The sequence below is a fragment of the Lepus europaeus genome, chromosome 23 (assembly GCF_033115175.1).
Source record: "Lepus europaeus isolate LE1 chromosome 23, mLepTim1.pri, whole genome shotgun sequence".
In the NCBI taxonomy this organism is placed as follows: domain Eukaryota; kingdom Metazoa; phylum Chordata; class Mammalia; order Lagomorpha; family Leporidae; genus Lepus; species Lepus europaeus.
This window is the reverse complement of record NC_084849.1, coordinates 25013876-25158054: the sequence shown is the minus strand read 5'-3', so window position 1 is coordinate 25158054 and position 144179 is coordinate 25013876. Positions and strand designations below refer to the sequence as shown.

General features: G+C 46.3%; 2 protein-coding genes across 2 annotated transcripts in view; one reads left to right on the top strand and one right to left on the bottom strand.

Moving 5' to 3' along the window:
- LOC133751910 (solute carrier family 5 member 4-like) overlaps positions 1–48311 on the top strand; it is a 52664-nt gene extending 4353 nt beyond the window's left edge. Inside the window, exons 5-15 of the mRNA XM_062182122.1 lie at positions 4159–4263; positions 18982–19087; positions 24183–24263; positions 27098–27318; positions 29319–29454; positions 31180–31287; positions 34955–35105; positions 37262–37430; positions 40565–40780; positions 44571–44673; positions 47970–48311. Coding sequence (XP_062038106.1) covers positions 4159–4263; positions 18982–19087; positions 24183–24263; positions 27098–27318; positions 29319–29454; positions 31180–31287; positions 34955–35105; positions 37262–37430; positions 40565–40780; positions 44571–44673; positions 47970–48184 — 1611 coding nt within the window. The 3' untranslated portion in view covers positions 48185–48311. The remainder of the gene's footprint in view (positions 1–4158; positions 4264–18981; positions 19088–24182; positions 24264–27097; positions 27319–29318; positions 29455–31179; positions 31288–34954; positions 35106–37261; positions 37431–40564; positions 40781–44570; positions 44674–47969) is intronic.
- A 9791-nt stretch (positions 48312–58102) lies between these two features.
- On the bottom strand, positions 58103–133631 carry SLC5A1 (solute carrier family 5 member 1). The gene is made up of 15 exons (XM_062181967.1): positions 133471–133631; positions 128248–128319; positions 96820–96924; positions 96185–96244; positions 94412–94516; positions 86669–86774; positions 85046–85126; positions 82262–82482; positions 81888–82023; positions 79581–79688; positions 72544–72694; positions 68647–68815; positions 67781–67996; positions 63133–63238; positions 58103–58585 (listed from the first exon to the last, which is right to left on the bottom strand). Exons 1-15 carry the CDS (start codon positions 133603–133605, stop codon positions 58368–58370), a joined length of 1989 nt encoding a protein of 662 aa, XP_062037951.1. The 5' UTR covers positions 133606–133631; the 3' UTR covers positions 58103–58367.
- Positions 133632–144179: the final 10548 nt, after the last annotated feature.

The following is a 144179-nucleotide window of genomic DNA, read 5'->3' as shown; positions in this document are numbered from 1 at the left end:
GTCTTCAAGGAGTTCCACTCAGACAACTGAGTGGAGATTGCACTTGAGTAAAAGTTCACACAACATCTCAGGGGGCTCTAGGAAGGAAACAGACAGGGAAGGGGGAGCTGCTTCTGGGGTAGAGATACCAGGTTTGATGGCAGACGAGAAGCGGAGGCACCGGAGGAGGACGTGTTAGGAGCAGCTCTAAGACTTGAAGTTCCAGGGTCTGGAGACATGAGGCTACCAGGAACATAGCAGGAAGATCACAGAGGGGAAGCAGGTGGTGGAGAACAGGGTTCCACCAAGTTCACTTAAGAACTGGGGGAGCGTTTGGTGCCTTCAGGACACCCACAAGGAGACCGCAGGCAGTGGTGGAGTCAGCCTTGTACGTTAGCCAGCAGGAGAGCTGGGCTGGACGTCTTGACCCGGGCATCCTCGGGTTTAGAATCAGTGCAGGTGCACCCAGTCTGTGGCATGGCATCGGGGATTTCTCTGTGAAGCGGGAGCCCTCGCTCCGTCGGCAGGTTGAGAGGAAACAGATCAGTTCTGCGTCTCCTGTACATGTGTCATGCTGGGTGACCCCAGGGGGACGTGGCAGGGTACCGGATCCAGTCTGGGCATCCAGGGAAGCATCCGTGAGCAAGCGCTGTCTGAATGGAGCCCTGAGGACCCGGCAGAGGTTGGTCATGTAAAGGCAAGGGAGGAAGAAGTGCCTGAGCAGAGGGAGTGAGGTGAACACAACCCAGAACCAGAGGGTGTGGGGTCCTTGGAGAGGTGCAGTGTGCCCTGGCCTGGGGCTGGAAGGTGGGACACAGATGGAGCCAGAGAACTGGACAGGAGCCTGAGAAACCAGGGAAGGACTGGGGCTCAACTCGCTCTACTCAGTGGACCTCTTCGTCTGAGGTCTGATCATTTCCTTTGTTCTGGAAAGTTCCCAGGGGCTCTTTTTTTTTTTTTTTTTTCTGTTTATGGCGTTCACTTCCTCAGAGCTGAGTTGATCACATTCCTTTTCCTTCACTACTTTGATGTATCTTCTTCCTACACAAGTGTCTACGTGATGGAATTACCTCATAAAATGTACTTGGATGAAAAGTAGTGGAATTCTGTGCATGAGTGAAAATGTGAATATATTAGGGGACTTCCAAACATTAATGGAACTGTGCACATGACAATATACCCTTCATTCCCCCACACACACTGTGGACAATATCACAGAGCCCTCATTTTGTGATGCTAATATCCCTCTTTCCAAAAAATATAGTATATATGTGTATGCATATAATATCTACATATGAAGTGAACTTGGCAAAATGGTAAGAGTTGTTCAGTCTGAAAACTAAAAAAAAAAGTATAAAAAAGCTCATGGAAAGTGGAATTAAGAGATCAGTTTATTTTGGTGCAAAGAATGTTGCAATCCATGCATGGTTTTCTCAAGTGTGTTTTCTGTAAACTTTTGGAAATCTCTTTATATATTTTAATTTATGTAAATGCTATTCCACTATAGACTTTATTCTGTTTCCCCTCTATTTGGATTTGTCTTTTAAAATTCTCAACTGAGGTATGCATGTTCACTTTGTATTTTCTTCCTGGCTATGACACATTCACTACCTGATTGAGGAACCCCTGGGCTGCCTCCTACTCTTAGCACTACAGAGGGGAACATGAGGGACTTTTGAAAGAGGGGTGATTTCAATAAATATGCATGAGTTTACATGTTTTGAGTGAACAACTTAAAAGGGGAAGAGAAGTGGTAGACATTTACTTGTCCTCTTGTGGACCTACAGTGAGTGTTCTCTAACCCAGGGTTTCTTGATTTCAACACTTGACAATGACTCTGGCCGTAGAGTGCTGTGTTGTGCAACGCTGGCCTGTGCATTGTCAGATGTTCAGTGTCCCTGGGCTTTACCCACTAGACACCTGAGCAGCTGCTGTTTTCAAATGCCCCCTAATGGGAGGTAAAAATCACTCCCTTTAAGAAATCATCACTCTGGGGCCAGCACTGTGGCGTAGTGGGTAAAGCTGCTACCTGCAGTGCCGGCATCCCATATGGGCGCCGGTTCAAGTCCCAGCTGCTCCACTTCCAATCCAGCTCCCTGCTATGGCCTGGGAGAGCAGTGGAAGAGGGCCCAAGTTCTTGGGCCCCTGCACCTGCTTTGGATCGGCTCAGTTCCGGCCATTGCAGCCATTTGAGAAGTGAACCAGCTGATGGACGACCTCTCCCCCCACCTTCTGCCTATGCCTCTCTGTAACTCTGCCTTCCAAATAAATAAATAAATCTTAAAAAAAAAATCACCACTCCATGATCATTTGTCCCTGGATTTTCCTGAACCCTCACCAACACGTGATTCTTTCCTTCATTCTATTTTTTTTTTTTTTTTTTTGCCATCCCAACAGCTGTGGTTCCTTTTTTAAAATTAGAGATTGGACATACTACAGCTGTGCTGGCTCCCTTCAATCCAGGGGTTGCCAACACACTGGGACGCTGCCCTGTCTCTCTGAGTCAAATGTCTACATTTATTCCTTAGGCTGCTGAGGTTTGGACCACTGAGTGCCTGGATCTTGGGGTTGTTTCTGGGATTAGTGATCTCAGGGGGCAATTCTTCTGACCAGCACCTTGCAGGCCATTGAATATTCACCCTTCATTCATCCTGAGTCCGTTCTAGTTGCAGACTTGAACAGGCTCTGTTGAGAGAGGTTATCCTAGTGCAAGGACTCAGGACAGAGAACCCTTGTGTGGGTTCTTGGGTGTGGTTCAGCATCCTTCAGTGGTTTCTCTCAGCTGCCGGTCCATCCCTACTTCCTCTTACTGCTTTTGATATTACATAAATATTTATTCAACATCCTGTTATGGTGGGGGAGATTAAATCATGTCATAGTATATACATGTCTAGTATAAAGAAATCAGAAAGCTGCCTTTTTTTAAGCTGTTTCAACACATGGTTAATCTTGCATTGCGATAATGAAATCCATAGTTTTTTTTTCATTACTAGGGATCTAATAATTCTCTTCTTCTCAGGAAAGATAATTAGATAAATTTGTTCAGTTATCAAACTGTGGTTCATTATTTTCAAGTAATGTCATTCTAACTGGAATGAAACATTATCAGTGAAAATAATTTTTAAATTTTTTTAAATATTTACTTATTTGAAAGGCAGAATGGCAGTGAAAGAGAGAGAGAGGGAGAGAGAGAAAGAAATCAATCTTCCATTGCTGGTTCACTCTCCAAGTGTCTACAATGACTGGCAGTGGCCCAGGCTAAAGCCAGGAGCCTGGGACTCCCACATGGATGGCAGGGGCCCAGGCCCAAGCCAGGAGCTCCTTCTGGGACTCCCACGTGGGTGCAGGGGCCCAAGTACTCAGGCCATCTTCTGCTGCTTTCCAAGCGCACTGGCAGAGAGTTGGATTGGAAGCAGAGCAGCCAGGACTTGATCCAGAACTCTGATATGAGATGCCTGTGTTGTAGTTTGCAGCTTACCTCACAGTGCCACCACATCAGCCTCTGAAATGATAAAAAATTATGGGGCCATACTGTGGTATAGCAGGTAAAGCCACACCTGGGACGCCAACATCCTAAATGGGTGCCAATTCTGTTCCAGCTGCTCTACTTCCAATCCAGCTCCCTGTTAATGGCCTGGGAGGACCCAAGTGCTTGAGTCCCTGCCACCCACATGAGAGACCCACAGGAAGCTCTTGGCTCCCGGCTTTAGCCTGGGCCAGCCCTGGCCACTGCCACCATCTGGGGAGTGAACTGGCAGATGGAAGATCTCACTCTCTCCGTCTTTCCCTCTGCCTCAAGTAAATAAATCTTTAATAATAATAATAATAATAATAATATTGTTGAGTTTGTAACAGACACTTGACATTGTGGCTGGTGCTTTACATGCACCTTCATGTTGAACCCCTCCTATTTCACAGAAGACATAACAGAGGTTTTATATATATATATAAATTTATATATGATAAATATTAGAGCTGGGAAAAAGCCCCAGGATGGTCTACCCCAGTGCCTTTGTTCATGCCAACCTGGCCATTCTGCCAAGGAGCTGGGCCTTTCTCACCTTGCATTCCCAGCAGGCAGCACTCGGCGCTTACCTGCCCTTAAAAGCCGATGAACAGTTGTAAAATCAGGATGCCCCGAGCGCTGAAGGTGGATCCCACTGACGGTTGTCTCTGCAGGTGATGACCATGCCGGAGTATCTAAAGAAGCGGTTTGGTGGGAAGCGGCTCCAGGTCTACCTGTCTGTCATCTCCATCTTCATCTCTGTGGTCTTGAGAATCTCCGTGAGTTTTGTGATTCCTGACATTCGGGCTTCGAGGGGTTGTCGGGTGGTTCTGGGTCAGGGGGTCAAGGTCAGAGAGCCTGCTTGTGTAGACTGCTGACTGTCCTTGTAGCGTCAAACCCTACGGATGCTTTAAACTCCCAAGAGTCTCTCTGCCAAGTCTTAATGGGATAAAGGAGCTTCAGAGACCCTTATTCATAGAGGGGAGACTTTCAGGCCGTGAGAGACTCCAGAGTGTAAATCCACCCATTCTCTAAGGGTACGAAGACACGGGTGTACAGAAATCAAGTGTTTCCTTCAAGAGCAGAGCTAATTAGTAGGACAGAAGAGGACTTCTCTGCTCCCCTGCCTTTTCCACACTGCCTTGATTTTTTTTTTTTTTTTTGGACAGGCAGAGTGGACAGTGAGAGAGAGAGACAGAGAGAAAGGTCTTCCTTTGCTGTTGGTTCACCCTCCAATGGCCACTGCGGCTGGCGCGCTGCAGCCAGCACACCGCGCTGATCCGATGGCAGGAGCCAGGTGCTTCTCCTGGTCTCCCATGGGGTGCAGGGCCCAAGCACTTGGGCCATCCTCCACTGCCTTCCCGGGCCACAGCAAAGAGCTGGCCTGGAAGAGGGGCAACCGGGACAGAATCCGGCTCCCCAACCGGGACTAGAACCCCGTGTGCCGGCGCCACAAGGCGGAGGATTAGCCTAGTGAGCCGTGGCGCCGGCCTGCCTTGATTCTTTCTCAGAGTCAGAATTTCCATTTTCAGTTTTGGTTTGATTATTGGACACATGGACCCAAGGGGAGTGCCTTCCATTATGATGTTGACTTTTCTGAAATGTACCCCATTCGGTCTACGACTGTCCCTGTAAAACACGTACCACAAACAAATGTTAAAGGAATTTAAACATCATATATACGCCTTGGAGATAATCAGGGATGGGGGGGAAAAAAAAGAACGAAATTTGAATTTTCAGTTCAAGGTGTAGAAAACAAGGAAATAATCATTCTTTTTGCATCTGGTGTACCTGTCAGTGGTCACGAAACAGTCTCAGATTCACAAGGCAGGCAGACAGGTGTCTCAAAGGTCATGGGAGAACTCACTTTCACTGTTGCTCTTCTGTTGAGCTCAATCATTGTTGGAGTAAAGCAGGTGCTGAGATGGCCTGAGCTGCCCTAGTGAAATGTGACTGTTTCCCAGCACTTACTGCGTGTTATTGAGCTCTGTGTTAGGGTAATAGAGAATCCTGAGCAGCAGGATTCACCGTATGGCTAAAGAAATAAGAATTCTATACCTGACATAATCAGACTCTTAAAATACAAGCTAGACTAGAGAGCATAGACCAGGGCAGGGGTGCCTGTGGTGCATGCCCAGGAAAGAAGGTGGTCCCTGATGGATGGAGCTGGAGGTGGTCTTCACTGAGGGGTCCCTTAAACCGTCCAGGGTAGGCAGGTTAGCAGAGGCAGCAAGAAGCATAGGACCCCATGAGTACTGGGTGCTTTGTGCTCCCATGTTCCCATGCATGCATAGGGCTTGCCAATCCCCCAGTTCTCCACTGGCTTCCACAGTTGCAGCCTTATGGTTCTAGAGAGAATGAACAGGTACTTAGTCCAAATGACAGCAGCCAAAGAGGTCCCTGAGGGACACACTTCCTTCCCTTCCTGGAATGAATGGTGGTAAGATGGGTGGGGGTGCAGGGTCTAAGTGTGGGGTGGGGGGTCCAGTGGTCAGCTGGAAAGATAACACAGCAGGAGTCCACTCTTGCCTACAGTGTTGTTTTAAGTGATGTTAGCAGTGATTAATTTTAGGCGTGGTCTTTTGTGTACTTTTACACCCTGATAACAGATCCTGCAGTGGGTACTTATTAACCAGATCATTCAGGAGGAATAAGTATAGGACAAGGCTCTCTCCCCTGCCCAGGTGGGTAAGGGTTGTGTATTCCCTGGTTCTCCACCTCCAATAACACACATTATTGAGATTCAGTATGGAGTGGGAGTAATTGATGGGAATGAATTGAACTATTAATGAATGGGAAGGACTCCCTTTAAGTCTCAGTATTTCATGGAAACATTGAGAATCTTTTAGAAAATCACATTGCAATTTTAAAAAAAGGTTTATTTATCTAAAAGGCAGAGATAAAGAGAGGAGAGAGAGAGAGAGAGAGAGAGAGAGAGAGAGAGAGAGAGAAAGTCTTCCATCTGCTGGTTCACTCTCCAAATGGCCACAACAGCTGGGGCTAGGCCAAGCCAAAACCAGGAGCCAGGAACTTCTTCCAGGTTTCCCACATGGGTGCAGGGGCCCAAGCACTTGGGGTAACTTCTGCTTTCCCAGGCACATTAGCTGGGAGCTGGATCAGAAGTGGTGCAGCTGGGACTCAAACTTGCCCATATGGGGTGCCGGCACTGTAGGCAGAGGCTTAACCTTCTACGCTACAGCGCCAGTCCCACACTGCAAATTTTAAAGCTGGGAAACTTTCTTACTTGCTGTTATCTGATTTCCATGATCCTTATTCAAATACTGGGAGTTGTGCCCATAATGTCTTTTATAGCAAAGGAAAAGCCTGGGTCTTTGCAAATCTACTTTACCATGAGAAATATTTATTTTTTAAAGATTTATTTATTTAGGAGGGAGGCGGCAAGATGGCGGAATAGGAAGGGAGCACACTGATAGTCTGGGAAGAGACAGTTTAATAAAAGTGGAGTTACTGCAGGTTCAAGGAAGAGTAGGGGAAGAAACAGCAGAGGAAACTCTTCCGGAACTAGTGATTCACAGTGGACCTGCGTGGAGGGCATGGGAGCCCACGGCTCAGGACACCAGTGGCAGAATCAATGCACCAGTGCTGGAATGCAAGGTGAGCTGAACCTCAATAGCCTGAGACACTGGTGGGAAAGCAGAAAGAGGAGACTAGAGGGAACAAGGCTTGAAACCCCATGGGGGAAAGTTCACCAGGCTAACTAGAAGAGAGAGGGAAAAAAAAGTGACTGGTACAGACACGAGTTTCTCTCTCTCCGCTCACCTCTCAAAGGCGAGCAAAACAAAGAGCAGGCACCATTTTGGACATACGTCATAAGCAGGGCAACCTCTGGTCTGCACTGGCCCTGAGCCTAGCAGAAAAACCTGACTCTGCGGGGAGGGGGGGAGTGAAATAACAGGATATTAGGACCTAGTGAATGTGTGGTGCTAATGAACTGAGACTGTGAAAAAAGAGACGGTGGGTGAGAGAACTCACGGAATTCATGAGAGTACTCTCCAGAGATGCTACAATTCGGTAACCTTGGCAACCTGGTGGGAGACTGCAGGAGAATTTGAGCCCACACTGAGGGCAGAACAGATTCTTTGTGTGGTCCTTGGAAAAGAGCTTCCGTAGGTATATCATTCGCCTGCTAACTACCTTCAATTCCACTCAGCTGTGCGGAATACCTCCCTCTGAATCAAAAAGAAAGAAAGGGAGAGAGAGAGAGAGAGAGAGAGAGAGAGAGAGAGAGAGAGAGAGATTTACCACGTCTAACCTGGGAGTGTCACCTTTGGAACACCCTTAACCCTGAGGAACCAAACAGAGCTCTCAGGCCACACCCATTTCAAGCCTCTAAGGCTCCATCAAAAGCAGACATTCCACTTAATACAGTCATAGTATAACAAGAAAAAACACCACAGCAAGGGAAGGAGAATCCATAGAATACCTCCACAATGCCAAGCAATAAATGCAGAAACCGAGGAAACAAGAACAAGGAAGACATTATGACACCCCCAAATGAACAAGATACCCCAATCCAAGATTATGAAGACGATGAGATGGAAGAAATGCAAGATACGGATTTCAAAAAATTTATGATAAGAACATTTAGAAGTTTTCAAAAACAAATGCTTGAGCTACGGAAATCTTTACTGGACAGAACAGAAAATCTCATTTGTGAAAATGAAATCTTATGGAGCAATCAAAATGAAACGCAGAAACTAGTAGAACAGGGAAGTGTGATAGTGAAGAGAAATCAAAATGAAATGAAGAACTCAATAGATCAAATGACAAACACATTAGAGAGCCTTAAAAACAGAGTCAGTGAAACAGAAGAGAGAATATCGGACTTAGAAGACAGAGCACAGGAAAGTTTACAGTCAAACCAAAGAAAAGAAGAGGAAATTAGAAATCTAAAAAAATATTGTTGGGAATCTACAGGGTACTATTAAAAAACCCAGCATTCAGGTTCTAGGAGTTCCTGAAGGCATGGAGAGGGAGAAAGGATTAGAAGGCCTTTTTAGTGAGATACTAGCAGAGAACTTCCCGGGTTTGGAGAAGGACAGAGACATCCTAGTTCAGGAAGCTCATAGAACCCCTAGTAAACGTGACCAAAAGAGATCCTCACCGTGACACGTTGTAATCAAACTCACCACAGTGAAACATAAAGAAAAGATTCTAAAATGTGCAACAGAGAAACATCAGATTACTCTCAGAGGATCTCCAATCAGACTCACAGCAGACTTCTCATCAGAAACCCTACAAGCTAGAAGGGAATGGCGAGACATAGCCCAGGTACTAAGAGAAAAAAACTGCCAGCCCAGAATATTACATCCTGCAAAGCTCTCATTTGTGAATGAAGGTGAAATAAAGACCTTTCATAGCAAACAGACATTGAAAGAATTTGTCGCCACTCGTCCAGCCCTGCAAAATATGCTTGAAGATGTGTTACACACAGAAACACAGAACCACGGTCATCAATATGAAAGAAGGTAAAGGAAGGAAACCTCACAGAAAAAGATCACACGACGTTCAAAGCATATATTAGAAAATATCTTTGAGAAATGGCAGGGCAAAGTTACTACTTATCACATTGAACATTAATGGCCTGAACTGTCCATTTAAAAGACACAGATTGGCTGATTGGGTTAAGGAACAAAACCCATCTATTTGCTGCTTACAAGAAACACATCTTTCCAACAAAGATGCAGGCAGACTGAAAGTGAAAGGCTGGAAAAAGATATTCCATGCCAACAGAAATGAAGAAAGAGTGAGCATAGCCATCTTAATATCAGACAACATAAACTGTAACACAAAAACTGTTAAGAGAGACAAAGAGGGGCACTATATAATGATTAAGGGATCCATTCAACAGGAAGATATAATGATTATCAATGTATATGCACCTAATCACAGGGCACCAGTTTATTTAAAAGATTTGTTAAGGGACTTAAAGGGAGACTTAGACTCCAATGCAATAGTACTGGGGGACTTCAATACTCCACGCTCAGAAACAGACACATCAACCGGACAGAAGATCAACAAGGAGACGGTAGATTTAAACGACACTATAGCCCAAATGGATCCAACAGATATCTACAGAACTTTTCATCCTACACTTAAATAATTGACATTCTTCTCAGCAGTACATGGAACCTACTCTAGGATTGACCACATACTAGGCCATAAGGCAAGTATCAGCAAATACAAAAGAATCACGATCATACGATGCAGCTTCTCAGACCACAGTGGAATGAAGTTGGAAATTAGCAACTCAGGAATCCCTAGAGCATATGCAACCACATGGAGATTGAACAACATGCTCCGGAATGAACACTGGGTCACAGAAGAAATCAAAAGAGAAATCAAAAACTTTCTGGAAGTAAATGAGGATAACAGCACAACATATCAAAATGTATGGGATACAGCAAAAGCAGTGTTAAGAGGAAAGTTTACAGCAATAGGTGCCTACATCAAGAAATTGGAAAGGCACCCAATAAATGAGCTTTCAGTTCATCTCAAGGATCTAGAAAAGCAGCAGCAAACCAGACCCAAATCTAGTAGGAGAAGAGAAATACTTAAAATCAGAGAAGAAACCAACAGGATTGAATCAAAAAAAAAATTACAAAAAATCAGCTAAACGAGGAGCTGGTTTTTTGAAAAAATAAACAAAATTGACACCCCATTGGCTCAACTAACTAAAAAAAGAAGAGAAAAGACCCAAATCAATAAAGTCAGAGATGAAAAAGGAAACGTAACAACAGACACCACAGAAATAAAAAGAGTCATCAGAAATTACTACAAGGACTTGTATGCCAGCAAACAGGGAAATCTATCAGAAATGGATAGATTCCTGGACACATACAACCTACCTAAATTGAACCAGGAAGACATAGAAAACCTAAACAGACCCATAACTGAGACAGAAATTGGAACCGTAATAAAGGCCCTCCCAACCAAGAAAAGCCCAGGACCAGATGGATTTTTCGAACCCTCGCCAGCAAGGGTCCAACACAGTCACGACACGGTCACTGTTTCTCAGTTCTCAAGGAACTTTACTCATGGAGACAGAAGGAAAGGGCAAGGGGAGAGGAGAAAAGAGGAGGAGGGGCCGCGGCGGCCGCGGCGGCCCCCCGCCCAGATCCCAATGTCCCTTTATATCCCAAGTCCCGTGAAGCATGTGCTCCACAGCCAATAGCGGTTCTCTTCACGTGCAGTTTGTGCTAATGTCGTCCAATCCGATGAAAGGGCACGTATAGCCTCAGGTCGAAAGTTCATCTGTTTCACCTGGTTCCTCTTAGTTGTTTATGCAGAGTCCATCCTGTTTCATCTGTTTCACCTGGTTCCTCCTAGTTGTTTATGCAGAGTCCATCCTGTCTCACCTGCTTGTTTTCGTAGGACTTGTGGTCGACTGATTGCTGCAAGCTATGTAGATACAAAAATGAGGAGGTTCCCACCGGTGGCCAGCCTGCAGTTCCCCACATGGATTCACTGCCGAATTCTACCAGACATTTAAAGAACTAACTCCAATTCTTCTCAAACTATTCAGAACAATCGAAAAAGAGGGAATCCTCCAAAATTCATTCTATGAAGCCAGCATCACGTTAATTCCTAAGCCAGAAAAAGATGCAGCATCGAAAGAGAATTACAGGCCAGCGCCGGCACACCGGGTTCTAGCTCCGGTTAGGGCGCCGGATTCTATCCCGGTTGCCCCTCTTCCAGGCCAGCTCTCTGCTATGGCCCGGGAAGGCAGTGGAGGATGGCCCAAGTCCTTGGGCCCTGCACCCGCATGGGAGACCAGGAGAAGCACCTGGCTCCTGGCTTCAGATCAGTGTGATGAGCCAGCTGCAGCGGCCATTGGAGGGTGAACCAATGGCAAAAAGGAAGACCTTTCTCTCTGTCTCTCTCTCTCTCACTATCCACTCTGCCTGTCAAAAAAAAAAAAAAAAGAAAGAAAGAAAAGAAAAGAAAGAAAGAAAGAGAATTACAGACCAATATCCCTGATGAACATAGATGCAAAAATCCTCAATAAAATTCTGGCCAATAGAATGCAACAACACATCAGAAAGATCATCCATCCGGACCAAGTGGGATTCATCCCCGGTATGCAGGGATGGTTCAATGTGCACAAAACAATCTACGTGATAACCACATTAACAGACTGCAGAAGAAAAACCATATGATTCTCTCAATAGACACAGAGAAAGCATTTGATAAAATACAACACCCTTTCATGATGAAAACTCTAAGCAAACTGGGTATGGAAGGAACATTCATCAATACAATCAAAGCAATTTATGAAAAACCCACGCCAGCATCCTATTGAATGGGGAAAAGTTGGGAGCGTTTCCACTGAGATCTGGTACCAGACAGGGATGCCCATTCTCACCACTGCTATTCAATATAGTTCTGGAAGTTTTAGCAGAGCCATTAGGCAAGAAAAAGAAATTAAAGGGATACAAGTTGGGAAGGAAGAACTCAAACTATTCCTCTTTGCAGATGATATGATTCTTTATTTAGGGGATCCAAAGAACTCTACTAGGAGACTATTGGAACTCATAGAAGAGTTTGGCAAAGTAGCAGGATATAAAATCAATGCACAGGCCAGCGCCGTGGCTTAATAGGCTAATCCTCCGCCTAGCGGCGCCGGCACACCGGGTTCTAGTCCCAGTCAGGGCACCGGATTCTATCCCGGTTGCCTCTCTTCCAGGCCAGCTCTCTGCTATGGCCCAGGAAGGCAGTGGAGGATGGCCCAAGTGCTTGGGCCCTGCACCCGCATGGGAGACCAGGAGAGGCACCTGGCTCCTGGCTTTGGATCAGCGAGATGCACCAGCCGCAGCAGCCATTGGAGGGTGAACCAACAGCTGGCGCTCTCTCTCTCTCTCTCTCACTATCCACTCTGCCTGTCAAAAAAAAAATCAATGCACAAAAATCAACGGCCTTTGTATACACAGGCAATGCCATGGCTAAGAAAGAACTTCTAAGATCAATCCCACTCATAATAGCCACAAAAACAATCAAATACCTTGGAATAAACTTAACCAAGGGTGTTAAAGATCTCTACGATGAAAATTACAAAACCTTAAAGAAAGACATAAAATAGGATACCAAAAAATGGAAAAATCTTCCATGCTCATGGGTTGGAAGAATCAATATCATCAAAATGTCCATTCTCCCAAAAGCAATTTATAGATTCAATGTGATACCAATCAAAATACTGAAGACATTCTTCTCAGATCTGGAAAAAATGATACTTAAATTCATATGGAGATGCAGGAGACCTGGAAAAGCTAAAGCAATCTTGTACAACAAAAACAAAGCTGGACGCATCACAATACCAAATTTCAAGGCATACTACAGGGTAGTTGTAATCAAAACAGTATGGTACTGGTACAGAAACAGATGGATAGACCAATGGAACAGAATAGAAACACCAGAAATCAATCCAAACAGCTACAGCCGACTTATATTTGATCAAGGATCCAAAACCAATCCGTGGAGTAAGGACAGTCTATTCAATAAGTGGTGCTGGGAAAATTGGGTTTCCACATGCAGAAGCTTGAAGCAAGAGCCCTACCTATTACCTTACACAAAAATCCACTCAACATGGATTAAAGACTTAAATATACGACTCGACACCATCAAATTATTAGAGAGCATTGGAGAAACCCTGCAAGATGTAGGTACAGGCAAAGACTTCTTGGAAAAAACCCCAGAAGCACAGGCAGTCAAAGCCAAAATTAACATTTGGGATTGCATCAAATTGAGAAGTTTCTGTACTGCAAAAGAAACAGTCAGGAAAGTGAAGAGGCAACCGACAGAATGGGAAAAAATATTTTCAAACTATGCAACAGATAAAGGGCTGATAACCAGAATCTACAAAGAAATCAAGAAAATCCACAACATCAAAACAAACAACCCACTCAAGAGATGGGCCAAGGACCTCAATAGACATTTTTCGAAAGAGGAAATCCAAATGGCCAACAAACACATGAAAAAATGTTCAAGATCACTAGCAATCAGGGAAATGCAAATCAAAACCACAACAAGGTTTCACCTCACCCCGGTTAGAATGTCTCACATTCAGAAATCTACCAACAACAGATGCTGGCGAGGATATGGGGAAAAAGGGACACTATCCACTGTTGGTGGGAATGCAAACTGGTTAAGCCACTATGGAAGTCAGTCTGGAGATTCCTCAGAAACCTGAATATAGCCCTACCATACAACCCAGCCATCCCACTCCTTGGAATTTACCCAAAGGAAATTAAACTGGCAAACAAAAAAGCTGTCTGCACATTAATGTTTATTGCAGCTCAATTCACAATAGCTAAGACATGGGATCAACCCAAATGCCCATCAACAGTAGACTGGATAGAGAAATTATGGGACATGTACTCTATAGAATACTATAAATCAGTCAAAAACAATGAAATCCGGTCATTTGCAACAAAATGGAGGAATCTGGAAAACATTATGCTGAGTGAATTAAGCCAGTCCCAAAGGGAAAAATATCATATGTTCTCCCTGATCGGCGACAACTAACTGAGCACCAAAGGGAAACCTGTTGAAGTGAAATGGACACTATGAGAAACAGTGACTTGATTGGCCCTTGTCCCGACTGTTGATGTACAATGTAATACTTTATCCATTTTAGTATTTTTTTTTGTTCTAGTACTTGTGGTTGAACTCTGTAATTAACACACAATTATTCTTAGGTGTTTAAATTTAACTGAAAAGTGATCCCTGTTAAATATAAGAGTGGGAATAAGAGAGGGAGGAGATGTACAGTTTGGGACAGGCTCAATCATACTTGCCCCAAATGGTGGAGTTAGAAATGTGCCAGGGGATTCCAATACAATCCCATCAAGGTGGCATGTACCAATGCCATCTCACTAGTCCAAGTGATCAACTATAGTTCACAATTGATCACACTGATAGGTCTAAGAGTCAAAGGGATCACACAAACAAGACTAGTGTCTGCTAATACTAACTAATAGAACAAAAAAGGGAGAGAATGATCCAACATGGGAAGCGGGATACACAGCAGACTCATAGAATGGCAGATGTCCTAAACAGCACTCTGGCCTCAGAATCAGCCCTTAAGGCATTCAGATCTGGCTGAAGAGCCCATGAGAGTATTTTAGGCATGGAAAGCCAAGACACTCTGGAAAAAAAAAAAAACACAAACCTAAATGAAAAATCTCTGCAAGTGAGATCCCAGTGGAAAGAACAGGGCCATCAAAGAAGGAGGTACCTTTCTCTGAAGGGAGGAGAGAACTTCCACTTTGACTATGACCCTGTCTGAATAAGATCAAAGTCGGCAAACTCAAAATGCTCCCATAGCCTTGGCAACTCATGACTAGAGCCTAGGGAGATTACTGATGCCATAAACAAGAGCATCAAATTGTTAAGTCAACAACAGGAGTCACTGTGTACTTACTCCTCATGTGGGATCTGTCCTTAATGTGTTGTCCAATGTGAAGTAATGCTATAACTAGTACTGAAACAGTATTTTACACTTTGTGCTTCTGTGTGGGTGCAAACTGATGAAATCTTTACTTAATATATACTAAATTGATCTTCTGTATATAAAGATAATTGAAAATGAATCTTGATGTAAATGGAATGGGAGAGGGAGCAGGAGATGGGAGGGGTGCGAGTGGGAGGGAAGTTATTGGGGGGGGGGGAAGCCATTGTAATCCATAAACTGTACTTTGGAAAATTATATTTACTAAAGTAAAAAAATTTTTCAGAGATGAGCATTTGGCAACATGGTTCTGATGCCACCTGGGATGCCCATTTGCCATTAAAAAAAAAAGATTTATTTATTTATTTGAAAAGCAGAGTTATGGAGAGGCAGAGGCAGAGAGACAGAGAGAGGTCTTCTATCCACTGGTTCACTCCCCAAATGGACACAATGGTGAGAGCTGCACCAATCCAAAGCCAGGAGCCAGGAGCTTCTTCCAGGCCTCCCATGTGGGTGCAGGGGCCCAAGGACTTGGGCCATCTTTCACTGCTTCCCCAGGTCATAGCAGAGAGCTGAATCAGAAGTGGAGCGGCCAGGACTCAAACCAGCACCCATATGGGATGCCGGCACTGCAGGTGGAGGCTTTACCCACTATGCCAGAGTGCCGGCCCCAAGAAATATTTTATTATTATTGCGAATGTGATTCATGCCTCTGAGTTACACATTTTAAATGGTTAAAATGGCAAGTGTTAGCTATATTTTACTACAATAAAAAGACACAGCTAATATTCTATTTCAAAAACATCCATTAACACCTATATAATATGTACTATATAATACAGAACAGCCATCCGTACTGAGATAATGTAGGTTATCATAATAAGATAGTGTATGGAGATGCCTGAGTGAGACAAAAGGTCGAGGTTCAGTGATTATCTCTCTGTGTGGATCAGCATGAATGAGACAGCCACAGATAGAGACAGGCATGAGTGCTGACCTCCGTAGGTCATACCCTTGTTTCTGAAGTGATGAGCTGCCTTATTTGTAAATGTAATGCAATGTTTTTAAAAAGCACAGTTTCCCCTCGATTTAGGAATTGCATTGCCAGAAAACCCCTCCTTCAGAATTCTTTATCAGGTATTTCGTCACCATCTTTTTCTCTGGAGGCTGTTACTAATGCTTTCTTGTGTTATCTGGGGAGGAACTCAGCTTGCCTTACTTTTCATGCTGCCTGTGTCCGAACACTGCTAACGTGCACATTAGATTTGCCGTTTCTGCATTTTAACACCCATTTGGCCGGCTGTGTTGGCTTTATTTACAGTTCTACACTGAAGTGCATTCTCCTTGCATCTTTGTCCACGACAACTGATGGCCACACTTTTGGGGACACAGAGGCACTCCTCCCGGGCCCAGAAGGGATGCACAGAATTCAGCAGGAGCCAGTGTGGCAGGTTCCTGAGCCCCGGAGGTGCCATCCCTCAGAACACTGTGGCTGGACTTGTGGGAGCAGCAGCCCAGACACTTGGAGGAATTGCCAGGATTCCTTAGGGGCAAGCTTTGGCAGGGGTTTGGTCAGCATACTGCGGCTGGAGTTGTGTAGCATTGGCCCGAAGGCTGGCAGGTGTGTTTGAATCCCCACAGTGCCAGTCCAAGGTTCCTATACAATGCCTTCGTATCTATCTACCTTTTCTGCCCCCAAGCAGACAATTACTCCCTGTGTGTTAATGCTGCCTGGTGTTGGGGGAGGGGTCAAGTGAGTAGTCTCAGGGCCACCCTCACTGCCATGCTCAGAGCAAGTTTGGGGACTACATTCACAGGCACTGGCCTGAGAACAGGGACCTTTAGTATCCACCCGGTGATGGTTTTACCAGATTCAAGATGCAGTGCTGTGCTCACTTTGGTGCCTCACTTCCCTGGGAGGCTGGCGTCTTGCTCCTTGCTGTCTGTCCATGGTTTTGGGAGTTGTTCTAAAGGTAGTCCTTTGGCTGCTCAGACAGACGCTAAGCTGGCTTGTGCTTGAGACTTTGCAGCTACAGGGTCCTGCGCTGACTTGTGGGTACATGCAAATCCCACAAGAGGCTGGGGTGATGCAGGTTGGAGTACTCACTACCCTACCCCAGGCATCCACCTCATGCTGGGGGAAAAGTCTGGAGACTCTGCGTGCTAATACTGGCCTGAGGATAGAAGCGTCTGGTGTTGGGTCTCGCTGCAGTGGAGCTGGTACTAAGCTTTAAGCCAAATCCCTGTGCTCACTTTCCTGCCCTACGCCTGGCCACCTGCCCGAGAGCCAGTGGAAGCTGTCTCTTGTCTTCCTGGACTGATTCAAAGCTGGATCACCCTTGAGTCTCACAGTCACGGGGCTTAGTCCCAGGGTATGCTCCAGGGCTATGCCCCAGTGGTGGTGACAGTGGCCAAAGTAAATCCGTCCCACCAAAGCACAAGTCTCTGCCTGATGCAGGAGCAAAATTGGAGACTGTGTTTGCGAGCACTGGCCTGGGCACAGAGGCATTTGGGCTTTATGTGCCTCTAGGTCTCACTGCAGCAAACCCAGCTCCTAACCCCAAGGCAAAGTCCTACTCATGTTCCAGTCCTGCTCCCCAGGCAGCTGGAGGCATGAAATGCTGCCTGCTGGGGATTGGAGGTGGGGTGGTGGAGGCAATCGCTTGGCTGTCCAACCTCACACTGAACTTGGTTACACCTGAGTCTCCCCGCCTAGCCTCAGAGTGTTAGCCGTGTCTGCATAGTGATAGCCGTAACATGAGCCATAATGAGCCCCTCCAACTGGGGCAAACCTAGGGGCTGCATCTTTGAGCAGTGGCCAGGGGCAGGGGCCACCTGTGCTCCAACAGTCATCAAGTGAGGACTTTCCAACTCTAGTGCTTCTCCCATAGCGACCAATTGGCTTTCAGTTATGAATAAGGTCCTCCTTATCCATCTGCCTGCCTGTCATCTATCTGTCTATATCTATCACTGTTTATACAGGCTCAGAAAGCCCTGCTTCTCATTGCTTTGCACATTGATTACATTTCTAAGTGTCCCTGACATATTTCATTAAGTAAAATCCTACAGTAGCATCATTAAAACATGCATAATTGTGTGATCTTCGGGGTTACACTGTGCAGATCCAAACCCTGAGCCTACCACCTGCTGTCTTGGTGCCCTCGGACAGATTCCTTTAAACCTCAGTTTTCTCAAGTGAAAAATGATTCCAGTAATAATCCCTGCCTTGCAGGCAGTTGAGGGTAGTGGAAAAGTGTGAGGGTGGATTCTTTAAAAGAAGAAGTGATATTTTGGCAATTGAAGCTCTTACAAAATAGAGAAGAACTATTACTCACCTCATCTTTTGCAACAAACCCAATCTTGTATGTAACTGTGGCAAAATAAAAACACACATACATGACAGTGAAACTCGACACTGACAAATAAGAATACCAGTTTTAAGAATATAGGTTTATGTTGAAATCCTTGCTTAGTATATACTAAGTTGATCTTCAGTATATGAAGGTAATTGAAAATGAAACTCGATAAAGGGATGGGAGAGGGAGAGGGGAGGGCCACGGGAGGGAGGGAGGTTGGGGGGGGGAAGCCACAACAATACAAAAGTTGCACTTTGTAAATTCACATTTCTGAAATAAAAAATTAATTAATTAATTAATTTTTAAAAATCATAAAAAAAGAATATAGGTTTAGTGCTCCACCACAGTCAAGAGGGTTGCTATAGCAATTGCTCAGCATCTCTAAGTCTCATGGTGCAAAAAAAAATTCTCACGTCACCACATTTCATAATTGTCTCCGTTGAACAATGAACTAGCTGTTATGAGACTATTGAAGAGAGAGTGAAAACCACTGTTTCAAGCTTTACTCTGGTGGAAGCTATTGGCTATGGAGACATTTAAGTGGAGTCTGGAAACATGAATAGGAGATTTGCAGGGGAGAAGAGGGGTGAAGGGAAGGAGAGTGGACACTGGAGCAGAGAAACTAGTGACCTGACATGCATGTTTCTTTCCCGTCCTGCCTGTTTGCTTTTTAGTCAGACATATACTCTGGAGCTGTATTCATTCAACTGGCCTTGGGATTGGACCTTTACTTAGCAATCTTCATTCTCTTGTTTATCACTGCTGTTTACTCCATCACCGGTGAGTCTGTTGCATGTTTTGTTCTGGGCTGACCACGCCCAGAATGACGACACCATTTCATTCCTACCATGGTAGTCACGCACAGGGCCAGAAACACAACTAGGATGAACAAAGCAGGATCTTCAGTAATACATCAATTAACTCGCGAATGTCGAAGCATCCTTGAATCCCTTGGATATATCCCACTTGGTCGTGATCCTTTTGCTGTACGGTTGAGTTTGGTTTGCTAATATTTTGGTGAGAATTTTTGCATCTGTGCTCATCAACAATATTTGTAGTTTTCTTTCCGTGTTGTGTCTTTTGATTGGTTTTGGTATCAGAGTATTGCTGGCCTCATAAAAAGAGTTTGGCAAGGTTCCATCCTTTTTAATATTTCGGAATAGTTGAGAAGTGTTGGAGTTAGTTCCTCAACAACAAAACGAAGACCAAAATGTATGTGACCATCTAAACAGGTGCCAAAGAAGCATTTGAAAAGATGCACCATCCTTTTATGATAAGGAAGGAATATAATTCAAAATAATCAAGGCTATAAATAACAAACCAGCAATCACTATAATACTAAGCGGGGAGAAGCTGAAAGAATTCCCCCCCAGATCTGGATGTCCACATTCACCACTGCTATTCAGAACAGTGCTGGGAGTGTTAGGAAGAGCAGTTATGGAACAGAAAGAATAAAAGGCATCTAGGCCGGCGCCGCGGCTCACTAGGCTAATCCTCCGCCTTGCGGCGCCGGCACACCGGGTTCTAGTCCCAGTCGGGGCGCAGGATTCTGTCCCGGTTGCCCCTCTTCCAGGCCAGCTCTCTGCTGTGGCCCGGGAGTTCAGTGGAGGATGGCCCAAGTACTTGGGCCCTGCACCCCATGGGAAATCAGGAGAAGCACCTGACTCCTGCCTTCGGATCAGCGCAGTGTGCCAGCCACAGCAGCCACTGGAGGGTGAACCAACGACAAAAGGAAGACCTTTCTCTCTGTCTCTCTCTCTCTCTCTCTCTCTCTCTCACTGTCCACTCTGCCTGTCAAAAATAAAAAAATAAAAAATAAATAAAAGGCATCAAAATTGGGATGGATGAAGTCAAGAATTTGTCCATGGGGAAACCTGAGCACTCCACCAAAAAGCTATTAGAACTAACAGACCAATTTGGCAAAGTCACAGGATACAAAATTAGCTGACAAAAAGCAGCATCTTTAGGCACCAATAATGGTCTTATTGAAAGGGAAATCAAGAGGAAATCCCATTCACAATAGCTACTAAAAATTAAATATTACAAAAAATCCTGACCAATGAAATAATCTCTACAATGCAAATGATAAATCACTGATGAAAGAAATTGTCAAAGACACAAAAAATGAAAATATATTCCTTGCTCATGAACTGAAAAAAATCAGTAGCATTAAGATGCCCATACTGGGACTGGCACTGTGGCACAGCAATGTTAGAGTCCCATGTAAGAGCCGGTTCAAGTCCTGGCTGCTCCACTTCTGATCTCACTCCCTGCCAATGTTCCTGGAAAAGCAATGGAAGATGACACAAGTACTTGGGTCCCTCCCACCCATGTGGAAAACCCAGATAGAGTTCCAGGATCCTGGCTTCAGCCTGGCTCAGCCCTGGCCACTACAGCCAACTGGGGAGAGAACCAGTAGATAGAAGACCTTTCTCTCTCTCTCTCTCTCTCTCTCTCTCTCTCTCTCTCTCTCTCCCTCTCTCTCTCTCTCTTCTCTCTCTGCTTTTCAAATAAATATGAAAAGCCCATACTACAAAGGCAACCTACAGATTCAATGCACTCCCTATCAAAATACCAATGACATTCTTTACAGAATTAGAAAAAGATATTTAATTATTCATATGGAACTACAAAAGACTCAAAATAGCCAAAGTGATCCTGACCTAATAATACTAATGATAAAACTGGAGGCATAACAGTATCTGAATTCAAGATACACTGCAAAGCTATAGTAATTAAAAAAGCATAGTACTGGCATACAAACTGACACTTTAATCAGTGGATCTGATTAGAGAACCCATAAATTAATCCATATACATACAGACAAATGTGCCAAGAACATACATTGGAGAAAGGATAATCTCCAATAAATGGTGCTGGCAAAGATCTATATCTATATCTATAAACATAGATATAGATAATATATATGCATGAAATTGGATACCTACCTCTCACCATATATAAGAATCAATTCAAGATGGATCAAATACCCACATGTGAGACCTGAAATTCTAAAATTATAAGAAGAAAACATAGGGGAAAGACATTGGTGTAGGCAATAATTTTTTTAAGACCCTGAAAGTAAGGGCAACAAAAACAAAGCTAGACAAATGGAATTATATCAAACTCAGAAGTTTCTGGATAGAAAAGGAAGCAATCAGTAGAGTGAAGAGTGAAGAGACAGCCAACAGACTATAGGAAAATATTTGTGAGACACTTATCCAACAATGGATTAATATCTAGGATTTTTTAAAATTTATTTGACAGATAGAGTTAGACAGTGAGAGAGAGACAGAGAAAAAGGTCTTCCTTCCATTGATTCACTTCCCAAATGGCTGCCATGGCCGAAGCTACACTGATCCGAAGCCAGGAGCCAGATGCTTCCTCCTGGTCTCCCATGCGGGTACAGGGACCCAACCACCTGGGCCATCCTCCGCTGCCCTCCCGGGCCACAGCAGAGAGCTGGACTGGAAGAAGAGCAACCAGGATTAGGACTAGTGCCCACATGGGATGCCGGCACTGCAGGCGGAGGATTAACCAAGTGAGCCATGGTGCCAGCCCCTAATATCCAGGATTTATCAGGAACTCCAAAAATCCAACAATCAAAAAAACAACCAATCTAGTTACAAAATGGATAAAGGATCTAAAGAGATGGTTCTCAGTAGAAGAAATACAGTGACCAACAAATGTATGGAAAAATGATCAATACCACTAGCGATCAGGGAAATGCAAATCAAAACCATAATGTCATCTCACCTGTCTTAGAATGGCTATTATCGGAAAGACAGAAAGTAACAAATGCTGGCTGGGATGTGAAGAAAGGGGAAGCTTATAGACTGTTCAGAGAAATGTAAAAGAGCTGAGCTCTGTGGAGAAGAGTCCAGAGATTTATTTAACAACAGTAAATACAGCTACCATATGATCCAGCAAGCCCACAGTTGGGTATGTATCCAACAGACATCAAATCATTATATCAAAGAGATATCTACTCCACCATGTTTATAGCAACACTGCTCACAATATCTCAAATATGGAACCAACCAGGGTGCCAATCATCATATAAATGGATCAAGAAAATATGTAAATATACACAGTGGAATATTATTCAGTCATATAAAAAGTGCAATCCTGTTTATAGCAACACTGCTCACAATATCTCAAATATGGAACCAATCAGGGTGCCAATCATCATATAAATGGATCAAGAAAATATGTAAATATACACAGTGGAATATTATTCAGTCATATAAAAAGTGCAATCCTGTTTATAGCAACACTGCTCACAATATCTCAAATATGGAACCAATCAGGGTGCCAATCATCATATAAATGGATCAAGAAAATATGTAAATATACACAGTGGAATATTATTCAGTCATATAAAAAGTGCAATCCTGTTATTATAGCAAAATGATTGGAATTGTAGGACATTTATGTTAAGTCAGATACATTTTCTTCCTCGTAGGTAGAACCTGAAAGTTCTCGATCTGAACACAGAAAGATGATTACTAGGAGCCTGGGGAGGTAGGGATGGAAGTTAGAGGGAGCTGGATAATGGACATCACGTCAGAGTCAGATCAAAGGAATAAATTCTTTCAGTTACACAGCATAGTAGGCAGACTATATAGAGTTCATGGTAACCTCCTAGCCACTATATAGAGTTCACGGTAACCTCCTAGCCACTACATGAGAAGAAAGAAGCTCTACACCTCCAATTAAAAAGTAATGTCAAGTCAGGGGAAATGATTGCCTGATTCGATCAGTACACACTAATACATGCATTGGAGTGTCACACTGTAACCATAACAATAATTAATTTTGAAAAATCTTAAAAAGAATCCTCAGTGATAAATGTGAGCATCCTGATTGAGGAAAATACTGCAGCAGGTGGGGTGGGAAACTGGTGATTTGACTCAGCTGTGTGTTTGGAGCCAGATTGGGGTTTAAACATCAACATATCACACCAATGAAAGGTTGAGATACAAATAACAGCCCAGATAGAAGACAGGCAAGTGCAAGGTGAACTCAAGTAAATACCAGGTGCCAGGGTGTGGCCGTGGCTATGAAGGGCACCTTCAGGAGGTGAGAACTGGATCAGTGGGTCGGTTGTGGAGAGAAAGGGTGTGGCAACATTGCAAGGAGGCTCTCATAACCTAGATGTGTTGATGTAGCGTCTCATGCACACTAACTTACGGAAATTGAACCACGTTGGCTGAGCTGGAAAAAAATAAGCAAAAGCAACAGCTTGAACAACCGAGATGGTTCTGGAGCCATCTTTGCACACCAAACGTGTTTCAGAATAAGTGGGAGATGAGCGCATTCCATTTGCAGAGTAAGTCTTGTTCTCTCCATAACACTTGCCTAAAGGAAATATCTCACTGACTAGATTAGCCTAGAATTGAAGAACATGGTCTTCTTCATACCTCACTTTAGCAAAACACAAGTAAGTAGCTATAACTGGTATTCTATTAATGAAATGATTATATGTCCCAATACCAGAGCCACGTGGTTTTGCTAGATTTGGGGTTGGGGGGGGAGGGAGTTGAGATTGCTAAGGAAAACTGTTGTGACATGAGCATTTTGTCTTTCCCCCTACTCACTATTAAAAACTCATACTAAGATAGATGGAACTCCACTATAATTCATAGAAACTGTGAATCAAGGCAAGACAAGGAAAATAGGAGAACCAATGAAACACGCAAGAACTAAGGAGAGGCGATGCCCAGAACAGCTCATGAATCAGCAGAGAGATCGCCATATGCACTCTGCTGAGCTAGTCCCACCATGTGGTTGAAGCAGAGCAGAAAAGAAAAGGCAGACAGATGAGTACCCATAACCCACGCGCCCTGTTTCTGATCTCTCTCTCTCTCGACAGGCGGCTTGGCCTCAGTAATTTACACCGACACCCTCCAGGCTTTCATCATGCTGGTTGGCTCTTTCATTCTCATGGGGTTTGGTAAGTGGTAACAGCATGCCCAGTGCCCTGGTCCCAGGAGCCATCATATGCTCCCTAATGGACAAAATCAGTAGCACTGGGTTAATGATCTTCGAGAATTATTGTTAGATTGCATTCAAAGCACAGAAGCCTTTCATTTGCATAGAATTTCCATGAAGTGAAAGATTAAATATTAGGGAAGTTTTTTTTTTATTTTTTTGACAGGCAGAGTGGATAGTGAGAGAGAGAGACAGAGAGAGAGAGAAAGGTCTTCCTTTGCCGTTGGTTCACCCTCCAATGGCCACCGTGGCCGGCGCACCGTGCTGAGTCAAAGCCAGGAGCCAGGTGCTTCTCCTGGTCTCCCATAGGGTACAGGGCCCAAGCACTTGGGCCATCCTCCACTGTACTCCTGGGCCACAGCAGAGAGCTGGCCTGGAAGAGGGGCAACCGGGACAGAATCCGGTGCCCTGACCGGGACTAGAATCCAGTGTGCCGGCGCCGCAAGGAGGAGGATTAGCCTATTGAGCCACGGTGCCAGCCTAGGGAAGATTTAGATAACTGAATGTTAGTTATCTAACCAATCTTTATGATTGGTCTGAATGAATAGCCATTAAAGCAGCACCTTATTCAATCTGTTGCTGGATGATGGTGTTAGTCTGTTTTCTGTCACTATACTGAAATGCATGAGGCTGCACTACTTTCATAAAGGAAAACAAGCCTAAGTCATTGTTCTTGAGGTTCAAGGGCATGTTACTGTCATCATCTGGGTTCTGGTGAAGCCCCATTGGGCATGGCACCCAATGATGAGAATGTCTTCGATGGAGAGAACACATTGCCAAATAGGAAGCCAGAATGAGCCTAGAGTTCCACAATCCCTTTGAGGGGTGCACCCCCAATTGACTTGAGAGCCTTCCACTGGATCCCGCCTCTTAAGGTTTCCACACTAACCCCCCCCCCCCCCAGCATCATACTCCTGGGGACCAAGATTCCAACACATGAACCATTTGAGTACAATCTCAAGTCATATTGAAATCACAGTAAATACACAAATGCAGGTTGCACTCTTCATTTAATCTCATTAGTTAATTAATCTCTTAATTAACTCATGCCAACAAGTAATATGGATTAATAAAATTTACAGCTCTCTCGTTTTTCTTTTCTTTTCTTGTGCTATTGGACTTTTTGTAGGTAACCCATACACACAATAAAAAGGGTATGTGATGGAAAGAAACATCTCTTTCCTGTGCTCTAACGCTTGAGTTTCACTGAATATATCATAAAAACACATACCCTTAATTACAGAACTTAGATATACAAAGATACTTCAAAAGATCTTGGGGAATGTTTTTAAAATACATGTCTATTTTAGTGCAAAAAAATTGAAATGCATTTATACAAACTGTCTTCAAACCATTTATGGAAAATGCATATTATGAAAAAAACACTGATTAAACTTGAAGAAACTTTTGCAATAACAAGGATTTATTTTAATTCTATTTTCCTCAAACTTTTCAGTGTTCCCACACTCACCTTATGTGAGGTGAAATCCAAAAGATTTGCAAAACAACAAATCCAGAGCAATAAGGCTTGAGCACGGTATAGTTGCTAGTAGTTATTTGTGGATACCTAAGTTAAGTTAAAAAGTCAGGCCCTCATTTGCCTAGCCATATTTCAAGTGTCTAACATAAATCTAGTGGCTACTACATTAGCATGGATACAGAACAGCTCCAGCATTGCAAGTAGCTTCAGTTGCACAGTGTTTCTGCAGCTAGTCGATATTCTAGAGTCTCAATTCCTTCTATACTTTCTATTTAGTATTGAGTTAGCCAGAACTTCTATACTACTCTATGTATAAATTTTTTGTTTCTGCCATTAGTGGTTTACTCCGTAACATCAGTCTCTCCAAGCCTCACTGGTGTCCTCATTCAGATAGGAAGGGGGGAATTCCCTTATCTCTTAGAATATGTCCTGTGTTTTTCTTACAAACTATGTTTACCTAATCAAAGCCTTTGCTTGCATTGTCTGTATTGGAGGCAACAGGCAGAGTTTCTGCTTGAGCATTCCTTTGTACATGATCCCCAAACAACATGTGGCATGTAGTAAGTGCTTAATTAAATAATGAAGAGGTCAATGAATATCAACCCAACTCTGTGACTGTATGACCCGCTATATTTTGAACCTTTACCAAGGGGTCACAGGTGCCTGGGATTTCCTTTGAAACATCAAACTAGAATTCTTTTCTGTGTTGGATTATCTTTCCCAGCGCTACAGTAATTAAACTTCATTTCCCATATCCCTTCGTCATGTCTGACCCATTGCCCTTGATTTCTGCTCCTCGTCATCCCAATCTTGAATGGTCACGTAAGCAGAACAGTGTTTGCCCCTAAAAACCTGACTGTGCTCAGAACAGCCAGGCTTTGACTTAGGAAGAGATCCCATTGCTTCCTGATCCTATCACATGAGTTGGGACTTCTGATGGATGACTCCGCTAATCTCTGTGAGCAGAGCCCACCTTTATCTTCCTTTCTGATCAGGATGTGGGTACAATATCCATATCAGTCTTCTGGGTACCAGTTTTATTTTTAACAGAAGGCTAGGTGTCAAATCAAAAAATTTTTAAAGAGAACTACTAGAAGAAAAGTTGGAGTTTTTGCTTTAGGACTTCACAAAAAACATCTGGCGTCAAGGTCCACAGCAGTGGAAGTAGTAGAAAGACATGGTGGTGGGAGAAGGCAACTGGGGATCTGACCAGGTTGATGGGAGTGTTCGTGTAGCTCCACCACAAAGGAGTAACCACAAAGATCAAGAGTCTTTGATTTCTGGAGACCAGTTCATTTTACTTGATGTCTTTGCAGCATTTGATGAAGTTGGAGGCTATGAGAGCTTTAAAGAGAAGTACATGAATGCCATTCCATCTGTCATCGAGGCAGAAAACCTGACCATTGACCCCAGCTGCTATACTCCTCCAGCAAACTCCTTCCATGTCTTCCGAGATCCTGTCTCTGGTGATGTTCCATGGCCAGGCTTGATATTTGGAATGCCCATTGTAGCTGCATGGTACTGGTGCACAGACCAGGTGAGGGGTGTGTGTGTGTGTGAGAGAGAGAGAGAGTGTGTGTGTGTGTATGTGAGAGAGAGAGAGAGAGAGAGAGAATTTGTTTACATTGTTCTTTCTCATCTCATAGAAAACACACATAGTTTTTATTGTATTTGTTCAACGTCCTCCAATTTTTCTACCTTTGTAGATGAAAATTCAAATATCTTCTCTTTTTAATTTTTCAATATTCATTTGTATACCATTTGGATCATTTTTATTTTTGCTTTGGTTGCTGATGTTTTCTTCTCCCTGGGTAGTCTCCGTCAGCTTCAAGTTCATCATTTCACAATTCTTAGCCCATCTTGAACCTGTGGCCACAGTTTTATTTTTCCTCTACATCATGAACTGACCTTCTCAACTATCTACCAAAAGGTGTGTCGTCTCACCACTGATTTCTGGAAGCATATTTAGTATCTGTAGTTCATCTCTTTTTCTGTAACTAGTATCACATTCACCAGTAGATCAAGTCTCTGACCGTGATGGCCTGTTAACAGGGTTCCCCACCCCACCCCAGCCTGTTACTGCTGCTGTCCATCCAACTTATTCTAGAGCTCTGTATAAAAATGCCAGTTGCTTCTCCAACCCTGAATGATCCCACTGATGTCCCTTGCAGATTGAGAATTAAAACAAAACAAAACAAAAAAAGACATCTTTATTTTCAGACAGTCCTCTATCAGAAAAATAGCAAGAAGGGGCATTATGAGTAGAAATCCTACTTTTCTAGAAACTTGTGAGTTAAGAAATTTCACAGTTTAGATAGAAACGTTGAAATTATATGCATTTTCCCCAAGACTGTTACATATGATTCATAACTATGCATGACTGGTGAAGTTCTCAGGAAATATAGATGGATAGCTCCCACACGTTATGTTACATGATGTTCTAATTGATCCCTAACTATGGGGTTTCCATGCCTAACTCAATTTTTCAATAAGGCAATTGCCCTATCACAGTATAGAAATGCTGATGATGTGAACAATATTCAAGACACAACTTGGGGCTGGCGCCGTGGCTCACTTGGTTAATTCTCTGCCTGTGGTGCCAGCATCCCATGTGGGCACCAGGTTCTACTGCTGGTTGTTCCTCTTCCAGTCCAGCTCTCTGCTGTGGCCCGGGAAGGCAGTGGAGGATGGCCCAAGTGCCTGAGCCCTGCACCCACATGGGAGACCAGGAGGAAGCACCTGGCTCCTGGCTTCAGATCAACACAGTGCCCTGGCCATAGTGGCCATTTGAGGGGGTGAACCAACGCTATCTGTCAAATAAATTTAAAAAAAGAAATGCTGATGATGTGAACAAAATTCAAGACACAACTTAAACACACAACATGCGTGGGCATCAGCTATGACAGCTTTGTGCCTGGAAGAACACACTACCATCATTGCATAGTGTAGCCTGTTACAGTACTAATGTGTATTAGCTTCTATACAACAATAGTCTTACATATGCTATACTAGAAGTTCAGACAGCCCCACAAGAGATAAACCTGTTTCAGAGATGAGAAATTTGAGACTCACAGAGATCAAACACTACGCAAAAAGAGTAGGGATTCTACCCAGAGCCCTTTTTTCCCTTTTTTTTTTTTTTTCTAACGAAGCATGACATCATTTCTTATTATAACATTAAGCCAGGGCCAGCACTGTGGCACAGGGGGTTAAAGCCGCAGCCTGGCATCCCATATCCTCCACTTCCGATCCAGCTTCCTGCTAACGCGCCTGGGAAAACAGCAGAGGATGGCCCAAGTGCTTGGGTCCCTGCACCCACATGGGAGACCTGGAAGAGACTCCTGGCTCCTGGCTTCAGATTGGCTCAGCTCTGGCTGCTGCAGCCATTTGGGGAGTGAACCAGCAGATAGAAGACCTCTCTCTCTGTCTCTATCTCTCTCTGCAACTCTTTCAAATAAATAAAAATAATTTTTTTTAAATTTATCCTTGAAAAGAGACATTCACCTTCTTGGCAATTGTGCTTTGTCTTCCTGGCAGGTGACGGTGCAGCGCTGCCTGTCTGGCAAGGACATGTCTCACGTGAAAGCCGCCTGCATCATGTGTGGGTACCTGAAGCTACTGCCCTTGTTCCTCATGGTGATGCCCGGGATGATCAGCCGGATCCTGTACCCAGGCAAGCCGTGAACCCACACATCCTCTCTTTCATGCTTGAGGTCTATGAAGCATCTTAAGATGCAGCAGAATCTTGTATGCTAGAAAACCCGTGCTGGCCAGGAAATGAGAACCAAATCCCAGGCAGAAGGAACAGCTGGTGCAGATGAACAGAGGTTTGGAAAAATTAGCACATCTGATGCTCCGTTCCCTGATCACTCACGCAGGCTGCCTGTCTCCTTGCAGGCACGTGAGTGTGAGGCCTGTTTTTGTCAGTGGCTCGGATTTAAGGAAGCCTAGACAGCAAGGTTGGAGGGTCCTGGAGGAGGACCAGGCAGAACTGGGCCAATCAGAAGTGGGTGAGCCGTAGAGGTAGAGTGTGGTGGTTGAGACGCACTCGCTTCTCTTGGTTCCTGGGAGACGGGTGGAGAGCTGAATGTAAACACTGGGAAATTGGGCTATTTGAGCCACGTCCATTTCTGAGTCCACTGAGAGTGGTCTCCTAGCATTAAAAAAAAAAAAAAACCTTCTTTATTGTGAAAAGTGAAGGAAATACAATCTAGTATTTGTGGAATAATGGAGGATTCATTTTTATTAGGGCAACCCAGCAGACAACACTGAGCCTGCTTCAAATCCCCTCAACAGAGCATCAGTGTTTTTCACTGTAATCTGGATGATCGCTAAGTGGCCAACACCACTCCATAGTGCAGTATTTTTTTAAAGATTTATTTATCTATTTGAAAGGTGGTGCTACAGAGAGGAAGAGAGACAGAGGCAGAGAGAGAAAGAGAGATCTTCCATCCTCCAGTTCACTCCCCAAATGGCCGCGATGGCTGGGACTGGGTCAGAGTAAAGCTAGGAACCAGGAACTCCATCCAGATCTCTCACATGGGTGCCGGAGACCAAGCACTTGGGCCATCTGCTGCTGCTTTCCCAGGTGCATTAACAGGGAGCTGGATTGGAAGTAGAGCAGCCAGGACTCGAACTGACGCCTGTATGGGATGCTGGCATTGCAGGAAGCGCCTTACTTAACCCCACTATGCCACAATGCTGGCCCCCAAAAAGACATTTCTTTGTGGGAAATTATCAGAAATGATTTTTTAAAAGACTACAATGTACTAAGGCATTGTTATTTCAGGTGATTCTCTGTCAATTGTCCCTACTTGTGGTCATAACACCGTTCAAGCAAAAAATTCCCAAAAGTTCTGTGCAACTGTTGCAAGAAGGGCCACCATCACCCATAGGACAGTCACCCTAATCGATGGATCATCATCATGAGTGACACTTTGTCACTGATGTATGTGGAAACTGTTAGGCCGGATATGCCTGGACATACATTCAAATTTCCTGTGGTGGTGGTGATTCTTGTTCTTGTTTATCTTTGGAGTTCTGTGCTCCTGGGAGAATTTATGCTCCTGTCATGTTTCTGGAGCATGAGGTCACCTCCCTCTGTTTGCTGGTTTTTTTTTTTTTTTCCTCTGTTTGCTGTAATGCTCTACATGGGCCACACTCCAAAGGAGAGCCCTGCCCCTTGGGTCAGTGCCAGAGGAGCTAGGGGTATAAGACACTTGTAGGTCACGTTCCAGAAAAAGAGGGACCAGCGGCATGGTGTGCCATTCAAGGTTGAATCTCTGACTTCCAGGTAAATGTCTTTCCTCCTGCCCAAGATGTTATAGCTGATCTCTCTGTCCAGGGCTATGGGTTGTTGAGATCTGCTCATTGAACTCATGTCTGAATCCTTCCTCAGATACTGTGGCATGCGTTGTACCTTCTGAATGTATAAAACACTGTGGCGTTGACGTCAGCTGCACTAACTACGCCTACCCAACACTGGTGCTGGAACTGATGCCCGCTGGTAAGAAAACCTCCGAGCTAGGCTAGCTTTGGAGGGCTGGCTAATAGATCAACCATGAGAATGGGCTGTGGCGTAATCCTTGGTAATTCTTACTTCTGTTAATTCTTCTGCTCACCAGACATTTCTTCTTTTATTTTTTTTTCATTCATTCACTTGCAAAGATTTTTCTCTTTTTTCATTTTTGAGGTAACACATTTTTAATTTCCATTATAGTCAAAGTTTTAACACTACACTAAATAAAGAGTTCAAAAAATAAAAAGTAAAAAGTAGGTAGGGCTATAAACAATAATAAAATGAAAAAATGTTCAACTTGTTTAAAGTAAATTTAAAATAGTCACAAAATCATTAAAACTATAACAGTATATAATTCTTAGCAATTTGTTTGACAATGATTGAAAAAAAGTTTGACAAAACACTGTATTTGAAGCAAAACTGATACACCCAGTCATTTCTGTCTCTTTTTATTTGCTTTGTTTCTTTTTTATTTTTTATTTTAGCTCCCATACATAAAGAAAAACATGCAGTGTTTGTCTTACTGTGTCTGGCTTATCTCATTTAACTTGATGCCCACCAATTCCAACCATTTTGATGCAAATGATAGAATTCCATTCTTTTTTATTGATGGATAAGATTCCATTCGTCTGACGATGGCCACCTTGGTTGATTCTGTATTTCAGCTACTGCGAGTGATGCTGCTGTGAACATGGTAGGGCAGGTATCTCCTTGATACAAGGAGTTCACGTCTTGGTGTATATACCCAGTAGTGAGATTGCTGGACCATGTGGCAGGTCAATTTCTAGTTCTTAAAGAAACCGCCACACTGTTTTCCATGGTGGCGGCACTAATTGACATTCCCACAAACACTGTACATGAGCTCCCCTTTCTCCACATCCTCACCAGCATTTGTTGCTGTCTTTTGTACAGTAACTTGTCCGCCGGGGATGAGGTGATATCTCATTGTGGTTTTGATTTGCATTTCTCTGATACCTACTGATACTGATCATTTTTTTTCATATTTTTTGGCCATTTGTGTTTCTTCTTTTGAGAACCATCTGTTCGAGTTATTTGCCCATTTTCTTAACCGTATTTGTTATTTTGTTGTTGGGTTTTTTGAGTTGCTGATTTATTCTTGAAACCTTTGTTGGGTAAGTAGCTTACAAATTTTTTTTCTCATTCTGCCAGCTGTCTCTTCACTCTATTGATTGCTCCCTTTGTTGTGCAAAAGCTTCTGCGTTTGAAATCACCCCATTTGTTTAGTCTTGTTTTTGTTGCTTGTGCATTGTGCAAGAAGTCATTACCTACATCAATGTCTTGGATTGTGTCCACTACATTTTCTTCTAGCATGTCTCACATCTTAAATTTAAGTTTTTGATCCACCTTGAATTGATTTTTGTGTGTGGTGAGACATGGGGAGCGAATTTCATTTATGTAAATTTATATGAATATACACACACATCCATTTTTGCCAGCACCATTTATTGAAGAGGTTATCCTTTCTCCAGCGTATAGTCTGGGCACTTTCGTCAAAAAATCAAATGGTGGCATGTATGTGGATGAATTTATGGGCTCTTCACTCTGTTCTGATGATCTATATGTTGGTTTTTGTGTCAGTAGTTTGCTGTTTTAGTTACTATAGTATGCTTTGAAGTCAGGTATCGTTATGGCTCCAAGCTTGTTTTTTTGTTTTCTTGTTTGTTTGTCTTTGCTTTGGACCACTTTGGCTATTCCAGGACTTTTGTGATCCCATATGAATTTCAGGATTTTTTTTCTAATGCTGTAAAGAATGACATTGGTATTTTGGTAGGGGTTGCATTGAATCTATAGATTGCTTTTGGAAGTATAGACATTTTAATTACCAGACATTTCTTGAGTACCTTTCATAGGCTGCCAAACCTGTGGTAGGCCTGGAGATTTCAGAAATGAAGAGTTTCCGTTAGGGGAACCCCTGCTCTTTCAGATTCAACACTGCTTTCCAAAGCAGTCAAGAACATTCAAGGGCTATTTGAAGCAACAAATAATTCTACAAATTTAAAAATTCAGAGGACTAGAGGTTAACAATTCATCCTGTGTTTCTTGGGACTAGTGATACTAGAATAGATTTCAACCCATGTCACTTACAAACACTTGCCAAGCACCCGCGACGCACCAGGTCATGCCTTGGTGCTCAGAACACATAGTAAAACAGACACAAAGACTTGTCCCCTTTGGTACTCACATTCCAGTTTCATGAGATAGAAAATAAACCTTAAGTTCAAAACAAGTAAACTGTTAGGCTATCAGATGGTGATTTTTTTTTACTATTATAATGATTGCAAGTAAACAGTGATTATTAATCCCCAAAACATGTCAAATGTTTGGTCAGAAGGTGATTGTTGTGGTGGTGAATAAAAACAGAGCAAGGTCCAAGTCTTGGAAGTGACCAGGTAATCTTGTACTTGGTGCCTTTCTGCTCCCTGGCACACAAGAGCGTCTTCAGGATAAAGGATGCATGATCCCCTGTCCACCCCATCCTACTCTGCCCTAGGAGGCTTAGAGCCATTACGAATGGACAGAGGGAACCAGAGCGTGAAGCTCCCACAGCGGTTCCAAACTCTCGGCTTTTCTCCCCAAAGGCTTTCCGGCAGCACCCCTAACCAAGCTGCTTTCTCTCCAGTCCTCTTCAGGAAGCCAGGAGTTCCTCTCCCAAAGAAAGACGGCATGGCACCGCTTCCTCTCTTAGAAAACTAGGCGCCAGCAAATGAGCTCTATGTTATATATTTTTAAAAAGAGTTATGTTTTATTTATTTGAAAGACATTGTTACAGAGAGAGGTAGAGCCAGAGAGCAAGAGGGAGAGCAACAGAGAGAGAGGGGGGTTTTCCATCCACTGGTTCACTCCCCAAATGGCTGCAACAGCCAGAGCTGAGCTGATCTGAAGCCAGAAGCCAGGAGCTTTTTCAGGGTCTCCCACACGGGTGCAGGGGCCCAAGGACTTGGGCCATCTTCTACTGCTTTCCCAGGCCATGGCAGAGAGCTGAATCGGAAGTGGAGCAGCCAGGACTCGAACCAGTGCCCATATGGGATGCCAGCACTGCAGGTGGGGGCTTTAACCTGCTGTGCCACAGCACAGGCCCTTGTGTTTATATGTAAGACTAGAATTCTACACCAAGTTATTCTCAGGTCACCAGGAAACTCCACATGCAGATGTGTTGTTGTTTTTTCTTTTCTTTTTTCTTTTTCTTTTTTTTTTTTAAGATTTATTTTATTTACTTGAGAGGCAGAGTTAGAGAGAGAGAGAAGTCTTCCATCCACCGGTTTGCTCCCCATATGGCCATAATGGCTGGGGCTGGGTTGACCCAAAGCCAGGAGCCAGGAGCTTCTTCCAGGTCTCCCATGCTGGTGCAAGGGCCCAAGCACTTGGGTCATCTTCCACTGCTCTCCCAGGCCATAAGCAGGGAGCTGGATCACAACTAGGACTCCAACCAGGGTCCATAAGGTGCCGAGGCAAAGGCATAGCCTATTATGCCACAGCACTGGCCCCCACAGACGTTGTTTTAATGAGAACATCGGTTAATCAATGTCTGGGTCAGAATGGTTAGTTTTGAAGGGCTCCCTGGTTCTGCAAGGTCCTCATGGGTCACGCCGTCCGGCCCCTAACCAGTGCGCTCTCGCCCCTCTTCCGGCGCCAGGGCTGCGGGGCCTGATGCTGTCGGCCATGCTGGCGTCTCTCATGAGCTCCCTGACCTCCATCTTCAACAGCTCCAGCGCGCTCTTCACCGTGGACATCTACACCAAGATCCGGAAGCGGGCGTCGGAGAAAGAGCTCCTGATAGCCGGGCGGTGAGCGCTTCTGCTTTCTAACGGTGGGCGGAACCTGAAGCTCGCTTGCTCTTTTAGCTTTGCAGAAAATGATCAGCGCATTCCAGAACAGACGGCGGGAGGGGCACTAGAGGACATTGAATGCGACTTCCCAAGGCCCTGATTTTAAATGAAATGGTTGCCTTCTCGGCCTTTCAAAAGCCTCCTAGCACAATCCCCCATCACGTCTTCAACACTCCCTCGGTGTTTTCATATAGCGCCACCTGCTCTCCTAGGTTAATGCATTGTCATTAAAAGTTGCCATGCGTGTTGCAGACGGGTGATAGGGTAAGGCATCCACACACTAACACACGGGAATTTATCCACTGCATTTATGAAGATTTGGCTGTAACAGTAAAATATCTGCTCTTTTGTGATAGAAAAAATGCTGACTGCAATTCAAAGGCTTAAAATGCAATAGCCCCAGGGCCGGTGCTGTGGCACAGCGGGTTAAAGCCCTGGCCTGAGGCGCCTGCATACCTTATGGGCGCCGGTTCGAGTCCCGGCTGCTCCTCTTCCTATCCTGCTCTCTTCTGTGGGCTGGGAAAGCAGTAGAGGATGACCCCAAGTCCTCGGGCCCCTGCAGCCGCATGGGAGACCCGGAGGAAGCTCCTGGCTCCTGGCTTCAGATGGGTGCAGCTCCAGCCGTTGCGGCCATCTGGGGAGTGAACCAGCGGATGGAAGACCTCTCTCTCTGTCTCTACTTCTCTCTGTAACTCTTTCAAATAAATAAAATAAATAATAAAAAAAGCAATAGCCCCACTATTAGACTCATGATCCTCAGCATAAACCCTCTTTATGTCTCAAGGAAAATTAAAGACTTTCTTCCCAAAAGCACAAATATTTTAAAATATGTAATTATATAATAAATATATAAAATCACATATTATAAACTATATAATTCTTGCTTTGTGGAATTTGTGCTTTTGTAGGAAGATGGACAATTAGCACGCGTACGCAACATTGGGTGACCAGACGTGCTAGGAGGACACTGGAATCAGAATGCAAAGATGACAGTGACTTAATCCAGGTGCTCAGTGCGTCCCCTCCTCCGAAGAGGTGACATCTGAGCAGGTCCTGCAGGGAGCCCTCTGGGGGAGGAGCAATCACGTGCGTGGTTCTGACATGGAGGTTCACGTGTGTGGCGTCTTTGAGGGCAGCAGAGAATGAGGTTGGCACGTGCGGAGCAAGAGGGAGAGTGATACGAAGGTCAGGAAGGGAGCGTTGGAGCTCTGAGAAGACTTTGGAGTTTATACTACTGTGATAGAAAGCAATTGCAGACAAGAGAGCATGACTGGCTTCCCAGTGATAACAAAGATGATGACGGGTGTGATTAATGGAATCCTTACTGTGTGCTGGCCTTTGCGCTAAGCCTGTACACATTTATTACATTTCACTGTTATGAGGCTGCCTCTGGTTTACAAAGTTGTGCCTGGTTTCCTGCCCGATGCTGGCTCCTCCCTCTGTACCACCAGAACTTTCTAGGTGAACGGGGAGATGCTCACCTTCTATGCCCAGCCGAGCTGTCTCTCTTTGTTCATTTAGTCACATGACAAACACAGAAGGGTTTTAGAAAAGTCAGTCATGTTCCCTGGACCTCACGAGTTCCTAATTGATTTTTACCACTTGCTAATATCTTAATCAATTCTACCTGCCAGAGTGTTCAAATAGTAAAATGCACAAAGTAGCACTTTTTTTTTTTTTCCAACACACTCAACCTTCTAGGATAAACAGAAGCTGTTTAACTCCTGCAGACTGATTTAATTTCCCTCGAGGTAGGAATCTGCTGTCTTTCCCATACAAATAGCTGTTGATCAATGGAAAATAGTATGGTGTTTATTTCTAATTGATATATGGGTTATATCAGAAAATTATTAATCAGTTGTTGACATTTGACCTGTTCCTGTGAGTGCATATTTAATCTCCTGGGGAGGGTCTAATGAGTACTTCTAAAGAAGCAATCGCTTATTGGCAAGAGATAATCATCAAACATGACGTGGGTTCATGGCAGATCAAGGAACCCGATTTCATTTAGAAAACTGGTGAGAAGCACAACAAATGGATTCGTAAACAAAAGCCCAACGGAAGGGCCTCTAATGCTTTTGTCTAACATTGAAATCACTTTGTTTTCTGACCAGGTTATTTGTCTTCCTATTAATTATCATCAGTATCCTGTGGGTCCCACTAGTAGAGGTATTTCGAAGTGGCCAATTAACCCATTACACAGAATCAATTTCTAGCTACCTTGGGCCTCCGATTGCAGCTGTCTTTCTGCTTGCCATCTTCTGTAAGAGAGCCAATGAACAGGTAAGGGGAGCCAAGACCTTCTTTTCCCCTGCTGGAATGAGAAAACCAGTGTTTCTCTCACTAGGGTATCAAAATCCATTCTTTCTACCCTGCTTATACAACTCCAGATCCTTCTTGCTTTTAGTCATTGTCAGCCATGATTCCTGATTCTTACCAAAATACAAAAATATGTGCAATCTTTCAACATACATTTCCTACAGAACATGACATACCTCCATGGCGTAGTACTGAGGAGCACGATTTGGGAGACAATACAACTCTTTTTTTTTTTTTTTTTAACAGGTAGAGTTATAGACAGTGAGAGAGAGAGACAGAGAGAAAGGTCTTCCTCCCGTTGGTTCACTCCCCAAATGGCTGCTATGGCCGGCGCTGCGCTGATCTGAAGCCAGGAGCCAGATGCTTCCTCCTGATCTCCCACGCGGGTGCAGGGGCCCAAGCACTTGGGCCACCCTCCACTGCCCTCCCGGGCCACAGCAGAGACTGGACTGTAAGAGGAGCAATTGGGACTAGAACCCAGTGCCCATATGGGGTGCCAGTGCCGCAGGCGGAGAATTAACCAAGTGAGCCACGGCACCGGCCCCAACAATATGACTCTTACCACCTGATAGAGTTATCATCTGAAGCAAATTCTATGACTCTCTTTAAAACGAACATAAGGATTCTGCCCACCCTAGGTGTTGCTGTGAGAATCAAAGAAGATAAAATATGTGAAATTCGTAGAAGAAAACATACCACAAATGTATTCAAAATAGGTTAATTACTATGAGGCTATATAATTGATTGACTATTGTGGACTGTGTACATTTAATCAATCTCTTAACTGCCATAGGTGTTAGCCTCACTATTACGATTTTCAGATAAGGAATAGGTGCAAAGAGGTTAATATCCTCTTGCTAGGTAATAAGCGGTGGTCTCGGGACTCAGACTCAGGCCTTCCTTCATCCAAAGCTCACACTTTCTCATGCAATACTACTTTCCTAAAACTTAACGTCAGGAACCTTTTGTCTAACATTGAAATCACTTTGTTTTCTGACCAGGTTATTTGTCTTCCTATTAATTATCATCAGTATCCTGTGGGTCCCACTAGTAGAGGTATTTCGAAGTGGCCAATTAACCCATTACACAGAATCAATTTCTAGCTACCTTGGGCCTCCGATTGCAGCTGTCTTTCTGCTTGCCATCTTCTGTAAGAGAGCCAATGAACAGGTAAGGGGAGCCAAGACCTTCTTTTCCCCTGCTGGAATGAGAAAACCAGTGTTTCTCTCACTAGGGTATCAAAATCCATTCTTTCTACCCTGCTTATACAACTCCAGATCCTTCTTGCTTTTAGTCATTGTCAGCCATGATTCCTGATTCTTACCAAAATACAAAAATATGTGCAATCTTTCAACATACATTTCCTACAGAACATGACATACCTCCATGGCGTAGTACTGAGGAGCACGATTTGGGAGACAATACAACTCTTTTTTTTTTTTTTTTAACAGGTAGAGTTATAGACAGTGAGAGAGAGAGACAGAGAGAAAGGTCTTCCTCCCGTTGGTTCACTCCCCAAATGGCTGCTATGGCCGGCGCTGCGCTGATCTGAAGCCAGGAGCCAGATGCTTCCTCCTGATCTCCCACGCGGGTGCAGGGGCCCAAGCACTTGGGCCACCCTCCACTGCCCTCCCGGGCCACAGCAGAGACTGGACTGTAAGAGGAGCAATTGGGACTAGAACCCAGTGCCCATATGGGGTGCCAGTGCCGCAGGCGGAGAATTAACCAAGTGAGCCACGGCACCGGCCCCAACAATATGACTCTTACCACCTGATAGAGTTATCATCTGAAGCAAATTCTATGACTCTCTTTAAAACGAACATAAGGATTCTGCCCACCCTAGGTGTTGCTGTGAGAATCAAAGAAGATAAAATATGTGAAATTCGTAGAAGAAAACATACCACAAATGTATTCAAAATAGGTTAATTACTATGAGGCTATATAATTGATTGACTATTGTGGACTGTGTACATTTAATCAATCTCTTAACTGCCATAGGTGTTAGCCTCACTATTACGATTTTCAGATAAGGAATAGGTGCAAAGAGGTTAATATCCTCTTGCTAGGTAATAAGCGGTGGTCTCGGGACTCAGACTCAGGCCTTCCTTCATCCAAAGCTCACACTTTCTCATGCAATACTACTTTCCTAAAACTTAACGTCAGGAACCTGGAACGAAGGGGCACATGTTTGCACCCCCATCAACCTCTCAGAGGAAACAGATGCTTCTAATTGTCAAGAGTGTAGCAGACTTCTCAAAACCACCTCTGATCAGTTGTGCAAACTGTGAATGTAAGTCAAAATCCTGTTTAATGCTACAGAACAAGTTTGTGAATATATCAATAAAATAAAGTTAAGGAAAACTCCCCCCTTAAGTCCGTATGGAAGGTAGAATTCTGGAGAATCAATAATGCAATGTGTTTTGGGGTGATGGAAAGCAGCACCCCACTAACAAGCACATACAAGTGTGCATTAGTCCAACTCTTTTGTCTTTGTAGTTGAATACCCAAAAGAAACGTCTTGGGAAAGGCCCACAGCCTACAGTTTGAGGGCTAAAGTTCAGAATGGGCAGCTTCCTGGTCTGCTCTCTGATGGAAGGTGGTGATCCAGGGAGCAGAGAGGGAGATCAGGCAGAATTTGAACTCAAATCAATTTGAATCAATCAACTGTCACAAGAGCGACCCTCTGAGGGCATGCCTCCAGTGGCCTCAAAACCTCCCAGCAACCCGAGCTCCTAGGCACCACAATTAGATCAAGTCCCCACCCTTACTCCATCACGCAGTGAGCGTCAGTGTTTAACCATCGGTGTGAATGTTAGGGAGACAAACACTGCTGAGTGCCTAACAAAGGGTCTTCAGGTTATGCAAGACTTTCAAAAAAAATTTTTTTGTACCAAAAGGCACTTTGATTTTCATTACCATTTCCCCCTGGATTTGACATACCCTCAATATTTGCAACTTGGAAGCTTAACCTCTTGCTCAACGCTAGCCACTTGTTTTTTTCTTAGTTGAGAAACCGGACAGGCTGATAATTATGGTTTACTCAAATGAGCTGCTCATCTTTGCTAAACACTCTGCTCTTGTGTGTGTTTGTTTTTCAGGGTGCATTCTGGGGTCTAATGATTGGGTTGGTGATGGGCCTTATTCGAATGATCGCAGAATTTGCATACGGAACAGGAAGTTGCCTGGCTCCGAGCAGCTGTCCGTATATTATCTGTGGAGTACACTACCTGTACTTTGCCATCATTCTCTTTGTTGTGTGCACAGCGGTCATCCTGGGAGTTTCCTTCTTAACAAAACCTATCCCCGATGTACACGTGAGTGATGGGTATCGGGTATACATTTGCATTCCAAAGCTGCTGCTAATACACATTTGGGTGGATGCATTTTACCACCAGAGCTTGGAGACCCCTGAGAGATTATTGTCCAATCTATACACTGTACAACAGTTTGCAACTGGTATGTGCAAAGCACTAGTAAATTAAGAAGTAAGACATTAGAAAGTAGGCTGCAGGCTCAAAACACTTCACATGCAGTTGGGAGGTCAATCTATGCCATTGTTTTTAAACATAATCTCTCATTTAGTTGCTACATATACTTTTTTTTTTTTTTTTGACAGGCAGAGTTAGTGAGAAAGAGAGAGACAGAGAGAAAGGTCTTCCTTCCGTTGGTTCACCCCACAAATGGCCGCTGCGGCCGGCACGCTGCACCAATCCGAAGCCAGGAGCCAGGTGCTTCCTCCTGGTCTCCCATGCGGGTGCAGGGCCCAAGCACTTGGGCCGTCCTTCACTGCCTTTCCCGGGCCACTGCAGAGAGCTGAACTGGAAGAGGAGCAACTGGGACAGAATCCGGCGCCCCGACCGGGACTAGAACCCGGTGTGCTGGCGCCATAGGCGGAGGATTAGCCTAGTGAGCTGCGGCGCCGGCTGCTATATATACTTTCATTATTAGATTTTATTTATTTATTTTAAAGTCTGAAATACAGAGAGAGAAAGAGAGAGGGAGAGAGATGGGGAAGAGAGAGAGAGGGAGAGAGAGAGAGGAAGACAGAGGGAGAGAGATGGGGAAGAGAGAGAGATGGAGAGAGAGACAGATCTTCCATCTGCTGGCTCATTCCCCAAATGGCTATAAGAACCAGGGCTGGGCCAGGCAGAAGCCAGGAGCCAGGAGCTTCTACCTGGTCTCCCATGTGGGTGCAGCAGCCCATGTACTTAAGTGAGCCATTTTCAGCTGCCTTCCCAGGTGCATTAGCAGGGAGCTGGATTGGAAGTGGAGCAGCCAGGACTTGAACTGGCGCCCATATGGGATGCTGGCACTGCGAGTGGAGACTTAACCTTCTATGGGTAATTAGTGTTGTGCAAGAGGCTGGGAAGCACCTCAGAGCTTAGCTGTGATCTGGGCAGAAACTGCTCAGGGTGAAAAGAATTTCATACACAGCATGGACACTGCTTCAGAGATTTTTAAGAAGCACATAGTTACAGGGCAAGACAAGGAAAAATACAGTGAGACACATTTTTTTACCTTTGAAATTGGAAAAAATGTTTAATGTGAATAACAGCCAGTGTTGGTGAGTATGTAGGCAAATGCTCACAGTCCAGAATTGTGGGCAAATTGTATAATTTTCAGGAGGGCAATGTGATGGTAGCTATTAATTTTTAAATTCTCATACCTTATGAGTAAATAATCCTGCTTGTAGGTCTTATCGTGTGTAGAATTACTTTACAAGTAGGAAAACTATATAAGGATTTTCATATGCAAATACTTTCTAATAGAAAAAATAGAAGATAGTGGACAAACCGAATTTCCACCACAAAGGAAATTAGAAAATAATAATAGTACATGGGTTATTATATAGCTGTTTAAAAATGTGGGAAACAATTCTATGATTCATTTTGGAAATATCCATAATCTGATTTGGTGGGAAAAATTGTGCAGAATAGTCTCATTTTTGGAAACAACATATATGTAGCCATATATATTTTTTATATATAATGTTTGACTAAACATAGAAAAAAATCTTAAAGCATACACACACATCTGAAATTTTCAACAAAAATTATCTCAGGGTGGAAGGATACCAGAGAGGCCAGCAAATAGTAATCATTTTTTAAATATAAATACTTCTGGGGCTGGCACTGTGGCACAGTAGGTTAATCCTCTGCCTGCAGTGCCGGCATCCCATATGGGCGCCGGTTCTCAGCTGCACCTCTTCCAATCCAACTCTCCGCTATGGCCTGGAAAAGCAGTAGAAGATGGCCCAAGCACTTGGGCCCCTGCACTTGTGTGGGAGACCCAGAAGAAACTCCTGGCTCCTGGCTTCAGATCAGCCTAGCTCTGGCCGTTGTGGCCATTTGAGGAGTGAACCAGTGGATGGAAGACCTCTCTCTCTCTCTCTCTTTCCCTTTCACTATCTGTAAATCTACCTCTCAAACAAATAATATTTTAAAAATATATAAAAATGTTTTATGTACCAATATTTTCTGAATTATTACTAACATGTATAGCCTTTATTTTTTTTTTATTCATCACTCCTAACCTTTGAAGCAAAATTCATTTGCCTATTTCCCTAGGCAGTGGTCAGAATATTATATATTCTGAGAAATACATATTTTGTATTTCACATTATTTCATATTATATATTTCTTATGAGAAAGTCACAGGTCTAATTAAAATGAGGCATGATTTTGCAAATAGGATGGAACCTAAGTTTACAAACACAGAGCAGCTTTCTTAGAATGACCCAGGATGGGTATTTATTCCCTGCATCCAATCACGTGTTTTGGATCTACGGCTAAAGGGCTGGGAAGTTACATGAGAACACAATTTGCCATTTACTTTCACATTCCTAAATCTACATGCAGGCTAATTATATTTACAGACCACAATTAAAAGCCTATAAAACCCAACAATTCAAAGGCGTGATGTAGCCGACAAAAGTCTGGAGATGGGAGAGGACAGAGATGGGTAGGGAATTGCGGTTGGAACTCAAGAATAGAACATTGAGACTGTCTAAACTTGATGGTTCTGGAAATAGAAGTTAGGAAGATAGTGGAGAAGTGACCAGTCACTGCTGGACATTTGAAAGTCATGATGATGTAGCCAATAGCATTTGGATAAGGAAAGCAAGAACCTGGGTATAGTGTGGGTTAATTACATCTTTTTTTAAAGATTATTTTTATTTATTTGAAAGAGTTACAGAGAGGTAGTACCAGAGAGAGAGAAAGGTCTTCCATCTGTTGGTTCACTCCCCAGATGGCCTCAGCAGCCAGAATTGAACCGATCTGAAGCCAGGAGCCAAGAGCATCTTCTGGGTCTCCCGCATGGGTGCAGGGGCCCAAGCACTTGGGCCAATTTCTACTGCTTTTCCAGGCCATAGCAGAGAGCTGGATCAGAAGTGGAGCAGCCAGGACTCGAACCAACGTCCATCCATATGGGATGCCAGCACTGCAGGCCAGGGCTTTAACCCACTGCACCACAACACCAGGCTCTAATTACATCTTTGACTTCAGAAATTGTGAATCTATTGAAAGAGTCTCAAGGAGATCCTTTACAGTTGTCAGTGGCTATCAGAAGATTTAAAGTGGGAATCATTTTAAATAGTGTGTTTGGATGAGGGAATGAGGTAGGAGACCTTTTTTGTCCTTTTGATCTACACTCTTAAATTTTTATTTATTTATTTATTTTGACAGGCAGAGTGGATAGTGAGAGAGAGAGACAGAGAGAAAGGTCTTCCTTTTTGCCGTTGGTTCACCCTCCAATGGCCGCTGCAGCCTGCACATCGTGCTGATCCGAAGCCAGGAGCCAGGTGCTTCTCCTGGTCTCCCATGCGGGTGCAGGGCCCAAGCACTTGGGCCATCCTCCACTGCCTTCCCGGGCCATAGCAGAGAGCTGGCCTGGAAGAGGGGCAACCGGGATAGAATCCGGCGCCCCAACCGGAACTAGAACCCGGTGTGCTGGTGCCGCAAGGCGGAGGATTAGCCTGTTAAGCCCTTTTTATCTACACTCTTGTATGGTTTGATTGTTTTCAACCATAGATAAACAAAGGGCCCCCTGGATTGTCATAAACATTTGCCATCACTAATGTGCTTGTGTGTGGTCTCTGGTCAGCTGCATCGCTTGTGTTGGGCTCTGCGGAACAGTACCGAGGAACGAATTGATTTGGATGCAGGAGAGGAAAGGCAAGAAGAATCTGATGAAGATGCTGAAGAAGGTAACATAGGAACTCTCTCTGTGGGCATGGCTTTTCTTAGGGGTAGTTCTTCCAATGCTGCTAAATCCAGTTTATTATAAAGCTGTTAGATGTATAGCAAACTAAAACTTAAAAAACTCTTAAAATCTTCTCAGTAGCCAAGACAACATGTTTAATGACTTGTTTGTTTGCTTGCTTGAAAGGCAGAGGGACAGAGCGGGGTTGGGGAGAGAGATTTTCCATCGGCTGGTTCACTTCCCAGATGGCCACAATGGCTGGAGCGGGTCCAAACCAAAACCAGGAGCCCAGAACCCCACCTGGTCTCCCACGTGGGTGGCAGGGGCTCAGATACTGGAACCATCTGCTGCTGCCTTCTCAGGCATGTACATTAGCAGGAAGCTGGGTGAGAAACAGAGCACTGGACTCAAACCAGCTCTCCGACCTGGGATGCTGACACCCATACCTGCTGCACCACAATGCCAGCTCCCACCTCAACCTTTTACATATGAAATCCAGCCATTCATCTGCCTGTCGCCCGTCATCCATCCGTGAAACTGCAAACCAGCAAGCCAGCTGCTGAGATGTCAATCACGCACTTACTTCTGTTTCTGGTTATATGAAGGATTCGACAAATCAGCCTCGACAGCTGTGCCACACTCCTGCCTCTCTCTTTTCTTCTTCCTTGCTGTTCTCATTTGTATACTCTTCCACTAACAGGACCTGGCTTTATTCCATTGTGGCTTTTTTTTTTCCCCTCTAACTTAAGTTCAATACTCACTAATCCCTAGCCTCTCTTCTTTTCCAATGGAAATAACTAAGCCTATATACATGTTCCCCAGAGTAATGTCTCATTGCGTCTCACAGATTTTCATGTGTGTAATTTTTTTAAAGATTTATTTTATTTATTTGAAAGAGAGTTACAGAGAGAGGTAGAGAGAGAGAGAGAGAGAGAGAGAGAGAGAGAGAGAGGTCTTCCATCTGCTGGTTCACTCCCCAGATGGCCACAATGGCTGGAGCTGCACCAATATGAAGCCAGGAGCCAGGAGATTCTTCCAGGTCTCCCACTCGGGTGCAGGGGCCCAAGGACTTGGGCCATCTTCTACTGCTTTCCCAGGCCATAGCAGAGAGCTGGATCGGAAGTGGAGCAGCCGGGACTAGAACTGGCGCCCATATGGGATGCAAACACTTCAGGCCAGGGCTTTAACCCACTGCGCCACAGCGCTGGCCCCCATGTATGTAATTTTTATAACCATTTATTTCCAAGTGCAACCAATTTCACTATGGTTTTTCATAGATATTTTAGCTTAGAACTATGCTTTAAATCTTCCACTGCTACATTAAATAGCCCTCTACATTGTACATAAGTCTGTCTGTATTTTTTGCCTATATAATTTTTATAAAGATTTATTTTATTTATTTGAAAGTCAGAATTACACAGAGAGAGGTAGATACAGAGAGAGGTCTTCCATCCGCTGGTTCACTCCCCAGCTGGCCACAATGGCTGGAGCTGTGCCGATCTGAAGCCAGGAGCCAGGAGCTTCTTATGGATCTCCCATGTGGGTGCAGGGGCCCAAGGACTTGGGCCATCTTCTACTGCTTTCCCAGGCCATAGCAGAGAGCTGGATCAGAAGAGGAGCAACCAGGACCAGAACCAGCACCCACATGGGATGCCAGCGCTTCAGGCCAGGGCATTAACCTGCTGCGCCACAGCGCCAGCCCCAGCTATATAATTTTTTTTAAGATTTATTTTATTTATTTGAAAGGCAGAGTTACACAGAGGCAGAGGCTTAGAGGTAAAGAGAGACAGAGAGATAGAGAAAGAAAGAAGTCTTCCATCCACTGGTTCACTCCCCCAGGTGGCTGGAACGGCTGGAGCTATGTCAATCTGAAGCCAGGAGCCAGAATCTTCTTCCATGTCTCTCACGCAGCTGCAGGGGCCCAAGCACTTGAGCCATCTTCTACTGGTTTCCCAGGCCATAGCAGAGAGCTGGATTGGAAGTGGAGCAGCCGGGACTAGAACTAGTGCCCAAAAGGGATGCAGGCAATACAGGCAGTGGCTTTACTCACTACACCACAACACTGGCCCCGTTTATATACTTTTGGCATAGATTGCAAGGCATTTGATTGTTGAGTACAGGGTTAATGCCTATGCAATATTGCTTTATACTCGAAATCCCCCTCCACGGGAGTCGAATCATGCTTTCCTACCAACAATGTGTGAGAGTTGCTATTTCCACATGGACTCGCTAATGTAGTGGGTTGAGAACCTTTCGAATTTTTGCTACTGAAACATGAGAAGTCATAGCTCTGTGAGCTCAAAAACCACGTGTTAGAATGGCCCTTTGGGAGCCCGCACTGTGGCACAGCAGGTTAACGCCCTGGCCTGAAGCGCCAGCATCCCATATGGGCGCCGGTTCAAGACCCGGCTGCTCCACTTCCGATCCGGCTCTCTGCTATGGCCTGGGAAAGCAGTAGAAAATGGCCCAAGTGCTTGGGCCCCTGCACCCACGTGGGAGACTCAGAAGAAGCTCCTGGCTCCTGGCTTCAGATCGGCACAGCTCCAGTCATTGTGGCCAATTGGGGAGTGAACCAATGGATGGAAGACCTCTCTCTCTCTCTCTCTCTCTCTCTCTCTCTGCCTCTCCTCTCTCTGTGTAACTCTGACTTTCAAATAAACAAATAAATCTTAAAAAAAAAGAATGGCCCTTTGGCCTAGCACTGAAGATGCCCACCTCCCATTTCAGAGTGCCTGGGACTGCTCCCAGTTCCAGCTTCCTGCCAATGCAGACTCTGGGAGGCAGCAGTGATGGTTCACACGTAGGAGACCCGGATTGAGTTCCCAGCTTGTGGCTTCATCCTGGCTCAGCTTCAGCTATTGCAGGCATTTTGGGAGTGAACCAATGCTTGGGAGTGCTCTGTATCTGTCTGTCTGTCTGCCTCATAAATAAATAAATAAATCTTTAAGCCATTTGTCTTTTTTCTTTAAACTGTTTATTCATCCTTCTAAAATGTTTTCATGGATCTGTTGGTCTTCTCTGTTTTTGGAAACCCATTATATGCTAAGGATATTAAAAGCCCTTCATAATATAATATGCAAACATCTCCCCTATTTTTCACTTGCTTTTAGTTTGTTTTATTGGACTCTATGCCCTGCAAAGGCTTTCTATTTTTATGTAAAGCTCAATTTATCTGTACAGACTCAGGGACTGCCCTCACACAAGTGGTTGTAATCACTCTTTATGATCGTCTGTACCATATTGACACAGATTTTTATTTCCACGTTCATGATCATTTGCTCCTCTGTCTTTTTCCTTCAGATTCTCCCGAGAAACCTCCTGGCTGTCTCAAGAAGGCATATGATCTGTTCTGCGGCTTGCAGAAGACGGGACACAAGCTGACCCCAGAGGAGAAGAAAGCTCTGGGGCAGAAGCTGACAGACACATCGGAGAAGCCCTTGTGGAGGATGGTAGTGAACATTAACGCCATCATCCTCCTGGCCGTGACCGTCTTTATGCATGCCTATTTTGCCTGACCTCTAGCTCAGCCACGAGGCTATTTATTAAGCAAAAATCGTATTGATTTTTCCTTTTATAGTTGTGTTGCGTAAGGGAGAGGAGCAGCCTAATGAGATGGCCACGTCTAAACCTTTTCGCTTTTGTTGTTATTTGGTGTCAATAAAAAGAGTGGGTAGTTTCTAAAACTAGTGAAGTGATCCTATGTGTGTGTGAACTAGCCACATAGGTACAAGTTTTTTCAATTTTATTGAGGCTTAAATAACAAATAAAAGTTTATATATATATATATTTAAGGTGTAAATGTGATAAATTGATACATGTATGTCTTTACAACTATTAACACATCTCCATCACCTGGCATTGTTCCCTGTTCTGTGCCTGTGATGAGAACACTTGAGATCTACTCTCCTAGCAAATGTCACGTACTCAACTGCATTACTATTCACTATGCTCATCCTGCTGCATGTGATGGACCTCAAAACGTTCTTCCTATAACGGAAAGTTTGTATCCCATTCCTCTCACCCCTAAGCTTCTGGCAGCCACCATTGTCTTGGTTCATTCTGTACTGCACTAGCAGAATACTCAAGATTGGGTAATGTTTAAATAACACAGATCAATTTTTTTTTTTGACAGGCAGAGTGGATAGTGAGAGAGAGAGACAGAGAGAAAGGTTTTCTTTTTTGCCTTTGGTTCATCCTCCAGTGGCTGCAGCCGGCACATTGTGCTGATCTGAAGCCAGGAGCCAAGTGCTTCTCCTGGTCTCCCATGCGGGTGCAGGGCCCAAGCACTTGGGCCATCCTCCACTGCACTCCCTGGCCACAGCAGAGAGCTAGCCTGGAAGAGGGGCAACTGGGATAGAATCCGGTGCCCTGACCGGGACTAGAACCCGGTGTGCTGGCGCCGCAAGGCGGAGGATTAGCCTGTTAAGCCACGGCGCTGGCCATAACACAGATCAATTTTGTGCAGTTCTCCAGGTTGGAAAGTTCATGATCTAGGAGGCAGCATATAGTGAGGGCCTTCTTCCTCCATCATCCCATGGCAGAAGGTGGAAGGGCAAGAGAGACAGAGACACCAAACTTATCTTTCCATCAGAGATCCACTTCCTTGATAACTGACCCACTCCTGAATGACAGCATCAATCCATTCATGAGGACAGGGCATCAATCCATTCATGACCCAATCACCTCTTCAAGGCACCACCTCTTAACATTGTTGTTCTAGGGGTTAAGTTTCTAACGCATGAACTTTGGGGATACATTCAGTCACATCATTCTATCCCTAGTCCACTAAATCCATGTCCCTCTCAAAGACAAAGGACATTCATCCCATCTCCATGGCCCCAAGTGTTTTCATTTGTTCCAGGATCAACTCAAAACTTCAAAGTGCAGAATCTCACTTAAGTGAGACTCAAGACATGATTCACCCTGGGCAAAATCTCTCCAGCTGGAAGTCTTGAAATCAAACAAGCTATCTACTCCCAAAGTGCGATGGTGGTACAGGTCAGGCATTCAAGTGGGAAAAATAGACAAGAAGTGTGACTGGTCTCCCCAATAAATCCAAAACCCAAAAGGAAAAACCATATTAAATATTAAGATGCCACAGCAATATCCTTTGATGCCATGTCCTACATCTTGGGCATTGTCAGTGGGACTTGGGCTCCCAAGACCTTGGTCATCCCCATCCCTATGGCTATGCTGGGTTGGTCCCTCAAGCAGATCTCCTGGATTGGAACCTCCCCCAGGCTGGAGCTGTGTCTTCAGACACAATGCTGGTGTCTGAAGAGGCACCCCCACTTCCATGGCTCCAGTAGCCGTTGCACTCTCTGTAGTAGCTCCTCCCCACAACAGGTCTATGCCTGGTCCCCAGGCTGTCTGCAACATCCCTGGAAGGCTAAGTGGCGATCTTTATGACCTCACAACTCTTGCATTCTGTATGTCTGCAAAGTTAGCATCACGTGGGCCCAGGTTTACAGCTTGTACCATTCTGAGCAGTGGGTTGAGACATGCCTTAGCCCACTTGAGCCACAACTGGGGCATCTGAAGAACATTACGTTGGATTCAAGGGCAAGACTCCAGAGGTACAGAGCCACAGATGCCAACATCCAGCAGGCACCTCTCTGGATGACTTACCTTCAGGGTCCTTGCTTAACTCAAAAGTCTAGGAAAGGCTCTTGGGTTCATTCTCCCAAGGTCTTGGCAAACAAAACCTGGCTTCTCTCTACCCATATGGCTCTGTTTAGCAAATGATTGCTTGGCCAGGCCCTTACTATTCTGTTCTTGGCTGGGCCAGGCTGAGAGTTTTCCAAATCTTTCCATTCTGTCTCCATTTGAATTATGAATGCTATCCTTAAATCACTTTGTTCTTCTCTCATTTTACTGTAAATGTGCCACTCATGTGGGAGACCTGGATGGAGTTCCAGGCTCATGGCTTCAGCCTGGCCCAGCCCTGGCCACAGCAGCCATTTGGGGATTAAACCAGTGTATGAAATATTCTCTCCCTCTCTTTTTCCTCCAACCCACACACACTGTCAGATGAAGCTATGCAGCACTGCTGCCTAGAAATTTCTTCTACCGGATGTCCTGGTTCATTGCTTTTAAGTTCTAACAGGGACATAAATCTGCAAGTCCTTTGTTACCATTTAATAAAGATGGCCTCATCCCATTTCCAGTACCTTCTTCCTCATCTCCATTGGACACCTCACTGAATGACATTTATTATCCATACGTCTGCAAGCATTCTTTTTTTAAAAAAGATTTATTTACTTGAAAGTCAGAGTCACACAGAGAGAGAAGGAGAAGGAGAGAGAGAGAGAGAGGGAGAGAGAGAGTTCTTCCATCCACTGGTTCACTCCCCAATCGGCCGCAATGGCCGGAGCTGTGCCTATCCGAAGCCAGGAGTCAGGAGCTTCTTCTGGGTCTCCCACATGGGTGCAGGGGCCCAAGGACTTGGGCCATCTTCTACTGCTTTCCCAGGGCATAGCAGAGAGCTGGATTGGAAGTGGAGCAGCCAGGAATTGAACCAGAACCCATGTGGGATGCCTGCACTGCAGGCGGTGGCTTTACCTGCAACACTACAGTGCCAGCCCCTGCAAGCCTTCTTAGCAAAACCACTTGAACAATCTCTAAAAGGATCTAAGATCTCCCAAAAGCTTTTACCTTCTTCTAGGAGCTTTTTAACTATCATAACTGAGATTGCTTTTGGGGGCAACATTGAGGCACAGTGGACTAAGCCACTGCCTGGGATGCCAGCATCCCATATGAGTACTGGTTCCAGTCCTAGGAGTTCCACTTTTGATCCAGCTCCCTGCTAATGCACCTGGGAAAGCAGTAGAGGTGGCCCAAGTGTTTGAACTCCATCACCCATGTGGAATTCCAGGCTCCTGGATTTGGCCTGGCCCAGTCCCAGTCATTGCCATCACTTGTGGAGTGAACCAGAGGATGAAAGATGTGTGTGTGTATGTGTGTGTGTGTGTGTGACTCTTTCAAATAAATATATAAATCTTTGTAAAATTGAGTTTGCTTTCTTGATTTCTTTTCAGCTGGCTTACTTTTGGCATATAAACATACTACTAGGAGCCAGTGCTGTGGTGCAGTGGGTTAAAGCCCCAGCTTGAAGCGCCGGCATCCCATATGAGTGACTGCTCCTCTTTTGATCCAGCTCTCTGCTGTGGCCTGGGAAAGCAGTAGAAGATGGCCCAAGTCCCTGGGCCCCTGCACCCACGTGGGAGACCCAGAAGAAGCTCCTTGGTCTTGACTTCAGATCGGCTCAGTTCCAGCTGTTGTGGCCATTTGGGAAGTGAACCAGCAGATGGAAGACCTCTCTCTCTATCTCAACTTCTCTCTGTGATTCTTTCAAAATTTATTTTAAAATAAACACACTATTGATTTTTGTGTGTTGATTTTAGATCCTCAAACTTTACTGTATTCATTTATTTTTATTGGTTTTAACAGTTTGGGGTTGAAGTCTTTAGAGTTTTATGTACATAAAATCATATTTCCTTGAAAATAAGGACAATTTGACTTCTTCCTCCAATTTGGATGCCTTTGTTTTCTTTCTCTTTTCTGGTTGCTCTGCCTAGAACTCCCAGTGCTATGTTGAATAAATGTAATGAATTGGACATCCTTGTCTTGTTCCATATTTCAGAAAAAAAATTTCCAACTTCTCCCAGTTCGGTAAGCCATTAGCCATGTGCTTGTCATACACAGCCTCTAATGTGGTAGATGTTCATTCAATATCAAATTTGTTGAGAGCTTTTTCATCAGGAATGGGTGTGGAATTTTATTGTTCTCTCTCTCTCTCTCTCTCTCTCTCTCTCTCACACACACACACACACACTCTGCCTTTCAAATAAACAAATAAATAAATCTTTAAAAACAATAAGCACCCCCATATCCTGGGTTGGGTAGCAGTTAAGACACTGCTTGGGATAACCACATCCCATAGTGTCTGCTTTGAGTCCCAGCTTTGCTCGCAATTCCAACTCCCTGCCAGCACACACCCTGGGAGGCAGCAGATGACGGCTCAAGTCCCTGCCACCAAGTGAGAGAGCCAGGTTGAGTTCCTAGTTGGCATAGTCCCAGGCATTTCAGGCTTTTGGGGATACAGCATTTGGGAGATCTCCCTTTCTACCTTTCAAGCAGATAAATCAATCCAGTTTTTTTTTTCCCCTAAGAGCCTATATCCTAACACAGTCACATTCCGAAGTAATAAGCATTAGGACTTAACAAATGAATTTTCATAAAGTACACATCTTGTGGGTTTCCAAACCAGGGGCTCTTGTGAAAAAGGTGATCTGAAGCGGGTGCTATGCAAAAAGAAACAGAATTGTAAACTGGGGGGGTGGTGTTGTGGCACAGTGGGCTAAGATGCCACCTGCAATGCCATCATCCCCTATCGGAGTGCCACTAGAGTCCTGGCTGCTCTGTTCCTGATCCAGCTCTCTGTAACTGCCCCTGGGAAAGCAGTGGAGGATGGCCTAAGCGCCTGGGCTCCTGCCCAGTCATGTAGGGGACCTGGATGGAGTTCCAGGCTCCTGGCTTCAGCCTGGCCCAGCACTAGCCATAGCAGCCATTTGGAGATTAAACCAGTATATGAAAGATTCTCTCTCCCTTTTTTTCTCCCCCACCCCCACATGCACTGCCTTTAAAAAATATCTTTTAAAAAATTGGATGAAGTCATTCTCCCTATATCTCCCTCCCCCACAACCAAGCCCAGTCCAGTAGAATGAATGGGACTCTAACATTCCACAGCACAGGGGGGTGACTGTAGTTCACAATATCCTAGTGTAAATTTTCTGAGCAAAGAGAAGAGAGGAGCGTGAAGGTCCCAATCCCAAAGTAAAGACAATGAAAGGGGAACACTAATTCCCCTGATTTGGACACACTGTATACATACATTAATTGAAATGTCATATTGCACGCCACATACATAGAATTATTAAATGTTAATCTAAAGAAATTTTAACTTTAAAGGAAATGAAAAAGCTAGCAGCTGATTTGAGCTACATACATTAAATACATGTATTGACTTATTGCATTGCACGCTATAAATATGTACAATTAAAAACATTTTTAAAGATGAGATGGGGCCCTTTGAGGTTGGTTAGAGGGCCTGGCCCACAGAAGAAACTCAGCTAATGTCAGTGCTTTCTCATCGCATCCCCCTGCCGGCCAAAACCCCCACCTGGGAAACTGTCTTTGAGGGCTGGCCACTACAGATACATGGCACAGGAGACCCACATATAAAACAGAAGTCAAGCTGCTGAAGGGTCAGAGTCCTGGCTGCTCCATTCCTGATCCTGCTCTCTGTTAATGCACCTGGGAAAGCAGTGGAGGGTGGCCTTGTCATACAAAGATAGATACTGCACGATCTCACTTATACATGGGATCTAAAAGAATCCAAGCCATAGACGTGGAGACTCGAATGGCAGTTACAGAGGCTGGGGGTCGGGGTGAGGGGAGTGTGGTGTTGGTCAGAGCACACCGGATTTCAGTTAGGTGGAGCTAAGTGCACCAGGTCTGTTGTACAGCGTGGTGATTCGACCTAACGGCAATAGACCATATGCTTAAAAATTGCCAAGGAGATTTTAAATGTTCTCACCACGAAAAATAATGATAATAATAAAAGTACAAGAACATTTCAAAAAGCTCATGGAAAATTGCATTAAAAATAATTTTATTGTGATAGAAAAATAACCTTAGTAACATGTCATACTTATACTTTTACAGTGGTACAGTGTAAAATTTCAACGTATGTATACAGCGTAAACTGACCAAATCAGGATGTTGTAATTTCCATTTCCTTACTTTGTTTGGGACCCACAAGCTCCTCTCTGCCCGTTCTTCAGTGTATAAACATCAGTGCGAACCACTGTGAAACACTCCAACTTATTACTTCTACCTGCCCCCTCATCCTTTTCAGCTCTCGTAATTATTCTTCTAAGTTCAGAGCGACTATTTTTAACGGCCCCATGTGAGGGAGAACACACAATATTTGTCCTTTGGTCTGGCTTCTTTTATGTCACCTAATGGCTTCCAGTCCCATCCATTTTGCTGCAAAAATCCATGCATAGTTTTTTTTTCCACCCCATGCATTTTTGAAGGACCTCTGGAAGATCCCTGGTATGCATGGACCTCAAAAAAAAAAAAAAATTGGCACCGAAGTGAATTTATCTTATAAATCTATTTCCATGAACTTTTTTGACTTGCTCTCCTCATACATGAAGTAATTCTAATTAGCTTGATTCAGTCATTCCACGAGGTACACACATATACATGTCTAAACATCATGTTGCACGCCATCAATGTACACAATTTTTATTTGTCAGTTTAAAAATAAATTGTCAGGTTTGAGCCCATAGAAAGGAGGCCAGAAGCAAGTAGATGGCCCCTAATGTTTACTGTGGTAGAATTTTTCCTCAAAGCTAGTGTCATAACAGGCCTCGCCCATACCTACACCTTGGCTTCAGAAATGATTTTTTTAGCTCTGAGATGCCACTCAAAATCTCAAAGGAGGCCTTAGAAAACAAGGGATCCTTCTGTTCTGCCTGCCTTGGTGGTGATACAGAAACCCTGCGGAAATTGACTCTAACTGGTGGTCCAGACCTGGGAGCTTATCAGAAGTCCTCATTCCCAGGCCCCACGCTGGCTCTGCTAAATCAAAAACTCTGGGGCGAGGTCCCGAAATCTGCTGCAGCAGGTGCTCCAGGAGTTCCTGGCTAGAGATGGCCACCCTGAGAAGCCCTGTACCTGACTGGGAAAGGCATTGCTGGCGACACTCATGCTTCAAGAAGGGCCTTTCATTGGCTGCCGTAGTACAAGCTATCATTTGCTGGTCCCCAGTTATCTGAGTGGCTCAGTCTCCTTTAAAGCAACACCAGGCAGACGGACTTACTCCAGGTTGACTACAGGTTTTGAGATCGTCTCCATACAGCTATCTGTTTTTAAATGGTTTGAGTTGCCAGCTTCTGCTCTCAGCTACGCTGGCTTCCAGTTTCCGAATCCTTATCTCTTGCTAACCGCTGTTCCCTCTGTATCTAGCATGTCTAGCTATTCTGATTTGGGAGTGTTTTTATCTTTATCAAAAAATACATTTTGAATTGTGGGACTGTAACGCAGCTTCATAGAGCATCTGGATGGGGTCTTTCGTGTACGTAGCTCTTGCCCCCTTTCCAAGGTGTCCTTGTCACAATCACAGAAAGTGGTTTTCAAAGAGAAAAACCCACAGTTGAGATGCAATCAGAAAGTCGGGAACAGGACCCAGGGCAATCTAGATACCTTGCCTACTCATGCACCAACACTCAGTGCTCCCCTTTACTCTATTTTATTTATTTTATTTTATTTTATTTTATTTTATTTTATTTTATTTTATTTTAATTTTTGACAGGCAGAGTGGACAGTGAGAGAGAAAGAGAGAAAGGTCTTCCTTTACCATTGGTTCACCCTCCAGTGGCCACTGCGGCTGGCGCACCGCGCTGATCCAAAGGCAGGAGCCAGGTGCTTATCCTGGTCTCCCATGCGGGTGCAGGGCCCAAGCACTTGGGCCATCCTCCACTGCCTTCCCGGGCCATAGCAGAGAGCTGGCCTGGAAGAGGGGCAGCCGGGACAGAACCGGCGCCCCGACCGGGACTAGAACCTGGTGTGCCAGCGCCACAGGCAGAGGATTAGCCTAGTGAGCCGCGGTGCCAGCCCCCCTTTACTCTCTCAATGCTCAGAACACCACAAACTCCACACAAGGCTGAGGAGCGCTCGAGCCGCGGAATAAGCCACTTTTGCTTCTTTACTCCCGGATGCAGGGGAATGAGAAGGCGACTCCAACTGGCGCTGTTTTTTCCTTCCACGGGAACAAGCCGCTCCTTTACGTGCTGAGCCATTTGTACACCCAGGGACCCCAGCTCTTTCCCAGGTACACGGAAATCAGCCCATATGAAAATGGTGACTTTTCCTTCACTTCAATGGGATTATGGTACAATGTGAGGTAACTTCAAAAAGTTTGTGGAGAATGCAATTAAAAGGCAAGTTAATTCAGAGAAAAGAATGTTGAAATCATGTGAAGGAGAGGTCTTCATGAAAAATAAATGCGTCTTGTGAAGAAAAATCTATGTGCAAATTTTTTAAATTTTTTGAAGATTTGTCGTTTCATTTATTTGAAAGGCAGAGTGACTGGGGGTGGGGGGAAGATCTTTCATCTGGTTCTCCCCAAATGGCTGCAATAGCTAGGGTTGGTCTCCCACATGCGTGGCAGAGGCCCAGGCACTTGAGCCATCTCCCACTGCCTTCCCAGGTGAAGAGCAGGGAGCTGGATCCAAAGCAGATCAGCCAGAACTCAAAGCAGTGCTTTGACATGAGATGCCAGCATTGCCGGCAGTGGCTCAACCCACGGCACCACAATGCCAGCCTCTCAAAAATTTTTCACACCAAAAATAAATATTCAATTCCATTTTCCGATGAACATTTTTAATCGCCCTTGTATTATTAAGATTGCCCAGGTGAAATTAAAATACTTAATTCATTAAATGAAATGAAAGGAATTTCCACCTAGGAAAACGATTCAGCAAGAAATATACTCCTCTTGGCTACACGTCTGGAGCAGAATCCACCAACCCTAACCATGGTTACCAGACCACCTCAGAAAGGAACTGCTGTGGTCCTGTGGATTCATGAGAAGAAGAATCCCAGGCTAATTATTTCAGTGTAGGCTGCTTTAAATGACGGATGCTCCCAGCAGGTGCATCTGCTCTATCCTGGGACACAGTGCCACTTCCTAAGCTCATGGATCGACCTCAGCACCAGGAGGCAGAGGGGGCCTCCAACAATGAATTCTGATTGGTTATATTCACCAGAGAGCACAAGATCTGGTCTTGTGCAGCCACAAGAAAGGGTCCACCACAGGCTGGGCTTAAAAATTAAGTGCTTGTTTATAGCAAAATGCCTACAACATCCATTTAATCAGCAAACATGGATGCGTGGCCCAGGCCCAGGGAAGGTCACAATGAATCAAATCCCAACCCCTGGGAACTCACAATGGACACTGTTAAGAAGACCAGAAAAGCCCTTGCATTTGTGAGCACCTGCTTTCCACTGAGTGGGCTGAGGCTGGTTCCTGGGGGCCTCCCCTTGAGTTAATGACTCCACCAGCAGCCATTTCAAAGAGCAAACAATGGGGCCAGGGACCCCACCAAGCTCCCATCCACAGCTCCCACGCATTCCTCCGTTTGGCAGGTTGACTTTTCTCATGCTGGGGAAACTTGACAGAGGTATGATGACAGGTGGAAAAGTTTTCTTTAAAAAAAATGTAGGAGGAAGAGGTTATACACAGAGAGGGCAAAGACCAGGGAGACCGACACACTTATAATAACATTCAAGTACGACCATCAAGGTTGACGGTTGGAATCCACCCGCGAGGGCCTTGCTCAGACACCATGGGGCTTCTTCTTTGTTTGCCTTTGTCTGTATCTAAGGAGAATTTTCCATCTGCAGCTCTGGTAGGCCCACACAACTGGATCACACTGGCTTCAAACACGCAAGTGAACAGCCAACTAACGGTTTTCCTCCAACCAGCCTGTAATTTACATATAGACATTTATCCAAACGGGGCAAACTTTGCAAGGGATTGATTCCCCTTCGCCACCACAGCATGGGATGAAAGGGAGGCAGAGAGTACACATGCCAGCCTTGCCGAGTGGCAGCAGCGGCCGGGACTCAGGCAAAGTACGCGTAGCAGAAGACAGCCACGGCCAGCAAGATGACACCGTTGATGTTCACCACGGTCCTCCACAGAGGGTGCTCGGAGGTGTCTGTGAGCTTCAGCTTCATGGCGGCCTCCTCCTCCTTGGTCATCTTGGGTCCCTTATCCTGGTCCAGCCCACAAAACAGGTCATAGGCCCGCCTGAAGAATCCTTTCTTCTTCTTAGGAACTTCTGTGTCAGGATAAAAAAAAAGTGCAAAAGGAATATTAGAGGGACTGACGTGGCACAGCGGGTTAAGCTGCCACCTGCGATGCCGGCATCCCATATCAGAGTCCTGGCTGCTGTGCTTCCAATCCAGCTCCCAGCTAATGTTCCTGGGAAAGCAGTGGACCCAAGTGCTTGGGTCCCTGCCACCCTCATGGGAGACTTGGATGGGGTTCTTGGCCCCTGATTTTGGCCTGGTCCAGCCCTGGCAGTGGCAGCCATGTGGGAAGTGATCCAGTAGATGAAAGACCTCTCTCTCTTTCTCTCTCTCTCTCTCTCTCTTTCTCCCCCCACCCACTCTGTGTTTCAAATAAATAAATAATTTAAAAAGAGAGAGAGAGAGAGGGAATTTCTGAGGCTGGTACTGCAGTGTAGCAGGTAAAGCCATTGCCTGCAATGCCAGAATCCTATATGGGCACTGGTTCGAGTCCCAGCTGCTCCACTTCCAATCCAGCTCCCTGCTAATGCATCTGGGAAAGCAGCAGCAGATGGACCAAGTGCTAGGATCCCTGCACTCGTATGAGAGAACCTGCAGAAGCTCCTGGCTTCAGATCAGCTCAACTCTGGCTGTTGCAGCCATTTGGGAATGAACCAGCAGATGGAAAATCTCTCTCTCTCTCTCTCTCTCTCCCTTTCAAATACATAAATAAATCTGAAAGAAAAAAAAGATGGAAGGAAGGGAAGGAGGGAAGAAGGAGGAAAGAAAAAGAGAGAGAGAGAGAAAAGAAGGATGGATTACTGGACACAGAAGCAGGGAACTAGAAAAGTTTCCCAAGGAAGACAGCACACATGGAGCCCCTACATTTCTGCCAAGACGTCCCAACTATCTTATTTTCAGGAAGGAGAAGGGCACAAACGTTCAAATGAGCTGTAACTAAACGAGTATTCTTTCACCACTATGACCAGCTAGCTAGCCTACGTTTTATCTCTACCAGGCCTAATGCATAAGGCATTCGTTTTGATTTAGAACAGAAAAGCCGGAAGCTGGTCTATGAGACAGAGGTGTCAATAATGGGCTGGGGAATTGTGGCATACAAGGGTAATTCAAAAAGTTTGTGGAAAATGGGGACAAGGCCACCAACTAGGTTGCTAGCGTCACCTATCAATCCCTCGATCTGAGTCCTGGGGACACTTGTGATTCCAGCTTCTTGCTAACGCAGACCCTGGGAGACAGCAGGGACAACTCAAATAGTTGGCTCCCCGACACCCACGTGGGAGACCTGGATGGAGTTCCCCAGTCCTAGCTTTAGGCTGGACCTGCCCGGACTGTTACAGACACTGGGGAGTGAACCAGCAGATGAGAGTAAACTCCCTCTTTCTCTCTCACTCTCTCTTTCTCTCTCTCTCTCAAATAATTTTTAAGTTCATGGGAAATGTAGTGATTTTGATATAAAATTATTGAAATTACGCATATGAGGGGTCTTCAAAAAGTTCATAGAAATGCATATTATGAGAAAATTCTTCATGAATTTGTTTCAATAAGCTTCTTTTTTCATGCCATTTTCCCAAGAACATGGAAAAGCTACTTCTGAAATACATAAACTCATACCTGTTTGCTACATCCCTGGAGAGCAATGAGGCTGGGATGATCAGGGAGTGCATTGGCTACACCTGTCAGTTCTGAGGCTTCACCGTCCACCCTGGTGCAGGGTAAGAACTGTTACTAGCAAATGCTGATTCAGGCAAGCAGTGACCAACACTCGAGGGCTTAACGTCCGATGCTGCAACTCAGCACTGTTGAATCCAGCCATGCAGCTGGCCTGACCCTCAAATGGGAGGCTCACCAGGGCACTGACCCCTCCCTCTGTGGCCAGGTGTGACGATGGAGGTAGACATACCTGGTTTTTCAAGCCCAACTCTACCACTCACTAAATAGGAGATCAAGTCCACTCGATTTTCCTATACTTGGAGACCACTGCTCTACATTTTCTCATTTTTATGATCACAGAATTTTTTGAAAGAGTCACAGGATTTTAGAACTGTAAAGAACCTTAATGATCAGGTCCATACACATATAAGAACTGAGACCAAAATCCCTCTTCGTAGCCTTGTGAACTCATCTCTCTGTTCCTTGGGTTTCTTTAACACTGGGTAAGCAATACCTTCTTCATTGTATGAATGAACCTTTAGGGAGAGATTTAATGAGTGACCATCTAGTAAATAGTAGATGTCAAAAGGTGTTTGTCTCATTCCATTCCTTCTCTCTCTTTTCTCTCATACACATTAGAACGGAAGGTATCCTTACACAGCTCCCATGTGATTCATTCATAAAAGGCAGAAGGAGGGGCAAGGAGCCGGGCTCACCAGCAAGCCCAAGTGAGAAATATGACTCTCTGGGTTGACAAAAAGTTGAGTGGTCTTGGGACAGTCTCTATGTCTTGTTTCCTTCATCTGTAAAATTGGAAGAATTATACTTGCATTATCTGCCCTAAAAGGATGGTGTGATGCTAACATGAATCACTACAGTAGGATATTTACAACTGTGTTATAATCCTGTCATTTCTGATCACCACAATGATGGTGATGAGTATATGACTTTGGTGAAGGAGCTGCAAGTCTCCCTCCTGCTGCTGTTTCTCAGAGAACGGTGAGTGCATCACCCAGCTCCCTCAACACAGCTTAGCCTACAATGCTTCAGCAAGGTGGGGTGTTCAGTCTGATTTCACTCTGTGTTCGCCAAGAAACAACAGAATTTGAGTAAGGCCATGGACCTCGGCAGTCACCACACCAACTCTCTTGCCAATGCCTGGGTTCCTCTATAACACCTCTGATAGAGGAACACTTGCTGCTCATTCTTTTCTGGACCACTCCATCAAAAAAAATTCTCCCTTAAAAGCAATCATAGAGGCCGGCGCTGTGGTGCAGTGGGTTAACGCCCTGACCTGAAGCACCAGCATCCCATGTGGGTGCAGGTTCGAGACCCAGTTGCTCCTCTTCCGATCCAGCTCTCTGCTATGGCCTGAGAAAGCAGTAGAAGATGGCCCAAGTCCTTGGGCCCCTGCACCCATGTGGGAGACCCAGAACAGGCTCCTGGCTCCTAGCTTCGGATCGTCTCAGCTCTGGCCATTGAGGCCAATTGGGGAGTGAACCATTGGATAGAAGACCCTCTCTCTCTCTCTCTCTCTCTCTCTCTCTCTCTGCCTCTCCTCCCTTTGTGTAACTCTGACTTTCAAATAAATAAATAAATCTTTTTAAAATTTTTTAAAAGGCAATCATGATGATGGTAATTATAGCCAATCCTTATAGTGGAGCATTATTTCATCCAGTGTTTTCAACAGTGCCGAACCCTTGGCTATCATTTAGAATGCTTTTAAGTGAGGAACCTAGCTTTAGAAAAAGGGGTTCTCTTCCCCAGGATACTAAGAAGTCAGGATTCAATCCCAGTCCTGTCTGATTCCAAATCCTGTAATCTATCTCTGTACTATCCTTCTTCCTTATTCTGAGTAAAAATTGTACCTAAAGTTCTCTGGTGCAAAAATAATCCCTTCTTTCACATTAAAATCTATCAACGCTAAAAGAAACCCTCCTTATCCATGTCCTTTTATAGTCTATGATATTCTTACTCATCATGGAGACATTTTTTGTGGTGGAGGTACTGCTGCCTGCTCCATGAAAGCAGGAAAGCATTGCCCGTTTTCAGAACCATGGTCAGCTGCCTGTGGCTCTGCATCTATTGCAGTCACAATTTCAGAACTGAAAGATCTTCAGTAATCGAGAGCAGATTCTATCGGATTTGGGACCATAGGCAAAACCTCTCGCTCCCTGAGTCACAATTTGCATGTCTGTCAAATGAGATGGTAAGACCAAATGACCTCTAGGGCCCTTTCCAAAGCTGTGATCCTATGATGTTCCTGGCCAGATTCAGAACTTGTTCTGTTGCACCTGTGCTGTCTTTTAGACGGAGTGATGAGACCTCCAGCTCAGCTGAAGATCATATGACCTTGGGTCCCCATGCTTCTGCATAACACACACCTCCATAACCACCTTCCATGTGTGCACCCCTCTGATGTGGGCAGGAAAAGGCCTAACACTGAAGTTGAAGAAGAAACTCCAAGGATAAGTCTCAGGGCAATGGCTAAGCGTCCTCTCACTGGGCTTTCAGATTCTCTCAATCTGATATAGTACAACATGAGATTCCAAGAGCTTTCATCTCATCCCATTAGCCTGTTGTCACAAGAACTGAATATGTCTGGTTCTATCTACTCTCAGTTCATAGGCTGCAACAAAAGACCCCCAACTCTTCTCTTATCCCTCGTGATGCCTCAGATAAAAACAGGGTGATAAATTCTACACCCACACTTACTGAGCACTGTACAATATGAGGTATGCGGGAAGTGGAACGATTCTGAACCTCCCAAGGTGTATTTGTTCATCTTACCCCCACTCTGCTCCTCTCTTGCTTCTCAAGGAGAGATCTGAGCTTTGACAAAGGCATTTAGTGAAGGCTTTGATAAGGTTTGCTGACATAGGAGTAATTTTCTTGGCTTGGGAACCAGCTATAAGGCGTCAATTACCTATTTCAATGGCCTCCTCTGGAGCTTCTGGAATGACCTCCTCTCCTGCATCCAAGTCAATGCGCTCCTCCTTGCTGTTACGCAGGCTCCAGCACAGACGATAGAGCTGCATGGAAAGCCAGACAGGTTAACAGAAAGATCCAAAAAGGGTCTTGGGCCAAGATGTCGGGAGAACAAAGAGATATGCATCAAGAAAGGAGATGGGGCTGACACCGCGGCTCACTAGGCTAATTCTCTGCCTGTGGCGCCAGCACCCCAGGTTCTGGTCCCGGGTGGGGTGCTGGTTTCTGTCCCGGTTGCTCCTCTTCCAGTCCAGCTCTCTGTTCTGGCCCGGGAGGGCAGTGGAGGATGGCCCAAGTGCTTGGGCCCTGCACCCCATGGGAGACCAGGAGGAAGCACCTGGCTCCTGGCTTCGGATTGGTGCAGCGTGCCGGCCATAGTGGCCATTTGGGGGGTGAACCAACAGAAGGAAGACCTTTCTTTCTGTCTCTCTCTCACTAACTCTGCCTGTCAAAAAAAAAAGGGGGGGGGGAGCTGGGATGCGCCCTCTAAGTAGCTACAAAAATGTAGTTAACTGTCCTACCCACAGCATTATCTAGTACAAGTATGTTGGGATGGGAACTTAGATGTAAATCATATAAGGATAATTCAGAAAACTCATGAAAAAAATCAAAAATAAGTGTATTTTGTTGCAAAATATTTTAAAGTGCATGAATATGAGGAGTCCTCAAAAAGTTCATGGAAGTGCATATCATGAAAAGTCTATTCATGGATTTCAAAAAACTTGTGCACCAGGATATAGACTTCCTGTTAAACTCTGTTGGTGGGAATAGCCACCACGGAAAACAGTGTGAGATTTCTTAAAAACATAGGAATAGACTTGCTATGTGAACCAGCAGTGCCACTTCTGGGTATATGCCAAAAAAACATCAACACGTTATATCAAAGAGATTCCCGCACCACCATGTTTATAGCAGCACTGTGCACAATAGCCAGAATACGGAATCAGCCACAGTGTCCATCATCAGATGAATGGATAAAGAAAATGTGAAATGTGTGTGTTTGCATATATATAAATGAAATTCTATCATTTACATCAAATGATTGAAACCTGAGGACATCATGTTGAGTGAAATAAGCCAGACACAGAAAGAAAAATACCTCATGTTCTCTCCTATATGTGGGAGTTAAAATTTTTAAAAATTAAAAGGCAAAAACAAAAAAGAAAGAAACGCCTGCTAATATAGTGTATTTTCTAACTTAAAGCCTGCCAAACAAGTTATTAAGAATGATATACTGGGGCTAGTGCTGTGGTGTAATGGGTAAAAGCTGCCACCTGCAGTGCTTGCATCCCTTATGGGGTCTGATTTGAGTCCCAGCTGCTCCACTTCTGATCCAGCTCTCTGCTCTGGCCTGGGAAAGCAGTAGAAGATAGACCAAGTGCTTGGGCCCCTGCACCTGCACCTCTGAGAGACCCAGAGGAAGATCCTGGCTCCTGGCTTCAGATAGGCACAACTCCAGCCATTGTGGCCATCTAGGGAATGAACCAGCAGATGGAAGACCTCTCTCTCTTTCTCTGCCTCTGCCTCTCTGTAACTCTGCCTTTCAAATAAAGAAGTAAATCTTTAAAAAAAAAAAAAAAGAATGATATACTACTATAGTTTCAGTGAAATAGACATCTTTTCCTTTGATTATTGTTTATAGCCCTTGCCTACAGTCCTGCTGAACTATGTATGATCTTTTTACTTATTTGTTGAACTCTTTATTTAGTGAAGAATTAAGCCTTTGATTATAATGTAAATAAAAATATGCTATCTAAAAATAAAAAATAAGAATAAAGATTTTAAAATTTTGCACCAAAATAACCTTAATCAGAGACTAAAAAACTGCCTCAAATCTAGAAATGTTTTTTGGATGAATGAATTCTTTTTTACATGTGATAAATGAATTTTTTCCTTTAGCGCTCATACTAGAAAACAAGACTGACAGCAGTGTAAGATCATATTTTTGTCCTATGTCAAACTGTAGAAATAAGAATTTGTGATTCATTAGAATAACATAGAATTAAGGCACAATTTCTAATGACATAGTCTAAAGCATGAACCAGAAACCTGAAGAAGTCTGAAAATCAATGCAACCATGCCCTTTGCTCTCTCTACTTCAAGATCTAAGTGTGTTTGGGGCTGTAATATTGTCCTTTTTTTATTTTCTTAAATAAAAGGAACCTTTTATTTAAGGAATACAGACTTCATGCATTGCCTAAGTACCACTGCAGGAATATAGTGATTCTTCCCACCATACTCGCCCTCCCACCCACTCTTGCACCCCTCATCCTCCTCCTTTTCCCATTCCCAGTCCCATTCTCCACTAAGATCCATTTTCAATTAACTTTATACACAGAAGACCAACTCTACACTAAGTAAAGAATTCAACAATTTGCATGGAAAAAAAAACCAGAAAACAAAACAAAACAGAAAAAAATTGTTTCTCAACAAAAGTTGAGACAAGGGCTACTCAAAGTCATTGCATCTTGAACTTAATTTCACTTCCTTTTTTTTTAAACTTAACTAACTTTAAAGAAGCACCCAAGAGTAATACATCTTTTGCAAGCACTTAGACATATTATAATAAACTCTTTGAGGACAGAGGTCCTGCATGGGAAGTTAATGCACAGTGACTCTTGTTGTTAATTTAACAATTAACACTCTTATGCATGATGTCAGTGATAGACCGAGGCCCTTGAGATGAGCTGCCTAGGCTATGGAAGCCTTTTGAATCCACAAACTCTATCAGTATTTAAACAAAGCCATAAGCAAAGTGGATGTCCTCTCCTCCCTTCAGAGAAAAGTACATCCTTCTTTGATGACCACTTCTCTCCACTGAGGTCTCACCCACAGAGTTCTTTCATGTAGGATATTTTTTGGTCACAGTGCCTTGGCTTTCCATGCCTGAAATGCTCTCATGGGCTTTTCAGCCAGACCAGAATGCCTTAAGGGCTGATTCTGAGGTCAGAGTGCTATTTAGAGCAATTGTAATTCTGAGTCTGCTGTGTGGACTGCTTCCCATTTAGAGCATTTTCTCCTCTTTAATTCTATTATTATTAACAGACCCTTAATCCTACCCATTTGATCAGTTTAACACTCAAGATGGTATTTTTACCACCCAGCTTAAGGGGATTTGGGGTTCTATGGCAAGTTTTTAAACTGTACCCTTAGAAGTAAGTCTGTAGGAATGTATGCAGAACTATATAGCTTTACAATTACAAACTTCATATACTTCATAAATACAACTTCAGGAACATGATGGTTCTTCCCACCATGCCCACCCTCCCACCCATATTCCCAACCTCTCTTCCTCCTCCCTCTCTTATGACCATCCTTATTTTATAATAGATCTATTTTCAATTGGTTTTATACACATATGTTTAACTCTATGTCAAGTAAAGAGTTCAACAAATATAAAAAAAACCTGTTCCTCAACAGTCAAGACAAGGGCTGTTCAAGTCATTGCTTCTCAAAGTGTCAATTTTACTTCTATAGATTGCCTTTTAGGTGCTCTATTAGTTATCACAGGTCAGGGAGAACATGTGGTATTTGTCCCTTTGGGACTGGCTTATTTCACTAAGTATGATGTTTTGCAGATTCATCCATTTTGTTGTAAATGATTGAATTTCTTTTTAAACTGCTGTGTAGAATTCTATACTGTACATATCCCATAATTTCTTTATCCAGTCTTCAGTTGATGGGTTGATTTCATGTCTTAACATTTGTCTTTCTGTATCTGGCTTACTTTGTTCAGTTCCATCCATTTTGCTCCAAATGACACAATTTCATACTTTTTGATAGTTGAATAACACACACACACACACTTACACACCAATTATTCAGTTAATCATTTTAGTAGACTTCATGAAGTATCCTTGTATTTGTGTATGATTGTATAAAGTGTTAACAAAACCTTTCTCTTTCTTTATAGACAAGTATGATCTTGAGTTAACTGTCTCGTTCTGCTTCCTTGGAACCATGCAAGGGTGAGACGTCATTGTGTTGAGTCACTAGACTCCATTGCCTGTAGTGAAAATGGCTCACAACTGGTCTTCTTTATTTGAATTGGGAAGGCTTAGATGAACCTTAAGTCAATGCAGGCATCTAGAAGAACACTTATAATTATTAAGACTTAAACAATTGGACTTTGTTATTGTGTCATGGTTTCAATGTCCCCTTCAAACTCATGCTGAAGTTTAATTGCTATTGGGACATGACTAAGAGGTGGGGCCTTAAGAAGTGAGTAGCTCATGGGTAGTCTGTCCTCATTGGATTAGTGTTGGGGGTCCCAGGAGCAAGTTGCTGATACAGTGATGGATTCACGACCGCATTCTCCAGCCCTCTTGTGCTCTCTTGCCATGTGCTGCCTTCCACAGGGCCCTTGCCACAGGGCAGCCCTTTGATCTCAGCCTCCATAACCTTAAGCCAAATAAACTTCTCTTGCTTGTAAGTTATCGAATCCATAAGACATAATATTAGAAATGTCTTGAATTCTACAGGCAACTCTTTGGTGCCTTAATTGTATAGAATTCAAGAGATAACTCATAGTCTTGGTTTCTCCATGTGAAACAAGGGCAGGATGGGTCTCACAAATGGATACTTACATGCACATCTGGAATGGGCTTGGTGAAGAGGGAGACAACCACAACAGTGATGATAGTAATGACAAAGAGGATGATGGCAAAGTACAAGTAGTGCACACCACAGATAATCGTGGGACAGTTGCTGGGTTCCATGCAGCTCCCGGTTCCATAGGCAAACTCAGTAATCATACGGGAAATCCCAATCAGAAATCCGAGGACCAGCCCCCAAAAGGCTCCCTGTGGAAGAAAACCCTTGGTCAACTACTGCTGAACTCAAAAAACAGCTGGGTACTCTAGTGTTCCTGTAGGGAGAGAGGAGACAAAGGCAGAAGAATGATGATGAAATGGTAGCTCCAGGCCATCTGAAGTTAGAGCCCAGGAGCCCAGAGTATGGCTACGGAATGCTGTATCAGAGTTGTCAGGGGGCCTATCATGATTCAGTGACATGATTTCACCTGGAACACAAAACAAGGATGCATAATATAGTTGTGGTGAAACATCCAATAACTGGTATAGAATATCAACCCAACACCTTCATTCCAAAATTCTCTTTCCTTTGAAAAACCACATGAACCTCTGCACCTGCACTTGTGGTCCCCACCAGCATCAAGACTGGGTAGAAAACATACAGCATTAGTTGGGAGACTACAGCCAGAAGAGGGGAGTGAGAGAGACGGTGGACCCAGTACCAACACCCAAGGGGCTCAGTCTCCCTCTCAGAGAGCCCCAGTGGGCCCCGGCAGCTTTCCAATGCAAGCCTTTAGCAGAATATCCATTTCTACCGCAGAGCTCTGGGAAACAGAATCCCTCTTATGGATAAAATGCACGCCCACTCGGGAACTCGCATGCTGGGTGGGCTTTCCCGGATATGTCAGAAAGATACTCACAGGCTCGTTGACTCTCTTCCAGAAAATAGCAAGCAGGAAGACGGCAGCAATGGGTGGCCCCAAGTAACTGGTGATGGACTGGATGTAATCAAAGAGCTGCCCACTCTGGGCTGACTGCACAATGGGCACCCAGGCGATGCTGATGCCAATCAGGACCAGCATGAACAACCTGTAATAATCACGGCCCCACGACAGAATGTAAGTAAGTAACTCTATGTGAAGAAATATATGCAGTGCTGTGTATTACACACACACACACACACATGAGTATTTCAAAAAATTCCTGGAAAATGGAATTAAAAGGTTAAATGTAGGGACAGGCATTTGGTGTGGCAAATAATTTGTCACTTAGAACATCTGCATCCCATATTAGACTGCCTAGCCCGGGTCCCAGCTCCTCTGCTTCTGATTGGTCTTCCTGCTAATGCACACCCTAGGAGGCTCAAGTATTTGGGTCCTTGACACCCATATATGGGAAACTGAGATTACGTTCTGGGCTCCTGTCTTTGGCCTGGCCCAGTTCTAGTTGTTGAAGCTATTTGTGAAAGAACCAGCAATGGAAGATCCTGTCTCTCCATCTCTCTTCTGTGTTACAATAAAATGACAGTAAGTAAATGAAAATTCAAAGCAAATGTTTACTTTGGTATAAAAATTTTTTAGCCAGCGCCGCAACTCAACAGGCTAATCCTCCGCCTTGCGGCACCGGCACACCAGGTTCTAGTCCCGGTCGGGGCTCCGGATTCTGTCCCAGTTGCCCTTCTTCCAGGCCAGCTCTCTGCTGTGGCCAGGGAGTGCAGTGGAGGATGGCCCAATACTTGGGCCCTGCACCCCATGGGAGGCCAGGAGAAGCACCTGGCTCCTGCCTTCAGATCGGCACGGTGCGCCGGCCACAGCACGCCAGCCACGGCGGCCATTGGGGGGTGAACCAACGGCAAAAAGAAGACCTTTATCTGTCTCTCTCTCTCACTGTCCACTCTGCCTGTTAAAAAATTTTTTTTTTTAATATATGAAGGGTCTTTTCACTATATATTTTCTGTGACCTTTTTCAAGTTTATTTACCAAGTAAAATGACAGAATGACAAAGAGAGAGGAAGAGACAGAAAGCAATCTCCCATCCACTGGTCCCTGCCGTAAGAGAATTCAGCTTTGGGAGGCAGCAGAGCGTAGGAACAGGCAGTCCTGGATTCAAGTTCTTATGCTTTTTGGGGGGCATAGGATGTGGTGCTTAACCTCTCTGAGTCTCAGATTCTCCATTTGAAAACTGAGAACGCTGTCACTGCCTTGGCAAGGTTGGAATAAATGTCAGTGACAATAAAAGACCTTGTGAAGAGCAGGTACTCAACAGATAGCAAAAACCGTCATTACCTCCTTCTCTGCCTGATTCTCCTTAATAAAGTTAAAAACAGCAGCCAAGGGGGCCGGCGCTGTGGTGCATCGAGTTAATGCCCTGGCCTGAGGAGCCAGCATCCCATATGGGCGCCGGTTCTGGTGCTGGCTGCTCCTCTTCTGATCCAGCTCTCTGCTATGGCCTGGGAAAGCAGTAGAAGATGGCCCAAGTCCTTGGACCCATGCACCCACGTGGGAGACCCAGAACAGGCTCCTGGCTCCTAGCTTCAGATAGGCGCAGCTCCGGCCATTGCAGCCATCTGGGGAGTGAACCAGCAGATGGAAGACCTCTCTCTCTGTCTCTACCTCTCTGTGACTCTGTCTTTCAAATAAATAAAATAAATCTTTTTTAAAAATGCTTTTAAAAAAACACCAGCCAAGAAGAATTTTTAAGGGAACAGTCTAGGTAGGAAGGGACACTGCCAGGTGACTTCAGCTCTCCTCCTTCGGGGATTCACTTAACTCCTGTAAAGACTGAGGATTCCCTTACAAGTTCTTACCTATGCCCTTGGTTTAATTAGATAGATGACTGCGATTTCCTTACCTCGCAAAAGAGTCTGAAATTGCCCTCCACAAAGCAGTGTTTTCACCTACTCCTGTCTCCCTCTGGAATGCCCTTCCTACCATCCCCCACTTGCCCAGATCCCACCCCCAAGTCTGGGCTCAGCTCAGGTTCTCCCTCCTCCAAGGACAGCATGCTGCAGCCGTCTCCCTCTTATCTGAGCCCCTGACTGGTCTTCCAGTCCCCGGAGCAGACTTTGGGATGGTTCCATGTCACCGTGAGCTTGTCCAGAGCTGTGACAAGTCCCAGGGCGATGGTCTCGAGATGCACATCCTAACGATGGCTTAGGAGCAGGAGACCCAGATCCATGAGGTGGCAGCCCACTTGCCTTCTGCTCTCGCTGGAAACCTATCCCTTGCCTGACAACCCAAGGACTTTTGCCACCTTTCCCAAGGAGACTGACCTGCCTTGGGCCCAAGGAGAAGCATACAGAAGTGACATGCTGTTGACCCCCTACCAGGGCCCCTGCAGCATAAATAATGATGATAATGAGCACACTGGACCCATGCTTTAACCAATGCTTTCAGGATCCTGTTGTGTACAAGGGCCCTTCAGAAAGTTCATGGAAGATGGGATTAGAGGACACATTTATGCAAAACATCTTGAAATCCATGCATTTGAGGGTCTTCAGCAAGTTCACCAAAGGAGTGCCCATGTGGCCTTGCAGTTAAGATGCCTGCATCCCACACTGAAGTACCTGGGTTCAGTTCCCAGATGTAGATCCTGACTCCTGCTAACTGCTAATGCAGACCCTGCCAGCAGTGCTGATTGTCCAAGGAATTGGGCTGCTGCCATTCATCCATATAGCAGGTCTGGGCTGAGTCCCCAGCTCCCAGGGCCAGCCCAGCCCAGTTCCAGCCATTGCAGGCATTTGAGGAGTAAACCAGTAAATGGAAGCTTTCTCTCTCTCTCTCTCTCTCTCTCTCTCTCTCTCTCTGTCTCCCTCCCTCCCTCCCTCTCTCTCTCAAATAATTCTTTTAAAGCTCATTTTAAAAAATATATACATATTATGAAAAAATATGCATGGATTTCTACAATCTTTGGCATAAAATCTTATCTTTTAATTTGTTTTACCCACCAACTCTTTGGAAGCATCCCCATATCACTAGTCCATTTGGAAACGATAAATGAGCACAGGGCTAGGTGTTGTAGACTTCACAGAGTCTACTCACAAGCACAACCCCATTGGCCCTTCACAAGGATGCTTCAAAATGTTGCATCAAGGGGTTGACGCATCACAGGCCTTGGGGCCTGGAAGACAGCCAGTGTGAGGAGCCACGGTGCACAGAGCTGAGATGAGCAGCGGGAAGCAGCATGAAGGGTCTTAAAGAAAGACCCGATCTGCTACAGAATTCTAGTGCCGCCTCTGCCACGGACCGCACCATCTGGGTTTGGTCAGGACAAGTTTCACTCTCTCACCGATCGCCTGAAGGTTAGATGACACAACCTCTAACTCCAGAGAGGCACTGCGTTCTCGCTCTTCAAAGTCAAATACCACTGAAGGGTAGAACTGCCCACAGAGGCTACTCCCTCTCTACTCCGGCATCTTCCAGTCATGAACCTCTCTGATCAACCTTTCCTGGCAGAGGGGCTGGGACTCTGGCGCAATCCGTGAAGTGACGGTGTTGCCACCATCCCATGGTGCAGCACTGCTTCAAGTCTCAGCTGCTCTGCTTCTGATCCAGCTTCCTGCTGATGTGCCTAGGAGGGCGGTGGTTGATGGCTCAAGTTCCCTGCCACCCACATGGGAAACCTGTTGGTGTTCCAGGCTCCTGGCTTTGGCCTGGCCCAGCCCTAGTTGTTGCAAACATTTGGGGGGGGGGTAAAACAGAAGATATCTCTCCCTGTCTCTAGCCCTCTCTTTCTCTCTCCATCAGTATGCTTGCAACTAAATAAATAAATAAACCTTTAAAAAAAAAAAGTTTCCTGGTGGAGGAAGCTTCATTTACCTTCCTGCGATCATGAGCTCCCTCTCAGATGCTTTCTTCCGGATCTTGGTGTAGATGTCCATGGTGAAGAGGGTGCTGGCGCTGTTGAAGATGGAGGTCAGGGAGCTCATGAGAGACGCCATCATGACGGACAGCATCAGGCCCCGCAGCCCTGGAAGAGAAGGAGTTTCTGAGTGGCACAAACGCATCTCGGTCCACTGACGCTTGGAAAACACGAGAACTCAAGGCTGGCGTGCCTTCTGAAACTGCGCCATGTCCTCCAGTCTCGTCATCTACCAAGGCGAGACATTTTTATTTAAAGATTTATTTATTTATTTGTAAGGAGGAGTTACAGAGAGAGGGAGAGGGAGAGGGAGAGGGAGAGGGAGAGGGAGAGGGAGAGGGAGAGGGAGAGGGAGAGGGAGAGGGAGAGGGAGAGGGAGAGGGAGAGGGAGAGGGAGAGGGAGAGGGAGAGGGAGAGGGAGAGGGAGAGGGAGAGAGAGTCTTCCATCCACTGGTTCACTCCCCAAATGACCACAATGACTGGGGCTGGGCCAGGCTGAAGCCAGGAGCCAGGGGCTTCTTCCAGGTCTCCCACATGGGTGCATGGGCCCAGACATTTGGGTCATCTTCTGCTGCTTTCCCAGGCACACTAGCAGGCAGCTGGATGGGAAATGAAGCAGCCAGGACTCTAACCAGTGCCTGTATGGGATGCATTCCTCAAGAAAAACAAAGAACTGGACTGTGGTTTTAAATTATTAGTCCACTGGGTGCTGCAGGCCATGGCCCAATCTCCTGCGCCACAGCGCCAGCCCCAAGACCGGATATATTAAGAAATGAGCTGTGGCTCCTTCCTTGCCACCATTGAGTTAGAGGCCCAGGTATGTTTAAGATTCAGCTTCACCCATAACCCACCATCATGGCTAAGGGACTTATTGCTGCAAGGATGGTAAGAGGGCTGAAAACCACCCTCACTCGTGCTGGCTTAGCACATGTAATCCTGAGAGCAGCCAAAACCTCGGACAAGCATCAAGCCCATCTTTGTGTGCTGAGCCTGTGTATGTCAAATTCGTGGAAGCCCTTTGTGCTGGACACCAGGTCGACCTAATCAAGGTGAGAACCAGATACGAGGGAACGGGTAGGCCTCTGTAAAGCCAACAGACAGGTTGGTTGCTGTTGTATAGTGATTAAGAACTACAGCAAAGAGTCTCAGGTCAAGGATGTCATCAAATAGTACTTACACTTCAAATGTAAGAAATGAATAGGAGGCCAGCATTGTGGCACAGTGGGCAAAGCCACTGCCTGCAATGTCAGCATCCCATATGGACATTACTTCATATCCTGGCTGCTAATGGCCTAGGAAAAGCAAGGGAAGGTGGCCTGAGTGGGCCCCTGCCACCCATGTAGGAGGCCTGGATGAAGCTCCTGGCTCCTGGCTTCAGCCCTGGCCCAGCATCAATCATTGAGACCATCTGGGGAGTGGACCAGTGGATGGGAGATCTCTCTCTCTCTCTCTCTCTCTTTCTCTCTGTCTCTCTCCCCTCTCTCTGTTACTCTGACTTTCAAAAATAAATAAATAAATAAATAAATCTTTTAATAAAATAGAGAAGAATAAATGAACAATTAAAACTGTGACTCACATTCCTCAAGAAAAACAAAGAAATGGACTGTGGTTTTAAATTATTAGTCCACAGGGTATGTGTTTAGTTACTTTGGGTTAAGCAGCTACTTGGGACATCCGCCTCCCATATCAGAGTGCTAGTTTGAGTTTCATATACTTCACTTCTGATCCAGCTCTCTGCTAATTCCCCTGGGAAGCAGTGGGCGATGGCTCAAGTGCCTGACTTCCTACCACCCATGTGGGAGACCTGATGGAGCTCCTTGCTCCTAGCTTTGGCCTGGCCCAGCCCTCAGTGTTGCAGCCATTTGGGGAATGAACCAGCAGATGAAAGATATCTCTCTCTTTCTCTCTCTCTCTCTCTCTCTCTCTCGCTCTCTCTCTCTCATTTCTCAAATAAAGAAATAAATCTTTTTTAGGTCCACAGTCGCCAACAAAGTAGAGACAAAACACGAACAGATTTCATAAAGTTGAAGGAGAATGAGACTCAAATGTTTGTTTTAATTCAAAAAACTTTGAAATCCATAGCTTCTTCATAATACTTGTTTTCCATGAACTTTTTGAAGAGTCCTAATATTCTAAATGTTCTTTTGAAACAAATAATAACTAGCAAATCTTTTAATTCCATTTTCCATGAAATTTTTAAGTGTCCTCATATATACAGGGCAGACAATTTGCAGTTGAATGATGCTGGTATGTGTGCTTCCACTGGAGAGGGCTATGTTGTGGTGTCCCACCCAAAACATTCACAGAATAACAGAGATTTAAACTAGGATTCAAAAGATGTGGCTCTTAAGAAAGTGAAAAGACAGCCATGGAACAGGAGAAACACATGCATATCATAAACCTGGTACTGGTCTAGTATGCAGGCTTTACAAGGAACTCCTGCAACTCAATACTAAAATAAATAAAATAAAATAAAATTTAAAAAAATAGCCAGGTTAAAAATAGCAAAGGATCAGAAAAGGCACTTCTCCCAAGATATACAAATGGCCAGGAATGACACTAAAATATGCTTGATGTCAGGAAATTCAAATCAAAGGCACGGTGATATAATAGTTCACCCTCACAAGAACAGCTAAAATAATAATAATAACACAGACAATAATAATAATAATACAGACAATAACACGTGTGAGAGATGTGGAGAAATAGGAATCCTCTGCAGCCGGTGCTGTGGCGCAGCGGGTTAAAGCCCTGGCCTGAGGAGCCAGCATCCCATATGGGCGCCGGTTCTAGTCCCGGCTGCTCCTCTTCTGATCCAGCTCTCTGCTATGGCCTGGGAAAGCAGTAGAAGATGGCCCAAGTCCTTGGGCCCCTGCACCCACGTGGGAGACCCAGAGGAAGCTCCTAGCTTCTGATCGGCACAGCTCTGTCCATTGCAGCCATCTGGGGAGTGAGCCAGTAGATGGAAGACCTTTCTCTCTGTCTCTACCTCTCTCTGTAACTTTGTCTTTCAAATAAATAAAACAAATCTTTTAAAAAAATAGGAATCCTCAGACATTTCTTGCTGGAAATTTAAAATGGTAACAGCTACTGTGGAAAAAATAGCGGTTTTTCAAATAGTTTCCATATTATCTATCAATTCTACTCTTAGATATCTGCCAAGAGAAATGGAAATCCATACTCACAGAAGCATTATTTAACATACCCCAAAAGTAGAGACAATACAACAGAACTACTGAATGGATAGACACACAGTGGAATATTACTGTTCTTCAATAAAGAAACATAAGAGACAAAAATACACTAAAACATGGACAAATCTTGAACTATGATGCTAAGTGGCCTCAAATGGGTGAATATTATGATTGGTAGATCATAGTTCAATCAAGTTGTTATTTCAAAAAGTCAAGGGTTCTGTTTTCAACTCTGATACCAAGCAAGTTAGGCAAGCCTATAGGCCCCACCCATTTTGTTCATTTTTATTGATTTTATTTTATTTTGAAGGAAGAGAAAAAGAGACAAAGAGGTCCCATCTGCTGGTTTGCTCCCCAGACGCCCACAACTTCGGTTGGACCAGGCTGAAGCCAGGAACTCAATCCTGACCTCCCACATGAATGGCAGGGACCCTGCGACTAACCATAACCATAATCCTAACCTTAATCCTTACCATCACCTGCTGCTTCCCAGTGTGTGCATTAGCAGGAAGCTGAAATCAGGGCAGGATAAGGACTCAAACCGTGGCACTTTGACAGAGGCACTCCAACCAGCAGTGTAACCACCAGGCCAAACACCCACTCTTAGGCCTCATTTCTTGATGTGTTAAATGAGGATACTACCGGGGCCAGGGCCGTGGCACAGTGGGTTAATCCTCTGCCTGTGGTGCCAGCATCCCCATGTGGGTACCGAGTTCTAGTCCCGGCTGCTCCTCTTCCAACCCAGCTCTCTGCTGTGGCTTGGGAAAGCAGTAGAAGATGGCCCAAGTGCTTGGGCCCCTGCACCCATGTGAGAGATTGGGAGGAGGCACCTGGCTCCTGGCTTCAGATCGGCACAGCTCCAGCCGTTGCGGCCATTTGGGGAGTGAACCAACGGAAGGAAGACCTTTCTGTCTGTCTCTCCTTCTAACTGTCTGTAACTCCACCTCTCAAATAAATAAATAAAATCTTTTTTTAAAAAATGAGGATACCACTACACCTGCCTAAACCAGAGCAAGGGATTGTTGTTCTCAAGTTTTCCCCGTCGTGGGAGCCATGGCTGACTACAACATGTATCACTCTATCTTTGCATTCAAACAAGGGTGCAGACAGGGTTGTACCTGTCCTATTCAAGATAACTCACATCCTCATGTCTCTTTTCTCAGTAGCCTCACTATCTTCCAGTATTTCTAGGTTGGGTACTTCAAAATGCTCATGAAAAATGCAACAAAAAAAATAGGTTTGGTGCAAAAAAGTTTGCATTGCATACACATTAAACATTTTCATTACACATTTTCCATGAATCTTTTGAAACCTGCCCTGGCTAGGAAAACCAAAGGTATAGAATATGTATTCTGTCTCTATTAACTTTCAGCTTGTTAGATTTTAGTCCACATACATGCTCTTTTTGGAACATACTTCTGTCATTCTTCTTGATTATATATGTAAATAATTTTATGAGTCTCATCTACAGCCTTGCCAGATTTTTTTTTCAAATTAACAGACCTCTTATTGATTAAAATACCACAAGACATAATCCAGGTTATTATGATCTTACGCATCAGCTTGCCGAGCTATTCCTGAGACACAGATGCCATCTAAAATGTTTCCGCTATCCTTGTTTTTAACTGTTTTTTCCTTCTGAACCAAAGCAGCTGAACTTGAAACAAGTTCAGTGCTAATTCCTTCAAGGACTAACTCGTCTTTCTGGGCTTGAGATACCGAACAAGCAACACCTGGCCTTATCCAAACCCTTAGGATGTACTTCTCACCCAAGAAATTTCAGATTTCAACAAGAGACCCAATCTCCTGAAAAACCACGTTGACGTGGAAAGAGCACCCACAGACCTCCCAAGGTCATGCATGAAGTCTGTGTCCAAGAAAAAAAGACCCTCCCAAATTCCCCAGTTCCAACTTTGAGCAGAGTCAAGCAAACAAGATGGCAGACACAGAGTTGGAAAAGTCACTTCCTGTCTGTAGGTCTCCATTTCCCCAAGTGTCAAATGAAGGTTTTGATGAGATAATCTCTAAATATCTTTTCAGAAATCATATATTGTAAGGTTATTCTAAATATTCTTGGATAAAACGTTTGAACTTTCGATCTCCTGAGACTTCCTATCCCAACCAGACTTGTATCCCTCGGGCCAGAATTGGGTTTTTCTTCCATGTGAAACATAAACTGCAACACCAAAAATCAGCTCCCAAATGCTTAGCTGGACTCAGAGTTCAGTCATAAATCTCCTAAAATAACATCTTCTTTACAGGGAGAACCCCCCTCAAATTCCATCCATCTGCAACCCCAAGTTTCCTTATCGTAGAACTAAAATCACGCCTTTTTATGTACAGTTTTCTTTGAACATCCTAGCAGGTAAAATTCCCTTGAACGTTGGACGTTTAACTCACAGCTTTAGGTTCTGCTTGAGAGAAGGTTGGGTTTTGTTTTTTTTTTTTTCATTTTCATTGATAAATAAAGATTGTATACATTTATGGTGTACAGGGTGTTGTTTTGCAATACAGTGAAGTAGCTAAGCCAAATGAATTAACATGCGTATTGCCTCACATACTTATTATTCTGTTGTAGCGAAACACTTAAAATCTACAGTGAGCAACTTTCAAACAGACAATGCATTGCTATTAACTATAGTCACCACATTATCCAATAGATAGCTTGAAATTATTCCTTCTGTCTAACTGGAATTTTGTATCCTTTGATCAACCTCTTCCCAATCCAAAACACCTCAACCCCAGGTAGCAACTATTTCAACTCTCTGCTTCTTTAAGTTCAACTTTTTTAGATTCCACATATAAGTGAGATTGTATGGTATTTATCTTTCTGTGTCTGGCTTATTTCATTTAATGTGCTTGAGGCCACCCATCTTATCACAAACAATAGGAATTCCTTCTTTAAGAGTGACTAGTATGGCCAGTGCTGCGGCTCAATAGGCTAATCCTCCACCTTGTGGCTCCAGCACACCAGGTTCCAGTCCCGGTCGGGGCACCGGATTCTGTCCCGGTTGCCCCTCTTCCAGGCCAGCTCTCTGCTATGGCCCGGGAAGGCAGTGGAGGATGGCCCAAGTCCTTGGGCCCTGCACCCGCATGGGAGACCAGGAGAAGCACCTGGCTCCCAGCTTCGGATCAGCGCAGTGCGCTGGCCGCAGCGGCCATTGGAGGGTGAACCAACAGCAAAAGGAAAACCTTTCTCTCTGTCTTTCTCTCTCTCTCTCTCTCACTGTCCACTCTGCCTGTCAAAAAAAAAAAAAAAAAGAGTGACTAGTATAGATCACATTTTTTTAGGTTGATTCTGTGTCTTGGCTATTGTGAATAATACCGCAGTGAATATGAGATTGCAGTATCTCTTCAACATAATGGTTTCGTTTCTTTCAGATATGGTCTCGTAAGTGGGATGCTGGTGTTATATGGTGCAGTTTTATTCTTACTTTTCCCAGGAATCTCTATACCATTTCCCATAGTAGCCGTACTAATTTACATTCCCCCTATTAAAGAGATTTGAAAGATTTTCTAGATGAGCGTGGAAAAGACATGCTTTTTCCCTAACAAATTTTCAATTCATCTCCTTTTCACGCCAGACTGATAGATGAGTCCCAAAACTCACAGCACCCAACCAAGCCATAGGTCTCGTTCCCACTGAAGGAAGATATGTTCAAAAACTGAACACACCCAGAATGAGGCTTTCCCTGCCCTCCCCCTAGGCTCAGAAGCGGTGTTGCCCCAGAAAGCCCAGAGAAATCCAGATGGAACCTAAACCCAACTGGCACCACCGATCTCCCAGGAAGTCCTCTCACCATTGGGCATGAGCTCCACCACCAAGGTTGGGAAGGCAATGTTGGTGCAGCCAACCCTGGTGCCGCAGTATCTCTCACATTCCGAGGGCACGACGCAGGCAACTTTGTCTGGAGAGAGATGAAAAGCCACATGATCAAGCAGACATCAGGACAATTGCCCCAAAATTTACCTTCTTAAAACAAGACTTCTCAGAGGACATTCCTACCACAACCCTGAAGTGGTTCCACCCTTCCATGCCATGTCCCTGCCCCACCAGTCCAATACATCCTCAAATTCAGAGTAGGAAGGAAGGACAGTTTCAAAGCAGAGGGAAATTTACGAGGTAGAGGTAGAGAGAAAGTGGCCTTGGATTGGAAGGAGACATGATCTAGAGTCTTGAGGAGAATTCTAAAAAATCTGTGTAGAATTTACATCAGCGAACACCTATTAGGTACCTCATCTGGTGCAGCTCCATATAACATTGATTCATCATTGCACTGTCTCAGTTTTTTATACATAAATTGTGTAATATCCATTATAATATGAACCGTTCAGTTAGCTATCTAGTCATCCCTTGGTATCCCTGGATGACTGCCCCAAATCCCCATTACCAAAATCTATGAATGATCAGGTCCTTCGTATAGAAGGCATATAGAGGGGCCAGCACTGTGGTGTAGTGGGCCAAGCCTCTTCCTACGATGGCGGCATCCCATGTGAGTGCCAGTTTGAGTCCCAGCTGCTCCTCTTCTAAGCCAGCTCCCTGCTGTGGCCTGGGAAAGCAGTAGAGGATGGCCCAAGTGTTTGGGCCCCTGTACCCATGTGGGAAACCCAGAGGATGCTCCTGGCTCCTGGCTTTGGATCTGCCTAGCTCCGGCCATTGCAGCCATTATGAGAGTGAACAGCGGATGGAAGCCCTTTCTCTCTGGCTCTCCCTCTCTCTGTCTGTAGCTCTGCCTCTCAAATAAATAAATAAAGTCTTTTTAAAAATGCATATAGAACCTGTGCATATCCTCTGGTGTACTTTAACTCATCTTTAGATGAGTTACTTAGAATACTTAGAATATATGACACTATGCAAATGTTATGTAAATAGTTGTTTACTCTGTTGTTCAAGGAATCCTGACAAGGAAAAAAATGTCTGTACATGTTGAGTCCAGATGCAATTTTTTTTTTCAAATATTTAAATCCACAGCTAGTTGAATACACCATGCACAAACCCAAGGATTCAAATGGCTGGCTGTATCTTTCTTTTTTAAAGATTTATATAGTTACTTGAAAGGAAGAGTTACAGAGAGAGAGAGAGAGAGAGAGAGAGAGAGAGGAATCTTCCATCTGCTGGTTCACTCCTCAGATGGCCGCAATGGTCAGGGCTGGGCCAAGTCAAAGCTAGGGGCCTGGAGCTTCATCCGGGTATCCCACATGGGTAGCAGGGGCCCAAGCACTGGTGCCATCTTTCACTGCTCTTCTCGGGCCATTAATTAGCAGGGAGCTGGATGAGAAGTGGAGCAGCCACACAAACCAGCACCCATATGGGATGTCGGCATCACAGGTGGTGGCTCTACCCGCTAAGCCATAACGCTGGCCCCTGTGTTTTCCTCCTGACAGGTGGGAATGTGAAAACACTATGAGGAGAATGCAGCCAGTAACAGCAAGTGTCTCCAGACTGTCTTGTCTTGACTTTGGAGGACACGCACCAAACTGTCACTCTGGGTTTGTTTTTTTCTTTTTTTGTCATTATTTTACATGGCAGGAAACAGTTTAGCCTCATGCTGGCTACCCGAAATTAATTAAAAAAAAAAAAAACTGCAAATGGCAAGGCTGGAGCAGGTCTTAGAAGAAGCAAGGGACGAATCTCTCACCCTACACAGCAAAAGGCAAGGCTCAGGGTGACTTTAAGGAAATTATCCCGGAAACCCGGCCCAGAGCCTCAGATAATTAGAGACTGGCTGGCTGGGAGCCTCTGACATGGAAATTGGAAATGACATTACACACACACATACACACCACAAGCCTGGGATTGGCCAGGAGAGGAATAACAGCTGAGCAAATAGGAGTGGGGGGGGGGGGACAATCAAGAGGCATGTCACAAACTTGAACTTGGAAGATGTGTTTGGTTTTAAAGAAAGGAAAGCAACTGCCAATGTAAGAAATGGGGGGGAACAACCCCAAAAGTTCTGCATCTCGGGAACAGTGAGAGCTGGCTTTTATCACAGCAAAGGAAGAAGAGGAGGGAGGGGAGCAGGAGCAGGGAGCTACAGGGCTTTAGAAGTGCCTGGGAGGTGGACGGGTGGGGAAGAGAAGCCCGTGGGTGCAGCGGGGAGCTTTACCTGTGTACAGGATACGGCTCACCATCCCCATCATCACTATGAGGAACATAGGCATCACCTTCAGGTACCCACACAGGATGCAGCCGGCCTTCACGTGGGACATGTTCTTGGCTGACAGGCAGCGCTGCACAATGACCTAACAGGGAGAGCCGAGTGAGGGCAGGAGGGCAGGCCAGAGAGCCCGCGACACCACCTGAGATGCCAGGTCTCCGTCCTGTGCCATCTCTGTGTCGCCGGGGCTCAGCAGCCTGCAGGTCACGGGAGCCCGTCCCTGCCTTTCTTAGCCCGATAAGCCACAGACAGACAAGAGCTCCTGCAGCCCCATGGGGGAGAGCCTGGTCCGTCCACCCACCCTGCACGTCCAGCTTGGGTACCTGATCAGTGCACCAGTACCACAGGGTGAGGATGCTCATTCCAAAGACGAGCCCAGGCCAGGGGATGTCCCCGGTGATGGCATCTCGGAAGATGTGGAAGGCGTCTTCCCTTGGGGTATAGCACTTCTGTGGGATGGAGGTGTTTCCGTCGTAGATCTGGCTGGGAATGGCTTGCATGTACTTTTTTGTGAAGGCCTCGTACCCTCCCACTTCGTGAAAAGCTAGAAAGCACAGACACAGAAACAAACTTATGTCACACTCCACACTTTGTGGTGGCTTCCTCCTATGGATGCCTGAGAGACTAGGGGGACCCAGCCAACAGAGAGCCCTCACTGCATAGGCTTGGGCAAGTCCCCTTCCTGCCCTATCCCTCCCTTAGGCCATACAGACCCAAAGCAATAGTTTTTTTTTTTTTTTTAAGATTTATTTATTTGCTTGAAAGGCAGTTACAGAGAGGCAGAGTGTGTGTGTGTGTGTGCGTGCGTGTGTGTGTGTGTGAGAGAGAGAGAGAGAAAGAAAGAAAGAGAGAGAGAGAGGTCTTCCACTTGCTGGTTCACTCCCCAGATGGCTGCAACGGCCAGAGCTGCGCCAATCTGAAGCCAGGAGCCAGGAGCTTCCTCTGGGCCACCGACACAGGTGCAGGGACTCAAGGACTTGGGCCATCTTCTACTGCCTTCCCAGGCCATATCAAAGAGCTGGATCGGAAGTGGAGCAGCCTGGACTCGAACCAGCGCCCATACGGGATGCCAGCACTTCAGGCAGCGGCTTTAACTGCCATGCCACAGCGCTGGCCCCAGCAATAGGTTTTGAAAGTGCTCCATGCAGCCAGCACTGTGGCATAGAAGGTAAAGCCGCTGCCTGCAGTGCTAGCATCCCAAGTGGGCACCCGTTCAAGTCCCAGCTGCTCCACTTCTGATCCAGCTCTCTGCTATGGCCTGGGAAGGCAGTAGAAGATGGCCCAAGTCCTTGGGTCCCTGCACCCGTGTGGGAGACCCAGAGGAAGCTCCTGGCTCCTGGCTTTGGATCAGCCCAGCTCTGGCCATTGTAGCCATTTAGGGAGTGAACAATGGATGGAAGATCTTTCTCTCTGTCTCTCCTTATCACTGTCTGTACTCTACCTTTCAAATAAATCAAATAAAAAAAGACAGAAAGAAAGTGCTTCAATTATAATCTTCTTGACAAAAGGTTTGCATATAGCCTAGCAGTTAAGACACTGCTTAGGGTGCTCATGTGCTATCAGAATGCCTGGGTTAGAGTCCTGACTCCAGCTTCCTGTTAATGCAAACCCTGGGAGGCAGTCACCCATGGGGGAGAGCTGAATGGAGTTCTTAGCCTTGGCTTCAGCCTCCTTCTCCCCACCCACCCATCGTGGGTATCTGAGGAGTGAACCCGCAATGGGGCAGAGCTCTCTCGCTCTCTCTCCCTTTCAAATAAATAAAAATTTAAAAGAGAAAAACAAAAGGAAAGATGTTTGAATTATTAAATGGAAGACTTTGGTTTTGTACCACATGCAACGACTTTTTTTTTCACTCTCACCTCTGCTATGAGCCATGGTCCTTGGAAATCCAAGCCCAGACCCAGAGACACAAAGGGACCACCAGCCCAGGTCCTAGTGCAGTGGCCTGGACAGGGAATGGAATCTGGAACCCGCCACCTGATAGTTGTTGGTCCTTAAGTCAATCATGCTAGCCCCTGCCTTGCCCATCCCAATGCCAACCAATAGCGACTAAGGGGAAGAGCTGGGAGACAAAAGAGTAGAGAGCACATACTGGTCTTTGCAGGACACACAGAGGGTCTCGTGCACCAGAAAATAAAATGCATTTTGTAGCCTCCCATAACAACATCCCTACATCCAGGGCTTCCACTCTTGTCTTTAGCATCACATCAGCAAGTAAAATTTCAAAAACAAACACTGGGAGGGCTACTACCATCGAGTGGTCATTTTTTTTTTTGCTTTTTTTGTTTGTTTGTTTGTTTTTTAAGATTTTTATTTATTTATTTGAGAGGTAGAGTTGCAGACAGTGAGAGGGAGAGACAGAGAGAAAGGTCTTCCTTCTGTTGATTCACTCCCCAGATGGCTGCAACGGCCAGAGCTGCACCGATCCGAAGCCAGGAGCCAGGTGCCTCTTCCCGGTCTCCCACGTGGGTGCAGGGGCCCAAGGACTTGGGCCATCTTCTACTGCTTTCCCAGGCCATAGCAGAGAGCTGGATTGGAAGAGGAGCAGCCGGGACTAGAACCGGCGCCCATATGGGATGCCGGCGCTGCAGGTGGAGGATTAACCTACCACACCATGTCGGCCCCAAGTAGTCGGTTTTTTAAACGTTGTCAAACAAGGGCATTGAAAGGATAGGTATCACCTCCTGTCAATAAGTCACCAAAGAAAAGATACTTCACATCAAAGTATGGACAGCATGCTGTGTGGACATCAAAGCGGACAGCATAAAATCTAAGACTGAAGACTCAACATTTGGACATCTCTACTTGGGTTATTTAGCCTCATCCTGTCTTGCTCAATTTCTCTGCAGACAGAGCCCCATGCTATCATGTGAAGTGGTCCAGGCTCACAGTGATGACCAGTGTGTGTGTGTATGGCGAGAGAGAGAGAGAGAGAGAGAGAGAGAGAGAGAGAGAGAGAGAGAGAGAGAGGCAAGAATCCGGGTGTTCTCTGAGCCAGCCCCAACCTGAAGCTTCCAGGCATGACAAAGCTACCCCGGCACACCCACAGTCTGGGCTGGGCCACCACTCCCACCCCCACCTCCTCAACCTGCCCCGGCCCCACTTACCGAACCCAGTCAGGATCACAGAGCCCACCATCATGATGGCAGTCTGCAAGGTATCCGTGTAGATCACAGCAGCCAAGCCCCCTGCAGCAGCCGGGACAGCAACACATCAGACTTGGGGAGCGGAGAAGCAGAGCTGCCTGCCTGCCTCCCTTCCACGCTCCATCCTCTACTCTCACCCAGCCCCCTCGGACACTCACCTGCCTTCCCTCCCTTGTCCTGTCACTCCGCTTCTCAGTGCATCCCCAACCCATACTTTCCATAGAGATGGCCTTGGGGACAGGGGACTGTTTCTCACCACCCGAGGAAGGAAGAGCCCGATGGGGGCCCTTGGGAGCCAAGAGATGGCCCCACTATGGTGAGAGGAAGCATCTTTCAAGAGTGAAACCACAGAAGAGCAAAGAGCTGATGACAGGGGCCTCTGGGGACACCGCCACGTTGGCATGTGTCAAAGGGCTACTTCCAGGATGATTATACGAGAAGTTCCTGGAAAAGGGAATTAAAAGATAAGGGGCTGTGGGGTTTCTTTGAAATGCAGGCACTATGAACTTTTTTTTTTTTTGACAGGCAGAGTGGACAGTGAGAGAGAGAGACAGAGAGAAAGGTCTTCCTTTGCCATTGGTTCACCCTCCAATGGCCGCTGCGGCCGGCACATCGTGCTGATCCGAAGCCAGGAGCCAGGTGCTTTTCCTGGTCTCCCATGCGGGTGCAGGGCCCAAGGACTTGGGCCATCCTCCACTGCCTTCCCGGGCCATAGCAGAGAGCTGGCCTGGAAGAGGGGCAACCGGGAGAGAATCCGGCTCCTCGACCGGGACTAGAACCCGGTGTGCTGGCGCCACAAGGCGGAGGATTAGCCTGTTAAGCTACTGCGCCGGCCAAGCACTATGAACTTTTTGAAGACCCCATGCATGTCCACCCTCTGGTATCTCAGACCATCTAAGTAACTCCTTGTGCCCAGAGCTATGGGGGCTCCAGCTGGGCAGCAGGTTCCATCACTAACTCTGCCCCCACCCAATGAGGTAGAGCAACATCTCTGCAAAGGAGCCCCCAGTTGTACACCAGCTTCTCCAGGTGTCTCTTGATTCTTCCTCCCAAACCTCTTTGAATGGGTCACTCCCTCTGGCCCTCCCACGGTGGCTCCCAGTCCCTCTCACATCAAAGGCCAGGCCTCTGTATGGCTTCCAAGGCCCATGAACTGTGATCTCATTTGAAGTCTCCAGCCCGTGGCCCACTTAGGCCCCATCTACCTCCAGGGGTCCGCCCTCCTCCAGCCACGTGCACCTGCCTGCTCACCTAGTCTCTGCCCCACGCTGTGCTCACTCCTGCTTCCACGCCCAGCCCCCACTTAGTCCTGATCCCCCCACTCCCACCCCAGCAGCCAAGTCATCTCCACAAAATGGCAAGGCCAAGCTCTTCCCAAGTTCCTCCCTATAAGAAGCAGCCCTATCCCGGAAAACTCCGGAGCTTTCAAGACCACTCACCTAACCTGTAGGGCCTGTGCGTAGACACCAAGCAAATGCCCCACCCTCAAACCACTTCCTGAGTTTACTTCTCCTCTAGCACAGGAGAAAACCAAATCCCCGGCTTCCATTCGCCCTTCATGAGTGCTTGAGCTCCTGGGCTCACCTGTGATGGTGTAGAGCCCAGTGATGACCAATAAGATAATGATGGCCACATAGATATCCAGGCCCAAGGTCAGCTGGATGAAGATGGCTCCAGAAAAGATGTCTGCCTGCAGGGAGAGGAGGGGAGAGGCAGGGGAAGGGGTAAGAGAAGCCGCCTATTCACGGGGTCCATATTCTCCTCCCGAGTTCTCAAGAACGCTTTGTTCTAGATGAGAAAAGGACTCCACCACCCACAAGGTCTGCGAAATGCTGCTGGATGCTACCAGGTAAAGGCAGCTTCTTTGCCACACAGGTTCTCAGAGCCTTTATGAACACCATGGAGCTTGACTCTCCGGCCAGGGGAACCCAACACACAACGCTTCGCAACTGCACTTCATTCTGGACTCTCTTTGCTTTGAGGTTCTTCCAACTCACATGTAGACCAGGGTTCTGCACCTACGACCTGTGGTCTGCACATCAGTGTACACAGATCTGTTCTGTGTGCAAGTCTGGGTGCAGGAGAGTCTGAGAATGGCAAGCTCTACCCTTGACCCCAGCACAGAGAGAAACTTCAGCGAGATCCCAGTGTTATCTTCCCAGCCCCGGGCAGAGTTCATGACCCAAACACAACCAAGGCATCACCAAGCACCTGGTAGGGGGCACGGTTGGCTCTAGGTAGTTTTATCTAGGTGATCTTGGGAGACTTTTGAGAGAATTGCTTTCTTCTTCACTCCAGAGTTCACTGCTTCTGTTCTCTTCCAAGGTCCTCCTTTCTCCTCCCAGTCTCACGGAGCCACCTCCTAAAGGAACAATCTACCTGGATGGATGGTGCAGTTGCTAACAAAAACCAGCAGAGGGCGCACTGGGGTCACCCAAAATAAGTTTTTTCCTGTCTTCCCCAAAATACTCCAGGAAGGGTGGTGTTAAGGAATGAGCGGGCAGAATCTCCTGTTTTCAAATCTTGGTGCAAAAGAAACTAGATTGCCCCTATGTGGGATGCACAAGCTGTCATACTCCATAAGCTTAATACATTTCAGAGGGTGCCAAGGGCACTCGGGCAGAGCCCTGGCGAATGGACCGACAGAGTTGAACTCAACACTTCCACCTCTCCTCCTCTGTTATCTTCCCTGGCCTGCCCTAGCACAGCTCCCCAGGGACCCCCACCACACCTTTCTGTCCCCCCAAGCGTGCATGTGTTGGAAACTGAATGATTGAATTCGGATGCCGATAGCATTTGGAGGAGGGCCATTTGGGAGGTGGTCAGGATTAGAAGAGTTGTCCAGGGTGAGACACCCCGTGATGGGGTTAGTGAGAGTTCCAGAGTGAGAACCCCATGATGGGATCACCGGCTCTAACACAAGAGGAAGAGAGACCCAAGTTAGCGTGCTTGCTCGGTCTCACTAAGGGATGTCGTCCCCTATGTGACGGTGCCGCAAGAAGTCCCGGCCTGAGAGATGCTAGCACCATACTCTCGGACGGCCCAGGCTTCAGAACTGTCAGAAATACATCTCTCTGTTCTTTACAAACTACCCAGACTCGGCTGTTCTTTTATATAACAACATAAAGTAACGAAGACCCCTAACAACAGGATCTCCTATTCCTTATCTCTGTTACTTGGGAGACAGCTTGTCTAATACCAGCTCCCGAGTCTGTGTGTTAATGTGAGCCCTGGAGAGTGAGTCAACCCCTTCCCCCAGTTCCTGGTGCATCAGCTCCCACCCTCTGCAGATTCTCTCAACTCCAGGGGACCTAATGTCATCATCTGGTGAAGGAGGAGACACAGAGCCAGGAGCCGGAGAGAGGGATGGTGACAAAGCATCACACCGGGGCTGGTGTTCAGAGGACCCGGCTTTGGGCCCACTGCAGCTGCCACTACAGGTCAGAGTGACCTGGGATGAAATGTTGTACTTTTCTACTCCTTAGAGTCCTCATCTTTAAAGCAGGAAGTCTTGGAGTGGGCAATTAGTGCAATGGTTAATGCCCACATCCCACATCCCATATTGGAGTAAATGGTTTGAGTCCCAGCTCTGCTTCCAATCCAACTTCCTGCTAATGTGCACCCTGGGGGCAGCAGATTAGGGTGCAAGTACTTGGGCCTTTGCCACCCTTGTGGGAGATTTGGATGGAGTTCCTGATTCCTGGCTTTGCTCCATCCAGCTCTGGACATTTGGAGGGTGAATGAGCCATCTGGAAGCTCTCAATTTCTCTCTCTCTCTCCCACTCAAATAAAATGAAAAAAAAAAAAAAAACAGTGCAAGACACAGCAGAAAGACCTGACTACAGGAGCTCCTGATTCTTAGCGTCTGGAAGTGGGAAAGGCTTCAGCTCAGGAGAGCAGCCTCCTCGCAGGGCCAGGGTCAGTTCCATCCTGCCTTCCGCAGTGGCCCAAGAAGAAGGAGCATCTTCCACCTGCGTGCGTCCTGCAAAGCTAAATGGGCTCTCCTTTCTGGCTGCTCCCTGGGCCATTTCAAACTGTGATAAGTAACGCTGGTCCCTCGCCTCCCATGTTTCCAATTAGCTACATAAAGTTATCTAAATTAAGGGGCCCATTTGTTAACTGTAAAAGTTATCTAAATTAAAGGTGACTCACTTTTTGATTGCAATGGACTGTTGTTAAATGAACATAATTTTGACTTGGTGGATTAGTTAACAAGCATAAATGAGCTAGGAAAAGATCCCAAGGCTGCGCCTGCCTTAAAAATGCCCTTGGCAGGGCTGGCATTGTGGCATATCTGGCAAAGCCACCACCTGCAACGCTGGCATCCCACGTGGGTGCTGGTTCGAGTCCTGGCTGCTCCACTTCTGACCCAGCTCCCTGCTAATGGCCTGAGAAAAGAAGTGGAAGGTTCCCAAGTGCTTGAGACCCTGCCACCCATGCGGGAGACCCAGATGAAAATTCAGGCTCCTGGCTTCAGCCTGGTCAGTCCAGTGCTGGCCATTGTGGCCATCTGGGGAGTGAACCAGCAGATGGACGACCTCTCTCTCCCTCTCTGTATGTAACTCTAACTTTCAAATAAGTAATTAAATCTTTAAAACATAAATGTCTTCAGCAGGCACAGGGGTGCAGCTGGACAGGAGGAGTAACTGCTAATGTTCCATAGCACAGCAGGATAACTACAATTAACAATGATTGTTTTCAAAACAGCTAGTGGATAGAGTTTGAACATTCCCAACACGGAGAAATCATAAATGCCTGGGGTGGTAGATTTCCCTGACCTGATCATTACACAGTGAAACAGCACACCATACCCCATCCATGTGTAGAATGACTGCGTGTCAGTTAGAAGCAAGGAATGATTAAAACACACGAGTCCTACATCAGAATGCCTGGCTTCCGTTCACAGTGCTGGCTCCTTTACACCAGCTTTCTGCTCACACAGACCCTGGCAGGCATCGACGACAGTTCCAATGATTCAGTCTCTGCCACCCACATGGCAGACCTGGAGTGAGTCCCCACTTCCCAGCTTCAGCCTTGGTCCAGTAAGTACTCCACCACTGCAGGCGCTTGAGGACTAAACTAGGAGATTTGGAGGAGCTGTGTGTGCGCGTGTGTGCGAGTGTGTGTGCATGTATCTCTCCAATAAATTTCTAAATTTTTAAAGAAATATTTTTTAGAAATAATTGGGAAGGGCATTTGGCACAGTGGTTAAGATGTCTCTTGGAACATTGGTGTCCCATAGCAGAGTGCCTGGGTTCAAGTCCCAGCTCTGTTCTTGAGTCCAACTTCCCGCTAATGTGCACACGGGGAGGCAGCAGGTGATGGCTCCAGTACTTGGGTCCCTGCCATCCATGTAGGAGACCCGGATTGAGCTCCTGGTTCCTGGATTCAGCCTGGCCCAACCCCAGCTGTTGAGTCCACTTGGAGGACACTCCAATATGGGATGTGGGCATTCCAACCAACATCTTACAAAACACCTACCCATGGGACCGGTGCTGTGGATAGGTAGGTAAAGCTGCTGCCTGCAATGCTGGCATCCTACATGGGTGCCGGTTCAAGTCCCAGCTGCTGCACTTCCCATCCAGCTCTCTGCTATGGCCTGGGAAAGCAGTAGAAGATGGCCCAAGTCCTTGGGCCCCTGCACCTGAGTAGGAGACCAGGAAGAAGCTCCTGGCTCCTGGCTTTGGATCAGCGCAGCTCCGGCCATTGTGGCCAATTGTGGAGTGAACCAGCGGATGGAAGACCTCTCTCTCTCTCTCTCTCTCTCTCTCTCTCTCTCTCTCTCTGCCTTTTCTTCCCTCTGTGTAACTCTGACTTTCAAATAAATAAAATAAATCTTTAAAAAAAAAAACCTACCCACATAGTGACATAGTGATCAATTTGTAATCTTTATGACAACACGCCACAGTAGACCGTGATGCCCACATTACTATCTTACTGTTCTTGGTCACAAATAAGTAACATACAACTCAAGATAGTGCCGTCAGCGAACTCCGTCAAGACTTCTGGGAAGCCCTGTCTCTGTGATATTCCGTCTTCATCTAACAGCACAGATAAAGAATTCTAAGAAAACCTCCCTGATGCATAGAAGAAACCTAGGGCAAATTCCTCCTCCCACGAGTCATTCCCATTCTCAGAGATAAATTCTGCCCTTTGAACCTGAGAAGCCAGCAGGTGTGCCTGGAAACACCATAGCTAAGCCATGTGGGTGATGCCGCCTTTGGGAACCCGCTTCAGCCTGGGTGTTCTGACACTGGACTTGGGTTCCCCATAGCTGCCCAGACATCTTCCTGCTTCACTTGAATTTTTCCTTTGCAGTCAGAGAATGTTCCATTTTACCGAGGACTTCCTAAAGCGTGCATTAGTTTGACCCTCACAACAAAAACTGGAAGGTAAGGGATTTCCTTTCTGGAATATTTTCTGCAGGGAGCCAGGTCTTTTTTTATTATTATTTAAAAAACTTTTTTTCCCTTACTTTCAAAATGAAATTTAAAAAATTAATAAAGTAACTTATGTGTGTGGTTTAGAAATAAACATCACAGGGGCAGGTAGTTGGCACAGTGGTTACGACACCACTTCAGATGATCACAAGGGAATATTGGAGACCCTGGGTTGGAATCCTGGCTCTATTTCTGATCCAGCTACCTGCAAATCCACCCCCTGGGAGGCAACAGGTGGTGCTCAGGTAGTTGGGATCCTGCCACACACATGGCAGACCTGGGTTGAGCTCTTGTATCCTGGACATTTGGGGAATGAACCAGTGGATAGGAGATGTGTGGTGTGTGTGTGTGTGTGTGTGTGTCTGCATGTCAAAGAGATTATCAATGGGTGAGAAGAAGTCATGACAACATTTACCTGTAGGAAGGAATAATAGGAACACATAAGCTTTTGGTTATATCTGTAATGTTTTAATTCTTTTTGGAAAAAATGATAAATTGCTTAAATTTAGAGCAGTGGAGATAAAAGCATTTGCTATATTATTCTTTGTGCTTCTCTGTATGTTTGAAATATTTCATGAATTTTTTCCGTTTATTAAAAGGGGACGGGGGGCTGATGTTGTGCACAGCAGGTTAAGCCACAGCTGGAGACACCAGCATCCCTATATGAACACTGGTTTGAGTCCTTGTTGCTCCACTTCTGATCCAGATCCCTCCTAGTAAACCTTGCAAAGCAGCAGATGATGGCCCAAGTACTGGGGCCCTGCATCCCATCCAAGCATGGTACAAGACCAAGATGGCAGCCATAGGCAAAGCTCCATGCCCAATGCCCTGGGCCACATCAGGTCCTGGGCACTTTGTCTCTCCCATCAATTACACACCTACTGGACCCTTACATCCTCCTCAAGCCTTCCTCACAGGTCCCTGGTAAGCTCCTGTCTGGCTGAGTATCTCACAAAGCCATCCCTTCTCTCTTCCCACCCACTACAAGCCACTCGTGGCTTCCCCACATGCGCACACACAACAAAATCAGATCAGCTTCATACGTGTGCAGTGTCAATGCCTTACAACCATGCTTGGTTACTCACACCTTTTTTTCTGTCCAGGGGCCACTGCTCCCCTGTGTAATGTGATGCAAGCTGCCGGCAGGTACAGCTGGCATCAGTGTCATTACTTTAAGAATTGCATGCTCTGTGACCCTTGGTGGACCTGAAGGCAGCCAAATTTACAAGGACAAAGCCTTTCCTGTCAGCATCCCTCCCTCCTCTCCCTCTCTCTGGCTGTCCCTCCTCCAGTTCCCTCACACACCCATTGTGCACCTGATGTTCTCTCTGCAACCCATCTACCTCATGAGGGCCATTTAACTGGAATTTTAGCCTCCTCTGTCCTGGTTAAATTTCTTTTTTTTTCTTTTCTTTTTTTTTTTTTTTTTTTTTTTTTTTTTTTTTTTTGACAGGCAGAGTGGACAGTGAGAGAGAGAGACAGAGAGAAAGGTCTTCCTCTGCCGTTGGTTCACCCTCCAATGGCCGCCGCGGTAGGCGCGCTGCGGCCAGCGCACCGCGCTGATCCGATGGCAGGAGCCAGGTGCTTCTCCTGGTCTCCCATGGGGTGCAGGGCCCAAGGACTTGGGCCATCCTCCACTGCACTCCCTGGCCACAGCAGAGAGCTGGCCTGGAAGAGGGGCAACTGGGACAGTATCGGTGCCCCGACCAGGACTAGAACCCGGTGTGCCGGTGCCGCAAGGCGGAGGATTAGCCTAGTGAGCCACGGCGCCGGCCATGTCCTGGTTAAATTTCAAGTGGGTGAAAGACTTAGAAGGCAAGAGACATCGGGTCAGAAGACATAAATTCAGCATCAGGACACCTGATCAATTCTGATCCCAATGAAATAAATTCTGATCCCACAAAAATCCCCTTCCTTCTCTGGGTCTCAGTCCACCCACATATAAAAGGAGAACCTAGGACACAGGACTATCCCATTCCATTATTCTGTGTCTTCATCCCATCCAAGCATCGTGCAGAACTGTGAGGGCACCACAGAGTCTGGGACTAGAGAGACTCAGCTTAATTCTGGCTTTGACATAGAATAGCTCTGAGATACCAGAACCTCTGTGCCTACGGGACTCTTGGTGAGGACTGGAAACAGCGTGAGTAAAGCCCCTGAATGAAGAAACCAATGCGAAATAAAGGACAGCTGTCACTCTTCTGACACGTTTGTCGAGAGCCCCTTTGTCTTAGGCTGTGAGTGCAGCTGCTATGATGTTGGAAAAAGCCCAAGAAACTGCACAGAGGGAGGAGTAACCTACCCCGTGTACAACACAAAAGCAAAATCTAGAAAAATCTGACTGCTGGAGAATGTGCCCCATCGGGATCTCAGCTGAACAAGGCTGCCCCTCGGCTACCTGGGGGCTCCCAAGTCCAAGGAGGTTTAATCAGTAACCTGAAAAGTAGGTGAGGCCATAGAGAAGGCAGGGAGAGACGCTGGCACTTTGGTTTTTCTATGACTACCCCTGCACCAGCTCTGAGGGCAAAGAGTGCCCTCACCATGGCAACCACCATCGACAGACTTTCGCCTGCCTGAACTGTGGACTTGGAGAATGCTTGCCTCTGAGAAGGAAAAGCGCAGTGACCTTCTCAAAGCGCACCTCAGACAGGTGCCACCTTACAAGCTGAAGCCAGGAGCTGAAAGTCCCAGTGTTTTCATCCTGTAACTAAAAACTAACCCAAAAGAAGGGTCACCCAAGTAATGGCAAAAGCACAAAGGCTTGGCTCAAGGGAAAGAGCAGTAGAAATATGTAGACCTTCCACAGGGAGGGGGCAGCTTGTCCTGGGGGTTATAGTGGGCAGTTTCTGAGACAGCCAATGTCCAGCCCCTGGGGCGGTGGACTCACCGAGATCTTGGTAAAAATGTAGAGCAACAGGGACAGAATGGAAAGGTAGATCTGGATCCGCTTGCCTCCAAACCGCTTCTGCAGATACTCCGGCATCGTCACCACCTGCATGGGATGCGAGGGAAGTCACCGCCGGCCAAGAGGTCCAAGCTGGCGTCACAGCCAACGAAGCGCGGCCATGGGCTCATCACTTTCATTGGCCTGGGAAGGACGCTAGGTGGCCAGATGGCCTCTGACCCCCAGCCATTTTGCTCATTGCAATCCTACATGCCCTACTGTAGGAGTAGCCAGTGTTATCCCAACACATAGAAGGTACCCCATAAATGACTGCCAATGAATGAACACATGACTGGGCATAAGCAGGGAGACAAATCCTTGCCCTGGAAGGGGGGGGGAGAGGATATATGAGGGTACTTCAAAAAGTTCAAGAAAAATTGGAATGAAAAGATAAGTTTATTTTGGTGCAAAAAAAAAAAAAAAGAACTTGAAATCCATGCATAGGTGTTTCATGATATGCATTTTCCATGAACTTTTTGAAGACCCCTCATGTGTGGATTTCTGAGTTTTTACACCAAAATAAATTTGTCTTTTAATTCCATTTTCCACAAACTTTTTTGAAGTACCCTGGTATAGATACAAATAATTAGATGATATAAGTAGATGTAGGGGTAGGGGTAGGGGTAAGGGTAGGGCTAGAGCTAGGGATAGGACTAGAGCTAGAGGTAGGGCTAGGGCTAGGACTAGAGGTAGGGCTAGGAGTAGGGCTAGGATAGGGCTAGGGCTAGGACTAGGGGTAGGGCTAGGAGTAGGGCTAGGGGTAGGGCTAATGGTAGAGGTAGAGGTAGAGGTAGAATAAAAATGAGAGAAAGAGAGAGATTGATCCCACCACAGAGCATCTGCTGCAAACAAGACATTGTAACAATGGCGGCATCCTTCCAATGCTCCAAACGAGGTAGCCAGATTGTATGTGCACTTCACCATGCTCTGTACACGGGCAGTGCCAAAGCCTGTGGCAGCCAGCCTGCCCATAAGCTTTCCCAGTTCCTTGCCACAAATTCCAATCACACTTCTCATCTGGCTTCCTCCACCCAGGGCCTGTTATCTCCTGGGGCCCTACATGTGTCACCAGCAATCTGTGAGCCCCTTAGAAGACGAGAATCTGCCCTGTGCCGCTGTCTTGCTTCCAGCTCCTAACATTGAGATTTACCCATGGAAGGTGCTCAGTAAGTCTCTCTAAACAGATGGCACTGAAGCCACCTTACTTACACAAAGTATCAGAGAGACAAAGTCGGGAGACTGAGCGTGCACATGATAGTTGTGTGCCACTAGCCTGCCCAGCAAACAAGAGTCCCTGATACATGGAAATGGAGAGGGGGTAGGGATATAGCTCTTTTTCTTTCTTCCTTTCTCCAGGCAGAGGCTGGAGATTGTTATACATCAAGAGACAGTGCATGGAAATACGATGCAAATACAAACCCAGAGGGAGAGAACAGGATGTTTCAGGGGTCTGAATACAGTGGGGCTACCCAGCGGTCTTTCCTAAAGCAAAAAGTCATGAACGTGCATTGCAAAGACTCATCAGACCCAGGCCCAGTGGTCTGTTTGACGCCCCTCCGGAATTTCATCACCTGATTGGCAAAAGCCAATCCACAGGTTTTTTTCTGCCATTTATCCCTTTAGGGTTCCCTTTGGCCTCAAGGAGGACCAAGCCCACGTGTGCATTTGCCATCAGGAAATAGAATTTAAAAAAAAAAAAACAGAGCAGATACTTACCCCAGCCCTGATGTAAATGGGGACAAACACCCAGCCCAGCACGATCACCATAATCAGGGCCTAAACCAAAAGAGGAAGACGACTCAAACCAGGGAGCACATTAGTCTCTCTGCTGTCCGAAGGGGCCCCCAGCTGCTGCAGGACAAAACCACCCAGAACTTTCTCTTTCTGACAATCAGGACAAGTAGCCACGAGAGAGCCCATAGGAAGAGCTGGAGGGGAGCCCGCAGTCCACAAAACATCACAGCTCCAGACCCAAGCCAGGCACTGAGTTCTCCCTTGCCTCTTCCCCAGACTGCACGGAGCAGATACCACCTAAAGGGTAATAATAACAATGATAATGGAAATCTGGTGGTAAACATTCCCAAACCTCCAACATGACCACAAGGGCACTGGGATCCTGGGCTTTTGTCTCCAAGAGGAAAGAGGAGAAACTCTATCATCTTCGTCTCAGTGGTTTGCTCATGCAACGCTGGTGGCAGGGAAGCAGCACCACGGTTGCACCTGAGCCATGCCTTTCCTTCAGCCTCACTCCGGGGTTCCCTATGGAACCCAACACCCGGAGCTCTCCTGAGCATCGAATGAACGGGCTGATTGTCAAGGCTCCTTCCAGCCCTGGGACTGGTGTTACTCACGTTCCACTCAAAGCCCCCAGTGGCAATGCCTGAAGCAGCTCCCGTCCCGGCCAGCCCCACAAAGTGGCCACTTCCAATGTTACTGGCAAACAGAGAGGCTCCGATCTGGAAACACAAAAACACACGGTCAGGTGAGGACTTTGTTTAAGCAGGACACTTGGGGGACCAAGGACAGAGGAATGTGTCCGGCAAGCAAAGGACAAAGGCAAACCAATGGTGAAGAATGTTAGACTAGGGGCCGGCGCTGTGGCATAGTAAGGTAAGCCTCCATCTGTGGTGCCAGCTCCCCTTCGGGTGCTGGCTGGAGTCCCGGCTGCTCCTCTTCTGAGCCAGTTCTCTGTTATGGCCTGAGAAAGCAGCAGAAGATGGTCCAAGTCCTTGGGCCCCTGCATCCTAGTGGGAGACCCGGAAGAAGCTCCTGGCTCCTGGTTTGGATTGGCGCAGCTCCAGCTGTTGCGGCCATGTGGGGAGTGAACCAGCAGATAGAAGACCTCTCTGTCTGTAATTCTGCCTCTTGAATAAATAAATAAAATCTTCTTTAAGAAAATGCAAGAATCTTACACTATTATAGTTTGAATGATCTGTGATTACTATAAAATTTACTGTATAGGGTGAAACAGTCATTCTTCCATTCAATTATTGGTTATAACTGGTGTCTATATTCCAACTAAATTAGGGTCTTTTTGCTTTCTACATAAACTTTTTATTGGGTGAAGTATCAATTTTTTTACTATAATGTAAATTTAAAATATGTTTTCTCAAAAATTAAAAAAATAAAGACAGAAAGAGAGAAGGAAGGAGGGTAGGAGGGGGAAGCAGGGAGAGAGAGAATATTACTATGTTTTTAGAATTGCATCTACAGGGGACGGGCGCTGCGGCGCAGTGGGTTAAAGCCCCAGTCTGCAGCACCGGCATCCCATATCGGCGCCATTTCGAGTCCCGGCTACTCCACTTCCAATCCGGCTCTCTGCTATGGCCTGGGAAAGCAGTGGAAGATGGCTCAAGTCCTTGGGCCCCTGCACCCGAGTGGGAGACCCGGAAGAAGCTCATTGAATTGAACAATTCCAACAGAGAGAAAACAGGAAAATGAAGCAATTGATGTCTTCAGATCTTGGCATTGTGATTCTTTTTTTTTTTAATTAAACTTTTATTTAATGAATATAAATTTCCAAAGTACAGCTTATGGGTTACAATGGCTTCCCCCTCCCAAAACTTCCCTCCCACCCACAACCCTCCCCTTTCCCGCTCCCTCTCCCCTTCCAATCACATCATGATTCATTTTCAATTCTCTTTATATACAAAAGATCAGTTTAGTATATATTAGGTAACGATTTCAACAGTTTGCCCCCATATAGCAACACAAAGTGAAAAAAAAATACTGTTGGAGTACTAGTTATAGCATTAAATAAGAGTGTACAGCACATTAAAGACAGAGATCCTACACAATATTTTTTTTTTCTGGCATTGTGATTCTTTACCTCTTTCCTTATTGTGCAGTGAAAATAAAAACCTGGGGACTGGGGACGAGGAGGAATGTTAGACAGCATTCTGACCATATTTCAGTAGGCCAGGAATTTGGGGCACTTTGTCGTGGGCAAGCTGGAGCCTACAAGGGCTTTGGAAAAGAGATTTAATAAATGCTCACGGGGAACATCTCAGAAAGAGAGAGAGAGAGAGACAAAGAAAGAGCAGAGGTGGGCTGGGAACTCGGCTGTGCTGGTTTAGAAGATAGATGTGAGCACTTGGGAAATACTGAAGATGACAAGGAGGGGACTGAGGAAGGAGCCCTGGGACGGATTCCCCAAGTCAGATCATCCCTGAGCCTTTGTGAGCCAAATGCCTAACAGAGAAGAAGGCGTGGGAAGCCCCAGAGTCTGCTGGGCCTCCACTGAGGGTCCCAGTCAGCTCATTCATCTCTGGGGGCCTTGCTCAGTACAGGCTGTCAGGAAACATAGGAACAACTGGAGAGGGAGCCCTGGGCCTCAGTCGCCTTGTCACATAAGGAAGGGCCTGGGGGCTGGCGCTGTGGCGTAGCAGGCTAAGCCTCCACCTGCAGTGTCAGCATCCCATATGGGCACCAGTTCAAGTCCTGGCTACTCCACTTCCAATCCAGCCCCTGCTTATGCACCTGGGAAAGGAGCAGAAAATGGCCCAAGTTGTTGGGCCCTGTACCCACATGTGAGACCAGAAGACGCTCCGGGCTCCTGGCTTCAGCCTGGCCCAGCTCCAGCCATTGCAGCCATTTAGGGGAGTGAACCAGTGGATGGAAGACCCCTCTCTTTCTCTCTCTCTCTCCTCCTCTCTCTATAGTTCTGCTTTTCAAATAAATAAAAAATAAATATTTAAAAAGAAAAAACAGGGCCTGTAGATGAGTGATTCCCAACTGTTGATTGATATGACTTCATGCGTTCCTAAGTAGCAAGATATGACAATGATGATGTTAATAATCTCTAAATCACAGTCTTTTTAATTTTGTTTTTACCAACGCACCACAGATCACCCAGACACATGCACCAAACCTTGCATTTTTCAAGAACACAAATGTCTAAAGACGCAGATTAATAAAACAGATTGAAAGTACACAGGTTAAATATTCAAGAGTGGAAGTCTGAAAGGGGAGAAAAGAATGGGATTGTAGATGGGAGACAAAATGAAAAATAACGGAAATAACAGGCAAGAGAGGACTCTTACACTGACTGTCACAATACGGGTCATCAGTTCAAGTGCATTCGAGGTCCTTAAGAACTCCAGAGAATCGGCCGGCGCCCCGGCTCAGTAGGCTAATCCTCCACCTTGCGGCGCCGGCACACCGGGTTCTAGTCCCGGTCAGGGCTCCAATCCTGTCCCGGTTGCCCCTCTTCCAGGCCAGCTCTCTGCTGTGGCCAGGGAGTGCAGTGGAGGATGGCCCAAATTCTTGGGCCCTGCACCCCATGGGAGACCAGGAAAAGCACCTGGCTCCTGCCATCGGAACAGCGCGGTGCGCCGGCCGCAGCGCGCTACCGCGGCGGCCATTGGAGGGTGAACCAACGGCAAAAGGAAGACCTTTCTCTCTGTCTCTCTCTCTCACTGTCCACTCTGCCTGTCAAAAAAAAAAAAAAAAAAAAAAAAAGAACTCCAGAGAATCCTAGTGTCCTTCTAAACCCAAGATAAGAAGGCACAGCAGCACCTGCTACCTGTCAAACAAATGCTGATGCTCCTCCACTTATGATGGGGTTATGTGCTGATAAACCCCTCCTAAACTGAAAACAGCTACGTCAGAAATACATTTAATACATCTGTCCTACCAAACATCATAGCTTAGCCAAGCCTACCTCCAGCATAGGATAATCAGAACACTGACATTAGCCTACAGTTGGGGGGAAAAAATCTAATACAAAGATATCTTAGTGTTGACTATCTCCTATGATTTACTGAATACAACGCTGAAAGTAAAAAATACAATGGCTGTATAAATACAACCTTTAAGAGGGCCTGGCCTAGTACTTCAGACCCCACTTGGGAAGCCCACACCCATATCTGAGTGCCTAGACTTGAGTCCTGGCTCGACCCCTCATCACAGCTTCCTACTAACGCATACCTTGAGAGGTCGCAGATGGTGACTCAAGTGCTTGGGTGCCTGCTATCCACACAGAGACTCAGACTGAGCTCTGGGCTTCCAGTTTCACCCTGCCTAGTGAGGGCATTTGGGAAGTGAACCAACAGATGAAAGATATCTATCTATCTCTACTTCTCTCTCTCTCTCTCAAATAATTTTTTTTTAATTTTTAACAATAAAATAATGTGTTAAATTGAACCCTGGTAAGTCAGGAACTGTCTGTATAATGATCCTTTTTCTTACCAAGGAGATGGCAGGGAAAGTTTGTAGTTTTCTGTCTAATGTCCCTAAAATGGTCCAAATCTGAAACAAAGCATTTCCCAAAGGACAGATGGCTCCAAGAAGCTGTCCTAACTGTACCAACTCCTGCACCCAATGTAAGGTGAACGGTGCTTAGTGTCAAATGCTGTGTCAGAGGAGGGAAGATCCCCGAAGGCCTGGAGATGTCAGAATGATGAAGAGGAGACACTGATAGCCATGATCCATTCATTTGTTCAACAGATATTAACTCAGCGTCTTCTAGGCACATCAAGCACTACCCAGACACTGGAGATTCAGCCATGAAGAACACACAAAATCTCTACTCTTGGTCAGCGCTGCAGCTCAATAGGCTAATCCTCCGCCTGTGGCGCCAGCACACCAGGTCAGGGCACCAGATTCTGTCCCGGTTGCCCCTCTTCCAGGCCAGCTTCTGCTGTGGCCTGGGAGTGCAGTGGAGGATGGCCCAGGTCGTTGGGCCCTGCACCCCATGGGAGACCAGGAGAAGCACCTGGCTCCTGGCTTCGGATCAACGGCAAAGGCAAAGGAAGACCTTTCTCTCTGTCTCTCTCTCTCTCTCACTGTCCACTCTGCCTGTCAAAAAAAAAAATCTCTACTCTCCAGACCTTTACACTCAAAGACAGGAACACAGCTAAACCAACAAGAGCACAAAGAAAGATCAGAGAGTGGTAAGTGCTGGGAAGAGAATAAAGTACACAGGGTGCGCCAGAGAGATTGGAATGAGGAGTCGGAGAAGGTCCCTCCATGGAGGTGACCTTGACGCTGGAATCCAAACAACAGCAGAAGTCACCCACGCAGAGACAAGCGGGAAAGCATTCCAATGCTGTCAAGACACCTGAGTTGTAGAGGCAAGTGAGGCTGAGAAGTGGAAAGGTCAGGGTGGCTGGAATGGTGTGAGGTAAGACTGGGCGGTCAACAAGGGTTGGGTCATGGGATACTAGGAAGCCAGGATAGAAGAGTGGATTTTACTCCAAGTGTGATGGGGAAGCCACTGGAGAGGCTTCAGTAGGGGAGGGACAGGATCTGATGTGCTTTCATTGATTGGCCTAGGGCGAGTGTCTAACCTAGCAGTTGAGACCCCGATGTCCCATAGCAAAGGACTTGGGTTCAACACACCTAGCTCCATCTCTGCCTTCAGCTTACTGCTCATGCTCACCCTAGGGGAGAAGTAAGTGATGGCTCAAGTAATTGGGTCTTGCCACCCACGTGAGAGACCTGGATTGTGTTCCATTTGGTCTAGTCCCAACCCTTGCAGGCATTTGGGATATAGAAGATAAGCGCTTTCTAGCTCTCCTTGTGTGTCTATCAGTCCATCTCTCTGCCACCCAAATTAATAATGATGATTTTGAAAAGATGGCTCTAAAATTCGTGGAGTGTGGAGTGTTGGAGGAGATGGGGAAAAGGAGGAAACCAGGTGGGAGATTACTTCTGGGTCTAGGTAAGAGCGGATGATGGCTTGGTCTAGGATAATGAGAAACATAAGGATAAGCATAGGGATTGGGAGTATTTTTTTTTTAAGATTTATTTTATTTATTTGAAAGAGTTACAGAGAGTGGTAGAGACAAAGAGAGAGATGTCTTCCATCCACTGGTTGACTCCCCAGATGGCCTCAATGGCCAGAGCTGCACCAATCCAAAGCCAGGAGCTTCTTCCAGGTCTCCCACGTGGGTGCAGGGGCCCAAGGACTTGGGCCACCTTCTACTGCTTTCCCAGGCCATAGCAGAGAGCTGGGTCAGAAGAGGAATAGCCAGGTCTCAAACCAACGCCCATATGGAATTGTGGCACTTCAGGCCAGGGCTTTAACCCACTGTGCCACAGCGACAGCCCCAGGAGTATTAAAACAGAGTTGGCAGGCTTCCCTGACAAATTCAATGTGGGAAATGATGGGCAGGGTAATGCACAGATTTGGGACTGGAGTAACTGCATGGACACTACTCAATAAGCAGGGAAATGGGGCCAGTGTTGTGGCACAGCAGGTTAAGCCACTGCCGGCAATGCCAGTATTCCATATGGACCCTGGTTCAAGTCCTGGCTGCTCTATTTCCAATCCAGTTCCCTACTAATGTGTCTGGGAAATCAGCAGAAGACAGCCCAACTCCTTGGGCCTCTACACCCACATTGGAGACCCAGATGGAGTTCCAGGCTCCCAGCTTCAGCCTGCCCCAGCTGCAGCCATTTGCAGCCACTGGGGAATGAATCAGTAGATGGAAGATTTGCTCTCTCTCTCGCTCTCGCTCTCGCTCTCGTTCTCTCCTCTCTCTGTTTTTCTCTGTGTGTTTCCTTCACTCTCTCTAACTCTGCCTTTCAGACAAAAAAATGAATCTTAAAGAAAAAAAAAGCAGGCCGGTGCTGCGGCTCATTTGGTTAATCCTCCACCTGTGGCTCTGGCACCCCGGGTTCTAGTCCCAGTTGCTCCTCTTCTAGTCCAGCTCTCTGCTGTGGCCTGGGAGTGCAGTGGAGGATGGCCCAAGTGCTTGGGCCCTGCACCCCCATGGGAGACCAAGAGGAAGTAACTGGCTCCTGGCTTCAGATTGGCGCAGCGTGCCGGCCACAGTGACCATTTGGGGGGGTGAACCAACAAAAAGGAAGACCTTTCTCTCTCTCTCTCTCTTTCTCTCTCACTGTCTAACCTGCCTGTCAAGTCTCTCTCTTTCACTAACTCTGCCTGTGAAGTCTCTCTCTCTCTCTCTCTCTCTCTCTCACTAACTCTGCCTGTCAAAAAAAAAAAAAAAGGCAGAGGAAAGCAGGTTTTTTAGAGACATCCACCTCTTTCTGCTCAAGGCTTGATGGACAGTCTGCTTTTAATCAGAATTTCCCTTCTGGGACCAGTGGGCCAGTGTTGTGGAACAGCAAGCAAAGCCATTGCCTGCAATGCCAGCATTCCCTATGAGCACCAGTTCAAGTCCCAGCTGTTACACTCCCTGATAATGGCCTGGGAAAAGCAGTGGAAGATTGCCCAAGTGTTTGGGTTCCTGCCACCTACATGGGAGACCTAGATGAAGCTCCTGGCTCTTGATTTTGGTCTGGCCCAGCACTGGCTGTTGCAGTCATCTGGGGAGTGAACGAGTGGATGGAAACTCTCTCTCCCTCCCCTCCTCCCTCCCTAACTCTTTCAAAATGAATAAATAAATCTTTAAAAAAAGTTTCCCTTCTGCAAGTGGCCCACTTGCCCTGACCCATTTATCACCTCTCACTTGATAAATTATTAAGCCTAATGTTGTACTATTAAAAACACAATTATTAGAAATGATTAACTGCATTAGATTAATATTAAATTCAAGAAATCCTCTCCAATATTCCTTCCACAAATGGGTAATATTGCAGTTTAAGCCATCTTGGGCCATCCTGAGGTTCCTTCCTCCCCATCTGAATAGGAGATGGATGGGGTCAAAACAGTTTTGTGTGGAGACACCAGGACTGAACTCAGGCTTGGTTCATTTCTGGCAAGGGCACAGCCTTGGCCTCCATCCAGACTCCCTCTCTTTATTCCATGACCTGCACTCATCATTTACCAAAATCCTTACTCTACTTCACAATGCCATGGGCAGTCAACACTTTCTAAATCACCTCCTTACCAACAGGCATTATCTCTCAATGAGACTATGCAACAAGCTTCTATCAAGTCTCCATCCTACCTGTGAGCTCCACCCCACTACCAGCACCCACTTGGTCAGTTACTTCCCCAAAGCACAACCCTGATCACGTCACTGGCATATTCAGAGATCTTCCCGGATCTTCACAGTCGATCTTCCATCCTTCCTGACAGCTTCAGGCTTAGACGTGGTCTTTGGAAGTCATCAAGATTTCAAGGTAAAAACTGGAATGCTTCCCTGACTTTTTACCATTTAGATGATCACAATAACTATAAGCTCCATCTTGTCTCATGAAAGCCTTGTGCAGGAGTCAAATGAAATGATGACTCAGTGACAACCGTCATTAAGCTGGCCTTAGATCACTGTCCCTTCTCTCCTGTCTCATCCCAAAAGGACAATTAGTTCACCCTCAAATATAGTATTTGGAGATAGGTCCTTTAGGGAAATAATAATGTCAAATGAAGTTCTATGGGCAGACCGAAGTTTGATAAAATTAGTGTCCTTATAAGAAGAGGAAGAAATAGTGGAGATCTATTTGTGTTTCTCACTCTTTCCCTGTACTCACACAATTAAAAGCCCATGTAAGGACACAGCTAGGAGGTAACCATCACAAGCCAGGAAGTGAGGCCACACCAATAGCATCTAGACCTTAGACTTCTAGCCTCTATAGCCGTGAGAAAAGAAACATCTGTTGTTGAAACTACCCCATCGGTGGTATTTTGTACAGCAGCCTGAGCGGACTAACACCATCGCTTTATCAGCTCTGCTCCCCTACCAGTTTTCACATTTCTTTTCCTCTCACTGGAGCTTATTTCCAATGCCTTCATCAAACCCATTTCCCGAACACTCTCTCTGTCCGCTCCTCACCCACGCTCATGACCATTTGGGAATCACACCCCACGCAGGGAGTGAGCCAATGACATGAATCATCACGTTCCTTTGTAACTTCCTCCCACATTGCTTCTGACTCAGGATTGCAGGCTCTATCTGAAGTTTCTCCAGTCTGACCTTGCTTCAGACTGACTTCTCTCCAAGCTTTCCTCATCCCCCCGATGGCGTTCAAAAGGCCAAGAAGCTATGATAAGTATTGAGAAAGTTTTGCTGCTACTGTGCAAGATGAGCTGTGTCTGACCCAACCCAACACGTGACAGTGCAGTGATTGGAGAGACAACATAATGTCACATTGCCAGGGGCAAAAGGACTATGTTTCTATTGACTTTAGAGAATCTGAACACATTTGACTGCCTAAATGTCCTAAAGAAGGTTTTCAGAAAAGAAGATGGATGGAGAAATGACAGAATCGTAGAATCCAAAGTAGGATGGGCCCTTCAAAATCACAGCTTCAGTCCCCCTCTGCAATATCTCCCAAGTGATGTCTGGCTTTGAATGTGCAGAGGACTGCCACCAACATGCCACAAGGTAGCTGGTTCAGAGTAGAACAATTCTAATTGGTAGAAAGTTCTACTTTACTAAGATCTACTCATGAGTCCTCCTTCCACCCTCTAGGGTGATACAACAATTCAAACCTCTCTTCCACAAGTCCTTCCAGTATCTGTGGACAGGGAAGGTGTCCCCTGCCCCTTAAATGTTCTCGGGGCTAAGCTTCCATTTCTCCTGTATCTGCTGCTCATTGACCATGAGTTTGAATCTCATCACTTTTGTTGCTCTCTGCTACCCTCTGTCCCCAAGTGGGCCTCAGACCAAATAGACTATTCCAGACATGAACCTGTCCAGGGTGAGGCAGGATTCCCTTCTTGACAAAGAAAAAGGCAGGCTCCCAACCACTTGTTCATTCCTCAAGTGCTCCCAATGGCTGGCAATGGCTAGGGCAGAGCCTCTGTTGGAAGCAAGAGCCAGATCTCCCACCGAATAGGTCTCCCACATAGGTAGCAGGAACCCAACTACTTAAACAACCACTCTTGCCTCCCAGGGTATACATTGGCAAGAAGTTGGAGTCAATGACCAAAGAAGGGAATCAAACCTTAGGTGCTTGGATGCAGGATCTGGGCATCTTCACCACCAGCCTAAATGCCTGCTCCCCACCTGTTTTCAACATCATCTAGCTTCTGACCCCTTATAAACCTGCCATGGGTCCTTGGCAGTAGTGAATATGTGGGCCAGGCCCTCTAATTCACTTCACTATTAGGGAGTCTACCACTAGATAACCTGGAACATTTAATTTAACAAGGACAAGTTCTCTCTGGCTGCATTTTAGATTCCTGATAAGACCAATCTGGTTTGGTTTAACAACACACTGGCTCTATTACTTATTTTTTTTTCACTTCAGTCCCTCTAGGGTTTGGCACAAATTTCACGTTTTCCCATGAGTCTTCTCTAAAGGGAAAAATCACTTAAGACATAAAGGAAAATGTGTGGCCAAATCCTTTCTCCCTACTAACTATTAATGCTAGAAATCAGAAACTAGGGGCAACTATTTTGGCATAGCAGATAAAATCACCACTTGCAGTGCTGGCATCCCACACAGGTGCCAGTTCGAGTCCTGGCTGCTCCACTTCTGATCCAGCTCCCTGCTAATGCACCTGGGAAAGCAGCAGAAGATGGTGCAGGTGCTTGTACCTACTTGGGAGATCCAGAAGAAGCTCCTGACTCCTGGATTCGGCCTGGCCCAGCCCTGGTCATTCTGGCCATTTGGGGCAGTGGACCAGCAGATGAAAGATCTCTCTCTCTCTCTCTCTCTCTATCCTCTTTCTCTCTCTCTCTCTCTCATATGTGTTTGTGTTTGTGTGTGTGTGTGTGTGTAACTCTTTCAAATACATAAGTAAATCTTTTTTTAAAAAAAGAAACTGGAAGCTAGCAGGGAGTACATCTCTCTCTAACCAATGACAAACATTCCTGTGATTAATGGTCACTATTTTAGTGCTTAGCTCCAGAACTGGAGCTGCTCACGGAGTGTTCTACAGCCCAGAAACATCAGCTTCACCTGAGAGCTTACAAGAAATGCAAAATCTCCAGTTGCCACCCAGACCTGCCGAGCAACCAGCTTTCCAGATGGTTCTTACGCACGATACAGTTCGAGAAGCCTGAAATCACTGAAACTTGTTCCAAACTCTCTTTGCAAGCAACAGAGCAGTTGTGAACTATGCAACTAGAATGCTACCATCCAGGGGAGCAACAAGCTTGAGGCAAAAAAGACTCACTCCTAGACCCTCTGTTTCACCTCCAGCGTTTTATAGCTCGGTTATCGTGACATTCATGATGACTGCTTCCACACAAGTGTGGCACCCCAAAGAGCTTCTGGAGCTTGAAGAGCATTTCTGCTTCCACTAGCACTGGGCCTTCCTACTACCTGGCAAGGATTCAGTCAGGGCCTGTTGAGTGAGTGAGTAGCGAGCAGTGAGCGGTGAGTCACAGCAAATCTTTGAATGCTTCTCTTGCAGACAACAGGAACCATGGCAACCAAATGCCTTAGAGTTGCATTTGTTCCCACTGACTGCCTGGAGTAAGGGTTCATCACAGGGCTATCCCAAGAACCACTCTCACCCATAAGCCTGGCCTGCCAGGTCTCTACAGGGCCCATAGGGACAGCAAGGCATACTCGAGGCTGAGACGTGTCTCTCTGAGATGTCAATCTAGAGATCTGTAAGCTTAGTGTTACCAAGAACAAGACCACAAAGGGGCATCTGACCTTGTGAGTCACAGTCCATCAAATGGGCAAAACTAATAATAATAATCAACGCTAATACTTGGCATTGGTAAACAGGCTCTCTTAGGTATTTATGGTAGATATGTAAATATATACAATCTTTCTGCAAAGCAGCTTGTTGGTACACATCAAAATCAATTAAAAATTCATCTTCTTTCCCTATATGATCCCATTCTTAGCACTTACAGCAAATTATCAGAGATGCAAAGACTTATACATAAAGACATTTCAAACAGTTTGTGGAAAATGGAATTAAAAGATAAGGTAATTTTAATTTCAAAGGATTTTTGAGGGCCTGGAGTTGTGGCATAGCAGGTATAGGCCTCATGTCCCAGCTGCTCCACTTCCAATCCAGCTCTCTGCTAATGGCCTGGGGAGGCAGCAGAGGTTGGCCCAAGTATCTGGGCTCCTGCTACCCATGTGAGAGACCTGGATGAGGCTCCCGGCTCCTGGTTTCAGCCTGGCCCAGCCCTGGCAGTTGCAGCCATGTGGGGAATGAACCAGCAGATGCAAGATCTCTCTATCTCTATCTCTCCTTCTCTTTCTCTCTGTAACACTGACCTTTCAAATAAATAAATAAATCTTTAAAAAAATATTTTTGAAATCCATACATACAAGAGATCTCCCAAAACTTCACAAAAATATATATTATAAAAAACTATGGGGCAGGCGCCGTGGCTCACTAGGTTAACCCTCAGCCTGTGGCGCCGGCATCCTCTCGGTTGCTCTTCTTCCAGGCCAGCTCTCTGCTGTGGCCCGGGAAGGCAGTGGAGGATGGCCCAAGTGCTTGGGCCCTGCACCCCATGGGAGACCAGGAGAAGCACCTGGCTCCTGGCTTCGGATCAGCACAGTGCCAGCCATAGCGGCAATTTAAGGGGTGAATCAACGGAAAAAAGACCTTTCTCTCTGTCTCTCTCACTGTCTAACTCTATCTGTCAAATGAAAAAAAAAAGACACATTTTTTAAAAAATTAAAAAAAGAACTATGCATGGATTTCAATTATTTTAAGTACCTCATGTAAGTATTTTGTTCATATGTTCATTGACATATTATTTACAATAGAAGGAAGTTATAATCAATGTAAGCTCACAACAGAAGGAAATGATTGGATAAATTAAGGCATATATTTATGGTGGAATATTATGCAGCCACTAAAATTATAGCTTTGAGGAATTTGTCATGATATGGAGAAAAGCTCAGATAAAAAATAATACAAAGGTTGGTGTTGTAGCACAGCAGGTTGAGTCTTAGTCTGCGATGTTGGCAACCAACATGGGAGCACCAGTTCAAGCCCCAACCATTCCTCTTCTGATTCAGCTCCCTGCTAATGCACCTGGAAAGAACATGGACCAAGTGCTTGGGTCCCTGCCACCCAGGTGGAAGACCTGGATGGACTTCCTGGCTCCTGGCTTCATCCTGATCCATTCCAGGCCACTACAGCCATGAACAAGTCTATGGAAGATCTCTCTCTCTCTGTCAATCATTTTCTCTCTCTCTCTCTCTCTCTCTCCCTCTCTCTCTCTCTTCCCCCCTCCCTCCCTACCTCCTTCCCTCTCTGTTGCTCTGCCTTCCTAATAAAGAAATAAAACTTGAAAAAAAGAAATAAAACTTGAAAAATAATACAAATATATATAAAATGTGATTCCACATTTTTAGATAAGTGTGTGTATATATACATATGTATAGTATAGTATACATTGATAGAAATACACCCCAATTTAATAGTAGTTATCTTTGGAAAAGAAAACAATGTATATGTTATTTTTTACTTTTTTATACTTTCTAATTTTTTCACCATGCATGTGAAATGCATTTTAAACCTTGAACAATGAAAGTCCTCAAGCTGTCTTCAATTCACCAGCAGATCCTGATGTCTGAGAACACAATCAAGAAGTTATGTATCGGCCGGCGCCACGGCTCAATAGGCTAATCCTCCACCTGCGGCGCCGGCACACCGGGGTTCTAGTCCCAGTTGGGGCGCCGGATTCTGTCCCGGTTGCTCCTCTTCCAGTCCAGCTCTCTGCTGTGGCCCGGGAGTGCAGTGGAGGATGGCCCAAGTGTTTGGGCCCTGCATCCACATGGGAGATCAGGAGGAAGCACCTGGCTCCTGGCTTCGGATCGGCACAGCGCACCAGCCGCAACGCGCCGGCCGTGGTGGCCACTTGGGGGGTGAACCAACAGAAAAAGGAAGACCTTTCTCTCTGTCTCTCTCTCTCTCTCACTGTCTAACTCTGCCTATCAAAAAAAGAAGTTATGTATTTGTTCTGGGGGACATAGAAAAAGACATGAAGATGCCACCGAATGCTAACTACCCTGTGTGACAGGCAATAGAAAATTGACGTCTTACAGCTCATCTGACATTAGAGCTGCAATGAACTTGGAAATGGTTGAGGTCAACCTTGTTAGTTTCAATAAATTATAGCCCAGAGGAAGAAAACAATTAATAGGTAAAAATTGCCCATTAATTTTTATCTTTGTTTCCATACCTCAAGAAAATAAGACAGCATGTGCACACTCAGGATCTCTAATCCAGGAGTCAAGTACAGCCCAAGGCAACGGACAAGGTCACACATGTTTTCTTCCCAGCTTCACGAGTAGAGGAAGCCAACGGATTTGAAAAAACATACCATGGGTATTTCAAAACAGGTAGGAAAGAGGCTTTTTTTTTTTTTTTTTTTTTTTTAAGATTTACAAGGAGAGAGGGAGAGACAGAGAGAGGCCTAACATCGGCTGGTTCACTCTCCAGATGGCTGCAATTGCTGGGACTGAGCCTGGCCGAAGCCAGGAGCCAGGAGCTTCTTCCAGGTCTCTCACACGGGTAATAGGGACCCAGGCACTTGGGCCATCTTCTGTTACTTTTCCCAGGCCATAGCAGGGAGCTGGATTGGAAGTGGAGCAGCCAGGGCACAAACCGGTACCTATATGGGATGCAGGCATTGTACCAAAATAAACTTGCCTTTTAATTCCATTTTCCACAAACTTTTTTGAAGTACCCTGATATAGATACAGATACACACGCTGAACAGCCACACTGGGGCCAGCATGCTGCAGCAAGCTAAGCCACTGCTTGTGATGATGGCATCCCACATCGAAGTGCAGTTTGAGTCCTGGCTACTCTGCTTCTGATCCAGCTCCCTGCTAATGCGTCTGGGAAGGCAGCAGAAGACGACCCAAGTGCTTGAGCCCCTGCCATTCATGTGGGAGACCAGGATGCAGTTCCTGGCCCCTGGCTTCAGCCTGGCCCAGCCCCAGCCATTCTGGGTGCTCAGGAAGTGAACCAGCACACGGAAGATCTCTCTGTCTCTCCTTCTTTCTTTGTCTGTCATTCTGCCTTTTGAATACGTAAATAAATAGTTCTTTAAAAAAAAATGAAAGAAATATCACACTGTACCCCATAGATATGTACCATTTATATGTCAACTGAAAATGTTCTTTAAAAGTTAAATATGGGGGCCTGCACTGTGGTGTAGTGGGTAAAGCCACCGCCTGCAGTGCCGGCATCCCATATGGGTACCAGTTCGAGTCTCAGCTGCTCCACTCCCCATCCAGCTCTCTGCTATGGCCTGGGAAAGCAGTGGAAGATGGCCCAGGTCCTTAGGCCTCTGCATCTGCGTGGGAGACCTGGGAGAAGCTCCTGGCTCCTGGCTTCCAATCAGCGCAGCTCAGGCCGTTGTGGCCAACTGGGGAGTGAGCCATCGAACGGAAGACCTCTCTCTGTCTCTATCTCTCTCTGTAACTTTGGCTTTCAAATAAATAAAATAAATCTTTTTTTAAAAAAGTTAAATATGCAGTGTCAAAGATAAAGCTTAAAAGCATGAATAAATATCAAGAACATCCCTGTCTTCCCCTCCTAGGGACACTGGGAGCCTCCAGATCCGGTTCTTTTTTTGTAAAGATTTATGTGTGTATGTATGTGTGTACATATGTACGTATGTATATATGTATTTGAAAGGCAGAGTTACACAGAGAGAGAAGGAGAGACAGAGAGCAGAAGAGAGAGGGAGAGATCTTCCATCTGCTGGTTCACTCCCCAAAGGGCCACAAGAGCTAGGGCTGAGCCAGACCCAAGTCAGGAGCCAGGAACTCCATGCTGGTGTTCCATGTGAGCGGCAGGGGCTCAAGCTCTTGGGCCATCTTCCTCTGCTTTCCCAGGTGCATCAGCAGGGAGCTGGGTCAGAAGTGGTGTGGGAGGCCAGCATCAAGCAACAGCAAAGCCCACTACACCACAACACCAGCACCCCCTGACCTGGTTCTGATCCTGGCTCTGTCGCAGCAAACAAGGTGAGCTTCAGGCAGTCATTTGACTGCTTTGTCTTGAGTTTTCTGCACCACCCATGGTAGTGCACCTGCTGCACAGGTGCTCACTGGGCTTAAATGAGGTGATGAACGGGAAAACCGTTCACTGAAAGTGTTGCCCTTACAAACGCACACCACGATCCTGCAGGAATAACGAATATGCTTTTACACAGCAGGTGTTTCGAGGAAGGTCCCTGAATTTCCTGAAAGAGACCGTGTTTATTGTACCTTTGAGGGGAGCAAAACCAGCTCTCAGCTAATTTCAGGAAACTGCTTTCCTTGTTAATGGGCCATATAATACCCAGAACAGCCAGAACCCTGGAGAAGCTTCCTGCTCCCTGCTTCTGCGCTCCCCTTGGATGGGTGTAGGAGACTCTGGGGTCTCTTCCCCATCCCTTCTCTGAGCTGTGCTAGATGCCTCCCCGGAGACACCCTCTGCCTCTGGTTCTCAAACTTTAGCCTGCAGCAGAACCCAGGAGACCCAGTTAAGTCCGCATTTTGGACAAGTAATGAAAATCCTTTGTGTAAGTATGTCCCAAATATCTCATGGGATATATTCACACTGCTTGTCTGAAATTGAGATTTAACGGAGCATCAGGGATTTTTATGGGCTAAAACCGGCAACCACAATCAGAACTTCCCGGAGAGCTTACTGAAACAGAGATTGTGGGATAGGCATTATGGCGCAGCAAGTTAAGCCACGACTTAAAGTGCCCGCAATCCCATATCAGAGTGCCTAGGATTAAGTTCTGCCTCCACTTCCAATCCAGCTTCCTGCACGTGTGCCTGGGAGGCAGCAAGTGCTACCTCAAATGCTTGAGTCCCTGCCACCCCCGTGGGAGACCCAGAAGGAGTTCCTGGCTCTTGGCCGTGGCCTGGCTAGACAGGAAAACACACATTGCTGGGCCCTGTCTCCTCAGTACATCTGTGTTGGGCCCAGAAAATTCTCTTTTCTAAGAGCCCAGGTAGTGCTATTCTGCTGCTCTGGGCATGAGAGTTTGAGAGCCTCACCCAGGGAGAATCAGACAAGAAGAGAAGGCTGACTTTTACCTGGCCTCCTTATCTTATTTAATGCCCATAAAAGTTATGTGAGGTTGGTATCACAGGTTGATTATCCATTATCCAAAATGCTTGGGAACAGAAGTGTTTCAGATTTCTGGGTTGTTTGGTTTTTTTTGTTTGTTTGTTTGTTTTGTTTTTTTCAGATTCTGGAATATTTGCATAGCTAAACAAGACATGCATTTTACCTTGGCATTTCAAGGTAAGAAGATTGAAATCTAAACCTAAAATCACTTACGTTTCACACAACAGAACTTCAAAAAGTTCATGAGAAAATGGAGTTAAAAGTTAAGTGTATTTGGGTGCAAAAAAATAATTTGGTCATCAAAAACTTCATGGAAAACACCTATCATAAAAACACTATGTGTGGATTTCAAAGACTTTGTATCAAAATCAACTTATCTTTGAGTTCCATTGCCCATGAACTTCTAAAGTGCCTTCCTGTACACCTTACACCCATAGCCCGAAGGAAATTCTGTGCAGTACATTTAGTGCTCCTGTGTTCTGACTGCCATCTGCCACATGAGGTCAGGGACAGCATCATATCAGTGCTCTGAAGCTCTCAGATTTGGGGGCAGGCATTCTGGTGCTGCATGGAAAGCCAGCACCTGGGACATCCACATCCCATATGGGTCCCACCTTCACCCCCAATTCAGTCGACTGTAACACACCTGGAAGTCAGCAGGTGATGGCTCAAGTTCTTGGGGTTCCTGCCACCCACATGGGAAACCCCAGATGGAAATCCTAGCTCCTGGCTTCAGTCTGGCCCAGCCCTAGCTGTCACGGGCATTTGGGAAGTGATCCAGCAGGCAGCAAATTTTGGAGCACTTTGTATTTTTGGATGAGGGAAGCTCAGCCCTTCATCTCCATCTTCCTTTCACAGAGCAGAAAATCAAGGATCAGAGGAGTGAAGTGCTTTGCCCAAGACCCCACAGCCAAAGGTGATAGAAACCCAGCGGCACACGGGGAGAGACCACAGCACCCCACTAACTTCCTCCTCTGAGCCCTTCCTCCCCCTCCCCCCTCCCGCTGAAAACTCAGAAACAACAGGTGCTCCCTGGTGGCGTATTTTGCTTTAGAGTCTTCCCTCTCCCTCTCTGGAGCTGATCTTTAATCCCAATTAGCATCTCTGTTCCCTCAGTAAACTCTCTATTCGCAGGTTTAGAAAGGTTTAACCTTCGACCCTTGCCATTTCTCAGGAATCACACTTCCTGGATTGAAGCAGAAAATGAGGTGGGGCTCATATATTCCGAATATTTTATTCCTGAAGCTCTGGTAAATATTTAGACACAGGCTTTGCTCTGAGAGTCATAATCTCTATTTACTCTGCGTCAGCTCGCGTCCCCACGGACAATGGTCATCTTTCTCTCATTACCTTCCCCAGAGAACCAGAGGGGCAGGAAGTCAGAAAAACCACTGCCAAAGACTTGTGTTTTCCCACCAATGTTCTGGCACAAAGGATAGGTAAAGTCTGCTGCTGGCATTTAGAGGTCAAGGAGACTGGAGACCAACCCACCTGCCAATCAAAACAGGTCCATCTTGGAATTATCAACAACCTAGGCACCCTCACTCAAAAGGCCTGACCTAAATATACTGTCTCTTCCCAGTGCTGGCCCCTGCTCAGGTACTCAGATACCAGCAAGGTCCTTCCAACCTCATGGCCTTTGTCCATCCTGTTCCCTCTGGTTGGATTGTTCATCCTCTAATTTTTTTTTTTAAGATTTATTTATTTATTTGGAAGTCAGAGTTACAGAGAGAGAGAGAGAGAGAGAGGTCTTCCATCTGCTGGTTTACTCCCCAATTGGCCGCAACAGCCGGAGCTGGGCCCATCAAAGCCAGGAGTCAGGAGCTTCCTCCAGGTCTCCCATGGGGGTGCAAGGGCCCAAGGACTTGGGCCATCTTCCACTGCTTTCCCAGGCCACAGCAGAGAGCTGGATCGAAGTGGAGCAGCTGGGACTTGAACTGGTGCCCATATGGGATGCTGGCACTGCAGGCAGCTGCTTTACCTGCTATACCACAGTGCCGTCCCACCATCCTCTAGTCTTTACATCGTCAATGGCTTTGTCCTTCCAGTCTCGACCTAGATACCCAATGCTCAGAAAGGCCCTCCGTCACCTTCGGTGTAGGTTAGGGGAGAGCCCTTTCCTTCCCACCCACCACTGCCTAAACTCAAATATGCTTCCTTCTGAACACTCACCGGTATCCATAATTTTATACATGAGAGTACTTCAGGAAGTTCACGAAGGGGCCGAGGCATTGTGGCGTAGCAGGTAAAGCCACTGCCTGTGATGCCAGCATCTCATACGGACACTGGTTTGAGTCCCAGCTGCTCCACTTCCAATCCAGCTCCCTGCTAACGACCTGGGGAAAGCAGCGAAAGATGGGCCAAGTGTTTGAGCCCCTGTCACGTGTGTGGGAGACCCAGATAAGGCTCCTGGCTCCTGCCTTTGTCCTGACCCAGTGCTGGCCATTGCAGCCATCTGGAGAGTTAACCAGCAGATGGAAGATCTCTCTCTCTCTCTCTCTCTCGCTCTGCCTCTCTCTCTCTAACTCTGACTTTCAAGTAAATAAATAAATGTTTTTAAAAAAAAAAAAAAGTTCATGGAAAATGGAATTAAAAGATAAATTTACTTTGATGCAAAAAAAAATTGAAACCCATGGATCATTTTTTCATAATGTGCATTTTCCATGAACTTTTTGAAAGATCCTCACATATCTTGTAAAAATACAAGTGACACAGATGTGTGCCAACACCTAACACAATGAATCTGGGATATGGTAGGCAGTCAAGGTGTAGTTAGGGAATGAAAGACTAACAATGCATAAATGGATAGACGAATTAATGGAAGAATGGTTGAATTCACAGCTTGGGGTTGGCGGGGAGTGGAGAGTTACAGATGAGATACGATAATGATGATAATGATAATAGTCGACACTTGGGTAAATTAATTACATACGGCCCTGAGCGATTTACATAGAGAACAACTTAATTCTCAAAACAACTCTACAAGGTAGGGTTGACAGTTTCTATTCTGCAGTTGAGGAAACTGGGCACTTGAGAGGGAAACTCACCTCCTCCGGTACCAGCCAAACTAGGAGTGGGTGGGGCTGGGCCTCAAACCGAGGCAGTCTGGGCTCTGGGCTCGGAGTTCACGCTCTTAACTTCAATCCTAAATCAACTCCTAACAGAGAGTTAACTGAAAAAGAAACAGTGAGCTACAGCTGACTCGGGGGCAGCCCAGGGCAGCCCAGTTAGATCTCTACTATGAAGACTCCAAAGACATCATCTTGGCCCAGAGTGTCTGCTGTCTTCTGGCTTCAACCAGCTGGAATTACCGATCACAGTTCCCTTCTGGCCTTCTGTCTCCGGAAGCGCTCATCTGTTAGGAAAGCCTGAGAGGGCAGCCAGTGCAAAGGGAGAATCCAGGAGCTTAGGTGCGAAGGAGATGACAGGAACCTGGCTACACACCGGTGAGTTGATGCCTGGAAACGAGGTGAGCGGTTATGCATGAATCAGAGAAGCTCCAGAGAGGAGACGGACACAGAACAGGCAGAGGGGCGGGAGAAGAGAAAGACAGGGAGGGCAGACAGAGAAGGGAGGAGAGGAAGAGGAGGAGGAGATGACGGGGGAAGAAGAAAAAGAAGAGAGGAGGAGAAGAGAGGAAACAATTTGCTCAAAGAACAAGGCAGATAGTGGTGTAATATGCAAAAAAAAAAAAAAAAAAAAAACACCCTCCCACTGAAAAAGAGATGCTTATTATGAGAAGTTCCAGGTTTTGCAAAACCTTGACCCAAACTGAAAAAAAACCAAATGGCCTAAGATCGTAAGGAAGCACAACCACACCAAACTTTACCAAGGGACCCAGTGTGGACTCAAACTGGGGACTCTGATCAGGCTTGCTTTTCTAGTTTTATGATCATGGGTCTTAAAAACAAAACATGTTTCTTCTCTCTCTAGGCGTAGGAACAGAAATCGGGAGCCCTGGGGTAAGCAGGCTCTGACTTAGACCCAGCAGCCTCCTAGTCACCTGAATTCTTTTTTTTTTAACTTTTATTTAATGAATGTAAATTTCCAGTGTACAGCTTATGGATTACAATGGCTTCCCCCTCCCATAACTTCCCTCCCACCCGCAACCCTCCCCTCTCCCGCTCCCTCTCCCCTTCCACTCACATCAAGATTCATTTTCAATTTTCTTTATATACAGAAGATCAATTTAGTATAAAGATTTCAACAGTTTGCACCCACATAGAAACACAAAGTGAAACATACTGTTTGAGTACTAGTTATAGCATTAAATCAAAATGTACAGCACATTAAGGACAGAGATCCCACATGAGGAGCAAGTGCACAGTGGCTCCTGTTGTTGACCCAACAAATTGACACTCTAGTTTATGGCGCCAGTAACCACCCTAGGGTCACCTGAATTCTTATCACTGCCTACACGTGTGACACACATCAGAGAGCAGAAAGCAGCCCAGAGACTCAGGTGACAATGCCAGACGGGGCTAGCTTGAGGATCTGGGGCTATGCTTTACCCTCGCTTCTTCTTCTGTAATTCAGTCCCTCTTCTAAATGTTCACGGAAAATGCGTATTATGAAAGAAAAAATGATGCATGGATTTCAAAATTGCTTTGCACCAAACTAAGCTTATCTTTTAGCTCCATTTGTCTACGAACTATCTGAAGTTCCCACATGTCTGACAAGTACTTACAGCAGAAGCCCTTGGACAGGGTGTTGTGAGGGATAAGAAAAAAAAATAGATTAAGAAAAGTACGGAGGCAGGGGGGACTTGGCATAGCAGTTAAGTTACTGTCTGGGATACCGACAACATATTGAGGTACCTGGGTTCAAGGCCCAGCTCTGCTCCCCATTCCAGCAACCTGGTGACAGCAGGGGATGGCTCAAGTGGTGGGGGCCCTGCCACCACATGGAACTGAGTTCCAAGCACTTGGCTTTAGCCTGGTTCAGTCCCAGCTCTTGCAGAGATGAGAACTCGTGTGTGTGTGTGTGTGTGCGCGCGCGCCTTTCAAATAGACAAAGTAAATTTTTTTCAATTTTTTTCAAAGAAAACAATAGGCTCTCATCACAAGCATGGGCACAAACGAGGGCACAGACAGCTTCACGCAGGGGGAAAGTAGCAAGAACAGGAAGAGAAGGCCCAATGGACTTGGCCATCAGGAGGCAGGACCACTTCTCCTGGGCTTGCCCTCCCTTCACACTTCCTCCCAGGGCTTCCTCCCTTGGGCTTCCCGCCACAGCAGGGTCTATTTCCCTGGGTCCCTCTCTTCCACCTTGAGCCATGAGTTTCCCCCTATGTCCTAGGGCTACCAGGTTTTCCACAACACCCTTTGCCCCTCCAGTGTCATCATACATGGCTGGACTTTGATCCAATCATTAAGATTTAGAGACTTCGAGATCAAATCGGATATGTTTTACTCAAGAGGGTTTTAAACGTTTGAGAAGCTGTCCTCTTTCTTTAGGGAGTTTCCGGCAGGGTCTCTGGTCAACCCTATGTGAAGAAATTTCTTGATTTTTTCAGATTAACCTCCAAGCCACACCTAGAGACCTCATACATTCCTATCACAAAGGACAGAGAGACTTGAATAACCAGAAGAACAGAGAGAGTCCTTGCTTGGTCTTATCTCATGTGAACTTGGGCAACCCGTGGGGTTAATCATCATCCCCACTGTGCTTACCTGGCTACATCACTGAGGAGTGGACCAGGTAAGTGGGGTGACAGTTCTACAAAAGGTTCCAGCTGAAGGACAGGCATGAAGATGCCCTTTGGAATGCCCGCATGCCGTATCACAGTGCCTGGGTTCCAGCCCTGGCTCCACTCCAGCTTCCTGCCAATGCACACCCACGGAGCCAGTAGATGATGGGTCAAGTATTTGGGTCCCTGCCACCCACGTAGGAGACCTGGATTGAATTCCTGGCTCCTGGCTTTGGCTTGGTCCAGCATTTGGGAAGTGGAATATCAGATAGACGATCTCTCTCTCTGCCTTTCAAACAAATATTAATCAATAATTTCCTTTTGGCCGGCGCCGTGGCTTAACAGGCTAATCCTCCCCCTTGCGGCGCTGGCACACCAGGTTCTAGTCCCGGTCAGGGCGCCGGATTCTGTCCCGGTTGCCCCTCTTCCAGGCCAGCTCTCTGCTGTGGCCAGGGAGTGCAGTGGAGGATGGCCCAAGTCCTTGGGCCCTGCACCCCATGGGAGACCAGGAGAAGCACCTGGCTCCTGGCTTCGGATCAGCACGATGCGCTGGCCGCAGCGGCCATTGGAGGGTGAACCAACGGCAAAAAGGAAGACCTGTCTCTCTGTCTCTCTCTCTCTCACTATCCACTCTGCCTGTCAAAAAAAAAATTTTTTTTCTTTTCTTTAAAAATTTAAAGTTCCTATTGACAAAAAGAATAACATGAGTGTTGACTGTGTGCTGGGCACTGCTCTGAGATTGTACACATGTCCTCAAAACAAGAAACCTAGCCCTTCCCCTGTCTTTGTAAATAAAGTTTTGCTGAAGCAAAGCCACACCCACTCAGTTATGCATTGTCTATGCATGTTTTCATGCTGCCACAGCAGAGTTGGGTTAGCTATGAGAGACATCATACAGCTGCAAGGCCAAAAAGATCTACCACTGCTCCTTTACATACAGAACTGTCAACCCTTACCCTACGCCCCTGCGATACAAGGGGTCTTCACAAAGCTCATGGAAGGGGCTGGTGGTGTGGCACAGCAAGTTACAGTCCCAGCTGCTCCACTTCTGATACGGCTCTCAGCTAATGCCTGATCTAACTCCCTGCTAACATGCCTGGGAAAGCAGTGAAAATGGCCCAAATACTTGAGCCCCTGCCACCCATGAGGGAGACCCAGACGGAGTTCCTAGCTCCTGGCTTTGACCTAGCCCAACCCTGGCCATTGTGGCCATTTGGGGAGTAAAGCGCCAGATGAAAGACTCTCTCTCTCTCTCTCTCTCTCTCTCTCTCTCTCTCTCTCTCTCTCTCTCTCTTCTTCCCCAACTGCCTTTCAAATAAATATATAAATCTTTTTTTAAAAAAAGTTCATAGGAAATGTATATGACGGAAAAACTAAGCATGCGGGGCTGGCACTGTGGCACAGTGGGTTAAAGCCCTGGCCTGAAGCGCCGGTTTGAGTCACAGCTGCTCCACTTCCGATCCAGCTCTCTGCTGTGGCCTGGGTAAGCAGAGGAGGATGGCCCAAGTCCTTGGGCCCCTGTACCCATGTGAGAGACCCAGAAGAACCTCCTGGCTCCTGGCTTCAGATTGGATCAGCTCTGGCCATTGCGGCCATATGGGGAGTGAACCAGCGGAGGAAGACCTCTCTTTCTGTCTCTACCTCTCTCTGTAACTCTATCTTTCAAATAAATAAAATAAATCTTTTTAAAAAAAGCTATGCATGCATTTGAAAATTTTTTGCACCAAAATACACTTCTCTTTTGATTCTGTTTTTCCACAGACTTTCTGAAGTTTGCATGCTGTTTTCAGATGGTTCTCTACTTGGAAAGAAAGGAATTCTGGCTGTTGGGAGACACACACCCATTCAGTCGCCAAGGCCCTCATTGGAGATGGACTGGCTAGCTTGCCCACACCCATTTCCTCTGCCTGGTCCCATCTGTCTGTTGTAGAATCTTAGAAGCTTAGGGGCCAGCGCTGTGGCGCAGCGGGTTAACGCCCTGGCCTGAAGCTCCAGCGTCCCATATGGGCACTGGTTCTAGTCCTGGCTGCTCCTCTTCTGATCCAGCTCTCTGCTGTGGCCTGGGAAAGCAGTGGAAGATGGCCCAAGTCCTTGGGCCCGTGCATCTATGTGGGAGACCTGGAAGAAGCTCCTGGCTCCTGCTTCGGATCGGTACAGCTCTGGCTGTTGCAGTCATCTGGGGAGTGAACCAGCAGATAGAAGACCTCTCTGTCTCTACCTCTCTCTGTAACTCTTTCAAATAAATAAAATAAATCTTTAAAAAAAAAAAAAAGAATCATAGAAGCTTAGACCTGGAAAAGCCTTTGAGATCCCTGATCTGACTCCTTCACATTACAAAGACTGGTGACTGAATTGCCCAACAACACAGAACCAGGACACGTCAAATCATTTAGTTCCTGGAACGATTCCCACTCCCTGCCCCAGATGAAGGCTTCAAGGGGGCTGACAAAGGGAGTTGGCTCAGCTCTGTTGCACCTGCTGTTCCCATGGAGCCAGCTCTGCCCATGGTCCTGGCAGATTGACCAAACTCTCCTCAAAATAAGAGTCCTCCATTGATCTGTGTACATGCACACCAGCAACTGTGAGTTAAAGGTGCCATAGAAAAAAGGAAGTCTGTGCGGCCAACCAGCCCACAATTACATAAGCACAGCTTCATGGTTTCATGTTACTCCTCTGTGTTGGCGAGACTTGCCTCCAGCGTGCCTCCCTGGCTGGCCATCTACCTAAGCTGACTCATCTCGTAACTTCAGCCCGGAATCCCTGCTCCTCTCCTCTGATTGTCCCTCACTCCTCATGCCCAAGCACAAACTATTTCTCTCTGTGTGTGTCTCTCTGTGTCTCTCCGTCTCTCTCTGGACCTCACTTTTTAGGGACAGAACCTTTTTCCGGAGCTCCTGTTTCCCAACCACTCCTTTCAAAACCCCAGGAATGCCCCTGTGAAAGGAATGTAAACGGAGTCACCTATGTCAGCCCTAACAAAAATAAACATAGCCAGGCCGTTATGAAAAAAGGTTCTTAGGCATGGCTGCTTGATGGTAATGACCACAAAAGACTCTGACAAAACCACAACATGACGCAGAGGCCACCACAATCTTATACAAAAAGTCCCTCTACAAGGACACCTGCCCAGCGATGGCTTGTCCAACCTCGGTCTGACACCATTCTGGTTATCAATCACCGCGGCCAGTGCTTTTTGTTTCAAAATAGCTGATGTCATCCTCTTGGTTTTGTAACTAAAAAACCTCTTTGAAAACGCCGATAGTTGGCTATGGCATGCAAATTCCCACTGCAATGCTTTGCTATTTTCAAATAAACATTATTCTTTTTTTTTTTAATAAACATTATTCTTTAGAGAAACCAATGAGCCAGGAGAGTGAGTCCCCAGTTCTGTGACAGTCTTCTTGGGCCAGCACATTTAAGAAGTGATTTTCTGGGGCTGGCGCTGTGGCATAGTGGGTAAAAGCTGCCACCTGCAGTGCCGGCATTCCATATGGGCGCCAGTTCGAGTCCCAGCTGCTCCACTTCTGATCCAGCTCTCTGCCATGGCCTGGGAAAGCAGTAGAAGACGGCCCAAGTCCTTGGGCCCCTGCACCCATGTGGGAGACCCAGAAAAAGCACCTGGCTCCTGGCTTTGGATTAGCGCAGTTCCAGCCATTGTAGCCAACTGGAGAGTGAACCAGTGGATGGAAGACCTCTCTCTCTGCCTCTCCTTTTTGTAACTCTGCCTTTCAAATAAATAAATAAATCTTTTTAAAAAAATCATGACTTTAGAAGGTAACCATACTTTACTGGATCAGAGACATCAGCTATGGTGAAACACACGATGTGACATGAAGAAAGAAAGTTAAACAATGGCTTCCCATTGATTGACTACAACAGATGTGACTATTTAGCCGACGTGTACCTGGAATTATGATTTTCAACAGCACAAGTAAATCATGTTCGTTTATTCACAGGGTAATCCTGAGGGCTAAGGGTTAGAGAATCAGCAGCAATCACTCCACTTCAGTGCTGATTTCCATTTACCAATCACTGCTAAGTACTGAGTACTAAGTACACCTTACAGATGCCAGTTAGGGGGCCTGCCTTGCCATTCCTGACCTTCGTTCCCATTGGTTCACCCTCCAATGGCCGCCGCGGTAGGCGCGCTGCGGCCGGCGCACCGCGTTGATCCGATGGCAGGAGCCAGGTGCTTCTCCTGGTCTCCCATGGGGTGCAGGGCCCAAGCACTTGGGCCATCCTCCACTGCACTCCCGGGCCATAGCAGAGAGCTGGCCTGGAAGAGGGGCAACCGGGACAGGATCGGTGCCCCGACCGGGACTAGAACCCAGTGTGCCGGCGCCGCAAGGCGGAGGATTAGCCTAGTGAGCCACGGCGCCGGCCCCCTTTTTCTTTTTTAAATATTTATTTATTTGAAGGTCAGAGCTACAGAGAGAGAGGGAGAGACAGAGAGAGAGAGAGAGAGAGAAATCTTCTATCAGCTGGCTCACTACCCAGATGAACACAACAGCCAGGCCAAAGCCAGGAAACAGGAGTTTCCTCCTGATCTCCTAAGTGGGTGCAGTGGCCCAAGCACTTGGGCCATCCTCCACTGCTTTCCCAGGCACACCAGCAGGGAGCTGGATCAGAAGTGGAGCAACCTAGCCACAAACAGGTGCCCAAAAGGGATTCTGGCATCACAGGTGGCAGCTTGACCCACTATGCCACAGTGCCAGCCCCTCCTTCCCTTTTTTAGTGTTACCACTCATTGACCACTCGCCATGCACAGTCCCAAGTGCTGGGCATGCATGATCTCATGTGACTGCGATACACGGACAGATTTAGAAACCATTAACAGGAGATTTCTTTAAAAACCAGAAGTAGCCCTGCCATAGGATCCAGCAATCCTACTACTGGGTATATGCCCAAAAGACATGAACATTTTGTATCAAAGAGATACCTGCACCAGCATGTTTATAGCAGCACTGTTCACAATAGCCAAAATATGGAACTAAGAAGGTGTCTGTGGTATATATACATGATGTGTGTGTGTGTGTACACAAATGTATACACAATGGAATATTATTCAGCTATAAAAAAGAATGAAATTCTACCATCTGCATCAAAATGGATACAACTGGAGGACATCATGTTTAGTGAAATAAGCCAGACACAGAAAGACAAATACCACATGTATTGTAGGAGCTAAAATTTAAAAAGAAAAAAAAAAAAACCCTATGTGTATCAGTACTGCTGCAAACATGGTTTTGTCAAACTTGGTTTTATATCTTTGTCAAGTCAATGGCTAAGAATGATATACTACTATAGTTTTAATGATCTGTGATTATTTTAAAATATACTGTTCATTAGTGAAACAGTCACCTTGTCATTTGATTATTGTGTATAACCCTTGTCTATATTCCTGCTGAACTAGGATCTTCTTAGTTTTTACTCATTGAACTATTTATTTAGTGGAACAGTAAGTCTTTGGCTATAACACAAATTTAAAATATACTATCTCAAAAAAATAGAAGAGAAAAATCAAGAGAGGGAGAGAAGAAGGGAAGTATTATATTCTTAGAATTGTATCTGAACTACACTGAAGCTGTTCTCTTTGTTTTATATTATATTAACATGAGAATTGGTGAGAATTGTGTTGTAATTATCATGCATTTGCTATAGAATGAGTCTAAGTATTCACAAATTCCTTAAAAATATAGAAGTCATTAACATCACCTCATGAGCTCTAGTTGGAGGGAAAAGAGTCAATGTCAACCTCATCAAGGAAGCAGTGACTTGGGCACAAAAGAAGAATGAGGCCATGGTTCGAATAATCCAGTCTTGAGACATGCACGGGAAATCAACACCCACAGGAAACCCCACATAAACCACGCAACCCTGCGTGCTCTGGGTGTGCCTACGCCTTCTCATTCATCAAACCCCAGCCCAGATCCAGTCTGGGGCACTATCAGAAGAAAAAAAAAATGTCATCTCTGGTTACAAAGTGACGTGTTCCCAAATCTCACTCAAAATGCACCTAGAGGTGATTGTGCCCCACACTTCCTCCACCCCGTGTGGGCTTCTCCAAAGACCCAGAGATTGGAAGTTTAGGTCTTACCCTAATAAATGAGCCATAAAACTGTAACACAAAGAGACATAATTCCATCCTGATTTCAGTTAGTAGAAGAGAAAACAGCTATCTGAAAAAATGAAATGATCTGTCTTGAATGTAGAGTTTCTGTCATGGGGAGTGGGGAGAAGAAAGAGGAGAGCTGGGTAAAACTGAGTCTGTGTGGCATTTGGCAGGCTTGTGCTAAAATAATGCACCCCTCACATCCTGCAATGCTTTAATAAGCTCTAAAGGGCCTACCCCAAGCTTGTCTTGAACTTTGGGATCAGAGCTGCCCTAACACTAGCTTTTAGGAGAGCACCAAAGTCCAAAACATGAGAATACAAAAAGCACTCACACAGATCTGAGGGGAGCCATCTCGGCAGTGCCTCTGCCCTCCAAGGTGTCAGAGGGGATCCCCATGAGGGACCCAGCACAGAAATGAGCACCTGCCCAGTGTTCTTGGCCTCCTCAAGGATAAGACAGAAATAACTTTATGGTCTCACTTAAAGGTGGAATCTCAACAAACTGAAATCATAGAAGCAGGGACTAGAATGGTGGCTGCCAGGGGTCGGGCAGAAGGAGGAGCAGGTGGGAGACATGAGTTACAGGGTACAAAGTTTCACGCAGAGGGCAGGGGTGGGCAGTACTGTAGCTCAGTAGGCTAAGCCTCCACCTGCAGTGCCGGCACCCCATATGAGCACCAGTTCTAGTCCCAGCTGCTCCACTTTCGATCCAGCTCTCTGCTAATGCCCTGTGAAAGCAGTAGAAGATGGCCTAAGTGCTTGGGCCCCCAGCAGCCATGTGACAGACACAGAAGAAGCTCCTGGCTCCTGGCTTCGAATCGGCCCAGCTCCAACCGTTTTGGCCATTTGGGAAGTGAACCAGCAGATGGAAGATCTCTCTGTGTCTGTAACTCTACTCTTCAAATAAAAAGTTTCATGCAGGATGAGTAAGTTCTGGAAGTCTATTGCACAGCACGGTAACCATGGTTGATAATCTACTGTATACTTAAAAATTGCCAAGAGATTAGATCTTAAGTGCTCTCACCACAAAAAATAAGTACATCAGGTGACAGATATGGTAATTAGCTTGATTTTATCATTTCCCAATGTATACACATATCAAAACATCATGTTGTACACTGTTAATCTATCCAATTTTTATTTACCAAAGTATTAACTTATGAAATAGATATGACTCTGAGAATAACCCAAGGAATTATGAAGATGCCGGCTTTTAAACTCCATCCCAAAATAGTTGGTCAAAGGACAAATGTAGGGCGTGGCAGGGTTTCCTGGTAAGTTCTCTCTGGGCTGTGTGTTTCACTACAGTGACAATCCTCACTCGCTGGCTTCTCTTCCTCCAAGCACCTCCCAGCTGTCACTCCTGTCCCATTGTGTGTAGGCTTCATTAACTTCATCTGTCAGCAGTCAGCTTCCTTGTAGCTTAAGCCCAAAGAACTACATAGTGCAGTCAGTTTGTTCAACCAGTCACTTCAGCAAGAACTCTGCGTCAGTAGGGTCATTGGCCTGAATTGATAAACCAGCAAGAGCTCTGTGCTGGTCTGATGGGAGGAATCTCCTGGTTTCTCTTCCATCCACGCACAAGTCTTTGGATTGGGATACTTCTAACCACAAACCCTGTGTCATGGAAAATGCCTCTCAAATACACAAAATATATTAGTAATAGTAATAGAAAATAGAGTTCTTCCTCCATCCATTCAGCGAGCTTTTATTGAGCACTTCCCATGTATCAGGCACTGAGTTAAGCCCCAGAGATAGGACAGACAAAAGTCTCTTTTTCTGTAGGAGAGAACTTTAAAAAGTTCATGAAGAGGGTAGGTGCATATCCTAATGGTTAAGATATTGTTGAAGGTGTGCATGTTCCATATCAGCACCTGGGTTCAATATCCAGCTCTAGCTCTTGACTCCAGCTTTCTACTAATGCAGACTCTGGGAGGCAGTCCTGATGGTTCAAGTCATTGGATTCCTGCCACTCACATGGGAGACCTAGATGGAGTTCCCAGCTCCCAGTTTCAGCACAGCTCAATCCCAAATGTTCCAGACATTTGAGAAGTGAACCAGAGAATGGGAATTAAGTTCTCTCTCTCTCTCTCTCTCTCTCTCTCTCCCTCTTTCCCCCATGCCCTCTCCCTCTCTCTTTCAATAAAAATAAACAAATTCTAAATGTTTTTAAAATTCATAGAAGTGAAATTAAAAGATAAGATTATGGCCGGCGCTGCAGCTCAATGGGCTAATCCTCCGCCTTGCTAGTTCTAGTCCCGGTTGGGGCGCCGGATTCTGTCCCAGTTGCCCCTCTTCCAGGCCAGCTCTCTGCTATGGCCCAGGAAGGCAGTGGAGGATGGCCCAAGTGCTTGGGCCCTGCACCCGCATGGGAGACCAGGAGAAGCACCTGGCTCCTGCCATCGGATCAGCGCGGTGCGCCGGCCGCAGTGTGCCAGCCACGGCGGCCATTGGAGGGTGAACCAACAGCAAAAAGGAAGACCTTTCTCTCTCTCTCTCTCTCACTGTCCACTCTGCCTGTCAAAAAAAAAAAAAAAGATAAGATAAGATTATGATGGTGCAGAAAGTTTTGAAATCTACGCAGTTTCTCATAAGGCACATCTCCTTTGAACTTTTCGAAGATGCCTTGTATGTGTGGATTTCAAAATTTTTTGCACCAAAACAAACTTATTCCAAAACAATTCCATTTTTGCATCAACTTTTTGAAGTCCCTCATAGGAAAGAGGGCGCCAAGGAGCTACCATTTATTGAGCTTCCCCTCCATAAGACATCTCCACTTTTCTTAAGACTCCTGAAAGGTGAATATTATCATCCCCAATTTGTAGATGCGGATTTAGAAGTCTAGGTTTGCCCCAGATTGTGTGTCTGTGTGTGCTTTTCGTATCTTCACACTGCTTGCCTTGTGCAGCCTTTTCCCCTAGTCATACCTTGAAGGACCCAAAGCAGTATTTATGCAAAGGCTATTCTCTTCTCACAAGAGATTAAGGGTGCCCGGGAGACCTGGTGAGCACCAGACTTGGAAGGAGGAATCGGCATCACCCCAAAGTCCCAGAAAATATAGCTTCCTGCAGGAAATGTCAAAGTTAAGCAAATCGCATTTCAGGGAAAACTTACCGGCCACCACACCATACTCCGACCCGCCAGGAAGAAGCCTCCGACAGTCCCCCGGTTGGTGGAAAGCATAGCCTGAGGAAGAAAGGGTCAGAGATGTCACAGAAAGCCAGGAGAGTGACCTTGCTCGCCTAAAGGGCATAGCGCCCCACACGCTGTCATTCTCCCACCCACTGCACATTCTGAAACACTTGGACATTCCTTGTTGCCCTGGAGCCTCAACACACTCCGATGCAGGAGGCAGGGACCTGCGCTCGACTCACAAGGAAGCCGAGGCTCAGAAGGTGTGAGTGGCCCCAGTGCCAGCTCTGTAGATTGCTCACAGCGCGCCTTCAGGTGAGTCACTCCACCTCCATCTGTTTGCTCTTCCGTTAAACTGGAGGAAACAATGTTTTTGTGCTTTTCTTGCAAGCATTTGGAGGTGTCTAATGAAATATCATATTTGAAAATGTACCATGTGGTGTGTGAATTGTACAAGGGGCCTTCAAAAGTTTCATGAGAAAAACCTCATATCTTAATAAAGTTGTTAAATCCCCCCCCCAAAAAAAAAAAAAACATTTAAAATGCTATATAAGAATGCAAGGGGCCGGTGCTGCACCCCAGGTTCTAGTCCCAGTTGGGGCGCCAGATTCTGTCCCGGTTGCTCCTCTTCCAGTCCAGCTCTCTGCTGTGGCCTGGGAAGGCAGTGGAGGATGGCCCAAGTACTTGGGCCCTGCACCTGCATGGGAGACCAGGAGAAACACCTGGCTCCTGGCTTCGGATCAGCGCAGTGCACCGGCCATTGGAGGGTGAACCAACGGAAAAGGAAGACCTTCCTCTCTGTCTCTCTCTCTCACTGTCCACTCTGCCTGTCAAAAAAAAAAAAAAAAAGAATGCAAGGCATCCCCCCTCAATGATTTTGAGCACTCTGTTCAAGAACAGGCTATCCGTGCCCGTCTTGTTTATCAGTGGACTCTCGCGGTCACAAATATAAGGTCCCAATAATTGTTGTTGGATGAAAATGTAGTGAGGGGAAGGGTACTGTTGGTTGTTGTTTGTTTGTTTGTTTGTTTGTTTTCCTGTTCTTTTATGCCAAACTGATCCCTTTTCCCCCCTGGCTTCCACTACATTGTACTTATATCAAAATACATTTGGCATTAAATTCTAATCATTTCTGAACTTTTCAGTGATTTCCAGGAAGAGCATGAGCTCCTTGAGAGCAAGTACTATGACAATAGAGATGGAGTTGGAGATGAAGAGAGATAGAGATAGGGAGAGAGAGAGGGAGGGGGAGGGGGAAGGGGAGGGGGAGGGAGAAGGAGAAGGAGAGGAGAGGGGGAGGGGGAGGGAGAGAGAGTTAGAGCTAGGGCTAGGGCTAGGAACAAGGACAGGGACAGAGATAGAAATAGAGACAGAGATAAGGAGTTTGAGATCGATTCCTCCATCTGCAGGGCTCTCAACACACGCTATGTGAAGCACTCAACAAATGTTCATTGGTGTGGCATTGTGGCACAGTGGGTTAAGCCAGCACTTGGGATGCCCATAGCCCACATCAGAGTGCCAGTTCAAGTCCCAGCTACTTCACCTCTGATTCTGCTGCCTGCTAATGCATCTGGGAAGGCAGCAGTTGACAGCCCAAGGACTTGAATCCCTGCCAACTCATGTAGGAGACCCAGATGGAGCTCTGGGATCCTGGCTTCAGCCTGGCCCAGCCACGACTGTTGGGGCCATCTGGGGAGTGAACCAGCAGATGGAAGATCTATCTATCCCTATCTCTATTTCTCTCTGTTTCTCCTTCTTTGTCATTTTGCCTTTCAAAAGAAAAAAAAAACTTCAAAAAATGTTTATTGTTTAAAATTTCAAGTCTCCTACATCAAAAGGTAACATTTATAGCAGCTCATTTTCTGCTTTCTAGATTATAAATCAGGGGCAGTGATTTTTCCCCCCCTCAGGGCCATTTGGATATTTACAACATTATTTGCAGATCTTACAAAATTATCAACTTAAAAATTAGTCTGCTATATATTTATTGAATTTTGAGTTCTACCTGCAGTTGTCTTGGCAGGGCCAGACCAAATGATTTCACAAACGGCCCCTTTTAAATTCATGCTAATGTTACGTAAAAGACCAGACATCCAAACTCAGTTCAGGGCTTCCTGTCCGAGGACACAGAGAGGAGCTTGCTGGAATCATATCACTTTTCTGTATGACATCCCCAGTGTGGTCTTTCCATCAGAAAAGCAGCCTTTCAGCAAAGCTCAGAGAGGGAACGGAGTCAGAGGAAAGAGAGGGAGCTCTCCAACCAAGAAACATCAGGAGGTGCAGGTGCAACAGCACCCCGTGTGGAGGAGGAGCAGAGGGTGAACAGTGTAACCATGAACTTGGATGAAGCACGCTGAGGGTCGTGTGCAAGCAGTGGGCCAGCGTGCAGGCTCTCACATGCCAGGCTAAAAAGTGTGAGGTTACTTCCAAAAGTTCAGCAAAGACAGAATGAAAGGTACGTGTATTGGGGTGCAAGACCCTTTGAAATTCCTAATGGGAATTTTCTGAGAACTTTTTACAGGCCCTTCATAGGGGCTTCACAACACAGGCAGTTAGGGAGTCGCTGAAGATTTAGGAGAAAGGGGACACATATGTGAGGACCGGTCCTTCTCATCCGTCCCTTGCAAGTTCTCCCTGAGCTCTCAGCAGATCCCTGGTGCAGCTCAGGCCCAGGCCCTCCTCTGGAGTGTGGTGGAAATACTGCCTCTGTCCCTCTTCCTCTCTCTATAATTTCGGGTCTCCTCTTAGAGCCGACTCTGAGAGTGACTCAACCCTGTGGAGCTGTCTGTATTTTGACAGCTTCACTGAGTCAGTGAAAGGAATCACCCTTGGATGATGACATTCCGGGGGCGGGTCTTTGGCATAGTAGTTAAGCTGCCGGTTGGGACATCCCATACCAGAGTCCCTGGGTTCAAGTCCTGGCTCCACTCCCCTTTCTCTGCTTGAGGGGGACTGCGGAACAGATTAATGAATTATTCCAGCAAGAATAAAATCAGATAATCCTCCAAGAAACTAACTGGGCTGTGCTAAAAGAAAATGGAAATAAATAGTGAAGAAGCAGAAAAAGCAAAGCCCGAATATGGGAATACTTCAAAAAGTTCATTTTAAAAAAATGAATTAGAAGATAATTTTATTTCGGTGCAAAAAAATTTTGAAATCCATGCATGCAGGGGTCTTCCAAAGTCCACTGGGAAATGCCTATTAAGAGAAGATGACACCTAGATCTCAAATTTCTTTTGTGCCAAAATGAACTTCCCTGTTCACCTCATTTTTCTGCTCGCTCTTTGGAGTGCTCTCATATGGTTGGATAAGGAAGACTCGGGAGAGCATAAAACAGAATGGAATAGTGCTATAAGAGACGAGGTGGTGACAGGGGCTGCCGGCTGCAGGTGTATTTTGTAAGGTGAAAAAGCACAGTAAGAGGTCTGAACCATTCTACCTTGTGCAGCTCAGAGACTACGCAGGACTCAGAATGTCCATCTCTGAGCCAATCTACCCCAGATACCTCGATAGCAAAAAGAGGAAAGTTAACTGGAAGAAATCCAGCCGCTAACCAATCAGGGTCTAGAGGCTCTGAGTAATGGGGGAAGATTAAACATGGACAAATACTAGCAGGTTCATTAAGCAGCATTTAACGGGACCAGTGATACTGATTCAGATACTTCAGAAGTGTAAACACCATAAAAAAAAAAAAAAAAAAAGAGGAAGAACAGACAGCAGCAGGCCTGGCAGGGCTAAAACAAGTCTTTAAGAGAGCTGAGATTATGAGTGTCTGGGAAACAGGCAGTGTAGCATGGTGAGCAGAAGAAGGAGTCCCATCTTGGCTCCAGCAGGTGCGATGAGCCAGGGTGGGGTAGGAGGAGCAAGGCAGACACAGGGCTGAGCACCCGGGACCAGAGACCTGAGTTCCAGGAACAATTCTGTCACAGCCTTATGCAAATCACAGCCCTGTGAGGCTTTGATTTCCTCTTCTGCAAGTGGGATTGGCCGTCCTGTTCTCCCTGTCTTGCGACTTTTGTCAGAGAGGCACTGCCCGGCTGCCCCTTTGGCTGCCTTTTGCTTACAAGGACGAAAATCATTCAAAGGTATGGATGGCACCCTGGAGGGCAAGCGATGGTTGCCATTTTTTTTTTAACTCCTAGAGCTGGTAAAGAGCTTTCAGATTCATCTCAGTGGATCTTCACAACCACCTTGGGGAGCCCTAATAGGTAAGATCGTGCCTAGTTTACCCTCAGTGAAAACCGAGGTTGAGAAAAGTTACCCAAGGTGCAAGGCTTGAAGCTTATGGAAGCCGACACTCTAGGTGAGGATCCCAGCTCCCGGCTGGATGCTTTCCATATGACAGCTGCGGAGTCCTTCACACCTGGTTCTACCACTCCTCTTTTACCCCCCTGAAACAGCTGCCCGTCCATGGAAGGGTTAATGCCTACCGTCTTCTCCCCTAAGTCAGTAGAATTGGACACACCACCTCCTGGCAGCCTCCTGCCCATTGAAATGGCTGGAATACATGCACGCTTCTAAAACAACTCCTCTTCTCTTCAATGGGTGTGCCAGAGTCTGTCACAAGTGAGCTTGCCAACTTCCAGGCTGCCGAGAACAAGTTTCTCTGGTTTGGTGTGTCCCAAATCCCAAAGGGAAGGCACACGCACTGCCCTCTCCCAGGCACGGGGCCACCCTCTGCTCTTCCCTTCATCCTGCTCCAGCCACTTCTCCCATCCCTAGCTCCTCCAGCCCCTGGGATCCCTGCACAGGCACAACACACACACACCTTACACACACAGCCCGGTTTGCCTTTCCCGGGAGGGCTGGGTGGACGGGTCAGCTATCCCCTCCCCGTGGGCAGGCGAGCACCTGCCACACAGCAACCATTCTGAAGTTTCTCTCCTGGGAGGGAAACAGGATGGCAAAGATCTCAAACACTAGTCTCACCTTTGGATTCTTCTCCCAAGCCGAGGGTCAGACCCTGGAGCTCCTAGTTGTCCCCCTTACACCCTGGCACAGCCTCCCTTCTCTGCCCAGGGGCCTGGCATCCCCTCCTGGGCTTCCCGGCACTGTCCCGTCGCCTTGTCCTCCAAGTGTGCCTCTGAACTCAGCTTCCCTGTCTTTCCCACTCCCCTGCACAGCCAGCCCCCTCAGCAGCTCCTCCGTGCACACCCCGAATCCCACCCAGGGGGCCTTGGCGCGCGTCCGGGGACCCCCACATACCCACAGCCCGACGGCCATCACCACCAAGAAGTAGATGACGATGACGGAGATGTCGGCCGCATTGCGGATGCGCTCGTAGGACTCCAGGGGAGCCGCGGTGGAGGTGGTCAGGGGGCTCCAGGTGCTGCTGTCCATGGCGGCGTGGCGGCGGCGACGACAACGCGTCCCTGTCGCCCGCCCGGGGGCCACTCGCTCCTTATACGGCCTCCGGGTTAATGATCAGCCCCGGAGGAGGGGACCCGCCACGTCGGGGCAGCTGGGCAGCAGCGCGGAGGGGCCCCTGCCCTGCGCTGCGCTGAGCTGAGCTGGTGCGCTGTGCTGTCGGGGCTCGGCAGGGAATGAGAAGCCACAGGCCAGGAGGCTGCAGGCACCGCAGGTACCGGGGCTGTCCCGCGGGCGGGCGGGCGGGCGGGAAGGGGCCGGCCAGGGGGTGGTGCCCTCCTGGTTACAAAGGCCCCGCTGTGCTCCCCGCAGCTGGCACCTGTTCCCCCCACCGCCCAACCTGCCTTGGGGCCGCACCTGAGGCGAGGCGGGAGTGGCTCCGTGCAGGGATCAGGACGCAAAGAGGCTGCGGGGCCACCTGCCACCTGCCCTTGGACCAGTCCCAGGCCCTCTGTGGACCTGGCTTCTCCATGTGTAAAATGGGTGTATGGCTTTTCTGAGAAACCAGCCAAGTTCTTGGTGTCCCTGTGGAACATTCCTCGGAGGAGTAGATGTTACTGGGGAAAAAAAACTGGCACAATCATAATCTCTTAGGCACTGTGCCCTGCCAGCCAGCCACCCACCCACTGGCTCCTGCACAACCTGCAGCTCCAAGGGGCACTGGTACCCACCCACCCACCCCCTCACTGTACGGAGGAAGAAACTGAGACAGAAGGGAGTCATTTCCTGGCCCTGTGTCTCACCAAATACTGTGATTTGGGGCCTTTCCAACGTACGCAGAAAGGAAACGAACAGAGAGTCCCTTGCAAAAATTCATCAGGGGCTGTCGTCTGGCTCGGCCGGTTAAGCCTCAGCCTGCATCCCATATGTTCCGGTCCCTTCCCGTCCTGGCTGCTCCCCTTCCGAACCAGCTCCCTGCTGACGTACCTGGGAAGGCAGCGGAAGATGGCCCAAGTGCTTGGGCACCTGCCACACACATGAGAGACCCAAATGGAGCTCCAGGCTCCTTGCTTCAGCCCCGGCCAGCGTAGCCATCTGGGGAGTGAACCAACAAGTGAAAGATTGTCGCTCTCTCGCTCTCTCTTTCCCTCTCTCCCTCTCCCTCTCTCTTTCCCTCTCCCTCCCCCTCCCCCTCTCCTTCTCTCTCTGTAACTCTACCTTTCAAACAAATAAACAAAACTTATTTTTAAAAGTTGACACACTGCTATATTAAAAAAAAAGAAAGAAAAAGAAAGAGCTTATCAAATGAGGATCCTTCCTGAGGGTTCAGCCTACCTATCTAGAAGCAAAAGCTTCAGCCACAAGCCAGGGCTGGGAATGGGGATGGCTGAGCCAGCAGGGATGACTTGTCCAAGGTCACACAGCAAGCCAGCAGCCCAGGCAAGCCTCCTGCAGAGGAAGGGGGTGGGGTGGGGGGATGTTCTTGGGCACTAGCCTTGGAGAGTGCAGAACAGCCAAACATGGCTTTCCATGGCTTTCCCATGGAAAGCAGTGGAAGATGGCCCCTGTCACCCATGTGGGAGACCCAGATGGAGTTCCAGGATCTTGGCTTCAGCCTGGCCCAGTCCTGGCTGTTGCAGCCATTTGGGGAGTGAACCAGCAGATGGAAGACCTCTCTCTCTCTCTCTCTCCCCTCTGCCCTTCAATAAATGAATCTTTTTAAAAATATACATACACTGGGGCCAGAGCCACCGCCTGCAGTGCCAGCATCCCATATGGGCGCCGGTTCAAGTCTTGGCTGCTCCACTTCTGACCCAGCTCCCTGCTATGGCCTGGGAAAGCAGTAGAAGATGGCCCAAGTCCTTGAGCCCCTGAACCCACGTGGGAGACCCAGAAGAAGCTTCTGGCTCCTGGCTTCAGATTGGCCCAGGTCCGGCTGTTGTAGCCAGTTGGGGAGTGAACCAGAGGATGGAAAACCTCTCTCTCTCTCTCTGCCTCTCCTTCTCTCTCTAAGTAACTCTGACCTTCAAATAAATAACTAAATCTTTACAAAAAAATAAAAATATCAAAATACATATACAGAACACAAAATGTCCAAAACATTTCTAAGCTTAAGGTTCAGTGACATTAAATATCTTCATAATGTTGTGCCGCCATCACCACCATCCATTTCCAGAACTTTCTCATCACCCCCAAACTAAAACTCTGCATCCTTTAAATAATTCTCCATCCCCTCTCCTGCTAAGCCCTAGAAACCATCGTTCTACTCTATGCATTCGACAACTTTCAGAAACTCGTATGAATGGAGTCATACAATCAGCCTGGGTCTTTACATCACCATCATCTCTGTGTCTCCCTCTTCTGCCTCTCCTTCCTGAAAACCAGGTATGATGCTAACCCAGCATGGTCCGGCTTCACCCCAAGAGTTTAAAGGTCATCACATCTGCCAAAACCCTTTTGGCAACCAAGGTAGCATGACGGGCCCCCGGGACTAGGACCTGACATCGTGGAGAGGCCATTACTCAAGCTGCTGCAATGGGTGAGGAAGGAGGAGTTTGTATCTGGGAGGATCTGCTGGAGGAGGCGGGTTGAATGTGTTTTAGGAGATGGGGTGAAGGAGGGTGCTGCTGCAGGGTGAACTCAGACATGGGGAGAAAAGCCAAAAGATTTCCAGGCAGAGAGGAGGTGAAGGTGAGCGGGAAGGGCCAGGAGAGGGGACCTGGAGTTGATCTCAGGCTGCTCCCGGAGCTGGCGCCTGGGTGTGGAGGGAGCAAAACATCCTGATGCTCCTTCCACAGCGGAAGTCAACAGGAGGTTGACCCCGGTGGGCTATGTCCAGTGATCTAAGCCCCAGCTCAGCCCCTGCTGTGCTGGGTGGCCTTGGGCTCTGGATATCGTCAAGTTCAGATCCAATTTGCTCTAACAGAGGCTTACTGAGTGTCCACCATGCATGCCAGCTCCAGACTGGAACCAGAACCCTGGTTGCTGGGCTGTGGGCTATGCCTCTTTGCTCTAGATCTCAAATCCCAGCCTCGCTTTAGAGAGGAGCCACGGAGCAGGAAGCTGTGACACACCCAGCCTACCTGCCTCGGAGACCTTCACAGAGCAACGGCTGCCATCATCCTCAACCTGGGGCTGGGTGTCAGGAGGCCTGGCTTCAGGCGCTGGCTTCTCTACCAAGTGGCCCGAGGCTACTCACTCTCTGATACCATTTCCTCACCTGTCAACCTTGCAGAATTTGACCAGTCTGTCCCTTAAGAAGGATCCTGGTGACAATCCCAACACTAGCCACGTTCCGGAAGCTCCCTGCATCTCCGTGTCTTATCCATTTACTGGGGACAATAAGCCCTGGACAGTTATGGGTTAGGGTCAGGAGCATGTCAACCATATCTCATCTTTTTTTTTTTTTTCTTGGGAGGAAGAGAGAGAGAGTAGAGGGAGAGAGAGATTTTTTCCATTCACTGGTTCACTCCCCCAATGCCTGCAACAGCTAGGCCAAAGCTAGAAGCCCAGAAGTGAACCTGGGCCTTCCACATGGGTGGCAGGGATCCAAGTACTTGAGCCATCACTGGCTGCCTCATAGGATGCACAGAAGCAGGATCAGAAGTGGAGCCAGGAGTTGAACCCGGGGACTCCAATAAGAGATGCAGGTGACCCACACAGCGTCTTCACCATAGAGCCACACACCTGCCTCCCCACCACACCACCACCATGCTTAAATGCTACCCCTCGCTGCATCTGCTGGCCCCAGGGACGACTTTTTCTACCGCACACCATCATTTCTAAAAGCGGAAAGGCACAAGGTGACCTTTGCTCATTGAGCATCGAAGCCCCCCATGCACCCACCCAGCGGGTTCAGCAGCAGCTACACAGACGCAGGTGGATGAAATTCTGTTTTCTCCTCTCGTTAGTGAGGACCCCTTGGAACACATTATCCAACTTGGTGGGGGCGGAGGGCAGTATTTTCTTCATTTGCAAAATGGGGAAAATAATATCCAAAATAAATGAGAAAACATAGGGCAACCATTTCAGCACACTTCCATACTCAATTAAATGGATACTTTTTAAATTTTTATTTATTAGAGAGAGAGAGAGAGAGTCTCCCATCCACTGATTCATTCACCAAGAAGTGGCCAGCAGCAGCTGGGAGCTGGGACCCGCACATGAGTGGCAAGTGCCCAGCTACCTCCCAGGACCTGCACCAGCAGGAAGCCAGAATCAAGAGCACAGCTAGAGGGCGCTGGCGCGCAGTGCCGGCATCCCATATGGGCGCAGACCCAAGTCCCAGCTGCTCCACTTCCAAACCAGCTCCCTGCTAATGCGTCTGGGAAAGCAGTAGAAGATAGCCCAAGTCCTTGGGCCCCTTGGGCTCCTGGCTCCTGGCTTGAGATTAGCTCAGCTCAGGCCATTGCAGCCATTTGGAGAATGAACCAGCGGATGGAGGATCTTTCTGTCTGTCTCTCTGTCTCTGCCTCTCTGTGACTCTTTCAGATGGAATAAATAAATCAAAAGAAAGAAAGAGAGAGAGAGAGAAAGGAAGGAAAGAAGGAAGAAACAGAGCTAGGACTTGAACCCAGGCACTAAGATTTAAGACACAGGTATCCCAATCAGTATCTTAACCACTAGGCCAAACACCTGCCCCTTCATCACCATCACCATCTTATCTAGACTCAAGGCTGAGGGGTCCTGAGCCAGGGCTCTGCCCTCCCAGAGCAAGGCACAGACATAGAAAAGAATATGTGAACTATGTGATGTGGCAGGCACCATAACTTCCGTCCTCACAATGACTCCATTGTTCTTCTCATTTTATGGATGAGAGAACCGAGACACCAAAGGGTTAAGCAATGTGGCCAAGGTCCCAGAGCTAGTAAATAGCCAAGTTGGCTCTCAACCCCATGGTTCAAAGCCTGTATTTTAACCGCCAGTGCAGAAAGGAGGGGGGAGAAGTAGATGAAGCAAGAAGTGGACTGGGTCTTAATTCCAAGGCTAGACCAGCCTCCCACCCACCCTCCCCCCGCACCCGCCCCAGTTTGGCCCACAGCCCCCTGTAGGTGTGAGGCATTTCAATGAGCTGTTAATTATAACTACATAGTTAATTTTAACTACTACTTTCTTCCAACGGCTGTGGTTTTCTCAAAACTCAGAGCCCAGGATGAGAGCAGGTGGAGTAAGAGGGCTAACTTGTCACTCAAGTCCCGGAAGAAGTTGGGTCTCTGAGAGCCACACTTTCGGGTGACTGTCAACTCCCTCTATGAGATGAGACAGAGGAGGAGATTCAGAGGAGCATAGGGTGGCCCAGAGGTTACAAGCACTGGCTGAGGACATCACCAGTGCTCTTCCCTGTGGGCCATTACCCAACATGGCCAATTCACCACCCAGTAATCAATCAACCCGTCACTGAGCCTGGGATTCCAGACAAAAAATAGGCTCAAAAACTCTGAGGCAGGAGCAAGCATCGTGGTGTAGCAGGTTAAGCTGCTGCCTGGGGTGCCTGCATCCCATATCAGAGTGCTGGCTTCAGTCCCGGCTACTCAACTTCTGATTCAGTTCCCTGCTAATGTGCCTGGGAAGTGGCAGATGATGGCTCAAGTTGAGTTCCTGACGCCCACCTGGGAAACCTGAATGGGGTTTCTGGCTCCTATCTTTGGCCTGGTCCAGCCTCAGCTGTTGTGGGCATTTGAGGAGTGAACCAGCACAAGTAAGATCTCTCTCTCTCTCTCTCTCTCTCTCTCTCTTTCTCTTTCTCTTTCTCTCTCCCTCTCCCCTGCCTTTCAAATCAGTAAGTCTTTTTTTTTTTTAATACCCTTGGTTGGTTCCATTTTGGGGCAAGGTTTAAGTAGTCAAATCATACAAACAGAAAGTAAAATGGCTGTTATCAGGGGGTGAGGGGAAAGTGGGGAGTTCTTATTTAATGAGTACTGAGTTCTGGTTTTACATGACAAAAAGAATTGTGGAGGTGGATGTTGGTGATGGTTGTACTTATTACCAGAGAACCAGGTACTCAAAAATGGTTAAGATGGTAAGTTGAATGCTCCAGGTATTATATTACATTTAAAATTAATACATTTAGGAGCCAATGTTGTAGTGTAGGGGTTAAATTACCACCTGCAACACCAGCATCCCATATGAGCACCAGTTCAAGCCCCAGCTGCTCCACTTCCAATCCAGTTTCCTGCTAATACACATGGAAGAGCAGTGGATGATGGTCCAAGTGATTGGGCCCCTGTCACCCATGTGGGAGACCCGGATGGAGTTCCTGACTCCTGGCTTTGGCTTGGCCCAGTCTCAGGCATTGCTGCCATTTGGGTAGTGAACCAGTACACGGGAGAGATCTGTCTCCATCTCTCCTTGTCTCTCTATAATCCTGCCTTTCAAATAAATAAATAAAATTTTTAATAAAAAGTTATTTGTATATTCAACAAATACCAGTAGAGTATCTGTTTAAGCATTAGGAGTGCAGAGTAAGATAAACATAGCCCCTGCCTTTCAGAATCTTAAAACCCATGCACAGGCTTCATAGGCATGGAGGATGGAGCTCCCAGTCAGCTAGTGAAAATGTTTGGAACTAGACAGAGATGGAATTGCACAACATTGTAAACATGCTAAATGCCCCTGGATTGTTCACGTTACAATGGTAAATTCTATGTTCTGTGCATTTCAAGTCAGAAAGGAAGAAAAGGAGGGAGGGAGGAAACACGCCCAAGTCACCTGGCCTAGAGATAAAAAGCGCATTCCCCATGCAGATAACTTCTCCCCAAACTGTTGACCCCCAAAGCCGCATGCATTTCGCCTCCGTGGTCCAACGTGCCATTTGAAGAGAATGAAAAGTGAATTCATTTTGCCACCCAAAGGACACTCGCAGGGCAGGCCCTTAGCCTAGCAGCGAAGATGCCAGTTAAGACACCTGCATCCCACATCGGAGTGTCGGAGTTCAAAACCCAGCTTACGCTCCTCACTTCGACATCCTGTGATGCAGACCCTGGAGGGCAGCAGATGATGGTTCAAGAAATCGAGTTCCTGCCACCCACATGGGAGACCTGGATTGAGGTCCTGGTTCCTGGCTCCCAGCTTTAACCCTTACCAGGGGCTGTTGCAGACATCTGGAAAGTGAACAAGCACATGGAAATGATTTCTCCCTCCCTCTCTCTCTCTCTCTCTCTCTCTCACAAATACAGTTTTTAAATAAGAATGTGAACAATGTGCTCACCATCCCATCTAATGGCTCATCTTGATAATTCTACACTGCAAAACTAATTCACTCAGAGTATGGAGGCACTGAGGTCACAAACTTGAATGAGACATCTCTGCCTTAGGCACCTCATGGTCCATCAAGGAAAGCGTATGTGTGACATGAGGTGCTAGACCCTGTGCAGGGAAAGTTACTCTCTGCTCTCCACCTGGCTCATAGTCCTCTAGTCTCAGCTTAATTATCTTCCAAGATGTCTTCCAACCTGCACCCCATCCCTAGACTAAACGCTCAGAGAACCCTGATCCTGTCCGTCTGATATTTGTCTCAATATTATTCCAGTTTCCATTTATTTCTATAACTATGCATTTAATGTCTAAAGTCCCCACCAAACTCCAAGCTCCAGGAGGGTGGTGCTGGTGTCTCTTGGCCACCATTGGAGCTAGAACTGGGACTGGCAAATAGTGGATGCTCAGTGAATATTAACCCGGTGAATAAATGAATTAAAATAATGGCCGTATGGGGCCGGTGCTGTGGCATGGCAGGTCAAGCTGCTTCCTGCAGTACTGGCATCCCGCATGGGTGCCGGCTTGAATCCCAGTTGCTCCACTTCTGATCCAGCTCTCTGCTATGGCCTGAGAAAGCAGCAGAAGATGGCCCAAGTCCTTAGGCCCTTGCACCCACGTGGGAGACCCAGAAGACGCTCTTGGCTCCTGGCTTCACAGCCATTGTGGGTATTTGGAGAGCGAACCAGCAAATGGAAGACCTCTCTCTCTTTGGCTCTGCCTCTCTATAACTCTGCCTTTCAAGTAAATAAATAAATCTTTTTTCAAAAATTATCTCGTGATAATTGCCTCTGATGGTGAAGCAAGGGGAAGTAGAACATGTCTGTTTTGTCCCACTAAGGAGGGAGAGAGGGGGGCAAAAGAGACCATCATTGCGAGGGGATATTTGCACTGAGTTTTCTCTTATTTATTTTATTTATTTTAAAGGCAAAGAGACAGCAAGAGGGCAGAGATCTCCAATCTGCTGGTTCACCCTCCAAATGCCCACAACAACTACAGCCAAGCCAGGCACAAGTCCAGAGCCCGGAACCTAATCCAAGTCTCTCATGTGGATGGCCAGGACCCGGTTTCTTGAGCCATCAGCTGTTGCCTCCCATTAACAGGAAGCTGGAGTAGGGAGCTGAGCCAGAGCTCGAACCCAGGCACTGATATGGGTTGCAGCCATCCCAAGCAGCATCCTAACCGCTATGCTAAATGCTTACCCCAAACTGAGACTGTAAGGACAAGTGAGAGCTCCGGAAACAACACAGCTGGGGAAAGGTAGGGAGTGTATGCATATTCGGAGAACCAGGAGTGCTAGTTGTCCGCATGGCTGGGCAGAAGAGCAGGAGAGAAGGCCAGAAATGTAGGCAGGAGTTGGACCCCGGGGAGCTTGTGTGGCACACTACACAGGCTGCATCTCCTCCCACAGAATGCCAGGGAGCCAGCACAGCAGGGCGTCCCAGCGCAGAAGTGGATTTTAGACATCCATTACCTCCCAAAAATTGTATGCACAATAGTGGTCACATCTATGTTTTCTTGGAAAGTGGACCCGAGGCTTCCTCAGATTCTCAGAAAGATCAGTGACCCAAAAACGGGTTAGGAACAACCACCTTCTCTCCCACCTCACCCCAATTTCATGCCTTTCCTAGTACTCACAACAAAACATAAATATCTTGTTTCCCGGGCAGGCATTTGGAGTAGCAGTTGGAATTCCATGCCAGAGTCATTGAGTTCAGGTCCCAAATCTACGTCTGACCCAGGTTCCTGCTGATGGACACCATGAGAGGCAGCAGGTGATGACCAAGTACTTGGGTCCCTTCCACCCACATTGGAGACTCAGGCTGAATTTCTAGCTCCTGGCTTCAGCCTGGCCCAACCCTACCTGTTGTAAGCATTTGGGGGAGTAAATCAGCAAGTGGAACTTTCTCTTTCTGTCTCTCTCTGTTTCTCTCTCTCTCTCTCCATTTCAAATGCATGAATATAAATAATAATAATAAATTTCCAAATGTTAAATATCTTATCTCTTTGCTGGCTTGTTTCTTGCCTGTCTTCCCCTTAGAAGGCAGGTTCTTGAGGGCATGGACTTTGTCTTTCTTACTCACCGCTCTATCTCCACGTCCAGCACGTGTGGCCTGGAATCCATGGAAGCTCAATAAATATTTGTTGCCTAATAGATATTATTGTAGGTACTTGTGTCATGTGGTGAAATACACATGACTCAAATCTGTGCTTCAGTGGTGTTCTGTACAACCCTCGTGTTGTGCTGTCATTGAACTGTCTTCTATCCACAGGACTGCTTTCATCCCACTAAACCAAAACTCTTAATGAATTAAATATTCAAACAGTAAGTCTCCATCCTCCCACCCTTACCCTGTCCCAGTTACCCTGGCAACCACTATTCTACTTTCTGTCTCTATGAATTTCACCACTCATACATGGAAACCAGTCCTTTAGCATAACGTCCTCAAGGTTCATCCACATTATTGCAGAAGTTCCCTCCTTTTTAAGGTTGAGTAATATTAGGTAGAGAGATGATAGACACAAAACATTCTGTTCATTCACTCATTGACAAATATTTGAGTTGCCTCCAACTTTTGCCTATTGAGAATAATGCTTCTTTGAGCCTAGGTGTGTAGTTATTTTTGATTCTTGAAATAAAAAGCAGTCATAGAATGGGCGAATGGATGAATAAATGCATGGATACATGATCTGATGGCTGTGAGAGACACATGGAAGGATGGGTAGGGGGGCAGGTGGATGGCTAGATAAATAGCTAGATAATGGAAGACAGGGTGGATAGGGGATAGATGGATAAATGGATGGGTGGGTGGAGACTGGGTGGATGGTTGATGGCAGGAAGGATAGATAAGGGATAAATGATGGATGAGGGAAGAGTGCGTGGATGGATAGACAATGGAGGACAGGTAAATAGGGGATGGATGATGAATGAGTGGATGGGGGAAGGATGGGTGGATATGGGATGGATGATGGATGGGGGAAGGGTGGGTGGATATGGGATGGATGATGGATGGATAGATAACAGAGGGATGGGTGGGTGGATGGCTGGATATGGAAAGGATGATAGGAATTGGATGCCCAGACAGGGAATGGATGGCTGGGTAATGGAGAGATGCACAAGTGCATAGATGGGTAATGGGCAGATGGCTAGATGAATGAACACACTCTCAACGGAGAGTCAGGAGAGCTGTTTCCTGCTCTGGCTGTGACGGTCCACCTGTATGACATACCAGGCATCAGAGGTACTATGCAGTAACAATAATCCCACAGTGACAATGGCTGCAGTACTGAGTTAAAGGGAGTTCCAAAATATTTGTGAAGATGAGTAACTCTGTGCTGGCTGCTGAGCAGAGTGA

Bases quoted from the DNA above. Each gene is read 5' to 3' on its own strand.
- SLC5A1 (XM_062181967.1), bottom strand. From the start codon at position 133,605: ATGGACAGCAGCACCTGGAGCCCCCTGACCACCTCCACCGCGGCTCCC. The intron at 82,024-82,261 runs GTACCCAAGCTG...TCTCCCTGTTAG, and splicing joins GGTACTGGTGCACTGATCAG to GTCATTGTGCAGCGCTGCCT. The intron at 63,239-67,780 runs GTAAGTATCCAT...CTTTCCATGCAG, and splicing joins AGCCCATTCCAGATGTGCAT to CTCTATCGTCTGTGCTGGAG.